The following is a 126,664-nucleotide window of genomic DNA, read 5'->3' on the forward strand; positions in this document are numbered from 1 at the left end:
CGGCTCAAATTTTACTTCTACTTGCAAGATTTGCTTATGGCCAGGCAGAGGTTTGATATTTCAGTATTTGCCATTCAGAGATGTTGATTGCAAAAATGTCAAAGTTTTTGCTGAGTTTGTTCATGTCAGAAAGTCATTTTTTGTGTCGTGTCCGCTATTAGGGTTACTTTTTACTCTTTGTTTTCTATCGTCTATATCTTCCCGTCCTTGATAAATGGCTGGGCTATTTCTAAGTTACCACCATGTTTAATGACCTTGTTTAATGATTGTCTTTCCGATCCTCGAGTATTTGGCATATTTTATGTATATTTTTAGCTGTGCTTGCCCGTCCATACAAATGAGTTATTACATAATCATCTGCGATCCATCCTAAGATATTGAAAATTATGATTTGTAGGACATAAGTGAATTGCAACCGAAATGGCATTATTCAAATTCTGGATTTCTCAGCAAACTTTTGAAAAGACAGATGTATTACATCTGTTTTAAGGGCAAATTACTCTAGACGTAAACTCACCTAATACTTTCTGCAGGTCTTTGACGTTTATGGACTTGAAATAGGGGGAGGGATTTCACATGAACATTTACCTGGCTGTGCAAAACCTCTTAAAGACATATAATAGGCTCTTATATTAAGTTCCTTTGCTGTTTTGCACATTTCAAAGACTACAATATGTTTATTCAAAAAAAAAAAGACTACATTATGTAATTGATAGTCAGGGGCGGTCCATGGTGTGTGCCAAACATGCGGCGGCACATGGCCTCAACTTCCGAGAGGAGTTTTTATATTATATAGGAATTAATATATATATATATATATATATATATATATATATACCGGATTAGGAGCGGACGTCCGCACTCCTTAAAGTGCGGATGTCAACGCCAGTCGGCCGGAAAACTCGTAGCCGGCGAGTCCGCAGTGTCGGGGAAGTTCAGTATGAAGGTATGCAGTCCATTGTGCGTGACACACTCAGATCATCATGTCTATATTTCACTTCTCCTTCAGATCTAAAGAATATATATATATATATATATATATATATATCACTTCTCATAACTTAACATTAAGTATAATCACTACTCGAGAGTGAGAGATGAACAAGATGATGAAGAACACATAATGTGGATTCAATCTAACGATGCATAAGCTATTGCATTGCTTGGCCAATATCAGAAAGTGCAGAGACTCCTAAAAAGTTGTGATTTACGGTATGACCGTGCTCCTAAACTCCTAAACTGGAAAGACACTGGCAAACAAGAGGTGCTAACATGATGGAGCATTACTTTGTCAAGCGTTCACCACTTGTCCACTTCAGTATACATGCATGCAGTTTTACTTGTAGAAAGTAAAATCCATAATTCAACTGCATCATTGCAGACTTCTGCGATTTGACAATATTTAGGCAGTTAAAGCTGTGATGCGTAATGAATGCTTGCATATGGTGCATGCGTTGATCAATGTCATTAAGTTACCCAGATGGGAGGATTCATGCCTGAAGAAATTTTGTACACAAATAGAGTATTTGTATACAGTTGGTATCTTCGATCTCCTACTGTGCAAATCTGCATCTGTTCTCTAGGGAAGATAACAATGTGATTCTCCCAGCATAATTGGGATCATTCACTACATTCACGGGAAGCATAAAGACGGTAAAAATGGCTGGTTCAAAACCTTCTCAGGCCATAAATAGTACCATATTGTTATTCTTAAAGTAGCAGCATGCATGTTTTAGTACCTCATGAGCTCACAATGACTTTGAACGTTCTTGGTGCAACCAACATGTTCGCAAGGCCGTGCGTAAGGTCCATATATGATATTAGTCATATTACATATATATACTATATCGTTCTACATTTTGTTGATATATAACATACAGTCAAATGAATCAATACACCCAATGTGGCAGTCATTATTAAAGCAATATTCAAACTCAAAAATGCCGTGGAGGCACAATCCTTCTATTATTATTTTTCAACCTCCTACGTACTGACGTCATTCAATCTCAAAAACATTATTGATACCTTATTCTGAGCTACGATCAAACTCTAGCGTGAATCAACACTACTCCAAACTACTAAAACTTGGTGACAAAATGTGAATTTATAGATGCATATTACATTGAACAATAATTCCTTTTGACATGGTTGGAACTTGGAACAAGTATATATAATTCAAAATCATATATATAAACTCTCCATTACTTGATTCACTTCATTACAACATAAACGAGATAGCCCAAATCGGTACACACTCAGTCAATGACGTATACGTATATTTACTTTGGTAGGCTTGGTGGAACTTTGGATATTTCTTGTTGTTTTAACAAAATTGCACAATGTGGTTTGTAAAGATTAAGGCTTGATGGTATTTGACAAGTAGAGGATTGTGGGTATTCCTCCAAATTGAAAGATTTGATGGTTATGTAGTAATGTAGATTTGGGTATTAGGAATAAATGTTAAGTTCAGTCTTTGTTGGTTTTTATATACACGACGTATAAACTGATGGTCTCAGTTGTTTTAGAGATGGCAGATTGCAATTTGGACTGTTCTTAGATTTTGCAGAAATCCGATAATGAAATTGAAGGAGAGCTATGACGGGTTAGGCAATGCACTAGACTAAATTGTTTATATTGATGCAATGCTTTTATTCTTTAATTGCAGAATTGCCTTAGTAATAGTTCCCAAGTAGCCCAAGCAGCTGTTGGCTATTACTGCCTAGCTTTCTTTCTAATAAATAGCATAGTGGGAAGAATTAGTCTAGCTTCTCATGACTTTGATAACTTGATGGGTTGTATAATGAGCAGTGTCATTGGGTGATCAAAAATGCTGATGTTGCCATTTTGTGGTCTCCCAACCTAGTCTTGTCTTTTGATAAATAATATAGTTGGTTATTTGTTCTGTAAGATCAGGTCTGAAGATCAGACATGGTGTCATGTTGTGAAATTTTGTAGTTGAGTCAAGTTGAGTTGCTAACTTGTTAAGAAGTCTATCTCTGCGCTCTTTTCAAAACTTGATATATATATATATATATATATATATATATATTTTGGTTGAATGTTGGTCCCAATTACCTACGTCCTATTAAATTTTTGTAGCAGCTGTCTGCTTTGGTCTTCAGACTGTCATTCAAATTCTGATCCTAAATCTGTTGATTAGATGTATGGATTCACTGCTTTTTGTCTATCGCCAACTTTATTCAATTGATGAATCTGCTCTAATCATATTCAAGCTCGTTGAAATTATAGTTGTGAACTTTAGTATTGTGGACCTGTGGTGATTCTATTTGGAAAGCTGATCCACAGTCCCCTTCATATCAGATGCGAAAAAACACTACAACCGTTTACAAAGGTGAGCAGATATGCAAAAGATTGCTATATGTTAATCTTGAGAAATCCTGAAATCATATAATGTGTGGGTCTTTTTGGATTATACACTGGTGCTGTGTTTGGATAGAGTAATCTTACTTTGTTGGAATTTTCATTTTCATGGGAATTTAATTTTTCAGTAATATAAATTCTAAGAATTGAGAATTCTTTTGTTTGGATACTATTCCCTAGAATTTAAAAACTGGTTAGAATTGCATGTAAAAGATTGGGAATTGAAGAATGACACCTTTTTTTTTCATGGAAAATAAACAGGGAAAAATGCTTCAAATTCCCTTTATCTTTTCAAATAGAATTTGTACTTTTCTTGAAATTTCTCCCCAAACAAAATAAGAAATATCAAATTTCTGGAATTTAATTAAATTCCTCCTTATTTCCTCTATCCAAACACAGCATGGGGAAACTAAAAAAAGGTTAATATTGTGTTTGGATGAAAGAAAACGAGGAATTTAATTAAATTCTAAAACTTTGATATTCTTTATCCTGTTTGGGTTGAAATTCTATTGGAAAAGAAAAAAGGAATTTGAAGCCTGTTTTCCTTGTTTATTTTCCATGAAAGATGTGTCATTCTTGAATTCCCAAACTTTTCCATGCAATTCTAACTATTTTTTTTAAATTCAGGGAAAAGTATCCAAACAAAAAAATTTTCAATTCTTAGAATTTTATATTACTAAAAAATGGGAATTCTAGAAAAAACAAATTCCATCAAAGTAAGATTAGTCTACCCAATGGTCTTTCTGGATTATACATTGGGAAAGCTGAAAGAACGTTTAGAGTTTGATGGAGGAAATGAATGTGGGGTTGTCTAAGATCGGCAATTTCTAGTATTATATATAGAAAAGAGGGACGTTTTGTGATTAAGGGTCTTAGGCAATTTTTATCCAAGATTACTCGGGCTTGACAGTGTTTGTTAAATTTTATTTGCAAATTGAATGATTTGACAGAGGGTCATAGATTAGAGAATGAATGTAGTGAATAAGAATTCCATAAAATATAGGACCAGTTAACTTGGTTTTCAGGCATTGAAGTGTTAAAAGCAGTCATACTGATCAACTATGAACTCAACTGCACTGACCCAGTTATTATCTACTACTAGAGTAAGACTGAAATCATCAGTGTCATATGGTAATGGATTCGCTTTTTGTACAAAAACAAAACATTATAATTACAGTGAAAGAGATAAAAGTTTAATGATAGATAATATAAACAAAGATATTGGAATCTTTCATGAGAGTCATTTTAGTTCTTTGGTAAATAAGCTGATGATGAAATCTTTACCACAGTGTCCTTGTGACACATCTATATAACGGCTCAAATTTTACTTCTAAATTCTATGATGCACGAGTACGGGTACGGGACACGGATATGGATACGGCATGACACGGGATACATTATTTTCTAAAATGTAGTGTTTTGGATACGTTTTGTAAAATAATATTATATATATATATATATCTATATATAATTTTAAAATTTGATCAAACAAACAATTAGAACACATAAATCTCACCAATTTTACAATAAACATAAGTTCATGAATTAAATACTTAATAAGTTCAAGCAAAACAAAACAATACGACTGAGGGAGGGAGGGTATTAGATTTAAGTTTTATTTACGTGACAATGACAATTATAACCCCAAAACGTATTCAAAACGTACTCTGACCCTATCCACAGAGTTGACACGTACTACATAGTTTGGGTGCGTATATTCAGCTTTAGAAACGTATATGCAGCATATCCGGCCCTACCCATATCTGGCCCGTACCCGTATCTGCTACGGATACGATACGGGCATTCACTTTTCTGGACGTATTCGTGCATCATAGCTTCTAATTGCAAGATTTACTTATGGCCGGGCAGAGGTTTGATAATTTAGTATCTGCTATTCAGGAATGTTGATTGCAAAAATGTCAAAGTTTTTGCTGAGTTTGTTTATGTCAGAAAGTCATTTCTTGTGTCATGTCAACTATTAGGTTTACTTTTTGCTCTTTGTTTTCTATCCTCTTTATCTTCCTGTCCTTGATACAATGGCTGGGCTACACATTGTAGAAGAACATTCTAACTTTAAACTCAAAACTGTAGCATTTTCAGAGATCAAATGTTTTATAACTGTGCAACTAGTCATGTAAACCTTTCGAACAGCTAAACTAAGTGGAGTGAAATACAACACTTGCGCTTGTGCTTGCATGTCAGTATTGTTGCATTAAACTTAACATATCATATTTTGAACTAATTTTTTCTCTCAGAAATAATGGTTGGGAGAAATCACCTGTATTTTTGGTTGCTTTCTAGATTCCCAGTTAGATTAGCAGCAAAGTTTTTAATAAAGTACTATCCTTATCATTTTGTTTTGTTTTGGAAGCACTTTTCCTGGAGGTTAATTGTATAAATCTGCAGCGTCGAACAAGAAGGCATAAAAGTGACTCCTATTGAATTGGGCCAATTCATTGACTTCATCAAATGTGACAAGCTCCGCACAGAAAGCTTCATTATAGGGCCCAACCAATGTACATTTTGTCTTATGAGTTTATAGTATCTGCAGATGTCCTCTATAATGTCATAAACTTATAGTGCTTTGTGATCTTCAATGGCAGATGGTGTCACATCAATTCATGAGAACTGGTTCTGTGCAAGGTGCATGAACACATCAAAACCAGCTGGTGAAGGGGCTATTGTTATGCAAACAGCAACATTTTTCTTGATTGCACTGTAAGCCATGCCATCAGTTTATAACAACTGACATGTGATTAATGATGCAATTGTTTTTCAAAATGGAACAATAATTCAAACAGTGTATCTATTTCCAGTCATTTAATTGTTCGTGTGAATTGTTACTCATTTGTGCAGATATGATGGTTCTATTGGCTCAGCTTCTCGTGCTATGTTTGCTGCTGATCAGTTCGTGTGGCAATTAAATCGACGAAATTTATAACCGTGCCAAATTCAGCTGTATTGCCTGTACGCTTTTACCTTCTTATCCTCTGGCACCTTATTTTTGTTTTTGTTTTTGTTTAATAAATCTATTTTTAATGCTTCAAGTGGGACTATAATGTTGCAATGGCAGTAGTAATAATGAATAATTATTTAGCATAAATAAGATGTTTGTTGATTAATACGTGACTTGGCATGTTTTTTGTTTCCCCGTGTTTCATATGACCAAAACAGTTCATACTTTAAACAAATTAGGCTGCCTAAGTTTGAAGCGGCTGAATTCATGCTTCGCATGAAAGCTCAGAGTTTCTACAACCTGAAAGACTTGTTGCCCTTTGTCTTGAGTGAAAACATAAAGAGCTTTGGTGGGGGAAGAAATCTGAAGTTCTATGGAGATGCTTTTATCTATTTGGGTCATCTGGCTGGATAGAATACAGAATCTGAGCTCAGAGCACCTTTTGCGCAGCTATTCCTAGGAACTGGAAGGTGGCAGGCTGGCAGCTTACTCTGTTTAGGACTGATTTTTTTTCTTGTTCAAGGCAGTTCACTTGCCTCTAGCATCCCCAAGTTTTTTTTTTTTTAATTTGGATTTGTTGTTCACTACTTTGAAAGCTCTCAATTCTAAGCACTAAAGGCCTGTTTTGCAACAACAAAAACTGCGTTCATTTTGGGGTACTGTTGTTATAATTGTAAGTTTGCTAGCTTGGCATGCTTGTTCATATGGCCTAGTTATGAAGTTTTCCTCTGCTTTGATGTAAGGATTGCCTTTTACTCCTTTTAGAGGTTTTCTTAACATACACTTTGAGTTTCGACGGCATAATCCCCCAAAATATTCTAATGGACAGTGTTGCAACTTGATGGTTTGAAGGTACAGTTGATACTGCGGATAAAACCAAGATCAAAGAAATTTATTGAGAACAATTAATAAGTAGCTTGATCATTACATGGAAAGTACACAACCTTGAATTGTATACATCTTTCAAGTATAGAAACTTCATCTTCTGTGTAAAGCATATAAGAAACTAGCTTGAACCAAATTCTTTGTTCTTACAAGTTGGATTGCAAGGGTAAGGACAATCAATCTTTTTTGAAGGACTTCTGTTGAAATACCAGTCTCCAACTGCCTTTGCAATTGTCTGCATCATATATTGTGTATAAAAATAATATCAGTAGATAAACAATTTTTGGAACTTGAATGGTAATTGATTGATAGTCACACCAAAAGTTGGGAGTTTAAGAAAGATTTGAGTGTCTTACAGTCTTGCCGACAACCGGGGAGTCAGCTGCCAGCCATGTCTCTTGTGTTCCGATTTGGCAGTGAGCGTAGCAAGAGTCTATAAATGCACCATGAGATGGAGAAGTGAGACCACCATTAAGTGCATTTAGAAATGTTGTCCTATAACCTGAAACAATTAAAAAGACAACCAACAAATAAGTTATCCAGCAGAAAGCTTTGTTACAGTTCATAAAAAGACAACCAACAATGAAAGCTTTGCTTAGTTGGTCGGAATAAGGACTTAAGACAACCATGGAACAAAATAGTTTTAAGCTTCTCATAAGTATTCCAGGAGAGTTTCAACATTTACCTTGCATTGTTTGAATCTGCGCAGGTGAGCAGTTCTTTATACCCGCCTTGCAGCTTTTCCATGAGCCTTTAGGATCAGCAGCACTTGGTGCCAATATGTTCTTTATCTGAATTCAGTATAAATAAAAGGAAGAGTAAGAGAGAATTCACAGGCATATATTATTTGAAACTGGATAATGTGGAATTAAAATGGAGATGAGAGATCAGAACTGAATTACTTTATAGAAATGGAAAGAAGGCTGGAGACAATACATAATATTGAAAAGGATGGATATGCAATGAAGGATCAAAATGAGGTTACCTGCCACGAATCATAAGCAGCATTTACCAAAAATATAGGAGTCCTGAGTGTCGGTACCACATTTTGTGGGAAGAAGCACTGCAATATTTTGAGGCTAGTATTAGAATAAATAGAGAAGGGAATAATCGTAAGATTTTTAGCACTTACCAATCCTGGATTCAATCTTGAAGTGCATGATGCAGGTAAATGCTTTGCTGAACCCTGCACATAGCATACACAATCAGAACCACACCAAGCTAATGCTACCACATGCACATAGTTAAGGCCCGACAGAGATATTTACATGTAGTGCAACCACTTGACTATAAAAGGCTTCAATTTGTTGTGACCCAGAAATAGTCTTCCTGTTTGGGCAATACAAATCATCAGTAACGTTGAAAATAGTTCAGAAGCATCTCAAGATTAAAGGACAATCAATGATACTTACGCATTGATGAAATAACCAGCATCTGCAAGGCATTTCACATTAGTTCCGGCAGGTAAGAGGGAGCGGAAGTTATCACATTGAAGAATAGAAGCCAATCCTCCAGCGGAACAACCAGAGAGCAGAGCCTGTAATCACAAGGAATACTCATAAGTGATCATAAGGAGGAAAACACAGACGAAAGTAGAGATGAGTTAATATGACTAGGCAATACATTTTTAGCATTGGCCATTCCTTTTGCTAATAGATCATCAATTATAGCACGAAAAACCCTGCCTCCTCTGAAGTGAAGATTTGTAGCCTGGTCAAAATACATAGTTTATTAAACACCAACTTCAAATCATTTATGGCAGTATATAACATGCATTGCTAACGAAACTTGAGTTAACTTACTGGGTTAACTGCTTCCACATCACCGGTGAATGATGAGCCATCACAGTACCTAACCTTGATTCTGTTCCAGTTGTAGAAGTCTAACATAGAAAAAGTACAAATTTTTACTACTAAAACTTAAAAGAAACTTGTCTTAACAAATAGGAGCCATGATTATCTTCAGAATATTTTGATGATTAGCCAAAATCTTTCATAAAAGTATGTTATGTTATAAGATGAAAAGGTATAAAACATACCTGGATTCATAGTTGCCTTTTTACCAAGAACCCCAGAAAAAGATATTGTGCTTTCCATATGTTTGGATGAACCTCTGAAGTTTTTTGTCCGCTCAACACAACTCGCAACATCCTTACACCATCCTCCTCCCTAAGAACCATATTACCAATCAAGATATGTTTCAATCAACCCAAGAGTTCATATGACTTCTATAAGTTTACTAAAAAGCTAAGGACTTATTGCTCACTTGATACAATAACTTTCTCTTCTCCTATGATGTTTAAGAACCATTAACAGTACAACCCCACCCTGTCCTTTGCTTGAAAATTTGAAAGCAGTTTAAAAGGACAAGGAAACAAACCTCAATATGAACCAACCAATTGTTAATTCCTGCTCCAAATCCCTTGTCAAAGTGATATGCCGGTGGGCTCCCGTCTAAACAAACTGTACGGTTCATCAAAAATTGTAAATTAGGACACCGTTTGAATATCAAATCAGTAGAAACTGATATGAACGATGAAACTTTATACTCGATTATGATTTTTCTCACCAGCTCCTTTGGCAACTGCACTCTGGACCAAAGTGAGTTCCACTGGGTGGCTTTCAGCTTTCAGCAATATGAGTAAACATACCAGAGGACTTAACCACTGGCCTAGTCTTGCATAAGCCATTCTGCAAATATAGCAACCAATCATCTTAGTATACAATCATACAAAGACTAACAACATTAAAAGAAAACAGAGTCAGAGAAAGCATACATTTCAAAGCAAGATTTAGTAACTCTGGAATCAAGCCAAGTATAATTTATTTTTATATACGAATCAAGTCAAGTATGATTAATACGAGCTTCTTCTTCTATAAGCAGATTAGCAACGCTGGAATCAGAAACCCAAGACAAAGGGAACAAAAAGAAAAGAATCTAATACCAATCCTACATTAAGCTGATTCTTGCCTTATAATCAGCAAAGAAGAAACACACAAACTCATCTAAGAACAAGTTCATTCTTCCTACAAACTAACCCAACAAAGAACAAAGTTGAAAGACTATACCTTTTCACTATCAGGACCTCCAAAACTAAAAGCTCGCCTGAACGATGTAGTGGGATCGAAAAGCCAAATGCCTTAAATGAGAGAAACCCAGTTCAGAAAAGGAGCTGCTTTACCCAAACAGCCAAGCAGAGTTGATGGAATGAGACCGGAACCTGAAAGCAAAGCTGTGAGCTGTGCTTGCTTGCTACTTTTGGGGTTAGAGAAAGATGTGCTTTTATAACACCGCCACAAAGTGACTTTCCTTACTTCCTTCCTTCTTTGGTGTAAGGGTGAAATATAGTGAAGAATGCAAGTGAGGGGAGGTAACAGTTTCTCAGATAGATCCAGGGAAGCCAGACGTAAAAGATGATGTAAGTGGTCACAGCTTGCACAGCAGACTAGGACAATGGTCTTGTCGGTGGTACGCGTGTTTGATTCATTACATGAAAATGAGTGTGGGTGTGTCAGATAGAAGAGAATCGGAATAGATCAATGGGTAGCAAATGCGTGTAGCTTCGACTACGTACATCTGCATCAATTGGCTTCCATTTGGATGGTCTCTGTTTTACTATATTGTCCCATGCATTATTATTTGAATAATAGTGAAAGCATTATTTAAGAAAAGACTCTCCCAACAGCCGTCCTGAAGGAAATAAACAAATTTCTCCTACCTTTGAATTCTTCTTCTTTTTCTTCTTCAAATGAATAAAAAAATTCTTCTTAGGATTGTTTCTTCAAGGAGGTTCTCTCTATTGTTCTGTGACGGTGTCGGTTGTTTTGTTATGAACGTATTTTAGGGGCTGAAATTGAATTATTTGAAGGCGATTGCCAGTGACATTGGGTATAACTATTTAGTCTATTTAGTTCTTGTTTAGGTCTATTGGTCATTAGGAACTCTTTACTCTTAGATACGATATATCAATCAATCTGACAACATATTTATTACTCTATGGTATCCGGATAATGTAAAATAGCTAGTTGATTACTCTGTAGTATCTGGAAAGTTTTCGATAATATAAATTAGCTAGTTACGGACAATATGAACACCATTCATTTAGTAATTATTTATTTTTAATGAAAATAGATTATATGTTGGATAAATTAGTACATGGGGAAGGGACCCAAGTCACCAAACGGATCACCCACCAATATATTGTTCCATGACTTCCATTCAATGATCCATAACACCAAAGTAGCACATGCACTGGGACCTCGCAGCACCAAAATTGAACATAGTATACTATTACCTCTACTATCATATACTCATTGACCTTCATTTTGGCTCCCCCAATTCCCACCTTTAAAGTTGCCAAATTGCAAAGGGGGACTCAAAATGGTTCTGAGTTTCAGTTTTTACTCCGGGAATCGATCACAACTCTTGGCCTTAAGTGGATCATCACGACAAATGAGTCAGATGATCTGATCTCAAGGACATAGGATAATGAATCTCAGTTGATCAATCCTTACTGCATTAGCATATTTTTCAAACGGTAGTGCTGTATTTGGTTGAAGAATGAAGACGTTGCCTTCGACTTGCTTACAATATGGATTGGTATCAATTGCTCAAAGCCTCAAAGTCAGAGGTTGTTGATTAGAAGCTTGTTAAGGTGAGATAAGATAAGTCTATGCATGTCTGTATCATTCACATGGATTCATCACCAACCAAAGGAATACTCTATACATGTCAGATAGCCCCAAACTTGTAAAATGCTTTGATAACTAAATTCTAAAAAAATGGTCCCAGATCATTGAATTTTCAGTACAAGATATATATGGCCACCTTTGAATCAAAAGATGGAAGAATAATGTGGTTTTAACAATGGGGGAAAGCACCCAGCACACAAGTTTTTGTGCTGTGGTGAGCTTTCTTTATTTTGATCAATCAATTTGACTGATAATACTTATTCTATATAAATGATTTGCTATATGAGGGAACAATGGTGTATATTTGATCAATTACCTGACCTATAAGAATGGTATATAGTTGTCTCAAAAGTGCACATTTGGATCAAACATGGGAGCATGGCAAGTAGGATTGCAAGGGTAAGGACAGTCTATCTTTTGGAATGGAGTTCGGTCATAGAACCAGTCTGCAACTGCCCTTGCAATTGTCTGCACACATGAGATTTTAGAAAACCAACTAGAGTGTGTTTGTTCAAGCAGGAAATATAATCCAGAAATCTTTCTTTGGTAAGACGATGTGTAAGGTTTGTGTTACCGTTTTGTTGATTAGTGGGGAATTAGGCATGGACCAAGTCTCCTGCAACTCAGATTGACAGTGTAGATAGCAAGAGTCTATGAACATTCCCTTCGATGCAGAGGTGCTCACACCACCAATTGCGCTTAGAAATTGCAACCTGAAGTCTGAAAAATAAAAGCAAACAGAATTCAAATGTCTTGTAAGCAACTACCTAATGTTGGTATTAATTACAGATGAAAGACTCTTGTGAGACCGACTTTGCATGATTTTGAGCTGAGTGGGTGAGCAATTCTTTATATCAAGTTTGCAGCTTTGCCAAGTTCCATGAGGATCAGTAACTCCTGGTACCACAATGTTCTTTATCTGTATGAACAAAGTGACCTTAGGAATTAGACAAAGTGAAAGGGATGCATGCTGTATATTAAGGCGTATATGCAAGTATACAAAAGGGGCCTAGACTTTAAATTTATCTCATACAAACAAATATAATTCTATCTAATCACTAGTTCTCACTCACAGTTTGGTATGAGTTAACTTTTAACACGAATGTAGCAAGGAAGAAATAATACCTGCCATGAATCATAGGCTGCATTTACATAGAATATTGGCGTCCGAATCTGTGGTACCACATATTGGGGGAAGAAACACTGTAGCATTGTAGGAGAAGCATCATAAGAATCTTTAAAGTGAGGGAACATTCAATCAATACTAAATATATAGCAACACTTTAGAATTACCAAATCTGGTCTCAATTTTGAAGTACAAGATGCATGCAAATTCTTCGCAGAACCCTACATGAAAGATATCGACATTCAGAAATGGGGATTGATGGCGGTAAAGTCCACTTCATTGTATGCGGGAGGGAGCCAGAAGATTACATGGGTTGTAACAATACTGGTAAAATACTCTTGTACGTGTTGTGCTCCAGAAACGTCCTTTCTGATATTCATCCCAAGATAAATGAGCAACTTATGCATACAAGGCAAAGGCAGAAGATACTAAAAATGTGAGAAGCTTACACATTGATAAAGTAACCAGCATCTGAAACACATTTCACATTGGTTGCAGAAGGTAAGAGAGAACGGAAGTTATCACAATGAAGAATAGAAGTCAATCCACCAGCAGAACAACCAGAGAGGACAGCCTATAAGTGTCTGGGTTAAGGTACAATTTTCACAGAACTAAAGATATATAGTAGCAGTCAAATTGTTGACGCGTTAGATACTTACATTTACAGCTTTTCCCATTCCTTTTGCCAATAAATCAGCCATAACAGCACGGAAAACCCTTGCCCCTCTGAAGTAAAGACCAGTAGCCTGCTCAAGTTGTTAACTAAGAATTTCTAATGGAAATGTAAAACTTGGAGCGCTTAATGATTGCTAAACAACTTACTGGATCTACTGCTTCAACATCACCAGTAAATGATGAACCATCACAGTACCTGATTTTTATTCTATTCCAGTTGTAAAAGCCTGCCATTGGAAACACAATTTCAGTTGCACTAGTACATAGCAAGGTAAGTTCAACAGAAGATAGTTGTATTGATTAATTACCAAGTATTTATTCTGAGTGACTTTTGCTTTTGGAAATTAAGTTCTTATTTATAGATAAAGAGCTGATTAACAAACCAAACCTGGATTATAAGATTGCCTGTTGCTCAGAATTCCAGCAAAAGGAATTGCCTTCAGCATTTGCTTTGATGAACCTAAACGAGTGGTCTTACGGCCAAGGCAATTTGTGACATTGTGGCACCATCCTCCTCCCTAAGAATCCAACAGAGAGAACAATTATGGCAAAAGAAAAAAAAATAACCATCATGATTTTTAAATCTACGCAAATTTAACGAGAATTTTGTAGATTTACCAAGACAGGATGCTTGATTTTTTACTACATTTACTTGGAGCTTATTTAGAGAGAAGGACAAACCTCAATGTGAACCAACCAATTGTTAAGTCCTGAACCAAACCCCTTGTCCCAATGATAAGCTGGGGGACTCCCATCCAAACAAACTGTAGACAATATCAATACAAATAATTAAACCAACAGAATTGCTTCATCATCAAATCTAACAAGTTGATAGGATAACTTTCATATCAGCAAACTTGGAACCAAGGTTTCTCACCAGCTCCTTTGGCAACCGCAGTCTGAAGGATAGTGATTCCCACAGGAACTCCTGTTGCCTTCAGCAGTAACACAGAACATACCAGAAGATTCAACCATTGGCCTAATCTTGCATCACCCATCTGCCTAAATCAAATACAGCAAGTCATAATTTCATATACTAATAGGTCGGACAAAGATATGATTAAAAAAACAGAGAAAACAGAGGAATTCAAAAGGGTCAATCATAGATATATCAAAGAGAATACAAAAGAAGAAGACAGTCTAACTATACTTCTTTCCATCATGACCAATATTCCCCTCCAATCCAGCTTTGGCCCCAACAAAACCTCGGCCTTAAGATTGCTTAATGTTCAAGGATGGTATTCCATCCTTCACAAAGTATTAAGATTCCACAAGCATAAGATTGGTCGTGTTTTCTAGAGCTTGGCTCCTTTTACACCAAGAATCTTGGTCTTTTATTGGCAAATGAACACGTACAAAAAGAAATTCAGGAAAGAAACAGATGCAGAGTAGAGAAAGAGATTATACAAACGTTATTGTAATGACCAAACAGATAGGCACCTGACTGACTCATGTGCAACCATGTCCTAATCTAAAAGTTAAAAATGATATGATTCTTCATCATGTTAAAACCCGTATACTAATTAAGCAATTATTGATGCTAATATGAACCAACTGGCTCGACATTCTTGATGGGGTTCTCAAACAAAAGTGAAACCTCAATCATATTACACATTTCAATCCAATGTCAGCCATCAAAATCCAATCTTTATGCAAAAGAGAATCCAACAAAACAAGAACCATCCCAACACACAAATGAAAACAAAAATAAACATGAATAAACTAAACACTCACAAGAAACAACACTGAATTCAGATACATTCATAAACAAGACGAGCACATGGACTAAAATAACATAGCTGGCAATGAGATCATAAGTTCATAACATTTACAGAATTAATGCAAATGGTAAGATACACCGGATCCAAATCAACCAACAAGTTCCAATATGCGAAAAAGAACAAGAGCTCATTAGTATGTACCAGAAGGAAGGAGAGGAAATGGCAGAGACTGGGTGATGAAGATTGTGGGAGGAGCCCAGTTCAGAACATGGGGCTCTTTGTACTTCTTCAACTGATATAACTGCTGAATAAGGAGTTAATAGGGGGAGTAATGGGGGCTAAAGAAGAGAAATGGTTAGCAATCAGAGCATTAACTTTGAATGAAAATGGTGGTCATATATGGAATGATGAGTTGTTTTCTATATACAGAATGGGGAATGTATTGAGAGAGAGAGAGAGAGAGAGAGAGAGAGAGAGAGAGTTTGGTAGGAAAGAAAGAAGAAGAAGAAGAAGAAGAAGAAGAAGAGGGTGTTCGTGTCTTTTTGAGTCGAGAGAGAGAGCAGCGAACCCGAGAGCCGACACTAATTTCGCTCCCTCCTTCCAACATTTTAATGATTGGCGCGCAGTCGGGTTCGGTTCCGGGTCGGGTCCTGACTTGGATAGCCCGACAGAGCTTGCTGCTGCTGGTGCTGCACAGTGAAAAGGCTCAGTGCAGCTGTAAGCGAATCTTATGGGGTTCACAGGGTTGTGTCATAAAACGAGTGGCAGAGATTAGCTAGGGAGGGGATCTACCGCAGTCCTTGACATGAGCTCTGTACTGCTTCGAAGTTCGAAATGCAAGGAGCGGGCAAGTTCAAAAGTTATGGAATAATTATGGTAAAATTGCATATATTTAGGAATTAGGATATCATCAAAACCCTATAAGAGTCAAGAAGTAAACCACAACTTTCAGCCAGTATGGCCTTCTATTCATCATTTCGAGTTCCGGAAATTAATCTCTTTAATCATGACTAGATTGAAATTGTTTGCCATATTTGATCATGATATCTGTACGTACGTAAGGTCTGGGGAGCGATCGATGCCGGTGAATATGGATACTAACCCATCATAACCGAAGCTGGACATCTTAGGGCTTCGTCAGTCTCACTATACCTCCTAATTAACTTTCGAAATCAATAACAGAGGCTCTGTAAATACATGCATATATGCACTAAATCATAGTATACGTCCATAGTTCAATAAAAGGATCAAGGACTATATATTGTCCAATGTAGTTTGGGGACTCATGCATTAATTAGAGTCATTAGACTCGAGCAGTTCGTACATTAGCATACCAAAACATGATCGATCAGCTCAAACCATAACAGTACGTACATCTAGGGTTGGCATTCCATGTCGCGCTAGGGTTTATCATTACGGTATTTCTATAACCAATAGAAAAGAGGGAGCCCGGGATCGGAGTTGCATTCTCCAGACATTGATGAAGTTACTCTTTGATCCGAATGGCTTTTAGATAATGTAACGTGAATATCTTCTTTAAAAACTAAGCTATATAATACTCTTCTATATTCCAATGTTACACTTAATTAGCTGAATATAATTAAGCTTTTGTGCCCTTAAGTTTTAATGCTAAAGTTATTCACGCCCCCCATTCAATTACATTATTAGAAGCACAGACATTTCGTCAACAAGTTTGTCATTGCACCTCGTCGACGGCCGGGTTAACAACCTTAGAAAGTGCAGTGCAGCTAGCTGGGTATCAGCATCGGATCATAGTGCACTTTGGACACAACACGTGATTGACGGTGACTGGCGGTGATCAGCGGTGAGGGAGTGAGGTGAGGCATCCAAATCAGAGTTGGACAAGTGTGTTGTTATATGCACATGTATGATGATTAACATCTAACATCCTTCATTGTCATGTCATTTTATTAGCTAGCGTTCTCCACTTCCACCCATTTGCATGTAGCTAAGACAGATGCGCGCACTAGTCTTGTTCCAAAGCTGTCATAGTTGATTAGCCAATTTTTAAGGCTTTATATAGGAAAATTGTTTCTTTTTAGGTCCGAAGAAATTATCTCTAAAGATTAGTTAAGCTTATCTGAATCTTCAAGTTTTGAAGCAAGGAGAAACCAACATCTAAGCTGGAATCAATCACATAGATGAGGAATTGAATGCCTGACAAGTGATGAGTTTAAAGTGTGGCGATAAGCTTGGCCGGAGTTGTAACATCACAGTCGCCGTCACTGAGTACATGCCTCACATTTCAATGAAAAGTTGGTTATATCATGAGCAAATTATGTCCCAAGATAAATTTATATCAAGGATGTGGAATGGTATAATTACTGCATATATTGATATATATCATATGTATGTGTCGGAGCTAGGCCAATTAACAAGCTAGGGCTGGGTAATCCAAATTCGATGGCAGACACCAATAATGGAGTTGAGAAATTAATTTGACTATGGGAAAAACTTGCGTACAAACTAGTATGTACGCGTGTGTCCAAACTCTCGTTTATTTGCACATTTTGCGAATATAAATACATGATTTTAACCGTTCAAAAGTTTAGTTTATTACTAAAGATCATTTCTGTAAAATATCAACATAAACAAAAATCGTCTTCATAGTCGATTGCATCAAACAAATTGACGGTTGATCATGAGACTACTAACTTTCACCATAACCGTTCATTTGTTTGATGCAATCGACTATGAAGACGATTTTTGTTTATGTTGATATTTTACATAAATGATCTTTAGTAATAAACTAAACCTTTGAACGGTTAAAATCATGTATTTATATTCGCAAAGTGTGCAAATAAACGAGAGTTTGGACGCACGCGTACATACTAGTTTGTACGCAAGTTTTTTCCTTTGACTATTCTAGTTGCGCGCTGCGATCAGGAATAATGGATTTGGATAGTGAAAGCTAGATGCTGACAGTTTATTCTCAATACATGATCCATGCAATATTAATTCATAAAACGAAGGATCACATCATAGAGAACTAGAGAAGGGGACTCTTTCGTTGTATTCCAAATCATAATTGCGTTGATATGATGTGAAAATTAAAGAAGCCTCAATAAGTTAATAACAGATTCTAAATCCAACTTAAAAAGAAAAAAAACTATAATCGTAACAGTATTATCAGATTATCATGTCTGGCAGACTGGCACTGAGTTTTCGGGGGTCCAAGTTTGGCTCCTCGACCTTCATGTGCATTCACATTCTTTTGTATTCAGTAAAGTTCTAAAGTCTGGGGGCTCCAAATATAAGGGTGATCGATAGAAACCATGATAGGCTTTGTCATGTAGGGTGGAAGGTCTCAGTCCAAGAAATCGGGTTCAGGGAATTTTACCAGATTCGATCAGATGAACAATCGAGTGGTATTACCAGTTTGTTCATACGCAATGCATGTAAACGACGGGTAGTGCATCCAAAAATGCTCGTGTTTGCCAACTTCAGTCGTGGCTTAAGTTATTCTGATTCTAGTCAATTTAGCTCTAATCTCTCTGATGTCTTTCTAATCTCAGTCATTTATGTATCTAGGCATCTAGCTAGCTCGCTAGTTCAGTACAGTTTCCAATGAGCTTTGAGAAAAATTGGGTGCATGACTATATATTCTAGTCATGCATGTTTATAGTAAAGGCCATTTGGGATCCCACAAAGTCCCCTACATCTAACTTGAACTATATCTTACTGCATACCAAATTATGCTTGCTTGCCAAATAGTTCTGAAACTCGATCCTCTTTGCAACACAAGTGATTAAAAATTTAAGATGACATTATGAAATCTCGACACCATCGTCTTCGGTTCGATTTGGTGACCTGAGGGCGTATGCATATATGATACATCACATAATTTTTTTTGGCATAAATGCCGATTTGCACTCTAAACTTGGCTGAAATTGTTAATTTGCACCTTGAACTTGCATTTAAGTCAATTTACCTCCTAAACTTGGTAAAAATTGCCGATTTACACCCCGAACTTGTATTTGAGTCAATTTACCTCCTAAACTTGGTAAAAATTGCCGATTTGCACCACATCCGTTAAATTTAACTGTTTTTATCCAATTTTGCGTCACATGTCATGCACATGAGGGGTAATGTTGTCATTTTCTATTTATATTTTTCTTAAAAACAAATAAAAATATTCTTTAAATGAGGATTATTTTTTTAATCAAATTATTTATTTACTTTTTTTTTCTACCTACTTAACCCTACTTTGAATTATATATTCAATATACCCACCCATTCAAATATAGTGTTGTGTATAAATATATTTTTATATGTACACATTGTTGGAGGATGAACACAACGAGAATAATAACGACGTAATAGAACAGAACGTAACAGTTTATTGATTGATAATGAGGCCAATATATAGGCATTACATAACCACAATCCCGTAGGATTCGGAGTCATAATCTATTACAGAGATGCAAATCTATCTCTAACAGGAAACCTAATAAGGCTAAGACACACACAATGGTAGAATAGTAATGTTCTCAGAACACACATTTATTTTTAATTTTCAATGTATTTATTTATTTATATTTTTTCTAATATCTTTTAACATATCATATCACATAAAATAATAAATATATATATCAATAACATGTTTCGAAAAAACAAATATTGTAGCAAGTGTTCCTCTTAAGTAATTTTATTAATTTATTTCATTATTCAATATGAATAAATATATAATGACAATATTACCCCTTAAATGCATGACATGTGACGCAAAATTGGATAGAAACAGTTAAATTTAACGGATGAGGTGCAAATCGGCAATTTTTACCAAGTTTAGGAGGTAAATTGACTCAAATACAAGTTCGGGGTGTAAATCGGCAATTTTTACCAAGTTTAGGAGGTAAATTGACTCAAATGCAAGTTCAAAGTGCAAATTGACAATTTCAGCCAAATTTGGGGTGCAAATCGGCATTTATGCCTTTTTTTTTAATACTACAATGCATAAGGCGAATCCTTAATTAGTAACCTGCGTGTTATCCTATAGTACCTCGAGGCAAATTCATCAAATCGTTAAGCTGAGAGAATTACTTTGCTTGTACTCGAAGTAAAATGTCATATGTGAAGGAACGTTGTGGAAGTAAAAAGACTTCCACTTCCAGGGTGGTCGATGCTAGTTTCTAACTAGACAACAGCATGTAGTTTCACATACTAAAGTTTTGTCATAAAATTTGAAATCATAAGTATTTAATTTTTTTTTTGAAATCATATGTTGTAGTTGACCACATATGAGCTGCGCAACAAGCTGCGAAAGAGCTGGGAGAGGACCTGATGAGGCTTATGGAATTGAGGCATTTGTTGTTTGTTGTAAAACACAACGCATTTTTTTTTGTAGATTTGTTCATGCGATTTGTCTACAAGTTAAGTCCTTTATGTTGGGGCATAAGACTGATAAGAGTAGCTTTATCTCATTACCTGCTTTAGGTGATAACATACATCTGCGCTCTAAAGCGTTGTTACATCTACGATACTAGTAACTAGAGAGTGAAACTTCTCTAGTAAGAAAAGACTGCCGAAGCGGCAAGCAGGAAGAAAATGATGAGCGAGTTGGTGCTGATATATGGATTTGATTTGAATCCCTGGCTAAGGTGAAGTTCGGCTGGTGTTTGCTCAACAAAAACAGCAACTTTCAACCCTTTGTAGCAGTAGCCTCGGCCGCTCAGAAAGTAATATGTCTTTGCTTCTGTCAAGTTGAACACATCACGCCCGCCTCGAGTAACATTGTAGATGTAATCTTTGTCGATGCAATTCTCGTAACTGGTCTTGTTCACCTCGAGGACATTGTATATATGTTTGTCGAACCCAAAATCTAAAAGTAATGTATTCACAAGATTAGGGAAGTAGAAAACCAAAACATGCAGGTGTGATTTGGATAGGGAAAGAGGTGCTTACAGAGCCAATCGCCTACATAGAAATGCTCTTTAGTTGACCAATCAGTGAAGTTAACATCGGGGACCCAAGTCATCCTTCCCCCTCCAACCTTATGAAGCACTGGCTCCCTGGATTCGACAGTAGTCGACATCAGTATCATCAATATTACTATCATGCTCATCAGCCTCTCAACCTTGTCTTTCAGACCTTCCATTTTTCAACCCTAGCTAACTCAATGCCTCAATCTCTCTATCTGAGGAAACTTGTTGGCTTTGCTCCATTGAGGCCAGGGCACTTAAGGAGTAGCAGCACATGCAAGTCTCATGCAAATTAGGAGGGAGTTTCTCATCCCCAAAATGTGTAAAGACTCATTGAAACCTTGGCCTTGCCTTCACGCTCTGTACATGGCAACTAATTCTGTGTGATTGTTTACCACCTACTATTTCAGCATGTACATCAGGGCGTTTGCCTCTTAGAGGCCTCATCTTTGGCTACCTCACAGTTCTTGCAAGTGTAACGTGTTCTCAGTCAACATTCTCTTTGCAAGCAGGTTCATTGCTCGTTATATTTGTTGGAATATAAGTAAAAGTTTGAAATTTCAGACTAATCAAATGCATATATGCTTTCGGTCTGTGAGTCTGAAAGAGATTGCTCCTATTTACCAACTCTCACCATTTCAGGTCAATATAGACACTGCCATATATCCATATAGCTTCATGAACTCTAAAATAAAACTTTTAACATCTTGCCTTTGAACAACTATGTACCAAACTGCCTTGTTTAGATAAAGAAAATACAAAATGGATAAAGATACAAAATAGTTAATGTGATCTACCAATCAAATGGAAGCGCAGGACATGTTGCAGTGCCTTTAGCCCCAATTGAATGAACGGTGTTCATTCTTTACTTTACCTTTGCATAATACTACCCGCAAAGGTAATATTAAGATCCATTTTGGTCACATTCTCCCACGAAAGTCAGTTCTTTATACTAACACGACAACATATTCCCAGCCATGTCACCTGCGAAATGTAAAAGTAAATATCTTTCAAATTTAATACCAAATTAAAAGGTGAAAGACTCCAGATTTGGGCCAACAGTAGCTAAAGTTCAACAAACCAACATGAGTTGATAAATGCTGTAGCATCTAGTAATATACCGACTACTTGGACAAATCTAGGAAAGTGCATCCTTAATCTTGTTATAATAGTTCTCATAAGATATCATGCAATTTGACGTCTAAGCATATTGGCAAGGATATTTCAAGAAACCATGCATGGTGACACACCTCCTACTCCTACATAACATTTGATGATGAAGTATGCAATACATTTAGGTTTCAAGTGACACAAAAGCGCATACTGAAGATCAGAAGAAAAGAGAGTAACTAAAAACACAGCCAATCATTTTTTTACCGAAAATACACTTGAAGTTATGGGATGTCAAATACCAATCAATTTCCTATCAAAATACGCCAACTAAATTGAGTTCTAGCCAAATCGGATTTCTCCGTGAGAATACTCACCATGCATGCACTTGATGAAAAAGTCCAACTCCGAAAAGCAAACTGTTCCTTGAACTAGAGGAGGTGGCTGCTGATATACAAAGAATGTGAAATGGTGGCGATCAGGATCATTCCTTGGCTTCACCATTTCAACAATTCTCATGCACCCTTCTCTATCATAGCATGACAGTGCATTTTCCCCAGCCACAGTCAATCCTCGATCCCAAGCTAAGTTTAAGACCTGTAGGAACAAATGAGATCTAGTGTCACTTAAAATGATTACTTTTAAACATATCTGCTACTAAGCAAACACAACTAATTGTATTAAAACCTGGCAACTTTAAAATGCAATACTGAGTTATGCGCCTTTCGAACACAAGTTACTCTGGGTTCACTCAGAGTAGAGCTAGGCTACTAGGCAATATACAGAAACTATAAATGGCTACAGAGAAAAGGAGCAAGGTTCGTCACCTGCCAACTCAAACCTTCAGCATCACCCAATGCTTCATCACCATCATTTGGTGCTGAGCAAACAAATTTTACTGTCACTGAATGTTTCTTCAGAACTTCAAACACTGGAGAATACCCATCTTGGTTTCTAGGATTATAGTAACCAGAAGTTAGCTCTGCTGCATGGCTAGGAGTTTTGTACCACCAATAGACAGCAGGAACCTGCAGTGGCATCTTTCTTTCAGCGTAATCATTCTAATATAAATAAATAAATAAATTACGACTCTTGGTTCAGTATTGATGTTCACGTATTCAGTTGATTACAATGAAACAATGTCTGATCTTTTAAGCTTAAAACATCCCAATGATTCCATCTGGTGTTTGGGATTTCTTTATAAAACCTCTAGGTACTTCAGAGGAAACTGAACGTAACATATCTCCATACTGCTAAATTTCACTATGAGACTAGAAGAAGTATCATCACATATTCTCAAGATATGCACGCAACGCTGGATCCAAATTACATTAAAAGTTCCAGACAAGCAAAGAACAAACTGTTAGGAGTCACGAGCATGATGGAGATATCGAGGGAATACAACAGGTGTACTTGCAAGTTGCAAAAACTGAAGTTGGATAATGATGATGATAATCATCATAAACAGACTATTGCACGCATTCCAAGCAGTGGTTCAAAATTCAAACAAAAAAATGTGTCGTACAGTTTACAGACCACTCCACTTACTTTTGTTTTGGTGTCATGATGATCCTAAACTGATTATAAAAAGAGATGGACAGACTCATGGCCATGAATAGTTTCGAGACTTAAATTACGGGTTGCATTTAAACTTGGATGGTGCTTGTCAGTGTGTTTGGAAGTTCAACACATTTCATTTTACTTTAAGAATATTTTAAAAGAAAATACTCCAAAGTTAAACCAATAGAGCATAGACTGATTCATACCTTGACAATTACTGTTGTTTCATCAAAGGCAAGGGTCGCAAGAGATAGGACATTATCTGCATGATCAATTAGAGTCTTGGCATACCAATGAAGAAAAAAGCGTCCATAGTAACTATCATAATCACCACGCTCACAGAAGAAGCCAGTTTCATGTGGCCGAGAATTGTATTCACCAGCATTATCTGGTCCTCTACCCCAGTATGAGTGCCCACGCAATTTTGCTGCTTTCTGCAGACTTTGTTGTAGGTATCTATCATAACACTGCATGGACACATTTTAGATTTTCTTTAAGACAATTGGAGAGCAGAAACTAACATGATTGCTACAAACTATTATAATTCTCACTATAAAACATGTAACAGAGAAAGATAAATTTTAAACTGACAAGCAATAACACCAAATCAAGATCTTAAATTTTCCCTGTTTATTTTCTTCACTTCATAATTTAAATTACAGAATATATGGATTTACAACAACTTCACGAAGAGAAAGAAGTAGATGCCGGAGCTAGCTTTAACTCATACCTGAAACTCGCCAATACCAGGATATCTCCATCCCATCCTTTCTGAAAAGGAAGGATACTTTAGCTCCCCAGAAGCTCCAAGTCCAATCTCCACAGCAGAAATATAACCCTCACCAAACAAGTCATCAAACTCGGTACGGAAACTTCTCATGAAATCAAAATACACCTGAATATTGAATTGCAAAGTTAAAACAATGAAGAGGTAAAAAAGAGTTTGAACTTGAAACATAGCCAGAATAGGAAAACAAATAATGGCACATGACAATAAGGTGTTTGTGGTGACTGAGGGGGTCGAAGACTGTAAAAGATGAAATGATTTAGGGAAATACAACGAGGATGATAAAGGTGAATCAAAATGAAAGTTGGGGAAATTGGATAGTTTTATAACAGCTCAAAAGTGTCATACCTCAACACCAGTTCTTCCATGCAGAACTCTCTCTTTGTCGATGCCCCAAGATAGGCATTCCGTATTCCTCCTGCCTTCTCGATCTGTAAAGAATATGTCCTGGTTTTCTTTACCAATGTCTAAAATCCACTTCGGAAGAGGAATAAGGGCTTCACCAGACTCCCTTCTACCATACTCATGAAATGCCATTACAACCTTCAATAAACGATTTCACAAGCCACTCATCAATAAACCGGAAAGTGATGCAATCGAAAATTGAGCAATTAAAAACGACACAATCGTCAGGTTACAAATTAATGATTTAGCAAGAGTGCATCTCACAACACTAAACTTGTTAACACCAATAAATATTCTAAAGGAATACAAAAAATGTCCAAGTGGTGATGCATTATCAAGTACCTAACTCAAGAATGTGCAAGAAAGATTTAAACACCAACAAATGGACAAGAAAAATGTAAGATATAAAGTTTATTACTTACTTAGTCTTTCCCTTTTACCCCACAAAATAACATATCAGATATTAGAAATTGATACACAAATTGAAGAAATCAGTATTTTTTGGAAAGTCTAAAAGTTAGATTAAATGTGTTTTCTTGACTTCTAAAAAGTATCCTAGAATCCAGCTACATTAAATGTGTTTTCTTAACTTCTGTTGGTCATTATTATCTGCTTTATTCTTGTGTTTTGTGTGTGTTTAGCTGGAAGATTTAGTAGTTTATGAGCATTTATTTTGAGTAGTTGAGTCTAAGTTATTAAAAAAATTGTAGCTTATGTTGGTTTCTCAGTTTTGAAGTTCAATAGAATCAGTTTATTCAAATCTTATAGCTTAAGGGTTTTAGTTTCTTTCATTTTTAGCTATTTTCTACCAAACCTCAATTCAGATCCTATTAGGACATGCATCAGCTGGTATCAGAGCCCATGGCTGGGCGAGGGTGAGGTAGGCAGCCAACTTTTGAAGTTGAGCAACTCAGGAAACAAGTGGAGTTTCTAACTCAAAGAATAACTGAGTTGGAAGCTGCAAGATCTGCTGAACAGAGTGATGGCTCAGATGCAAGTTCGGAGAACCCTTTTGATGGGCACGCTCCACATCGGGACCCACCTATTCGGGATGATCGGAGGTGGAAGATGAACATCAAACTTGAGATACCAGAATTTTATGGTAGCTTACAAGCTAAAGAGTTCATTGATTGGTTGAATATTGTTGAGAGGATATTCAACCTCAAGGAACTTTCGGATGACAAGAAGGTGAAATTAGTAGCAGTCAAATTAATGGGACGAGCATCTGCCTGGTGGGAGCAGCTGAAGATGAAGCGAGAAACACGTGGAAAAGAGAGAATTATGAACTGGGAGAAGATGAAGAAAAAGCTCAGGGAGAATTTCCTTCCATTTAATTATGTTTGTACTCTTTATCAACGTTTACAAAACCTTAGACAATGTAATCGACCGGTGGATGAATACACTGAAGAGTTTTATATGTTGGTGGCCAGAAACGACCTAAATGAGGATGAAGAACAGCTGGTTACAAGGTATATTGGAGGTATGAGGGAAGATTTGCAGGATACTCTTAATCTTCATACTTTATGGTCCGTGTCTGAGACCCATTAGCGAGCTGTAATCATTGAGAAACGGCAAAGCAAACCTAGCACTCGACCATATTTCAGAGCTGATACCAACCCAGCAATCCACCAAGCAGCAAACAATGGAAAGGACCTGCTAAAGCTGGTAAATTTGGGGTTCAAAGTTGACCCGCAGTAGCTGGAAATCGTACAAATCCTTCAGGACCAGTCAAGCAGGGACAAAACAATGCATCCAAGCTTCGTTGTTTCAAGTGTGGAGAGCCGAATCACAAGTCCTCCGACTGTAGACGAGTTTCCAACAGCCGTTTGGACAAGAATAAGTAGCTCATGATTGAAGGAGAGGAATTTCATGACAAAATGGGAGATCCCATCTATGATGAAGGAGTTGATGATGAATGCAATGAGGAATTGGTCTATGGAGACATCGGTGATGCCTTAGTTATCCATAAAAGCTTGAAAATGCCTAAAGAGGAGATAGAAGTAGATTGGCTGCGTCGGAATATATTTCATACCACATGCACCATTGGCGGCAAGGACTGTAACTTGATTATTGATGGAGGTAGCTGCGAAAATGTAGTGTCAACAAAAGAAGTGCAAAAGCTGAAATTGAAGCAAGAGAAGCATCCAAAACCTTACAAGCTCTCTTGGTTCAAAAAGGGGTTTGAAGCTTTTAAAGACCAATACAAGGAAGATCCATATTTGGCACCTATTATGGAGCAAACATTGGCTGGTCAGCAAACTGGTTTCAATGTTTATGATGGCTATCTTTTCAAGAATGACCAGTTATGCATTCCAGAAGGTTCTTTAAGAGAGAATTCTCAAGGAACTTCATCAAGAAGGTCATTTTGGACGTGACAAGACACTATCTCTGATCACTTCGACTTATTGGTGGCCAAAGTTGAAGTGGGATGTCACAAGGTTTGTAGAGCGATGTCATGTGTGCCAAAGAAGTAAGGTGGTTTAACAAATGTTGGGTTATATACTCCTCTACCTATTCCCAAGTCAGCATGGATAGATGTGAGCATGGATTTTGTCCTTGACTTGCCTAGAACTCAAAGGAGGATGGATTCTATTTTGGTGGTGGACAGATTCTCAAAGATTGCTCATTTTGTTCCATGTCGTAAAACAATAGATGCAACCAATGTGGCCAACTTATTCTTTAAAGAAGTGGTTCGACTGCATGGCCTACCCAGCACAATCACTTCAGATTGTGATCCGAAGTTTATTAGTCTTTTTTAGAGGACCTTGTGGAGGATTATTGGAACTAAGTTGTGTTTCAGCAGTGCCTACCATCCACAAACTGATTGTCAAACTGAAATTATCAATCAGAATTTGGGAAATATGCTCAGATGTCTAGTTGGTGATAGCCTAAGTAATGAGACTTGGTGTTACCACATGCTGAATTTGCATTCAACAGGTCGCAAAACCGGACCACAAAGTGCAGTCTTTTCCAAGTAGTGTATGGCCAGAATCCAAACAGTGTTATAGACTTGACTTCACTTCCAAATCCAAGCAAAGTCAGTAAGAGGGCAGAAGAAATGACAAACTATATCAAGTCCATCCATGAAGAGGTGCGGAAGAGAATAGAATAGAGTAATCTGAAGTATAAAGCTGCAGCAGATCAACACCGTAGGAGCGTTGTGTTTGAGGAAGGTGATTTGGTGTGGGCAGTTCTAACAAAGGACAGGTTTCCTACTGGAGCTTACAATAAGCTCAAGATCGAAAAATCGACCCCTGCAAAGTTCTCAAATGCCTATCAACTACAGCTTCTGAGTCAATTAAAGACTTCAGATCTTTACAATGTCAAACATCTTAGTCCGTACAAACTCGAGGACGAGTTTTCTGTAACCCAGGGAGAATGAAGCAGTCGGTATTTCTTTGGAAAGACTAAAAGTTAGATTAAATATGTTTTCTTGACTTCTAAAAAGTATCCTAGAGTCCAGCTACATTAAATGTGTTTTCTTAACTTGTGTTGGTCATTATTATCTGTTTTACTCTTGTGTTCTGTGTGTTTAGCCGGAAGGTTTAGTAGTTTAGGAGCATTTATTGTGAGTAGTTGAGTCTAAGTTATTTAAGAAGTTGTACCTTATGTTGGTTTCTCAGTTTTAAAGTTCAATAAAATCAGTTTATTCAAATCTTTTAGCTTAAGGGTTTTAGTTTTTTTCCCTTTTTAAAACTATTTTCTACCCAACCCCAGTTCAGATCCTATTAGGGCCTGCATCACAAATATACACCAAACAGGTGGCAAGATGGCATCAACTTAATAAATTTAGTGTACTGATATATGCAAACTGTTAACGAAAGAGGCAGGAGTTCCAACAAAATGAAAATTCTGTGTTCAGCATCATATTTTATCAAAACTAGAGATCCCAACAGATCCTACTATGGAAAAGAATTCCCCACAAATTTGAGAACAATAAAGAGCATTACAAACAATTCTAATGTCCTACACTATCTTCACTGTTTTACCACACTAAAAGGACATAAGAATGATTAGATAGCGCTTCTCATTGCCATTATACACTAAACATTGAAATGGGAATAGCTTCAGAATTGAAATAATTCATTGTTTAGAGTCACGCTTATATAATCTTTTAAGAATCATTACCATGGTGCAAATTCCATTGGGATGGCAACTCATTCCAATTAATGTTTACAAAATCTGAATAACTTCATTGCTTTCAGACGTGTGAGAGTTATCACATAACCTAGATTACCATGGGCGAAATTGCATTGGCAACTAAGCAATACCAACATACCAGCATGCATATTTGGGCTGATGTTGTGTGGTTTTGCAGATACAATAATCTTGTAGTTTCAGTCTTTCTTAAATTTCTTAATTCTCAAAAAAAAAAAAAAAACCCTATTGCCATTGAACAGAAATATAATGAAGAATCTAAAATCACCAGCAAGTTTCCTCTACTACTACTTTTCTTTTTCCTTTTGGATAAAACAATTTTCTATAAACAGAAGAAAAAAGCCCAAAAAGATGCAAAAGACTCCAGTGGACTACCAAACAAAATTAAAACAATAATTTAACAAATAGCTGCATTTCAATCACAAAAAAATAGCATATAAAGAGTCTCTCAGCTGTGATGAAACCAACACTCTAACCTATCACATAGTTGATCCATATCCTGGCCCCTAGCTTGTGCAGAGAATATTTGTTCATCTCTGACCACACCACCCAAAAGAAAAAAGAAAAATAAAAAATAAACAAAAAGGCCAACACTGCACATCTTCATAAGACCATGCCATTTTTACTTCTTCCAACTAACGAATATCTCTCACATCAGGGTAGTAAAACATGAGCTTGGACAGTTTCAATTCACATGTACCTCCCTAAATATTCCTTGCCATTAGAAAAGCAAGAGGAAGTTTTTGCAGAAAGAAACTTTTTTTTAAGACAAACTTGAGAAGGGGGTCCATACACTGTCGATAGGAAGTCTACAGACATATAAGATCTCAATACAATACACGCCATGAAACTCACAAAAATTCTAGCTGATGGCTGCCTTCCAGTTCCACATGATAGAAGACAGACTTTACATCCTTGAGATTCCCATTATTCCTTAAATTAAAATCGCCAAAATTCAACAAGTTCCCAAGATAATTGAAGCAACAAATAATTCAAGCATCCAGCTATTTGTACACATTAGATACAATTCGCTCTAATTTGGCACTTATATCACATATAATGATCTCATTGTCTGATGCAACATGAGAAAAAAAAGGGTATTACTTTGTCCAAATAAAAGGTAATTCCAAAAATTCTCATTCATGATTATATAGCTCTAGGCATCAGCGAATGAGAAAATGGGCCATTGAACCAAGAGGTACCTGTAATTTTAGCTTGAACTCGCGTACAATGTTGAAGAGACCCCTATAACCAGACCAATCGTATTTCTGGGGGCTCCAGCATTCAACAATCCCCCACCAACAGTCCACCGCAACACCATCCACACTCAAAGACTGCAAATGAGTTAGCTCCCGCCGTAACCCGTCAGGATCAACCAACTGGCAGTAATTGTTCACGAAGCCGGTCTGACAAACAAGCCCAACGATTGTAGCAGTTAAAAAACCAAATTTACAAAAATCTGAAAACACAGTGAAACATACATCAGAATCAGAGAGCTAGCCAATTCAATGTGATTGATAATCCAAACTAAGCAAAATCGATACGAAAAACCACTCACTGCAAGTGTGACATAAAGAGGGACATATGGAGCAGGCGCGAAATCGGTAGCTGAGGGAATGTGCCGCATGAGCTGATCAGCCTCCTCTAAGCAATTCACAGAGTTCATTACAGAACTACCAGTCGAAAACTTGTCATTCTTCTCAGCAATCACAACCGAATCGAGCGACGCCGGCGACAAGCTCTCGTCGATTCTCACTACTGGTTGCTGATGACACTCTAATGGAGCTGCGGCATTCGTCACCGGAGCCTCCACCGACCTCAAATTTATGGAATAGCCTCCTCCCTGTTTCGAAATTTTTCTCGGAAGTATTAGAAACAAGTTTGGAGACGAAGCTAGGGTTTGTGGAAACGGATTCAACTCACAATTTGCGGCGGCGACTGGCGGTAAGTGGTGCCGTCGGGCTCGACGACCCAGCCGGCCTCACGCGCCAGAGCGGCGAGTACGTCGTTCATGTCCGCACGCGCCGGGAGGGGGAAGTTGCCGTACTGGCGGAGACCGGCGAGCATGCGGCTGGTGATTGACCGGCGGAGGCGTTCGCGGAGCTTGGTGCGTTCCTTCTCCTTCTCCCTCTCTCTTCTCCCTTTGGTGGAGGAGGAGGGAGAGATGGGGCCTCCGGCGGCGGATGTGGCGGCGAAGCCACGGGGCCGGCGGGGGTTGGAGTGGGGTTGTTGGGAGGGGAGGGGGTGGGGCTGAGGTGGGAGGTAGTCGGAGCTTTGGTCGCTTTGGGGGTCCAAATCTTGCCGGAGAGTGTCGTCGTTCATGTCGTTTTGGAGAGCTGTGGTGTCGTATTAGAGTGAGAGAATCTGAGAAGAAGAGGAGAGGGGGGTTTCAGTGTGAGAACTTCTCTGATTTTCTTGTTGTATAGTTCAGACTTCAGAGCTGCGGCACTCGTAAACACAAGCTTTGAGCTTTCTTCATCTGTCACTGGCTCACTGCCTCTGTTTTTACTGTTGCACACTGGCACAAGGCCTTTTACAGTTTTACTGGATTTACTTGTTTTACTCTCTCTTTTTTACATTTGTTTGTATTTGACTTTATCACCTTATATAAAAAGACATATGAGAACAAATTAATAAATATGAAAATAATATTATTGTATACTTTTTTTATATAAATGTTATTTTATACCATATATTTCATACGATTGTCTCTCTTTTTCTTTTCACTTTCATAATTAATGATTGAAAATATTGTTCAAAGTTATTATATACGCACGTATAATCATAAGAATCTAACAATTACTTTGTTTTTGCATGTGAGCACTACAATAGCATGGAGAAATATAGTGGTTACAATTATGATTGTGTACCAATGAGTCTTATAATTCTGCACAAGTCATCTAAAAGATGTTGATCAATATATTAGATGAATTTTGATATGTATGAATAACAAGATAAGAACCGAATTGAACTATAACATATTTGAGAATGAATAGATCTACATATAGGATATAAAAGTCAAAAGAAAGCAATTATGTAATGAGAACTAGTGAGTGATTATGAAAAAATTCAATTGAAATTGGGTATTTCGTAATCAAATTAATACACAAGTAGGCTTGTATCAAAATTTAATCGTATGAAGAGAATTGAACAGCTACAAAAAATAAATTGAATAGATGATTGAGGGTATTATAGTAAACAAGATGAGGTATACTTATAATTTATAATAGTTGAAAAGACAAATAGAGGTGCAATAAGTAATTGAGGTATACATAGTTTTTTGGAGGTGCAAATAGAACTCCCCATTTATATTTCAGGTAAACTATACTTCTGAAATTTCACAGAATTACACCTATTTCACTATTTTTGGGATATTTGATTGCAAAAGGAATGGCCTAGAGCTCATTGATGAGCAGCTAATTGATATGAAATTGACTATCTTTAAACTACATTTTTGGTCACGTAAATATATATCAATATCTCCACCGTTCTGATTTTAGTTTCTTAATAATAGTTCACCATTGAGAATTTCACCTAAACTGGTTGTGGTTTGGATACTAACCTAAATCAAATTAATGGACGAATGCGATTAATACATCATGCAACAATTGAGATTGTTATATCAGATTTATTAATTACAATGTATATCGTAGAACTTGCAATTCTAAATTTCAACATAGTTTTTTTTATCTAATGCACGCCTTTTTAGAACTAAGAAAAGTTGAGAAACTAGCCGGTGACAATTTAGTACCCTCCGCCTACCTAGGAAAGTCACTCTAGGTGTGTGCCTTGGTCTATTCCCATTTCCCTATAGGAGTAGGAACGTTAACATTAAGTTCGGAGCAATTCAATTTACACCCAATTGGAAGAAGAGAGTTTCAAATAAACCCATATTTTTTTCATTTTAATTTACACTCAAAAAAGTCATGTATGATTAATATTAAAACATGTATTCTCTCAAAATTACAAAACTTGCCACTGAAGTCAAATTTATAACTTACCTAATTTACTAATAATTAACTTATTCTATTCGATAATCAAAGCTTATTACATTAAAATAAATATTAATCATAAATTTGTAATTTGAAGCCTTAATGTAATTATTAATTGTGCCAAAGTCATGCAATCTAGATTTGAAAACCAAAGTTAAATGAGTTATTATGTATTCTTTTGTATTTAAAAAGAATATCTATCATATATTTATATTATTTAATTAAACCTACTATATAGGTAAATTATTTAATTTTGTCATATAGGTATATTATTTAATTAGTCATACATAGGTAAGTTATTTTAATTAGTCATACCATATAGGTAAGTTATATTTTTGAAAATAACTTGTTTCAACTTCATAAATGACATTGGTCATCCATGTAGGTATGTTTTATTTTACTATATTAAATTGGTAATGTAATATCCCAGAATTTTATAATTATTTTTTAATTATTGTTAGGAGATATTTAAATTGGTGGTGATCCGATTTTATAGTACGAGGTAGAAAACGAAAGTGTTCAAGCGTTTTATACTCAGAAACGTTACCGTGAGGGGTTAAGAGTTGACTTTTAATCTATTAGCAATATCAGAAAACTTCATTCATGAAAGTCGTAGAGTTCGTCAATACGAATTCGTGTACATGCGACACGCCTAAATCGGAGTTCGTATTAAGAAGTTACGAATCAAAATATATTTGGACATTTTTAGAAAATAGTATAAATAGGTGAATTAAAGAGAAAAAATGGGAGAAAAATCAAACATTCGGATCGGTACTGTTCACCCCGAAAAAAAATCCAGAAATTCTCTCCCCGAGCGGCCGACTTTGGGCAGCCGGATCTCCGCCGTCCGGCCACCATAGAGAGGCGCACCGGTCACGTTTGAAAGGTTTTTGCTTCCCCTGTTGATTGGTGGCAGCGCCACCCGCCATCTCATCGCCATTTGGGAGCGGTGAAGCCCGAAGTTCCCCCGAAAAAGCATATTTCGCCGAATTTCAACTCGTCGGATTCCCTCTTTCAGCAACCAATCGGTGAGATTCTTGTCCCATTTTGAAGGTGTCCTTCCATACTACAAACCCTCCAAAATATTTAACCTAAATCGTTGTGTGCTAGGAGAATCGAAGAAAATAAATCATAGGTTTTAAGTTTGGGCTTTTCGATTTTTGTTAAATTAAAGTGTTTAGGCTCAGAATTAGACTTTGTGGTGAACCAGAAAGTTGTTAGGAATGTCATTTAGATTGTGGTGGTGAAATTTGATGGTCATTTGTGGTGGTCGGGAAACAGTGTTCTGTAAAACAATAACTGTGAACAGTGTTTTGTAAAATAGTAACTATGATCAGTGTTCTGTAAAACAATAAACCTGAAACAGTGTTTAGTAAACAGTAAATCATGAACAGTGTTATGTGAACAGTGTTTTATGAACAACATTTAGCTGTACTGAAATCGTCACCTGATATTTTACGTATCGTTTTCTAAGTATTTTATCATGATATTAGGTGACCGACGAAACGAGTAAGAGAATCGATTTCGGTGTCGTGGAAGTTGCACGCGGGAAATAATGTGAGTTACCTCAGAATGATCATCATGATCGAAGTAGTGTTATAATTATTGAATTTAGTTTGAGTTGTCACAATAGTCGTTGCATCACTAGTTTATAAAATTATTTTTAAAATATGTTTTAGTTTAAATTACGTGAACTTGATCATCTACGGTTCATGAGTAAGTGAAACGCTATTTTAATAAATGATTTTAAAAAGGTTTTAGTAATTATAGACTATGGTGAATGTGAGTAAATCTCAGTATGACGAGTCTACCCTTGGCGGTGACTCATATTTACGTTTTCTTAAAAAGATCGAACTATGACATGTATATAATATAGTGGGTTGTGTATGTGTATAAAATGGTAAATACGATACATATATATGAGTTGCTATATTATATACTGTTACGTTCTTATTTCCAAATGAATTTGTATTGTGACTATATTCATATTGTTGTACAAGAGTCGCTTGGTTGTAGTACAATAACATGTGTGGATTGTTATTGTATGTGGTTTTAACATTGAGTCTTGTTAAAATGTTTTTTGTCATCGGACGTGTTTTTCTGTTTTCGGACATGTGTTGGCAGTAATCGGAACCGAGCCTTGGCCGAGTGTCGTTTACGATTCAGTTAGAGCTCTAGTCTGTTTGCCGGTGTACTGCATGAGGGGTAATAGATGGGTTGCCTAGGTCTCATGAGTACCCATATTTTTTTAGTGACATTGGGTACAAATGAGATGCCCAGTGTCGGTGTACTACATGAGGGATAACATATGAGTACCTGGGTCTCATGAGTACCTATGTTTTACATTATTTTAGGTAACCAGATGGGTTGCCTAGTGTCTGTCGGTGTACTGCATGAGGGGTAACATATGGGTTGCCTAACTCTCATGAGTATCCATGTTTTAAAATGATTTTGGGTAACAAATGGGTTGCCCAGTGTCACATGAGTATGTTTGTTTTTAAATGTTATTTGAAATATTTCATTTGTATGCGATGTATGTTTACTGTTGGTTTACTCATACGGGCTGAAAAGTTTACTGGGTTTGTGTTACAATCCCGGTGCACCAATTCGATGGTGTATGAGATAGTTCTGCATGTGGGGATTAGTAGATTCGGAAGGTTTACTCTGAAGATTTATTTCTTCTGTTTTGTGGTGAGGATTGAGTGAATTTTACATTTTCATTGGTTATAATACTGAGGTATAAACTGGTTATGTATTATCAAGTCGACTGAGTCATGCTGTGGACTCAGTTTCAATACACTGTTATGATAAAATGATTTCAATATATTTGAGATTGCTTTAGAGTTTTCATGGCTTGAAATTCGAATTTTTATCATTCGAATTTTCGGGGCTGTAACAGGTAAGTTATCTATTTTTACTATATAGGTAAGTTACATATTTCTACTATATATGTAAGTTATCTATTCAAAAAGGTATCTCTAATCTTTTGGGTTTTTCTCAATATGTTGTTAAAATGTAAATTAGTTTAGATACCTCGTATAGTTGTGTGATTTATTAGTAAACTATATTAGAGATTTGTTTAAAAGATGAGAATATATACTTGTATATATATTGGAAAAAGTAATCTAATAACAAGATATGTACCTTATGATAAGAAACACAAAGTGTAAACACGTTCGTAGAATCCATGACCATGTCTTGTATTATTCAAAACCTTTTCTCAAGTCCTCAACTATCACTCGAAAATGGTGGAAAGTACCATATACATAGTCAGCCTCATCATTTCTTCAAAGCATATATCTCTGTCTTCATATCAAATCTATCAATCTTACAATATTGGAATGAATATACCTACTATATAGATCAAGAAATACAAACTTTTGTTATAAATGAAATAGTTTTGTAATGAGTATATACAATGTATATGCTCAAGTCACCAAATTATGATAAATTAATTGCTGAAATTAATTGAAATAGAGTTAATAAGATTTAAATTTAGTTAAACATTTCAAATTCAAGTAAAAATACGCTAAAAAGATGATAAAGGGTAAATTAGACTTAAGTAAAAATATTAATTACAAACATATAGTTTAAATAGAAAGTTTAAAATATGAATTGAGTGTAAATTAAAAACGTGGGTTTATCTTAAAATTTTGGTCTCCTACTTTGGGAGTTTCTATAATTTTCTCTCTGGGGTTTGATGATACAAACCCTGCCAAAGAAAGCAAAGACTTTGAGGACAGTATAATCAAAGACGTTCAGACTCTAGGTATGAAGTTTGAGAAGGTTACCCACACTTCAGACTACTTCGAGGATTTAATGGAGAAAGTGCAGGAGTTGATTTTCCAAGGTAAAGCGTATGTCGATGATACAGCTATAGATGAGATGCAAAAGAAAAGGAATAATGGGATAGAGTCGAAGTCTAGAAACCAGAGCAAAGAGGAGAACTTAAAACTGTGGAAGGAGATGAAAGTAGGTTCTGAAAGGGGTATGCAGTGTTGTGTTCAAGGGAAGCTAGACATGCAGAACCCTAATGGCTCGCTCAGAGATCCAATTTATCGCTGTTGCAATCCAATACCACATCATAAGAAAGGGTCTGATTATAAGGTCTATCCAACTTATGATTACGCTTGTCCATTTATAGATTCCGTTGAGGGTATAACTCATGGAATCTAAATCTAAATTTTATGGAATGAGACAAACTGTGGACTATCAACAAGAAAATTATTGGTCTTGTTTGCCCTAGACATACTGCAGTCATTGAAGAGGGACGAGTGTTAAATAGCGACAAGCGTGACCCATGGACCAACTGTACCGATATTGTCCCAACTTAACCACCTCACAGGTGTTAGGTTTTAATCACAAAATGTCTCGGTACAATTGGTTATTATCCACCCACTTATAAACTTTATTTTCTTTGTCACTTCTTAGATGTAAGATCTCTCCTCTCCACACGCCCCCTCACGTGCAACCTAATTTTTAGATCTGCGCGGGACAGATTAACATCACACATACTGAGACGAAATAAACCAAGGTCCAGTAACCAACGATACTTGGTGACCATCCAATCGGAAACTCTCTGATGACATGATAATGACACTCATCTTGGGCTCATGACAAAGTGACACTCAACTCGGCCCCACGACAGATTGGAGGCGCGACTGGAGAGGAACCCGCTATGATATTATGTTAAATAGCGACAAACATGGCCCATTGACCAATGGTACTGATATTGTCTGAACTTAACCACCTCATAAGTGTTGGGTTTTAATCACAAAAGGCCTCGGTGCAATTGGTTATTATCCACCTACTTATAAGCTTTATTTTCTTTGTCACTTCTTAGATGTGTGATATCTCTTCTCCAACAACGAGTGATGTTGACCCTCTCTAATGGCTTAGAGAAGCCATTTGTGCGCATAATACCAAGGCATAAGAAGTATGTAGGTGCTGGAGAGTAGGCAACAACATTCACAAGGAGCATATGGATAGACCGAGCTGATGCAGAGTCGATATCAGAAGACGAGGAAGTAACCCTCATGGACTGGGGGAATGCCATTGTTAAGAAGATTGACAAAGACAGAGATAGAAATATTGTCGCGCTCACAGGGGTTTTGCATCTTGATGGATCTGTGAAAACCACCAAATTGAAGCTTACCTGGCTGCCTCAAATAGATGAACTGGTTAAGATCTCGTTGATATAGTTTGATTATCTGAAAACAAAGAAGAAGCTTAAGGACGATGAGAATTTCCTTGATGTGCTTAACCCATGTACCGAGAAGGAGACAGCAGCCCTTGGCGTTCCCAACATGCGAAATCTGAAGCGGGGAGATACAGTGCAACTTGAGAGGAAAGGATACTTCAGATGTGATGTTCCCTATCTCAGACCTTCAGAGCCTATCGTTCTCTTTGCAATCCCAGACGGCAAGCAGCGGGGTGGATTAAAGTAAAGAACTTCATCAACAGTATTTGATACTTGGGTTAGAAACTTAGAATTAGACTTGTACATATATAATTTTATGTAACTAGTCTAGTCGATTTTGTAAATTTACAGCAATCCAGGAGGTTACATATAATGAGCTCAAGACACTGTCTTAAGTTTAACTTCTTATGAGATAACCCTCTATGCAGCATGCTTCGTTTTCTGTTATTTCCAATGTTGTATTTTGAGAAGTGAAGAACGTCATTCACCCACATCGATGTGTGACGTACTGATTGGTTCATCTTCTGTGTTTGTTCACTTTGTAGTTTTCATCAAGAGATAGTTTTCTCTGCTGTTTTCTTAATAGTGGTTACCCAGTTACCCTCCAGTTTTGGATGAGGCTCAAACTGGATAATGCAGCGTAATGTACCATTAGTGACTTGATACTGCCAAGAACATAGGTGATGACTTGATACTGTACGTCCAAGAACTCTTACTACATTGCTAAATCGGAATGTTATCAACCTGGTAACAGAGGCCGTAACACCGCTAAAAACACTTTGCTTCATGCCTTGTAGATCTCATAACCACACTCTCTAGGTCGTAATGGCAAAGCAAAAGGGGTGGCAACCAACTAAAAACCCTCAGATTTTGATAATGCAGCGTACTTTAGCCATTCGTTTAAATAAACATCAACTTGATTATCACGAGGGGCAAATTGGAGTTGAGGAGTGAATAAAAGGAACAGATCACTTCACTACAAGACCCTCCATATTCATCATCGTGTTTAAAATTCTGTGGGCTCAGTTATTGTTTGAAAGCTTCAGCTTATTATGAGAAATTGATGTTCATTCTGCAATTGTGTCATAGTGTCATACACAAGTCAGAAAGTAAGAACAAACGAAAGGCAAATGGTAAATGGAAACCACAAAAAAAAAAAAATTTTAGTCCACTGCATACACCTACTAAATCTTGTTATAAAATTTAAATTCAAATGTTGTAGTTGGCTACATATGAGTTGAGCACTAAACTGCGAGAGAGCTGGGAGAGGACCTGAGGCATATGCTCGGCCACATAAGCAATCACAAATCATTTTGCTATGCAATTTGCCTACAAATTAAGTTCTTTAATTATGTTGGGAGATAAGAGTAGCTTTATCTCATTACTTGCATTAGGTGCTAATTTCCATATGCACTTGTGTTACATTTACTATACTAGTAACTACAGAGTGAAACTTTTCTAATAAGAAATGATTTGCCGAAGCGGCAGGCATGAAGATTATGATGAGCGAGTTGGTACTGATATATGGATGTGATTTGAATCCCTGGCTGAGGTGAAGTTCGGATGGTGTTTGCTCAACAAAAACAGCAACTCTCATTCCTTTGTAACAGTAGCCTCGGCTGCTCAGAAAGTTATATGTCTTTGATTCTGTCAAGTTGAATAAATCAGGCTCGCCTCGTGTGACATTGTATGTGTGATCTTTGTCGATACAAATTTCATTGTATGGCTGGGAATATAGGACATTGTCTATATGTTTGTCGAACCCAAAAATTGGAAGTAACGAATGTTCACGAGCAGGTGTGATTTTGGTAGAGAAAGAGAGAGCAGGATATGCACTTCCATAGCCAGTCGCGCGCCTACATAGAAATGCACAGCAGACGGGTTCCCTCTTTTGGAGGCTTTGTCTTTGACTGTCTCTCATTTCTCGCACATGATTTCTCAATCAACATTCTTTTTGCAAGCAGGTTCATTGGCCATTCCGTTTGTTCTATATTTGTTAGAATAATGGTAAAAGTTACAAAGAAATTGCTACCATTTACCAAACTCTTAACCATTTCAAGTCAAGAAGGATATGCCAAATCCATATAGCTACAGAAACCCTGAACATAGAACTCCTACCCTCTTGCCACGAAAAACTTAGTTTAGATTTACTTTGGTCATCTCCCATAAAATTATCAATTCCGTGTTACTAACACTACAGTATATTCCCAGCCATGTCTCAGCCATCTTTGCAAATCTAATCCCACCATTAAAAGGTGAAAGACTCGAGATTTGGGCCAATAGAAGCTAAAGTTCAACAACCGAACATGAGTTAAGCTACGGCATTTCATCTAGTCATATTCCGACTGCTTGGACAAATGTAGTGAGTTCATCCGTAATAGTCCTCAAAATATATCATGCAATTTGGCGTCTAAGCATATTGACAAGAATATATCAAAAAGAGAACAAAATCATACTCGGTGAGTCATGTCTTCAGCCCGATCCAAGTACCATATGTTAGAAGAGATGATCGAAAATGGGGCATATACCAAAACATGACATATATATCGAACTTGAAGATTGGTATATTAAATAAATAAATTACATGAACCCTATGGTGACATGACATACCTAGTGGGAATAAAAAAGTCACTATTTTAATTAACTACATACCTAAATTAATTCTTTTCAATATTTCTCTTTCATTTCCTCATTCTATTGCATTCTCTCTATTTCACCCACAATTCCACACCTGCATTAATATTTCCGGTGACTTTATCTCCCTTTCAAACGTCACCGTTTTGGCCTCGAATCACAATCTAGTTTCCCATGACCGAAATGATGTTATCACTCAACGGCTCTCCGCGAGAGCTCAACAATGTTTGGTGTTTTCTGAATGCAGGAGAAGATCACGAGAGTGCTTTATGGGGAATACCACGCCTTTTTCAAGTACCCCTTGTTTCTCGTTTCTACAATCGGATCATGACGTCGGCTATCTCGACCGGAGATTTGATTTGAAGGAAATGAAAAATACCTTGGTTGATAGTTTGCAAAATACCGAGTCTTGGTTGATGGTTCTTCGAGATTCAAGAGAGCACTGTTAAACAGTGATAAAGCGTGGCATATGGACCAACTGTACTGATATTGTCTCAACTTAGCTACCTCACAGGTGTTGGGTTTTAATCACAAAAAGCCTCGATACAATTGCTTATTATCCACCCACTTATAATCTCTATTTTATTTGTCACTTCTTAGATGTGGGATCTGTCCTCTCCAACACGCCCCCTCACGTGCAACCTAATTTTTAGGTCTGCACGTGACAGGTTAACATCCCACACACTGGGACGAAATAAACAAAGGTTGTAATAACCCGATTTTTCGGGTTCAATTTGTTTGAATTCTTAGAAATTTATAAACTCGGAGAATTTAATAAATTGCATTTTTTCGCTTCACGACGATGTCAAATCGAAAACAAAACCGTCTTCAGAAATCTAAATTGGAAAAACGTTACGCTTCTGTGACGCGGGAATCGACTTTTACTCCGTCACTCGTTTTTGAAAACTTCCTTCACGAAACTTGTAGAGCTAGTCAATACGATTTTGTGGACACGTCACGCGTTCTAATTGGATGTCATATGTCAAATTTATTAGCGGCGGAATTTAGTTTCCGATTTTAGAAAAGGGTATAAAAAGGAATTATTAGGAGCTAGGGTTTCCAAAAATGGAAACCCTAATTCTCTCTCTCTCTCTCTCTCTCCTCTCTCCCCGCAGCCTCCCCCTTCGACCGAGTCTCTCTCTCCCTCTTAGAAACCTCCCTTGCCGATCTCGCCTCATCGGCCGCCGTGGATCTCACCGTTGCATCCACGACCTCCACGAGCTCGACTACATCAAACCCCGAGCGAGATGCATTCCGCCTCGCTGCCGTGAAGCTCGAGCGTCGACCCAAGGATTCCCAACTTCCTCCGTCGTCCAAGCTCGTCGCCGGCGAGACCAGAGCACGGGGGCTAGCTTGTCACCTCCGATCCTCACCTGGTGCCACATGCAAGGAGATTGGAGCCAGACTCGCACCACCGACTCGCCCTACTCGATTTTGACTGCCGCCTAGGTTCAAGCTTCTCCAGCGACATTCCGGTGGTTCCAAGGTTCAATCTAGGTAAGGGTTTGTTAAATTGATTGTTGAGATTGTTTGTGGGTGAAAATTGTGGCGATTTGGAAGAGTTTCGGAGGAGGAGGAGAGGGTCGTACCACCACGTAGGGCAGCGCGTGAGGGAGTGTGAGGGGTGCAGGAGGCGGCCTTAGGCCGTAGAAGGGTAGAGGGGAGGAAAAGAAGAGTTTAGGGCGGCGGTGGGCGAGCTACGTGCCGGTTTTGAATTGGCACGTGGGTCCCACACGCTTCCACTGTGGACGGCGCTTGAGCGCCACTCACGGTTATCGCAGGTGGTGCGTTAACCCCACACGCCACCACGTACGGCGCCGCGTGAACAATATTTTCCGAACAGTAAATTTTTGTAAAAAATGATTTCTGTACGGTAAATGTAAAAGGTAATTCTGTACAGTAATTGTAAAAAAAATTACATGCAGTAATTATAAAAGTAATTTTCTGAAAGGTAAATCGGTGATTAGTATTTACTAGAACAGTATTTACGATGCAATAGTACATTGGTGTACATGAATACGTAAACAGTATGTACATGTACAATAATACGTGAATAGTATATATGTGAACAGTAATTACGTAAAAACTATAAATTGCTGAACAATAAAACAGTAGTACTGATTCGGCATTTGAGGTTTTATGTAACGTTTCTAACCACTTTTTACACAAATAGGTGATCGACAAAACAAGTAAAGGATTTGCTTACAGTATTGTGGAAATTACGCTCAGGAAAATAAGGTGAGTAAATCTCACTATGATGAGTCTACCCTTAATGGTGATTCATAGTTACGCTTTATTTTAAAAGATCAAATTATGATATGTATATGATATAGTGGGTTGTGTATGTGTAAAATGGTAAAATCGATACATATATATGGGTTGCTATATTATATACTGTCATATTTCTATTTCCAAATGAGTTTATTTATAGCACTGATATTTATTTTATTTAAGCATGAAACGCATGTCTTTTTGTGCAATAACATGTGATGAATGTATTGTACGTGGTTTTAACTTGAGTTATGTATAAACGTTTTAATGTCTTCGGATCTGTCTTCGGACGTGTTGGCATGTCGGAACCTAGCCTTGGTCGGGTGACAGTTACGATTCAGTTAGAGCTCTAGTCTGTCTGCCGGTGTACTGCATGAGGGGTAACAGATGTGTTAGTTGCTTATGAGTACCCATATTTTTGGATATTGGGTGACAAATGAGTTGCCCAATGTCTGATGACGTACTGCATGAGGGGTAACAGATGAGTACCTGTATTATAAATGTATTTGGGTAAACAAATGGGTTGCCCGATTTCTCATGAGCACTTATATTTTCAGATATTATTGGACAACCAGATGGGCCGTCATGTGACTCATAAGTACATTTATAATTAAATGTTTTCAGAATTTTCTCTCTTGTATTATTATGGGTAATATATTGTTGTTTTACTCATATGAGCTGTAAAGTTTATCGCGTTTGTGTTTACGATCCCGGTGCACCTATTCGATGGTGTAGGGTATAGTTCTGTAGGTGTGGATTAGCAAAATTGGAGGAATACTGTGAAGATATTGAAGTTCTTTTATTTTATTTTGTGGTGAGGATTGAGATGATTTTCTTTCATTTCCATTTGATATAAGTGCTCGAATTATAAATTGGTTTTGTAATAATTCAATTTCGATTGAGATGTACTATGATCTCAGTAATGATATGCTGTGACTATAAGATGATTTCAATTATTGAGATTTTTTTAGAGTTTTTCATGCATTTGATTTTGAGTTTAACACTCTAAATTTTGGGGTCGTGACAAAGGTCCAGTAACCAACGACACTTGGTGGCCATCCAATCAGATAACCCTCCGATGGCATGATAATGGCACCCATCATGGGCCCATGACAAAGTGGCACCTAACTCGAGCCCACGATAGATTGGAGGAGCGACTAGAGAGAGACCCGCTCTAATACCATGTTAAACAGTGGCAAAGCGTGGCCCGTGGACCAACTGTCCCGATACTGTCCCAACTTAGCCACCTCACAGGTGTTGGGTTTTAATCACAAAATGCCTCGATACAATTGATTATTATCCACCCACTTATAATCTCTATTTTATTTGTCACTTCTTAGATGTGAGATCTATTCTATCCAACAAGCACTGGGCTCTCGCGAAACCCCGTCAAGTGACGACATCATTTCGGTCATGGAAAACCAGATTGTGATTCGAGGCCAAAACGGTGACGTTTGGAGGGGAGAGGAAGTCACCAGAGAGATTAATGCAAGTGGGGAATTGGGGGTGAAATAGAATAAGGAGATTAAAGAGAAATAAAGAAATAAAAAGAAAAAAAATGAATTAATTTAAGTCAGTAGTTAATTAAAAGAACGACTTTTTTATTTCTACCAGGTGTGCCACGTCACTTCTTTAACAAAGTCGTCAAAGAAATTTGACGAAAGTATGTCGTTGATAGCAAAATAAGAGTCTTAGTATCACAATTATAGTTTTGTGAGTTTGGGTATCACATTGATCTTGCTACTAGAGTTCAGGTACTGATGGTGAAAAAGATGGCATTTTTATTCCGACAAGGTGTGTCACGTCACTTTTTTAACGGAGCCGTAAAAAAAATTGACGAAAGTACGTCGTTGATAGCAAAATAAGAGTCTGGGTATCACATTGATAGTTTTGTGAGTCTGGGTACCACATTGACCTTGCCACTAGAGTTATGGTACTGATGGTGAAATAAATTATATATTAAACATGTTTTAAAGTTCCATTGTCATAGCACAAACCTGCAATGCCTTCTTTGCAGCATCTAGACCCCATAGCTTGCTTGGCCAAACAAGAGAGGTGTGGGGGAAGTATTTATTGGACAGGAATAGAAATCGGTTCATTGAAAAGAGGGCGTCACTTTAATTAGAAGACAACTTGATGATAATTATTTATAGTTAGAATCTCATCGAGGTCATTATTTCTAGAAAAAAACATAGCACTTTACTCAAAATCCATGTGAATCAGGGTGGTTAAAAACTTATTTCCGATATTTTCTAATCGACTTTTTCTCTACTAGGGTTTTGCCCTAGTTTTCACTTGATCGAGATTGATTCGATGACGGTGTCGGTGTTGACTTCTTTTGGTGTGTTGGAAGAGGCTTTCATTCGGCTTGTGGATGGTGAAGAGGCAATTGATGATTCATGCTTCTATCTTTGTGGTCACCTCCTTTCCAAAAAGCCGATAGCGCTCCGTTTTCTCTCGGCGGCAATCTCCAATATTTGGGGATTGAAGAAATGGGTGTTTGTCCGGCAAGAGAAGAAGGACGTGTTGGTTTTTCAATTCAAGAAGGAGAAGGAGAAGAATCGGGCTCTTACCGAGGGTCCATGGTTCTACATTAACTCTATGTTGTTGTTGGCTGATTATGATGGCGTCTTCGCCATCAATGTTATGCCGCTGAATCATCTAGAGGTTTGGGTGGCTATCAAAGGACTGAGTATGGCTCTGTGGAATGAGAAGGCTTTGCCCCGAATCAGACGAGCTTTGGGAGAATTTGTTCAATTTGATCCGGTGGCTGAGAAACGCAAGGATTTGATCAAGCGCATTCGTGTGAGACATTTCGTCCGCCGGAGGGTGTTACCGAAGACAAATTTTGAATTTTCCTCAACCGTGTTGGCGTTGGTGGAGCTTGACTATCAGAAATATCATGTTTTATGTACCGCGTGTGGGTTTTTTGTCCATGATGGTGGTGTGTGTGATCGGGCGGTGGAGACTGCGATGGCGATGATGTCGGCTGCAACACTTCCGTCGTCGGTGGCAACAGAGACTGGGCAGGAGGTTGGCAGTGGTGGACGGGTGGAATCTGGGGAGGATGGGTTTTGGGCCGTATCACCGGAGCCCACGAAGGATGTATCACCGGGTATGGTGGCCCTGGATTTGGGGACAATGGAAAAGAGTGGTGCTCTTGGCCCGTTTTTCTCTGCGGGAAACCCTAGTTTCAAACTAGGATTGACCGAAAGGGGGACAAGGCTGGAGTTGACTGGGCATGCTCTTGGGTCTGGGCCTAGTGATTGTGACCTAGGCTTGGAGTTTGGGTCTACATCTAAATGGGTTAATTTCACTGGGCACCCTTTTGATTTTGGGGTGAGGTAGGGGGAAGGGTAGCAGGCTTTGGGAGCTACTGGGTCCGATTTGGATACACCTATTATCTCTTTAAAAACCAAACAATGCAGATCTAGCAAGAAGCGAGCACACCCGACCTCACTTAAACTCTCAGCCAAAACGTTAGTGATAAGAACATAAAGTGTGACGTTATTAATGTGATTATGTCATATTCTTACTCTCTGTTACTTCTTATTTAGTGTTATTGAGTCATATTGTTAGAATAAGTGTTTTGAAAGAGCTTAACTCGAATATGTGTGAATATGTGGTGAAAACGTGCTAAATGTTGAGAATCATTGTTGAGATATGATTCCTTGTTCGAGTAGGATTTATCATTTCCTATTTCTTTATTTCTAACTTACACATTCTTATTAGGAAAGACAAATCCATGTTGGAGAAGGAAAGCAATCTTAGTTGCGTAAGGAAATGGGAGAGAGAGTGAAAATCAGATTCCTAGTAGGACAAAGAGAGGCCGTGCGGCATAGATGGATTCCTATTGGGAGTTAGAGTTCAAATATAAGAGTGGAGATTGATTTCCAAGGTTTATATGAAGATATTTTCGTGCAATTAAATCAGAAGTATCAAGGAGAAGAAAATTTGCACTTTAAAGCCCAATCCATATCAGAATCAGAAATTTGTCAGGATTCGTAGTCGAACTTCGACGGACTCCCCTGGACATCTCAGAATGAATTAGAAGCTGTGCCATATAAGGATAGAAATCTCTACGAGTCTATTTTCTGTAGGATTTGGAATCGTATCAATATCGTATTCTTACAGGGAGATATGATTGAATCATTACTCGGAGGTTCAGTGGGCTCGACATAATTATTTCAGCAATTGATTTGCTTTTGATCCAAGGGTTGTGAGGGAAAGTTGGGGACTTGTTTCTCCTATATATAGAGGCAAAAATTTACATCAGAAAATCATCATCAATCCTTGCACTAAGTACTAGCCAAAGCTCTGCCCAAACACATTCATTCCACCAAGAACCCTATCACGAATTCCATTCAGCCTTTCACCATCTTTTTACTCCTAAGCGCGGAGCATAGGACGTTCATTCCCTTGGAGATCTTCGGTTATCTTGTCTTAAGCCGCGGAGGAAAATTTATAGTGTAACTTTATGATTTTCATGTCTAGGATTCGGTGTCTACTGTTTTTGTTCATGAATGATTTATGTTTTGGTTCTATTAAAATTTATTTTGATTTTTTCTATGAGATTGTTATGACTTTCGAATGATGTATTGAATTAAGTGTTTCGATTTCTATACAATGATTTTAGGTTTTATTACCATATGTTTCTGTTCAATATACTTAGAGAATTTTCAGTGTGTTCATATGAAAATATATGTGATTGATACATGGAGTTAGATTGCATATGTTTATCAACCAAAGATATAAATGCTTAGGATGCGCGGAGTAGACTAAGTGTTTATTCTTGATGTGGTTCACTGTTGATTTGCCTAAGTAAATGTCGTGAGGCCTATGTGTGTTAGTTAGGTTTCGATTTATGACTTGTGCTATGAACATGTTTATTCTTTTTATGTGATTTTCAGAATTGCATGATTGTTGGTTAAGTAGGTGACATGCTTAATAAATTTAATATGTGTGGCTTTGGAGTTGCATGGTAGGATAAGTATGTTAGATTTCAAGGAAGGTGCAGAGCAATACTTGTATGTATTAAGTGTCTATGTGTTAGGATAACCTCGGAGGACCCTAAATTGCATGATCGATTCTAAGTTGAGAATAGATACATACGACATGAACATGATTGAGTATAGATTTTGATGGCTTTGTTCTTACATGATTTGTTTGGTGATTGCTTATGTGTTGGTTGGTTAATCACTTGTATATAGTAGTTTAGGTTTTATATTTTCTATTTGATCTGAAACTTATCTCAAATCTTTTATATCTCTTTGTAAATTCGTTGTTAAATGTTTGTGATTCTTGCCCTGGCTGGATCGCCGGTTTGTGAACGATACTCTCTTACTTTATACTACTAACGATGCTTACACGGTTAATATTGATGTCGAGTAATCGAACCGATCAGTTAGATTTTATAGAGGTGAAAGGTGGCTTGTTTGCTCCTACAGAGTCAGTTGATGGTGCTAAGGGATCAGCGGTGGCGAAAAAGGGTCGCCCTCGTGGCTCTCTAAATAAAGCTCCTTCGAAGAAGGCAAAGAAGACTGAAAATTTGGGTCCAAGTTTGTTGTTCACTGGTGCTCCTACTCGCCCTAATGCTAGGGCAAAGGTAAGCTTTGATGCTTTTTAGTTTTGAATAATATCCTGCAATTATGCATGTTGTAGTTGTAGGAAAATAAGTAGTGTTTTCATGTAAAATGAGTAGTCATATGCTATGTATCATTGTGAGTATGCTCAAAAGTTTCTTGACTATCTGGAGATAGTAGCGGAGAGATATGTAATGGTTATTCTAGTCTTCTTCTTCATTTTTATAAATCAAGTGGTTTCCTTAAAAAAAAAAAGATTCGGGCTGCGGCCAAATTGTCCTCGATGGCATAAATCATGTAAATGTCAAATTATCTCAAATATGGCTAAAACACAACATCCTCATCATGAAATAAGCATATGGAATTTGATTGAGATGTATTGTTTGTGGTGGATCATGCTACGATCAAATTGGGCAACGTCGGAATAACCTCGCCCTCGATCAAACTGCTTTGATCATATCTCGTGATAGTGGACTTGCGCTTCAATTGAATCACCTAGTGATGACTAATCACGTTGTAGACAAGTAAGGTCACGGTTAGAAAATCTCTGGACCAAAGTAAAGAACAAGTTAGAGGTCAACAAGTGAGACATTAAGGGATGTCATGGTCCCTTTTGGTTTTTGAATAGCTCCACCACTAACATATTGTAATTGCATTTTGTGAAGGGATCTTACACAGCGTACTTATGTATAAGGACTTAGTAGGAAGGAAGTATATTCATTCCACTAGAACGTGAAATCTTGGTTATACATGCAAGATGCAATTGGGGAGCAATTTCCCTACTAATAGGCATTAATGATCTCCGGCTCATACTACTGTTTCTTGAAATGGGTGATGGCCCAAAAAAGAGAGTAATGTTGAAGTGATGTTCATGAACACATTTAAACAACTTAATTTTGACAATAACCAAATCAGACCAAGTAATGCATGATTTACAGAGTTCGAGGGGACCTAGACTTGACCGGTGGGGGAAATGACAATGTTGGTGACGAGTAAGAAAAATGGAGGAAGTCGATTTTGTTGTGGTGGATAAACTATCATCATATGATGCTATTTTGAATTGGGAAAAAAAAAGTTGGATGCATAAAATGGAGGCGGAAGCTTCATCAGTACAACAAAATGGGCATATAACCTAAAGGAGTAAATAAAGCACGAGCCTGGGAAATGGGAACGTTTTTTCACAATGACCACCCATACGAGAAATGTGACAAAGTAAATAAAACATAAATGTAAATTCCACAAGCGTAGAATATGTAAAAAAATTCTTGTCTAAAAGAGAAATTTTAAGGTAGAAGAACAAGAATATACTTACACCCATTAATGGTTAACATATAAGAACATATTCAGCAGTCTCTCTATTATAACTTTTAAGTTATTTTAGAGAGCATATTTAGTTTTTACGAAAATTAGTTTGTGCATTAAACTCTTTATTATAACTTTGTTTTAACTTTGAGCTATTTCACTCGACAAATTTGTTTAGCGAGATAGCTCAAAGCTAAAACATTTGAATTTAAAACATTCTTTGTAGAGAATTATATATGATTTATAAATAAATTTAAAATATTTTTTAGGCATATAATGAATACTTTGAATTCAAATAAAGTTAAAATAGAAAGAACTAATATACACGTATTTCTAAATTGGCTATTCAAAATGACTTTTAAGCTATTTTGGTTGAAATTTAATTAAAAATGGCTAGAATTGCTAAAGATTCAACATATTTTATATAATACCTTTTAAGCTATTTTAGAAAGCATGTTTAGCTTTTTACAAAAATTAGTGGCTGTATTAGACTCTCTAATATAACTTTTGCTTCAACTTTGAGATATCTCACTCGATAAATTTGTTTAGCGAGATAACTTAAAGTTAAAACATTCCTTGTAGGGAATTATATATAATTTATAAATAAATTTAAAATACTTTTAGGCATGTAATGAATATTTTGAATTCAAATAAAACTAAAATAGGGAGAACTGATGTAGATATACATATTTCTAAATTAACTAGCCAAAATGACTTTTAAGCTATTTTGAATAAAATTCAACTAAAATATGGCTAGCCAAAGTGGCTAGGAGTTAGCATATCGCTAGAACTCCGTAAGGAGTTACCATTGCCTAATAGGTGAATGCATGTCAGCCATCACTCATCAACAGTCGGATAAGATCTAATGTAGCATTATTCCTTTATTTTAATTTTGAAGTTATATTTTCAAATTAAAAAAATCATAATTATAAAAAACTTTATATATGTAGCTCTCCCTTTCGGTTTAGTTAATTTCCACTGGTTTTCCCTATGGTCAACTCTTGACTAGTTCTCACTTTGTAATCCAAACCTAATATCTAAAAACTTTGACTGTGATTGTGGATAGATGCAGGACCACCATCATCTCCATGAAGAAGACTTCGAGGTATATATCCTTCTCCTCCCTCCTTATTTCCCGTCATCTTCTTTGAACTTTACTAGTTTCGTAACGAATCTCACTTCTAATTAAATGCCTTACCCTTACCATTAACTAACAATAACATCAATTTCGGCCTCGTCAAGAAAGTCGTGGAATAGCCATCCACGCCAAATGTTTAATGAAATGTCGCACAAAGTTATGGCGCCGTTAGAGGAAACTTACAATCGAGAAACTACGAAAAGACACATCTACATATACTGAGCTTTAGGTCTGGATTTGACTGAAAAATAAGGCAAAAAATGTTAAATTTATTAGGTTTGGATGTTGCAAAGAGGGTCGATATTTTCTTCGCATAAGGGGTGATGGTGGCTTAGCATTTTGTTTTTAGTTGAAGATGAGTCCTTTCTATACGCTGGATCATTTGTCCGCGCTGTACTAGATATGTTTCACACTAGTTATTTTCTTGGTAACTTGGAAATGGAAATCGGTTACGTCTTCTTGATTGTATGTATTTAAATGCCGAAAAGTCAGATTCTGCAGTGCATGAATCTGATTGAGAAATCTAGTCAAGTATTATACAGAAACCAAAAAATCCATTGTTGGATTTGATGCTTGACTGTCCTTTTGTAATTTTTGTGCACCAAAATAGCCTTTTCAAGTTTTGAAAAGCTATTAGCCAAAAGGATTTTGTTTGATAATAGGGAAATTTGCATATGTGCATACACATTGTTTGGATTACCTTGATTATTACGTTTGAACTTTTGTCTTGTTCTCCCGTGCTTGACCTACAGTAATCACCTCGATCGGGGTAAAACTTGGAATATTATGTAGGTTTTAACTTTGAAGTAAGAATAGATAGTTGAGAATATAGGAACTCTCAGCTAGTTTAACTATTCCTTTTATTTTTTATGTTAAACTTCGAAAATATTTAGTCAGTCTCTTAATTTTTTGTGAATATCAGAAGTTCTACAGTTGAAGGGTGATTGGCATCTGTCAATGCATATTATTGATTACTGGGTGAGGCTTGAGTTTTACGTGATGATGTAAACATATATAGACTTTTTTGGTACACTCCAACTGCAATTATAATAAACTGATCTTTTTTAAAAATTTGATTTAATCTTGTGAATTCATATGATGTGTTAAATTTTTGAAGTGAAACTTCCTTAATATTGCATGCAATGATTTATATTTTGCATTCTTCTACTCTATCATTATTTGTTGCATAAACTCGATCATTTCCTTGTTTTGGTGGAATTGAAAGAGTTGAAGGTGTAATTTCCATTTAATTTTTTTTGAAGTTGTTAATATATGCCGGATGAATATGAAAATAATATTTTTCGTGAAAAAGTCACATAAAATTGTGTCTGTTATTTAATTATTTCATTGTCATTTTTATTAATCATGACTTCTGCGTGAAGCAATTGACACGTCAGTTGCCAAAATTTTGGCGTATGCAAATGGCAATAGAGAGGACTTCTTACCTCTATATAAACATAATCCCCAAACTACTTGAATTCCTTTTTGGATTGCCCAATAACTTAGTGAGTGAATGTCAGAAAGTGCAGTCAGCTTTCTACTGAACAAGATTTCTCCTTTTCTCACAAATGGAGTTCAACTCTTGGGAGGGGTTCGAGAAGAACTTATATACCTAAATGCAGAATTAGAGCGCATGAGGGCCTTACTGAAGAATGCTGATGCTATTGAAGAAGGTGATGAAGAACTCAAAGTATGGATAAAGCAGATTCGAGAGGTTGCTCATGATGCAGAAGATGTTATAGATGAATTCACACTCCTCCAAACATGTCACAATCATGGGCACTCACTATATTATGCTTTAGAGTTGGTTTCTTACAGTGTTAAGAACCTGAAAGCGCATTATCGGGTTGCCAAAGAGTTACAAATCATCAACACCCGAATTAAGGAGATCTTTGCAGTGCATAAAACACTTCGTCCTAAACTTATTGCTGCAAACGACTCCATTTTTGCTAGTTCAGGTAACACTTCACTGTCATGTATCTTTGTATGCTTCTTCTGATCGATTTGATTCCAAATTCTCATCCCAAAAAATTTCTCTAGGGAACTTGGTTAAAAGTTATTTTCTTTATTTAAGACATTGTAGATCAGCATTTTCTGGTTGTATCTAAAGCATCTAGGTAGTAGATGGATTTTCAATATTTCCAAATATGAGATGCCACCCTAAATTAATACTTTACTGCCATGTACCTTTGAATGATTAAAGAGATAATTTTAACCTCAAATTGATATTGCTACCTGAAACTTGACTAGAAGTCTCGCATTTATATAAGTCTTTAAGATACTGTAGATTAGCATTTCCTCTCTTATTTAAAGCATTTAGGTTGTTTGATGCAGCCATGTAAGACAAGCTGACAAGAATTGTAGGCTAGGTACAACAGTACTCTGAAAAAGAAATATAAACCCTAGAGAACGTTTGAGAGAAACGTTGCAGAGAGTACCTGTCCGGCTGCGCGTCGGCGTTGACGATGGCTTCCGAAAGCAGACCACATGTTAAATTGGATGACTTAATCTAAATGATTGTTAGATGGTTCGGTTACAAAGGTGGTGGAGGAGGGGTTAAAACATGAGTGATGGTTATTATATTTGGTTTTCAAAACACAACACGATCTTTTGATATCTGGAATTAAATATAAATTGGTGTAATTTTCTTTTGGGGATCAAAATATAAAAATCTTCTTGTTATACCACAGAAATGAGATATCTACGCCAGGTCGTGTGCTAATATATCTTCTTCTCATCTCTTTCTTCATTACTTGATTTTCAATCTACAGGTTGCACATGGCATGATCGGCGAGATGATGCTCTTCTTTTAGACGATGCCGATGTTGTGGGCATAGACGAGCCTAAGCACCTATTGGTCAGCTGGCTGGTCAAGGGTGACTGTGAACGTGAAGTAATTTCAGTGACAGGAATGGGTGGTATGGGGAAAACTACCTTGGTGAAGAAAGTGTACGATGATGTAGAGGTGAAGAAACATTTCAAACCCCGTGCCTGGATCACAGTTTCTCAGTCTTTTGAAGCACAAGATCTCCTTAAGGACATCATTCGAAAACTCCACTCAGAAATTGGGAGGGGAGTTCCAGAAGGTGTAGATGGCATGCATACCAATAAATTGAAAGCAATAATCAAAAGCTTGCTGCAAAAAAGGAGGTACCTGATTGTTCTTGATGATGTATGGCACACCAACGTATGGGATACTGTAAAATATGCTTTTCCTAATGGAAAACTTGGCAGTAGAGTCATGATCACTACACGTAAATCTGATGTAGCATCAACCTCTTGCTCAGAATCCGGAGGCCATGTCTATGAGGTGAGACCCTTGCCTGCTGAGGAGGCTTGGGAACTGTTCAATAGGAAGGCATTTCAGAGGAAATCATGCCCGCTTTATTTGGAATCATTCTGTAATGATATTCTTAAAAAGTGTGAGGGTTTGCCCCTTGCAATCGTGGCAGTAAGTGGGGTTTTGGCTACAAAAGACCAGCGCAGGATAGATGAGTGGGATAATATTTGCCGTAGTCTTGGAGCTGAAATTCATGGCAATGATAAACTTGAGGATTTGAAGAAAGTCCTTTCTCTCAGTTTTAATGATCTTCCTTATAATCTGAAGGCATGTTATTTGTGCTTGAGCATCTTTCCGGAGGGTCATCTGATTAAGCATATGAAAATCATTCGCTTGTGGATAGCAGAAAGATTTGTTGAAGCTAGAGAAGGAAGAACATTGGAGGAAGTAGCTGAGGACTACCTCAAAGAGCTCCTGAATAGAAACTTGATGCTAGTGGGAGGCACAACAAGCGATGGGAGGGTCAAAACTTATCGCATTCATGACCTTTTGCGAGAGATTATTGTCTCAAAATCGAAGGATCAAAATTTTGCATCCATAGTGAAGGAGCACAACACAATCTGGCCTGATAGAGTTCGACGGTTGTCACTTCACAATGTACTACAAACTGTGCGGCAAAGCAGGTCATTTCCTCAACTTCGTTCCTTGTTTATTTTTGGGGCAGTCTCAAGGTCATCTATGTGTAAAAACCTTTCCAATGGCTTTAGATTGCTTAGGATGTTAGATATAGAAGCTGCACCTATACAGACATTTCCAAGAGAAATCATGGACCTGTTTTATTTGAGCTATCTTAGCTTGAGGAAGACTCAGGTGAAAGTCATTCCCAGAAGCATAGGGAATCTACGGAACCTGGAGACATTGGATCTCAAACATACTTGTGTCACCGAGTTGCCTGTTGAGATACTAAAGCTCCAAAAACTTCGCCACCTCCTAGTTTATCATCTTAAGATTACATCTTATGCACACTTTAATTCCAAGTTTGGCTTTAAGGTTCTCTCAAGTATAGGAGATTTGCAAGCCCTGCAAAAGCTATGTTTTATTGAGGCAAATCAAGGTGGTGAGATGACAATAAGGGACTTAGCTAAGCTCAAGCAACTTAGGAGGTTGGGAATTATTAAACTGAGACAAGAAGATGGATTCGCTTTATGCTTATCGCTTGAAAGTTTGACCAAGCTGCGTTCATTTTCTGTAAATTCTGTGGGAGAGAATGAGATAATTGATCTCCAACACCTGTCTTCTCCTCCTCAGTTTCTTGAGCGACTATACCTGACAGGTCGTTTGGAAGAGTTACCAAGTTGGATACCTTCACTACATAGTTTGGTGAAGTTATTTTTGAAGTGGAGTCGGTTGAAGGATGACCCGATGGTCCTTCTTCAAAATTTGCCAAACTTAGTTCATCTTGAATTGCTTCAAACATGTGATTGTGTCTTGTTGTCATTCAAGGGTGGAGGATTTAAAAAGCTCAAGGTTTTGGGTCTTGACAAATTTGACAAGCTTAGATGCGTGAAGGTGGAGAAAGGAGCAATGCCATGCCTTGAAAGGCTGACAATCCAACGATGTGAATTGTTGAAGAGGGTACCATCAGGAGTTCAAAACCTTACCAAACTGAAATCACTTCAGTTTTTTAACATGCCGTATGAGTTAATCTCAAAACTACGGCCAGACGGTGAAGGTGAGGATTATGGAAAAGTTGCACATATCCCAGAAGTATATTCTGCCTACTGGAGAGATGGTGGTTGGGATGTCTATCCAATAGAGAGTTTCAAGGAGATAGAAAATAGTCCCTCAGCAGCTAGTACAGTTAGGAGAAGCCATGAACTTCGTCCTCTTCGGAAGGTTTAGATTTGATACATGTCAAATTGTACATATGCTTGTATATATCATTGTAACAAAGTTAATCACAATATATAAGTGCATTTGCTTTGATGTGAAGATGACTGTAGATACTTGTATTATGTAACAAACTGAAGAATAAGGTGTACTATTTGCCCGCCACTCTTCTTTGAATGTACAAATAATTGGAACGAATGAATGTCCATAGATACCTAAACAATTCTATCTAATTATTGAATACAAAATATATATGATTGTGTAAAGTGAAGATTCATTACTCTATATCAGTGCAAAGTTTGCTCAACTGTTGAACAATTACTCATGAAGTCCGGCGAAATACTTCTTTCTTACTGCTAGCTAGTATGCCATAGTCTACCTTGCTTGTAGAGATCTTTTGAGCTTTGCTACGAGTAGGAATCATAGTTCAATGCTCATTTTCTTTCTAACGGGCACTATACTTAATTGATCGCTCGCCTTTTTCAACTTTTAATTTATTTTTGTATTTTATTTTTCAAATGTTCGTTATAACTTTAAAGGATTGCCATTAGTCTACATCAAAGGTTGGAGAATTACGTACTAATAGTTGCGATCTTTCCAGGAAAGACAACGCTTATCTTAGACTTGCCTGTAAAATCCGCTATACAACATCAAGTGAAATCATCAGGTAGTTACTAATATTGGGTGCGGAAGCAGCCACAATAGCGACAAGTACTTATCCGTTGCATTGTAACAACTTGTTCGCAAAAGGGACATATTATTATTGAATTAGAAAATACATACAAGAAAATTGATAGGAGTCCTAAACACAAGGAGGTTAAGCTACTAAAAAATGGATGTCACAATTACATATTCTACAGATGACAAGCATCACCACGAAATCGATGCAGGGATATATTAATAGAATTAACTTTTGAATTTAATCCTTATCTTTATTTGCAGTATATTGTTTGCATGATTTGTCAAGTTTTGAGGTATTGGTGCAAATGAATGAAACGTACAAGTGGTTTAAAACATCATCATTTTTTTTATGAGGGAGTCACTTTCATATTCCAGCCTTCTACATAGACTAAACCAACCAATATATCAATCTCAATGTTTATATGTTGTCTGAAAACTCAGTCAAGCTATTAATTATTTGTTTGCAGATGCATGTGATCTGTTTAGTATCACGATCAGAACAATGATCTTGTGATTGAGCTGAGCAGAGGAAATAACCATGAAGCTACTAAATATTTCATAGAGAAATTATGAACTGTGTTAGTTTCTAGGAAAGTTCCTTGAATTATTGCAGTTTAAATTGCATGAACCATTCGCAGTTGGAAATTACTACGATAGCTTCCCAGAAAGAAAAACCAAATTAAGTTGACCTTACTTCTTCAACTTGGTTTCTTACACAAGAAGGTATTTGTAAATTTCTATATATATTCCAAGGTGCACTTCAATTATTTAACCCCAGAATCTGAACTCTAAAAATCATGTGAGGAAAAAAGGGTAGCAAAGTTAGTGAAGAGAGAGTTCGATCATGGCGGAGTGTGCAGTCAAGTTTCTGCTTGACAAGCTTGCACCGCTTTTTGAAAATGATTTGCAACTTTTGAGAGGAGGGGTTAGGGAGGAAATTGTGTATCTAAGAGGAGAGCTGGAGCGGATGACAGCTTTTCTGAGGGTTGCTGATGCATATGAAGAGAGTGATGAAGAACTCAAAGTATGGGTCAAACAACTAAGAGATATTGCTCACGACAGTGAAGATGTTCTTGATGAATTTACACTTCTGCAGGCGCATAATCATGGAGAGGGGTTATATGGTTCACTTCATAGACTTTCTTGCTGCATTAAGAACACAAAGGCTCGGTACCGAATTGCTTCTGAATTACAAGGCATCAACTTGAGAATCAGAAAAATCTCAGAGGTTCATAAAAGACTCCGTCACAAATTCAGTGTGGCTGATCAAGGTGCAGGGTCCAACACTGCATGCAATACATGGGATGACCATCAAGGCGATGCTCTACTTTTAGAGAAGACTGATATTGTGGGCATTGACAAGCCCATGAAGCAGCTGATTGAGTGGCTAGTCAGGGGTGGTTCTGGACGTGAAGTAGTTTCTGTGGCTGGAATCGGAGGGATGGGGAAAACAACCCTGGCCAAGCAAGTCTATGATGCTGCAGAAGTGAGGAAACATTTCAAAGTTCGTGCTTGGATCACTGTTACTCGGGCTTTCAAACTTGGAGAACTCTTAAAAGACATGGTTCATCAACTTTACAGCGCAATTCGCAGGCCAGTACCAGATGGAATCAATAACACGAACAACAATCACTTGAAAACAATAATCAAGGAGTTTCTGCAGAAAAGGAGGTATCTCATTGTTTTAGATGATGTATCACACTTGCATGGATGGGATGCTGTGAAATATGCATTGCCTAACAATACTTCTGGAAGCCGAGTCATTCTCACTACTCGAAATTCAGAAGTAGCCTCTTCAACCAGTGTGGAGTCTGGAGGGAAAGTCTACAATTTGGAGCCTTTACCCCAAACGGAGTCTTGGGAACTTTTATGCAAGAAGACATTCCAGGGGAAATCATGCCCTCCTCATTTAGAGGAAATTTGTACTTATGTATTAAAGAAATGTGAGGGAATGCCCCTCGCAATAGTTGCAGTCAGTGGCGTATTATCAACCAAGGACAAGCGTCGGATTGATGAGTGGGATATGGTTTGCCATAGTCTTGGAGCTGAAATTGAAGGCAATGACAAATTGAGAGACTTGAGAAAAGTACTTTCTCTCAGTTTCAATGATTTACCGTACTATCTGAAATCTTGCTTCTTGTACCTGAGCATCTTTCCAGAGGATTATCTAATTGAGCACATGAGGCTTGTTCGATTATGGATGGCGGAGGGATTTGTTGAACCAAAAGATGGCCATACATTGGAAGAAGTAGCAGAGGACTACCTCAGTGAACTACTGAATAGAGGCATGATTCAAGCAGCTGACACAACATCTGATGGAAGGGTCAAAAACATTCGTGTTCATGATCTTTTCCGAGAGATTATCACCTCTAAGATAAGGGATCAGAATTTTGCCACAATATCAAAAGAGCAAAATCTTTCCTGGCCTGATAAAGTACGACGCCTGTCATTGCACAACTCCATGCAATATGTGCAGAAAAACAGGTGTGTTTCTCAACTGCGCACTCTAATTTTGTTTAGAGTTGTTGAGAAGCCGTTACTGCATAAGTATTTTCCTGGTGGGTTCAGACTTCTTAATGTTCTAGATTTGCAAAATGCGCCTCTAAATGTTTTTCCAGTTGAAGTTATCAACCTTTTCTTTTTGAGGTATCTGAGTTTGAAAGGTACCAAGGTGAAAACCATTCCAAAGTTCATCGGGAAGCTTCAAAACCTGGAGACCTTGGATCTTAAACATTCTCTGGTTACTGAACTCCCAGTTGAAATCTTGAAACTTGAACATCTACGTCATCTCCTGGTATATCGTTATGAATTTGTACCTTATGGAGATTTTCACTCAAAATATGGTTTCAAGGTGTGTGCGAAAATTGGGGTTTTGACATCCCTTCAAAAGCTCTGTTTCATCAAAGCAAATGAAGATGGTGGTGCCATATTGAGAGAGCTCAGGCGCCTAGTTCAGCTGAGAAGGTTAGGGATTGTACAAATGAGGAAAAAAGATGGAAAAGTTCTTTGCTCATCGATCGAAAAGCTGACCAGACTTTGTGCGTTGTCCATAACTTCAGTGGAAGAGGATGAGATCATTGATTTGCAGCATCTTTCTTCTCCTCCTCTACTGCTTCAGCGACTCTACTTGCGTGGACGGTTGGAGACAGTACCTCATTGGATCCCTTCTCTGCATAGCCTTGTCAGGTTGTATCTGAAATGGAGTAAGTTAAAAGATGATCCCCTTGTATTCCTTCAATATTTGCCAAATTTAGTGCACCTCGAACTCTGTCAGGTGTTTGAAGGAGACACATTATGCTTTGAAGCTGGAGGGTTCAAGAAACTCAATCATTTGGGTATCGACGAATTTGAGGGACTGAAATGCATACAAGTGCAGTTTGGAGCAATGCCTTCTGTAAAAAAGCTAAGCATCCAGCGCTGCAAATTATTGGAGAAGGTGCCATCAGGCATTGAACACCTGAGCAAGTTGAAGGTGCTTGAGTTTTTTGATATGCCAGAAACATTGATCAATACGCTACGTCCACATGAGAAGGATAATGACTATTGGAAAGTCGCACACATCCCAGAAGTTTATTTCACCTACTGGAAAGAGTGTGGATGGGAGGTCTATCCTCTAGAGGGTTTGAGTGAAGGAGAGAATTTTCCTCATGATCAGCCTAGTTCTGTCATGAAGAGTCATGAACTTGAAACTCGTTGGAAGTGATATTCAGTTACTTGGATTTGGTATTGATCATCTTGTGTGTGTATATTCTTGGATTTGGTATTGATCATCTTGTATGTGTGTGTGTATATATATTCTTGGATTTGGTATTGATCATCTTGTATGTGTGTGTGTATATATATATTCTTGGATTTGGTATTGATCATCTTGTTTGTGTGTGTGTATATATATTCTTGGATTTGGTATTGATCATCTTGTATGTGTGTGTATATATATTCTTGGATTTGGTGTTGATCATCTTGTTTGTGTGTGTGTATTGTACATAATTGTAAATTCGACTTGTACATAAGGTCATTGTAAATCGTAAATAGTCATTGTAGATAACGTTCTTAACGAATAGAACCAAAGAGGAACAGGAGCTCAAATTCAGTCATTAGCATTTAGGAAACTTGGGAATTTGCAGGGATTGCACCAGTTAACTGGTTGGACTGCAGAGCAAGAACACTAAGGTTCTTCAAATCATATAGATTCAAACCTGTGATTGAAAATTATGTAAGAAATGGGAGGATAAGCACATAAATCAGACAACAAACTGATGTGCTCTCCCCAAACTGATTGTTCCATGCATTCAATTTGCTATCTAGCTTTTGGATACCAAATTACTACACTGAGTGAAAGAAATGCTAGTAGCGTATTGTTGTTAAGGAAAACATAAAAAGCAAAAAAGTTTGCAATCTTCTGTATCTAAAAACCAAAAGTACACTTCTTTTATTATTGTGGGTATGATGGGAACAAAACTCTTCAGCAATGCAGAAACTATTCGTAAGTTTAAATACACAAGTACACTGTGCACACATACACAAAGTCCAAATCTTTCGCCACAAATTATTTAACAGAGGTAAATAGTCCTATTCACCTACTTTCTACACACAGCAGGCCCATGCATTCTGAAACAGCCAAAAATCTCGTACTCTGTGAAACAAACAAAGTTCAAATATTTTTACGACACCAAAAATGCTTACAAAATCGTTATACACAAATGAAAATCTAAAAAATCACAAAAATCCATAAAAAAACACAGATCTTTTGGGTGAATAGATAAACTATTTGACAAGAAACTCATGAATTCACCATACCAAAAAAACTCAATCGATCTAAATAGTTGATTAAAACCTTGTAGCAAAATGTAGCCATTTGTAATAATATCTGCTCTTATGTGAAGGGTGGGGTTTTCTTTTATCTTGTTCCCTTTTGTTCTCTTCTCCTCTCTCGTTCTGTACTTGGTCGGCTACACAAATGGTTTTGCGCTCTTAAAACCCAAATCCAACTCAATCAAATATCTCTGAACTTGTTGTGCTGCAACCCAATTGCATAACATGAGCAGATTGAAACCATGACTGAAACTTTAATCTCACTGCCCATGTCGCTTTCCTTATCTTCACTGAACCCAACCACTACTTGTTCCTCTTCTTTCACCTTCAATGCCAGTCACTGCTTTCTTCACTCTTCCACATCATGCAGAGCTCACAAGTTCAGAGTTTCATGTAAGACTGTTCAGACTGAGTCTCAGCCTCAAAGTGTCAAGGTTTCTATTGAGCCCACAAAGAAGAAGAGGAAGCCAAAGCCGAGCTTCTATCAGCAAATTCAGAACAAATGGTCCATGAAGGTGGGTTCCCCAAGAGACAAGTTTCCATGGGAAAAACAGGAGGAATCAGAAGAAGAAGAAGAAGAAGAAGAATGGGGGAGACAGCAATCAGAGGTTAGAGTTTCTGAACCAGTTGATCAAGAAGAGAGCTTTTCTTTGCCAAACACTGTAAAGTTTGCTCCTTGGGCTCATAGAAGCAATCCCATTAAGACCCCCCAGTTTGATTATGAGCCTGAAATCTATAAACCCAGTGTTGTAAAGAGTGGCATTGCTAATTCTGGTAAAGGGTTTAGTAAAGTTGGAAACTTTAGGCAAGAATTTGGTGGTAATGGTAAAGTATATAGGGATATTGATGATGCTTCAGTTGGGATTTCGGAAGTGAAAAAGATTATGGTTTCCAAGAAATTTGAGCAAGAAGTTGATAGGAGTGGGAAATTGGAGAGACAGTTTGATGAAATTTCAGTTGGGGTTTCGAAAGAGGAAAAGCCGATGATATCAAAGAGCTTTGAGCATAGTAATGGCAAATTGGAAGGGCAAATTGATGAAATTTCAGTTGGTGTTTCGAGAAAGGAGGAGACAATGGCTTCAAAAGGGTTAATTGGTGTTGTTGTGGATGAAGCTTTATCTGAGGATAGTGAGAATGATGAAAATGTTGAAGCTATTGTGTCTTCTGGTACTGATTCTCGAGCTTCTCCTCGGTTGCCTTGGGAGAAAGAAGGTGGATTGGTTAATGGGGAAGGTGGTAAGACAAGAAAGAAGTGTAGTAACACGCTTACGGCTGAGGCAACCCTTCCAGAGCATGAGCTGAAGAGGCTGAGGAATGTTTCTTTGAGGATGCTGGAGAGAACTAAAGTCGGAGCTGCCGGTATCACACAGAATTTGGTGGATGCCATACATGAGAAGTGGAAGGTGGATGAGGTGGTCAAGTTGAAGTTTGAGGAGCCGCTTTCACTCAACATGAAAAGAACTCATGGGATTTTAGAGGTTGGTGTTGGTACATTGTTATATATCTTATACTCTGATTATGATACTTTCAGCTGACTTGCAGTATCTGTATTCTTTTCAATCGGAGATGCAATAGTGATGATGTAGATTACAGCTATGTTGTGCATTGTGAATAAGTAGTTTGCATTGAGTGGCCTGGTAACTTGTTTAGGGTTATCTTTTTTTTCTGTGACAGAATAAAACTGGAGGTTTGGTTATATGGAGATCTGGCAGTTCAGTAGTGTTATACAGGGGAATATCATACAATCTTCAGTGTGTCAAGTCATATACCACGCAGAGCCAGACTAATTCACATATGTTGCAAGACAGAGTAGGCACACAAAATGTAGGACTGAAGGATGTGGCTAGTACTACAGAACTTTTGAGTCCAAATTCTCCAAAGTATTTGAAGAACTTATCTAAAAAAGAACTCATGGAGTTGAGTGATCTGAACCATTTGCTAGATGAGTTGGGCCCACGGTTTAAGGATTGGATAGGACGTGAGCCGTTGCCTGTGGATGCTGACTTACTTCCTGCAGTGGTTCCGGGATATCAGACGCCCTATAGACTTCTCCCATATGGGGTAAAACGAGGTCTGAGAGACAAGGACATGACAAAATTTCGTAGACTTGCCAGAGATGCACCTCCACACTTTGCTCTAGGTATGTAAGACCTAATGATGTGGTTTTGATTTGAATAATTATATATATCATCTTTTAGGTATTTTGCATGTAATATGACTTGTTACAGGAAGGTGTAAAGAACTGCAAGGTCTGGCTAAGGCTATGGTGAAGCTGTGGGAGAAATGTGCTATTGCAAAGATAGCCATCAAACGTGGAGTACAGAATACACGTAATGAAATAATGGCAGAAGAACTCAAGGTGACACCTTCTCAACTTCTTGAATATAATGAATATTATTTACACACAAACACATCCAAGCTAATGCATTTAATTTTCTGTTTCCTACATTTGGAGACTGTTGACCTATGTTCCTACTATAGCAGATGTTACACACCTGCCAACCTTGTCATGTAGACCCATTCGTTGATCCTTGCATTGCTAATAGCCATTTCATTTAAAATGTGTAGAGATTGACAGGGGGTACACTTCTCTCTAGAAACAAAGATTTCATCGTCTTTTACAGGGGAAATGATTTCTTGCCACCTGTTGTTACTGGAGTACTGAATGAGAGGAGAGAATTAAGAGATCTCCAACAAGATGAGGAGGAGCAAGCACGACAAATGACCTCTGACTACATTGAGTCAAGATCTGGAGTTTCTAGTGGCCAGTTGGTTGCTGGAACCCTTGCTGAAACAATTGCAGCAACTACTCGCTGGAGGAACCAGCTAACGATTGAAGATGTTAACAAAATGACAAAAGATTCAAATTTGGCTCAATGTGCATCTCTAGTTAGACACCTCGAGAAGAAATTGACTCTTGTAAGTCAAAATTACAATGTCTGTTGGTCTAAAATCTGGACATCTTTATAAATGTGACATGTTTCCAACCCTGTATGGTTTTAGGCAAAAGGGAAGCTCAAAAAGGCTGAGAAGGCTTTAGCAAAAGTGCAAAAAAATTTGGCTCCAGCAGATTTGCCAGATGACTTGGAAATCCTAACGGATGAAGACAGATTCTTGTTTCGTAAGATCGGTCTGAGTATGAAGCCCTACCTACTTTTAGGTAAGAACTACTTATACAGCTGTCCTTTAAATTTTAATGAATTTTTAGGGGAGAGGAAAGTTAAAGCTGAGGATTTTTTTTTCAGGGAGGCGAGAGGTTTACTCTGGTACCATAGAGAATATGCACTTGCACTGGAAGCATAGAGAGTTGGTGAAGATAATAGTAAGAGGAAAAAGTTTTCAGCAAGTCAAGCATATCGCAATCTCTTTAGAAGCAGAGAGTGGTGGGCTGCTTGTCTCTCTTGATAAAACTACCAAAGGGTATGCAATTATTGTATATCGTGGGAAGAACTACCAATGCCCTCTTCCATTAAGGCCTAGGAGTTTATTGACGAGAAGACAGGCATTAGCTCGGTCAATTGAACTACAGAGACGCGAGGTGACCTTAAAAACGAATTACTTGTATTTGAGATTTATATCTGCGACTTATTTTGTTTTTACTCATTTCCTATATTCGGCAGGGATTGAAGCACCATCTCTCAGATTTACAGGAGAGAATTGAGTTGTTGAAATCTGAACTTGTAAGAAAGGCATTGTTTAATAGAAATTGGAATACAGTGATCTTGTAGTTTCATTGATTATAGTCTATCTCTTTCTGGTGTTCAGGAGGACATGGAAAACGGGAGAATGATTGGCGATGGAAGAACCCTTGATTCAACATTAGATGATTCTCTTTTCTCTAGTGACAAAGAAGAGGTATGTGAACCATCTATCCGGTTGCCACTAACCGATTACTTTTTGGTGGACCAGGTATTTGCTATTTCTGGTCTTACTGCACTAATTCTCATTCACAATAAACTATCATGTGAAGATTGCTATTTTAGTCTTGGATTGCCTCTTTTTATATGTTTACTTATGTAGCTTTGTATTGCAAACTAGGAACAGATTCTATAAATGGGATTAATAAGTTGCTTCTGCTTCTGCTTCTGATTTTTTTTTTCAACCAGGATGAAGGGGAAGAAGCATATCTCGAAGTATATGATAGTGGCAACGAGGATAACTATGACGAATATGAGATTGTTGAACCACCAGCTGATTGTTAATTCAGAGATGATGATCTTTGTGATTGCAGACACAGAAATCTAAATAGCTGAGGAATGCATGAGTTGTCATGAAAGTATATTTTGTGAACTCAAGATGATTTCCGAGGTCCGAGCGTAAATGTATCCAGCAAAAGTACATCAACTGCTGTTTAGAGCTTTGAATGCAGCTAAGAAGGTTTTCCAAAAATGAGTTTAGCAATTCAACTATTGAAACTTCAGAGGTGAAGATTGTGAAACTCCTATACTGTTTGGTCTACAATATGTAGTTGATGCTAATAACTCGGATCAGTCGGATGGTGGCCAACTGACTGAACGCTGTAATAATGATCAGCTCCTTGTATAAGATATTTACATTTAACTTGTTGAGGTTTATCCTATCCTGCCGTTCCCTATAATATACGAGGATTGGAAAATTACAAAAGGATATCTAGATACATACATTACGTATGTACTTCCACGTATTACTAATATAAATACTTCCAAGTATATGTATCAATGTATTTACCCCCATTGAATAGAGATACTCGTGCTTCTTGTAGTCCCATGTGTTTATACTTTAAAACGTGACGGTCTACGTAGTTTATAGTTGTGTTATTTTACTTCGTGATAAGAAATTCTGATTAGTTTATGGTATTCTTGTCCTTTTCCCATATTCCTTGGGGAGGGAAGCTCATTTTTTAGGAGGGAGTCTGACATACATGCACAGCTTCACCATTATATATGGGCAGCGAGAATATTCTGATATGTACAGAAGTGATTATACAGCGGGTCGGTATTTTTTACACGGTAGAGTTGGATCATGTCCGTCCACTTACGGCCATGAATCCCCATGATCATCTGGGTTCTGCATTTGACGCATCTTACAGAATGAACATGTCGACAGTCATGCAGCGATATGAATCTCGGTTGGACGAATCGAACCATACAAGGGCAAGGCCAAGTGCAATAGGAACCCAACCAGTGTTTGATTATGAACATATATGATCCACGCAGGTACAGTAGCAACATGTATGACTTCCCAGGGCACCCCTTGAATTTACTTATGGTTCTCACCAAAGCCTCTCAAACCGGAATGCAGCAGCAGGTTGGATTGAATGAGTGAACAGCAGGGTTTCTTCCACAATGTTAATTACACATCTTCCGATATCTTCTGCAATAATCCTGCATACAAACTAGGGTATTTAGATGTGTACGTTACCTCTTGTTGCCTGACTTGCCTTTTGTGGCTTGCAATAGAAACTAGGGTAAGAATTGTGTACGTGATCAGTGATCACCTGTATATGACAGGAAATCTAAGAATCTAGGGTACTGTATTTTTAGTTCATTGAAATATAATAAAATCGTGTGAGCTGATGAAAAAACGAGATATGAAAGGGAGAATTTGGGCAGGTGTAGGCGTGTAGCAACTGCGCCGGCAAATAAATAGAAACAAGTAATTCGACCATTCGACCGCCAAATAAATTCTGTTTCATTTTTTTCTTTGTTCAGTGGCTACACATCTTTCTGGCTAAACGTTTTGGAACCTTGTTCCTGTTACATACGTTGAAAACCTAGCTAGCTATCTAGGTGCACGTACTGCTAGGGTTCAGCGACGTCGACTGGAACTAGCTAGGACTTTCTAGTTTCCTTCAAGCTCCTGCAAATTCCAACGCATAACGATGGTTGAAGACATAGCGCAGGCGCGCAGCTAGCAATGCTGTTTGCAGCACTGGCATGGCTCTCTTTCTGATAGTGTTGAAAGTGACACTGATGATTTGGGGGAGGGGTTATGTACTGCCTTTTGGGAAGAATGCTGGATCAAAAAATGATGTAAATGGGACGTCTAGCTAGGCACAATGGGTGCGCGCGGTCTACTGTTTTGAACTTCTGATTATGGCAACAGAGTCTGGTAGCTAGCTTTCAGATTTAAGCAAAGACAGGAGTGCAATAGGCTTTTGCAAGGGAGCAAGCCAAGCTTCTTCAATTGTAGGATATTGTTGGTGTTGATGACTAATATGATGGACCGGTAGATGCATGTAGAGACGCCGCCGACATGCCGGCGCGGTTACCGTGGTCCGTGGGTGACCGTAACTGGTTTGCCAACTTCGAACCTTCAAATTATATTTTTAGGTGACAATTTAATTAGCATCCTTGTAACGAAAAACAAAAAGATGAAAATGCTCGAAAAAATAAAGACACACTGGCGCGTACGCAACAATGTAATCCTCCGTGTTCTTGTTCTTAGTGTAATTAGGTTAGCCAACGTAGATTAATGGCTATATGCGTACCGACAATGTATATATGTTATGGAGTACGTGATCCGCAGTGTTCATGCATGGCTCGATTTATGGGATTTTCCCAAGTTTGTTTTTGACTTTTGTTTGTAAATTTTTGGGGAATTGACCAAATGAATACGAACATACTAAAATGTGACCAAATGAATTTAATGTGCCCATTTCAATGTTTATATTGAAAATTACATTAACACCTAAGTAGCACGGACACGGACACGAATGTCCGTATTGGACACGATTCGATACGTAGACACGGCATATAGAAATTTTTTGGACACGGACACGTGGTGGATACGTTAATTAAATATTATTTTTAATATATATTTATTTATTTAAAAAAATATTTTATAAATTTAAAAGTATTTAGAATTTTAGATGTATATATATGTCAAAGTGTGTATTAAAATGATGAAAACATAACTTGTTAGAATGACTAAGGACTTGATAAGTACATTTGATAACCAAGGTTCGAATCCCACCACAAACATTCTTATTTTTATCACGAGTTTCTCTCATTATATATATTAAAGTGTGCATAAATATAACAAAAACTGAATCTGTTGGAATGGTTAAGGAGTTGTTGAATGCCTTGGATGACAAAGGTTTGTTTCTCACCATAAGCACTTTCATTTTTATTATGAGTTGATGCGTGTCCGCGTGTCTGATTTGGATACTCGCGTGTCCGGGCCGTATTCAAAGTCAGTTCGCGTGTCCGAATGCGGACACGCGTATTGGGGCGTGTCCGTGTGTGTGTCTGTGTCGGACACGCGATACGCCACTGCAATGGCGTGTCCGTGGAACCTAGATTAACACCCTTATTCTTAGTCGACTATTCTCTCACTTATCCGTTACTCCTCTCTCATTCCTCTCTTATCTCTTTCTCACTTCACTCCCTAGATTCTCTCTCTCTCTCTCTCTCTCTCTCTCTCTCTCTCTCTCTCTCTCTCTCGGCCTCGCTGCCGACGTCGTTGTCTCCTCGACACACCGATCTCAAAATTTCAATGTCGCCACCGCTCTCCTAGCCCAGTCATCAGCGACTGCATATACCTAGATAATGACGAGTCATCAATCAGTTTTGATGATGTCAATGGAAGCATTAGAAACGCTAATCAACCGATATGTCGTTGAGGCAATAACAACGAGTCTTTGTTGTTCGACTATGGATCCTCCATCGCCAATTGGTTTATTTCGGTTCCAGATCATCACCATCTCATCATCCTAGCCACGAAAGAAAAGAAGCTTTGCAATTGTAATCTTCAACGGTGATGTCAAGGTCAAGGTCAAGGTCTCAGTTGAAGGTTGTCTCAAATCTGGGGAGTGAAGTGAGAGAGAGAGATAAGAGAGGGAACACAACATATCATAAGAAAAGGAAGGTGAAGGTAAGAGAAATCGGTGTTGTAGTTTGGATTAGGGATCAGAAAGCCTATGCAGAGTGGCTTTGCTTTGATGGCTTGGCACATTAATTAGAAAGGTTGAGGAGGAAATCAATAATTAAATCATGGAATTTATTTGTGCCAAAGTCTTTTGAGTCTTTACATGTTTGAATTGTTTATCCTTAATTAGGCACAGAAGGAAGCCTAGAAGGAAAATAGTTAACTATTAAATGTTTACCGCACGGTCTGCACCCAGTAAAAAAAATAACATGTTTATTGAGGGTCAGTAATTTCACTAATTTGTTATTGAGGGTTATTGAGTGTTAGTAATTTGTTATTATGGGTTACTGGGGGTCAGTGATATGAATATTGGGAGTCAGTAATTTATTATTATGGATTCCTGGGTGTTAGTAACATGATTATTAAGGCGTTAATAATTTATAATTGTGGGTTACTGGGGGTCAATAATTTATTTCGGCGACAATACCCATAGTCCGGCGATCGGAGCTCAGAGTCCAGCAATATTCCGTCAAAAAAGCCTTGCAACTACATGAAACGATAGTTTGCGCTTGTATAATTTGATGTAAAATATCATCTTAAATTGTTTTGGGGCTGATGTGGTTAATGCCACATAATTTGGGATGAGTTTTTGGTATAGAATTTTCGTGTCCCAGGCATTTTCTTTGTAGTATATAATAATATATCTAACAATTAGTACTCTTTATAAACTAAATTGTTTCCAATTTTCATCGAACAATAAAAAAAAAATACCAGAGCTGGGGGTATAACTAGGCTGTGCGAAATCGGTTATGGCCTTACGGGTGTGCGGAAGTGAAACATTTGGAAACGCGAAAGCGTTTTTTTTTTTTCAATTTTTTTAGGAAGCGAGTACATTTTGAAAATGTTGAAATAAAAATTATATATACATATATTATATCAAAAAATAAATATAATAACAAATTTTTAGTTTAACTCAAAATTTCAAATCACTTAAATAACTTAGTGTTCTACATTTGAAATAACATAAATATAATGAGAGATCTAGGTATTAACAAGAATGAGGGATGGTTGGTGACTTGGCGGGAGGTCGAAAATATGTCGAAATGAGTCATTTGACTCGACGAAAATAAGTCTAGTCCTTCATTTAAAAAAATCTTTATTTTATCGGAAATGCACGGTTCTATTTTTGAAGCTTGCATTTCCACCGCGTTTCCAAAACTTCTTTTTCTGAAATCGCGATTCCGGGCGTTTATCATCGCAATTCCGTAGTGGTTATGCTTCGGAAGTGGTTCCCATGCGTTTCCGTGCAACCTAGGGGTATAGCACCCCACCCAGATAAATCATTTCACATTTCCATTACAGAGTAAAAATAGTACTATGATAAATTATTTCACGGAAAATGATTGTTGGCCATAACATTTTTGGCCTCAATGGCCTTAATACTAATTAGCGCCCTGTCATGTCACCTGTACACATCACTAATTTTCAAAATCCTGCCATGTAAAAATAAAATAAAAGGACAATTATGATTATTTTGACTATATGACTATATATATATTTACAAGTGTTCGACTATTGTCACCCCACAATCTTCTTTATTCACCTCACAATTATATTTCAACCCAAATATTCCACGTTTACCCTTGGAAACTAAAAAATTATAATAAAGCAAAAAATATTTAACGATAAATAAAATTAAATAGTTATTTAGATTTTAGTATTAAGCACATGCAACACCTCAAACAACTCGTCATATGACCGTTTGGTACAATTTTCTTGCATATTGTATATTCTAATTAAGGTCTTTGTTCTTAATCTTCAATATTGTCGCTATATATATTATAAACCCTGAACTATATGTATATTATAGAAAACATCAAGCAAAAAGAATGAAAGTTATATAGAAAATAAGTGATTGCGAAGAAATTTGAATAGATAATGAATTGTCAAGTTTGACAATTTCTATCCCAACCGAAATGTTAATGAAAAATATTGTTATACTATGTTGCTTCATCAAAAGATTCATATGAATAATATGAAAGAGGGAGCCAAAGGAGTAGAAAAGAGGGAGGAGAGAGAAATAAGGAAATATGGAGGGTGTAACAACCCAGTCCACATAGCTGAGGATATTGTCTGCTTTAGGCTCACTGGCCTATATAGTTTTGTTCTTGAGATAGCACCTCAAAACACGTCCTCAGTATAGGAAGTTGACCCTGTTCATATAAGCACAACTTCCACTCTCTTGGGTTGGGATTTGTGACCTACATGTCTGCTAGCCTCCTAGCCAGGTGTCACAATCCACCCTCCTTAAGGAGCCGACGTCCTCAACGCACACTTCCAGCCACGGATAAACTTTGATATTATATATAATAGCTCAGTCCACATAGTTGAGAATATTATTCGCTTTGGGCCCCATGCCAAACGAGCACCCCACAGGTCCGCACATATTTGTTCATAGGGATTTCACCCTATAACGCGTACTGTGGAGTAGTTGCCAGTGCCCTCCAAGCACTCGCTCGCTCACAGTTGGATATTGTCTGCTCTGGGCCCCATGCCAAACTAGAACCCCACATGTCCGCACAGATTTGTTCCTAGGGCTATCTTCTAAAACGCGACCTCAATATGGGAAGATGACCCCTTTCATATAAGCACAACTTCCACTCTTCCACAACGATACCATAGTTTGAAACCGGCCAAGCCCCATACTTGGATGTGAGACAAAAAAAATCAGGGGAATGTATGGTTAGTAGTTTAAGATGGCGATTGGGTGAATATGAAAAATCGAGAGGAATCGTGGATATCATATAAATATGGCCAATAACTTTCAGACGGTAGTTATCATGTAGATGTTGTATTCATGCCCACCCCGAAATGTGAATCATAGTATTCATTCTTATGTGAATGGGAATGAAAAACAAGAGATACTTTTTTATCAAAATATGGACAAATGGAAGTTTAACTCCTAAAGAAGCACTTCATGAAGACTCTCGGAATTTGATTGATTGATTTATTCCCTTTTCACATGCAGAAGAAGAAAACTTCTATTTCGAAAACAATCAACACAAAGTTACTTTACCCCTTTTTACTTTTCATGGTAAATTGGCTAATCTAAGAAAAAGTAAAAAAGAAATCACATTGAAATATATTTTTATTGACCAATTAGAATTCCCCCCCCCCCCCGGGGTCTATAATTGCCTCAAAAGGTCCAACATACATACATTATTGGACCTTTTAAATAACAGTCAAGAAGATCTTATGAAAAAAAATTGCGCATAGAAGATGTAAAACATATATTAAATATTCTAGAAATAAAAAAGAATTTCAAATAAATACTTTTTTTCTAAACTTTTGTCTAAAAAGATAAAATTTTGTTTTTGGCTATTTTGAAGAGCTAGAAGCTCATATGAGGTAAGAATGACACTGAACCCTTGAATTGCATTAATATAAGAATAGATAAGCTTCCGTTTTTCAGATATAGTGGACAAGGTGGCTATATACCAGTTGTGGTGGTTGAAGAATGGTGCGGGCTTCATGGTAAAAAAACCTATGTTTACAATGTAGGTTAGAGACTCCTCAAAAACTATAATGGGAAAGACACAAAGAGCAATAACATAGAGACATAAAGCCATTGTTGATTTCATGGTTGAGTCTCTATGAGAGTGCGTAGGAAGGACTTAAATAGTGATAGGTGGGAAAATGGAGAGTACGACAGATCTGTCATATTTCACATAACATTGATACCATATGTAATAGCTCAGTCTACATAACTAAGGATATTATCCGCTTTGTGCCCACTAGCCCGCATGGTTTTGTTCTTGAGGTAGTACCCCAAAATGTGTCATCTAAATTAGCTTTCAGTGCCCTCTAAGCACCCGCCCACTCATAACTGAATATTGTCCTCTCTGGGCCCCATGCCAAAAAGGCGCCTCACAAGTCTACATGGATTTGTTCCTAGGACTTTCCCCTAGAATACGTCCTCAGTATGGGAAGCTGACATTGCTCATATAAGCACAACTTTCACTCTCTTAAGCCCAGTCCACATAGTTGAGGATATTGTCCGCTTTGGGCCCACTGGCCTGCACAGTTTTGTTCTTGAGGTAGCACCTTAAAACACGTCTTCCATAGTAGCTTCCAGTGCCCTCTAAGCACCCGCCCATTCACAACCAGATATTGTCCGCTCAGGGCCCCATGCCAAACTGGTACCCCACAGGTCCGCACAAATTTGTTCCTAGGGCTTTCCCCCTAGAACACGTCCTATGTATGAGAAGTTGACTTTGCCCATATAAACACATCTTCCACTCTCTTACGGGCGATGTGAGATTTGTGACCTACCTGCCTGCTAGTCTCCTAACCAGATGTCATAGAGGAGGATAGAAATGTTATAAATAATGAAATTAGTCTGGGCTCATGTCATGTTTGACATGAAGAGGCGCTTTGGCTCATCGTTCAAAAAACTCTTCTTAAAGCATCTTCAATGAGAGATGCCAAATTTCATAGACATATTTGAATTTGACTATTCAGCTAGAAATTTGACAATTCCTTAATTTCTACCTCAAACAAACTGTTAAAAGAAATGTATATAAAATTATTTTTATTTGAATTTTTATTAGATACACCTTTTTTTTTTGGAATACTTGATGCAGGAGCATCTACTGATGTCACAGGCATGCCTAAGAGGAAGGTTCAAAGTCCACCATATCTCAAGGATTATGTTAGAAAGTAATGCAAGATCTTTTTCCCTTATTATCTAGATTTATATTAGATTGTATGTTTACTTATTTAGGTAGAGCATTATTCCGGGTATCTTTTATTTCAGTAGTTTCCCTTCTAGCAGGACTCTTCCTCTTCATATACCAGCAGCCGTGTAAGCCTTTTGCATGATGCTTTTGATATATTGAATACATAATTGCAGCCTTGGCAACATATTGTAAGAGTGTTCTGTTATTTCTGGTGGGGGTGTTGTGATATTGTTATTGATCTGTGCCTCTGGATATTCAACCCCATTAGTTGGTACCAGAGCTCGGTTGGAGGTGGTGGATTCCATGGCTAACAACAGGCGCGGTTTTGGGGGATTCCGAGGGGAGGGTCATGACAACGACAACAACAACATGGAGGAAATTAGGAGAGCACTTCAACAGCTCAGTGAGCGAATGGCTCGCATCGAAACTCAAGGCCGGAACAGAGGGGGTTTCGACGGGGAACGGGAGGAAAATCCTTTTCATCGCCGTGCTCTTAGGGATGAGACGGGTGAAGGGGGACATGGCAACAAATCTTTTGATATGAAAGTGGATCTGCCAGAGTTTGAGGGGAGGATCCAACCTGAGGAGTTTATCAATTGGCTCAATACGGTGGAGCGGGTCTTCGATTACAAAGTAGTTCCTGATGAAGACAGGGTGAAGATGGTTGCAATCAAACTAACAAAACAGGCCTCTGCGTGGTGGGAAACATTGAAGCTTCGGCGCGAACGCTTAGGAAAGTGAAAGATTAAGTCTTGGGAAAAGATGAAAAAGGCAATGAAGGAGAAATTCTTACCAGACAATTATGTACAAGATTCCTTTATGAAGTTACATGGCTTGAGGCAAGGTCTTCGATCTGTTGATGAATTTACTGAAGAGTTTGACCTCTTGAGTATGAGATGTGCTGTGACTGAAACAGAAGAGCAGACGATTGCACGGTACCTTGCAGGGTTGAGGAAAGAAATACATGATGTTTTGGTGTTACATCAATTTTGGTCCTTTAATGATGTGTACAAGTTGGCAATCCAAATAGAGAAACAACAAAAGCCTCAGAATAAGCGTGTTGGGGCTGAAGATTATGAGCAAAGAAAATTTGGGGCTGCGAAGATGATAACAAATGCGGAGCATGGAAAACCTATGGAAGTACAGAAAAATCTACCTCAAGAGAGTCGTACTTTGAAATATGGAGGTAGGAAGAATGTCAAGTGTTTTAAGTGCTCGGGACTAGGACATATTGCGTCCGAATGTCCTAATCGGAGAATCGTCAGTTTAGTAGAGGAATTGGGTGAGTCAAGCGATCGAATAGATGGGCCACCAGTGTATGACGACTATAAAGAAGAAGCTGATGAAGAAATCACATGGTGTGACCATGGCGACTCACTGGTAATCCGCAGGGTGATGAATACTGTAAAGGTGGAGGAGAATCCTAATTGGTTGAGGCACAACATCTTTCATACGAAATGCACAGCTAATGGAAAGGTATGTCATGTTATTATTGATGGAGGGAGTTGTGAGAATATAGTGTCAGAAGAGATGGTCGATAAACTTAGTTTGAAGACAGAGCGAAAGCCAGAATCATATAAGCTCTCATGGTTCAAGAAGGGGAATGATGTGATTGTTAACTAGCGATGCTTGGTGACGTTCTCTATTGGTAGAAAATACCAAGATGCGCAGTGGTGTGACGTGGCTCCGATGGATGCATGTCATTTGTTGTTGGGGCGTCCTTGGCAGTTTGATCGTAGAGCAATACATGATGGATACAAAAATACTTATAGTTTTGTCAAAGATGAGGTGAAGGTAATCTTGGGGCCGTCTAAGTCTGAGAGCAGTCCAAAGCCAACCAAAAGGGAGAATATGAGTTTTTTGTCTATGGGTAAATTCCTTGGAGAATCTGAAGACAATGGTGGCGAGTTATACTTACTCATTGTGAAAGACACATGGCCAGATCATCTCAATATTCCTACGGAGTTAACGCCTATCCTACAAGAATTTAGTGATGTCATTCCAGATGAGTTGCCTGCAGGGTTACCACCAATGAGGGATATCCAACACTGTATTGACCTTGTCCCGGGGTCTAGCCTGCCTAATAGGCCTTACTACCGTATGAGTCCGCAAGAATATGAGGAGCTCAATAGACAAGTGACAGAATTACTAGAAAAAAGGGTTATCCGGGAGAGTATGAGTCCGTGCGCGGTTCCAGCATTACTCACACCTAAGAAAGATGGGACATGGCGTATGTGTGTCGATAGTAGAGCCATCAACAAAATTACAGTGAATTATAGATTTCCCATTCCTCGCTTGGATGACATGCTGGATCACTTATTCGGGGCAAAGATATTCTCAAAAATTGATTTGAGGAGTGGCTATCATCAAATAAGGATGCGGACTGGTGATGAGTGGAAAACTGCATTCAAGACTCGTGATGGTTTATTTGAATGGATGGTTATGCCGTTTGGTTTGACAAATGCCCCAAGCACATTTATGCGCTTGATGAATCAGGTATTTCGACCATATATTGGAAAATTTGTTGTGGTGTATTTTGACGATATTCTTGTCTATAGCCCGGATGCATCTCAACATGTTGATCACTTGAAGAAGATTTTTGAAGTACTTAGGGAACAAAAGCTTTATGCCAACCTGAAGAAGTGTGAGTTCCTTACTGAAAGTTTAATATTTTCTGGGCTATGTTAGTTCTGCTGATGGTATTAAAGTAGACAACAAAAAAGTTGAAGCTATCCTCGAGTGGCCTACACCGCAGTCTATACATGATATTCGGAGTTTTCATGGGTTAGCCTCATTCTATCGCAAATTTATTAGAAATTTCAGTTCTATTATCGCACCTATGACGGATTGTCTGAAGAGTAACATATTTAACTGGACTGAGGCAGCAGAGAGGAGCTTCCAAGCTATCAAACAGGCCATCACTAATGCACCTGTGTTGGTATTGTCGGATTTTCAGAAAATTTTTGAGGTTGATTGTGATGCTTCAAAGATTGGTGTTGGGGCAGTTCTAAGCCAAGAAGGAAAGCCGGTAGCATTCTTCAGCGAAAATCTCAATGAGACAAGGCAAAGGTACTCTACTTATGATATTGAATTTTATGCAATTATGCAAGCTCTTCGGCAGTGGCGACAATATTTGATCTATAAAGAGTTTGTCCTGTACTCTAACCATGAAGCATTGAAATTTATTAATGGTCAACACAAGTTGAATCGAAGGCATGCACAATGGGTAGAAGAACTTCAAGAGTATGACTTTGTGATCCGGCATAAATCTGGGGTTCAAAATAAAGTGGCAGATGCCTTGAGTCGCAAGGAAGCCTTGCTATCAATCATGGGAGCCCAAGTGCTTGGGTTTGAGCAATTAAAAGAGCTATATAAGGATGATTCTGATTTTGGGAGTACGTGGGCAGAATGTGTGGCATCAAAACCCACATCTGATTTTCATATCAAGGATGGATACTTGTTCAAGGGAAGTCGGCTCTGCATCCCTAACTGCTCTATGCGTCTCTTGATCATCGAAGAGCAACACGGTGGTGGTTTGGGAGGCCATTTTGGGCGTGACAAAACACTAGCACTAGTTAATGACAAATTCTATTGGCCAAAGCTATCTAAAGAAGTGTTGAGGTATGTGCAACGCTGCAGAACTTGTCATGTAGCTAAAAGTCATAGCCAAAACACAGGACTCTACACACCCTTGCCTGAACCTCAAGCTCCCTGGATCGACGTGAGTATGGATTTCATTCTGGGCTTACCAAGAACAAAGCAAGGATATGATTCAATTTTGGTAGTGGTGGATCGTTTCTCAAAGATTGCGCATTTTCTACCTTGCAAGAAGACCATGGATGCTAGTCATATTGCTCATATTTATTTTCGAGAGGTTGTAAGATTGCATGGCATCCCTAGCACCATTACTTCGGACATAGATACTAAATTTGTCGGGCATTTTTGGCGCACCTTATGGCGGAAATTGGGTACAAAGCTACAGTTTAGTACCACTCACCACCCCCAAACTGACGGGCAAACAGAGGTTGTGAACAGAAGCTTGGGAAACTTGTTGAGAGCCTTGGTAGGTAATAAGAAAACAGGTTGGAGTGAGTCATTAGCACAAGCTGAATTTGCATATAATAGCTCCCAACATCGTAGTATTAGCATGAGTCCGTTTGAAGCAGTTTATGGTCAAAACCCCACCAGCCCTTTGGACTTGGTCCCTTTACCCGTCAATGATCGGTTTAGTGGGGATGCTGTGGACATGGTTGAGTTTATTCAGAAGACACATGAGCATGTTCGGAAGTAGCTAGCAGAAAACAACAAGAGGTATAAAGAAGTTGCTGACAAACATCGCCGAGATGCCGAATTTCAAGTTGGAGATTTTGTTTGGGTTAATCTGAGTAAGGAAAGGTTTCCACGAGGGAAGTATGGCAAGTTGCATGATCAGGGTGGTGGCCCTTACAAGGTGTTGAAGCGTGCTGGGAAGAATGCATACGTGTTAGACCTCCCTGGAGAAATTGGGGTCTCACCAACATTTAATGTGGCTGATTTACAACTTTATCATGGGGAGAACACAATTACTAGCTCAGACTCGAGGTCGAGTTCTCTTCAACCCCAGGAGTCTGATGTAGGAGCATCTACTGATGTCACAGGCATGCCTAAGAGGAAGGTTCAAAGTCCACCATATCTCAAGGATTATGTTAGAAAGTAATGCAAGATCTTTTTCCCTTATTATCTAGATTTATATTAGATTGTATGTTTACTTATTTAGGTAGAGTATTATTCCGGGTATCTTTTATTTCAGTAGTTTCCCTTCTAGCAGGACTCTTCCTCTTCATATACCAGCAGCCGTGTAAGCCTTTTGCATGATGCTTTTGATATATTGAATACATAATTGCAGCCTTGGCAACATATTGTAAGAGTGTTCTGTTATTTCTGGTGGGGGTGTTGTGATATTGTTATTGATCTGTGCCTCTGGATATTCAACCCCATTAATACTCCTCATATGATTCTCTTCTTGATCTCCTCTTTCTCTCATGTTATCAATCCCTTTCTGCTTAAAATCTCCCTTTACTCCTCTTAATTATCTTTATCCAAACCCATTACTCATCCTTATAGATTTGATGAAACCCATAATTTCATATCTCAGGTTAAAAAGTAGATTTGATGAAACCAATAATTCCCAAATCTAGAACGAGTGTATATACCCACAAACATGCATGATCAATCCCAATTACACTTCTCCTTCGCCTTTCAAATAATCTAATTACCAAGTAGATTTTTGATTTGTTATCGCCCTTCATCAGCAACAATTTAACAACACATGATTTCCTATATGATAATCGAAAGGATAAAGACGATGGGTTTCTTCGAATTTTTGCTGGCCTTCATCTAGGTTTAGGTTTGAATTGAGAGAGAGAGAGAGAGAGAGAGAGAGAGAGAGAGAGAGAGAGAGCGAGAGTGTGTGTGTGTGTGTGTGTGTGACTAATGAGTTTGAATATGTCAAATTTGACATTACCGATAGGGCTGGGCGCGGGTTCAGCCCGGGCTATTTTTTTTCAGGGCCCGGGCCCGGCTCGATTGTAGTATGACGTGCCGGGTTTTGTTATAAAAAAAGCAGGGCCCGGGTAAAACCCGGACCGGTATCATCCGGGCCGAGCCTGCTCGGTTTTCCGGGTCTAACTCTGTTTTTGGTTATGTTCCAGTGTCATTGTATCTATTCTACTTACGAAAACCAATTACATAATGACAACTAATGTCCCGGGTTTCCGGGTTTTTTTTTGTTTAAAGATTTGAAGGCCCGGGACCGGCCCGGACATAACAAAGCCCGACTTGTTTATCACATGACAACACAAAAGCCTGGAAAAAGCCCGGCCCACCCGGATGGGCCTGTCGGTCCGATCCGGGTTTTTTTTCTTCTTCGGGCTTTTTGCCCAGCCCTAATTACCGAGCAAACATGTCGTCTATGTATGGCTGGGCGCGGGTTCAGCCGGGCTATTTTTTTCAGGACCCGAGCCTGGCCCGGTTGTAGTATGACGGGCTGGGCTTTGTTCTTAAAAAATCAGATCGGGGTAAAACCTGGCCCGGGTCAGTTAATTGCAGAGCCCGGGTAAAACCCGGACCGGTATCATCCGGGCCGAGCCCGCCCGATTTTCCTAGCCTAACTCTGTTTTTGGTTATGTTCCAGTGTCATTGTATCTATTTTATAAGTTTAGGATCACTTACGAAAGCCAATTACATAATGACACATAATGTCTCGGGTTTCCGGGTTTTTTTTGTTTAAGGATTTGAAGGCCCGAGACCGGCCCGGACATAACAAAGCCCGACCCATTTATCACATGACAACACACGAGCCCGGAAAAAACCCGGCCCGCCCAGACAGGCCCGTCAGTCCGGTCCTCTTGTTCGGGCTTTTTGCCCAGCCCTACGTCTATGTGGCAATTGACATTTTAGTTGGAGATGAATTTTGTATGTCTTTTCTACCCGTTGGAAGTCCACGTAGGACATAACATCTTGGTTAGAGATGCTCTTAGTCATTTGACACCGTTTAGGTGATATGACAAAATGCTTAATCGTTGGAGTTGCTAAGAGCATTTTCAATCGGTTAGTTATTTAGTACATGTCAGCGTAACAACTATAATTGACTAGCAAAATTTCTTTCAAGTGGAATAGACAAACACACGTGGAGCAAAAATGTATTTGACATAAAGATATGTATAGTCAAATTTGAGACACCCAACCTCTATAGTCATTTTTTTTAATCTCTCTCTCTCTCTCTCATTTGTTTTTTCATACCCAGATAATATATAATAATATTTTGAGATTAACTCTTCAGTTGAAATGAGAATTTCCTAGTTTTAACATGTTCATGTCATATGTCAAAATTTAAATTTGCCTAATTTTTTTAACTAACATATTGAAGATGCTCTTATGCGAGTACATTTTGGTTTGTTTATGTGATGAATAATAGACAATGTGTTAGATAATATTGTGTCTTGTTGGTCCTTTGGAAATTGGAATACAAACAAATAGGAGGCCAAATATATCAACTTCACGGACGCTATGAGATAGGACTGATAGGTCGAGGGTGAAGACACTTCTTTGCACTTGAAACCAAGGGGCAGACTACAGTATGCAAGTAAGAATTCCCCTTAGGGAAAGGGTAACAAACAAGAACTACACAAGGTTTTGATTCCAAGTGCCCTTCTATTCCATTCCCCCATCAATAAACAAACAAAACCGGTGCGCCATATTCCACCACATTGGACGCTTATGCTTTTTCTAAGAGCATTATTGTTGTGTAGGAAAATGTGATCGTTGCAAGGAAGGAGCGGCGAGGGAGGCAAAGACGTTGTGAAGTTCGAAAACAGAAAATGGGGACACATTGGAAGCAGGCGCATTCAGTTTCCCTGGGGAAAAACTTGCGTACAAACTAGTATGTACGCGTGCATCCGAACTTTCATTTATTTGCACACTTTGGGAATATAAATACATGATTTCAACCGTTCAAAAGTTTAGTTTATTACTAAAGATCATGTTTGCAAAAAATTGATGTAAACAAAAATCGTCTTCATAGTCGATTGCATCAAACAAATTGACGGTTGATCATGAGACTACTAACTTTCACCATAACCGTTCATTTGTTTGATGCAATCGACAAAGCAAACGATTTTTGTTTATGTTGATATTTTATAGAAATGATCTTTAGTAATAAACTAAACTTTTGAACGGTTGAAATCATGTATTTATATTCTCAAAGTGTGCAAATAAATGAAAGTTCGGACGCACGCGTACATACTAGTTTGTACGCAAGTTTTTCCCGTTTCCCTGGCTTCTAAACAATGCAAAATCCCAACAAAGAAGAACCAAAAACAAAGCTATCTGCATATCCATAATGAATGGTCCAATGGGGTGGAGCAGTAGTGGTTAGACAAGAACCTTTTCCACCGGAGCCTTTTGTGGCCCTTTTGGTACAATGAGGCAGAGGTAGTTGGAGTCCAATACAATGCCATCCCCACCATTCGATGCATTTGTATCAATGTATGTGTACCATGCCATTTAAATATCAATAGGACTTGCCCTTTTTATTAAAGCCTATAGAAGGCTAGTGAATCACAGTGCCAAGAAAATTTAAACAACATCTCTGATCCGGGAAAAATCACTACCTAGGGATCCAGTGATTTTGAAACCAACCCAAGTGGTTTTCTTGGTCTAACATGACGTGTACGGCCAATATCTGAAGAGGACAGGAGAGCCTCTTCCTTCTGTACAACAACAACACCCATTCAATTCCATTGCTTTCCATTCTCTCTCTCTCTCTCTCTCTTATCTCTCTTAAATGTGACACCCCCTTTATTCTCTGCTTCTCAGTCTCCCCAACCCCCGTTTCCACTCTCGCTCTCTCGCTCTCTCTGAAATCCTATAGCTTCTCACTGCTGCTGTTCTTTTTAAGTCTTCTCAGGTGAAGTGATCCTGACTTTATTACTCTCATCAGCTCATCTATGGCAAATGTATTCTCCGAAAATGAATGCCTGGATTTTATGTGGGTTTCTATTTATTGCAGCCATGGCACCTCCAAACTACAACAACATCGTCAACAACAATAACTAACTTCTCTGCATCATAACACTGAGTCCCAGTACTTTGGATGACTCGAAGGTAAAACAAAATGTTATCTTTTTAACAATGTGTTCCCAGATTTGGGTTTTAGTTCTCTTTCTTCTGGGTTTTTTGAATAGTATTGAAGGAAGCCTTTGAATCAAAATCAATGCTTAAGAAATATTCTATGATCTCTGTGTGAAGGGAAGACTTATCAGTCTCAGGCTATTGAATCCTCTCAGTAATAAACATGGTTTTGTGAGTTTAACGTTTTTAGATCTCTTTGTTTAATCTGTTGAGATTCCACAGTCAGAGCAGAAAGCACTCATCATAGTCGGCCCATTGTGTATTTTTCCCCAATAGTCTTTCCTTTTTGTACTAAACCTCTTTTAGAGTTCATTAAAAGGTGCAATCTTTAGAAAGAGCTTCATTTTATAAAGGAGCTTTTTTTTGAAAGGATAAAAAAGCTTTTGAAGTTCAGTGACTTTATAAAAATGTTTCATTTTACAAACAGTCAAAACTCAAAACTGTTTGGTATGGAGCTCTTTTTTATCTACGAAGAATATTTCTTTACCAAAAATGAAGTATTACTTTTTTCTGTAAACTCAAGTATGTGATGTGCTCGAGTTCAAAGGTTTTCATGATAATAAGAAAGCTGGGTTTTAGGAGCTTTCATTTACCCAAAAAGAACTGTTCAGATCCACACAAGCTCTAAGAGTTTATCCTCATTTTCCCATTCTTAGCTTCTACTTAAGAAATGTAGTTTACTGACTAATTGAGAAGAAATTAAAGAGAAACGGGACTGGTTGTGTCACTGTGCTTGACTTTTATAACGTGTCATATGTGTATTATCATAGTAGATGTGGACTTGTAGACTTGTATGTTTCTGCACATGGTTAGCACGGTGGCTAATATAATATATTTGGTTTTTAAGTGAGATAAGTGTGTAGAATAAAGAAATAAATATGCACATCTGTGTATGCATACACAATTACACATGATAGTAAGTGAGGCTAAGTAGACAAACACAGTTAAGTACTATGTGTTTGCCATTGAATAATTATAGAATGCCTTTGTGGAATTAACAATGCTGGTCTAGCTTAGCTTCTTGTGATTAAAGAACGGTAACCTCGAATACATTCATACTCTTAATGGGGGGATAATTGATATGTATAGGGCCGCGGGGTGTCTCAGTTCTCGTTGCTCAAGAGCATTCTGGTAATCATTTTGTGGAATAATCAACACGAAAGGATCAGAAAAATTAACAAAGATGAAGCGAGGACTTGCTTGTTGCACCCGGGACAGGGAGATTAGCGTCGACTTTGATGAGCATGAGAGTAAGTTTCTAAACTCTTGCTTGGTATTAAATTGTGCTTTATTATTGTTAACTAACAACTGTGGATTATTCAATTGTTCCGTGATTTAAGATCAGTACTCCATTTAGTAGGCCATGTATGACAAAAAAAATTGTGCAACGTTGCAACGTCGGACATTTAGGCTTTTATTTCTGTCTACTAAACCTAACACATGGGTGTAGATTGTAGACTGTAGACTGTTAGAGTTTTTTTTGGTCTTCTAATAGGGACTACAAATGGGGTTTGGCATTTTAAATTTTAATTTCATGTTCTATTCTTCATTTTTTTTCTTTTAATTTTCAGAATTTTCTACTTTGGTTTGGTGTTTTTTTTTTTTTGAATGGTGGTTTGGTCTATTAAAAGGCTGGGGATTGAATCTAGGAGATGGGCAGGACTGGGATCCATAGCATGAAGAGCATGACAATACATGTGCTGCCTGCATTTATTTTTCAGAAAATGAAATTAATGATGTCTTTTGAAAGACTTAATGTTCTTGATCCTGTGGAAGACCGCGTTTGTTTTTGTTACAATCACCAATCATTTGATTATGGAGTCCTTTGCCGTTGCATTTTCAGGGTTCTTATTCATAGTCGTCTTCATGTGTAGTTAGTAAGGCTTAAATATAAAGGGTAATTGTTGTTAATTTTAAGATCAATGCAAACAGAAGAGAGGTGTGAGAAATAAAGAGATATGAATGCCTGCATATGTATAGAAAGATGTATTGTTGGTGGGCCGATTGATGGGTCTACCTATCTTAGTACCTGCAAAACGCATGGTGCCTCTCTCTCTCTCTCTCTCTCTTTCTCTCTCTCTTTCACTCAAAATTTGAATTTTTTGGCTTTGTTTTTAGTCACATATAGGATGTAGATCTCATTAATAAAGTAACTGTGATCCATCTACAGGCTTAGCCTGTGAACAGACATATAAGACCCAGGATTTCATGTCTATATATTAAGGTAGCATCTCATTGAGTCCACCACTACAGTAATGAGACAGTGTGATAGCTGGGTGGGCCGTGGGACACACAGAAGTCAATGTCATGACTTTTTGTTGGATAGTGCTATTATTATAATATTTTATTGTCTATTCTTCTGCTGCTGAATTTCCGTCTCAAGCAGCACAGTTACTTGATAGACAGGCTTCTACTTTGATAGATAGATAATTTTTTATGTCCAATGATAATATACTATTTAGCGTTTAGGTGGGATACGCTGTTCTTAATTCGTAGAAATAGTACAATTAGTTGGAAATTGGCAGTCATGTCATAGTGCTTTGTGCTTGGTTACCGAAACCCACCTAAGAACATTGCATTGCACAAAGGAACAAGATATCATGAAAAGCTTCCGGTCGCACTATCATGTATCTATTAGCTAGTAACTTGGGTTGTGAATAAACGTGATCTTTGTTGCCCACTTGTAGGCTGTAGCTGACTTTTGTCCTTGCCTTGTGAACAAGCTTTGTTTAGATATGTCAATCTTTGCGACAAACCATCATCTATGCTTCAAGAAAGACTAGCAGCCACATTTTCTTGAATTATATACGCTTTTGCCTTATTGTTTTTCTGCACCTGTCTGATGAGTGTGGATGAACTTTCAGGAATAATGACATACAATGGCCTTGAAAATTGCATTCTGAATGTTCGATCTTTTGAGAATGAGAGCAGAACAAGTAGAGGAGATGAGTTTGCAACTGACTCAATGGATGATGATGCTTCTACCTGTTCTTCTGGCAAAGATGCTTTTGGCTCATTTTCTTCAAAATGGTTGACAGTGAATAAGGATGACCATGGTCTGGATCAATGGGATCACTTAGACAGTCCCAAGAAAATCTATGTCAAAGAAAAACCTTCCTATGCACTTCAGTATGCCAATGTGGAGGCAATGAAAGAAAAATTTGCAAAGCTGCTATTGGGTGATGATATTACAGGAGGGCACAAGGGCCTCAGCACTGCTTTAGCATTGTCAAATGCCATCACAAATCTAGCAGGTTTGCTTTATATTTGCAACTTTCACACGTAGTGCACGATGCTCAACCTATGCCATGCCATCCATAAGCCTCACAAAGTTTAGGAAACTCAACATACTTGTAGGAATTATTGGAGTATTGTTCTGGAACTGATATTCAGAGCCTTCTTTAGATTCTGATATCAATATAAAATGCACTTGCAGCAACGGTTTTTGGAGAGTTGTGGAAACTGGAACCACTATCTGAAGAGAGGAAAACCAAATGGCGAAGAGAAATGGACTGGTTTCTCTCCCCTACCAACTATATGGTTGAGCTGGTTCCTGCCAGGCAAAATGGTGCTAATGGCCGGACATTAGAGGTAACTTTCACTTCAGTTGGTGCATACATTAAATTTTTTATATGCACAACAAATTTATGCCGCGATTTGTATCTGATTCTTATTTGTGCAGATTATGACTCCGAAAGCACGTGCGGACATACACATCAATCTTCCAGCACTTAAGAAGTTGGACTCCATGCTCATTGTAGGTGGCATCTAATATGTCTTATATTCATGGTACAGTTGTTTTTCTATTTCTTGGCTTACATTTACTGATTTTTCTGTCACCATATTATATCTTCAATTTGGCAGGACACTTGATTCAATGGTAGATACTGAGTTTGGGTATGTAGAAGTAGGTAGCAGGGCAGAAGGACGGAACAGAACACCAGGGCAGAGTAAGAGATGGTGGCTCCCATCACCCCAGGTACCAGCTACTGGGCTGTCTGATAAAGCAAAGAATAATTTACTTAAACAGGGTAGGGTGGTACATCAGGTATTCAAGGCTGCCAGAACCATCAATGAAAGTGTTCTTCTGGAAATGCCTGTGCCAACCATCATCAGGGATGCACTTCCCAAGGTAGTGACATTTTCTCTCTTGCTGTCCCTTTCTTAAATGTGGATGGTTTAACAAATCTCTCATTTCTCAATTCTAATGCTAATCAATGTACAAATCATTGTGGTTCATCTGTGTTCGTTTGATCATTGTGAAGTTATAAATCAGCAGAGACATGTGTCTAGGCTATGCTTTGATGCATAATAGTCTCCACGTGACCCAAAAAAAAGCCAGAAAAAGAAACATATTTCTAGGAGTCATACATCATAGTTTCCATCTAAACTGCATCGAGCAGACGTTCTACAACAAAGTCAAGCAGGATACAGTTTCCTTTCCTTTGGTGATTGGTACTGAGAGAGTTATAATTCCATTCGTGCAACCTTTCCTGAGTTGGTCATAATTATGTTAATTTCAAAATACGTAGTCAGGAAAAGCAAGCCTTGGCGAGGAACTGTACAAGATCTTGACTGCAGAATCAAGTTCAGCTGAGGAAGTGCTCAATTCTCTCAATCTAAAATCCGAACACTATGCCCTCGATGTTATCAACAGGTTGGAAGCTGCTGTATTTTCGTGGAAAGAAAGAATTACAGAACAGGAAAGTGGTAAATCCCCTGTTCGAGCATCATGGTCCTTCATTAAGGACCCAATGTCTGAGATTAATAAGATGGAGTCCCTATTGGATCGAGCAGAAAGACTGTTACAGCAGCTCAAGAACAGATACCACAACCTTCCTCAAACTTTTCTTGATGCCACAAAAATTCAATATGGCAAGGTATGTTTTGCAACTAAAAGCTTAAATATTTTATCAATATTCTATAATTTTTTATTGTTCAGATCGTCCTTCTATCAATTGCTTGTTGTTACTTATAAAATTCTCCATATTAATTTATATGATGAGTTCAGTTTTACTTTAGGCTAAATATTCCTTTCACTTGACATGTCAAGTCCGATGATTTATTGCAGTTATGGCCTTTATCATTAGTTAAGTTTCTAGTCTAATGGGGTAACATTAGATCACTTATAGCTTCTGCTCTTCCAAACTCTTATCAGTCATAATTTCCCTTTGGACCACGCCTTATGATTCTGCTCATACAAAGTTCTTTTTATTATTAGTTGAGTTTCTAGTCTAATAGGGTAACATTAGACCACTTATAGCTTCTGCTCTTCTAAACTCTTATCAATCATAATTTCCCTTTGGACCTCGTCTTATGATTCTGCTTGTACAAAGTTCTGTTTATCACATTTTTAATCAGAAAGTAAAATGGTTCATTACATTATTAGAAAAGTAAATAGAGTTTTCCAGGGTTTTGTTGGAATTGCATCGATTATGAAAGGGTGTTGTATTATTACTGGCAGAAGTTGTCTATTAATTTTGGATACCTTCATCTTTACAGGATATTGGGCATTCAATCTTGGAAGCATATTCTCGAGTCCTTGGAAATTTGGCTTTCAGCATACTGTCTAGAATAGGGGATATACTGCATGAAGATGCTCTGAACACTCCCAATTCACTTACAGCACCATCTTACTTCCCAGGGATTAGTTTTACTAATAACTTAGAAAGTTCAGTGCTTGGACAAAACATAAGAAATTCATCCTTTGATCGAAGCAGTGGAGATCACCGTAACTCTGGCTCCACTTCATGTAGTGTTGATTTAGAGTTTTCATACAGTGTGACTAAAGGAAGCCCTTTAACAGCAACACCAAGTCGCGCTAGGGCTTGGTGCATTGGTAGGGAGGCTTGTATCAGTGTTTCCCCTACAAATTCCCCTTGATGACAATTTTTGTCTGAAGGAACTCTTATTGTAAATGAGGATCATATATTTAATGCTATACATATTAAGTTCACTGTTGTGCAATTTACTTCTAGCATGGAAATTTTCCGAGTTCTGAAGGTTGCTAGATCGGAATTATGGGATAAGGTAAAAGATCATCATCAGGCGAGGTCAGGTGCCACTGTAAAGAACAATCTATATCCTAACAAGGATAAGATGATATCAGAGTGAAAACTTGTTACCAATGGGGACTGGAGTGGACACATTGTAAGCCAGAATAGTGTTATTTATGAAACCATAGGGATGAGAAACAAAGTAACAAACAAAACTACACAAGTAAAACTGCCAAATCAAACAGCAAAACTCCAAGTAACCTTCAGAATCGTTTTAGGTAATTTTTATTTCTTGTAGCTCGCTAACTAAGCTAGAGTTCCATTTCTACTTCTGACCTAAGGCCATTCCCTCAGCCACTTTCTTGAAGCTTGACCTTGAAGAAATGTCCTCCCACCAAGCTTTCACATGAGGACGGTCATTGACCACCGAAGTCCAGGGACTCCTCATGAAGTAGAAAATGTATGGAAAGTGGTTAAGATCCGCGAGGCTAAAGAAATCTCCTGCCAAGTACTTGCTGTTCTTCAACCTCGACTCGTAGACATCAAGTATCTTCTTGAGCTTCTCCAGGTTTGCATCAATTACGGCTTGGTCTGTTTGCTGCCCTAACAATGGCAGTATGAGATACTGGTGGACAATGGCGGAGATAACCGGGTGGAAGGTCTGCGACTCCACCTCCGACCACACCTTGACAAATGCAGCTTCCTTGAGGTTGTTGTGCCTGATCAGATCACAACCGGAGTCCTTGTACTTCTCGGCCACATATGATGCAATTGCTCTAGACTCTGTCAATGTTGATTACACAAATATGACAACTATGTAGTAAGTATGCATGGCAAGTAAAAGCTATAAACAAAGACACCTTCATTAGTATTTCAATATTTTAAAATCCAATATAAAATCACATCACCTTATATTACCAGATCAACAAACCACTAGCTCTTACAACAAGATTTGATTGTTATTACCAGCATGTAATATATGTTAGCCGGAAACTAATCACATTTTATGGCTGGATGAGAGTACTGAGATCTAATTCATCAGTATTATTATTTTTGGCCATTCCATGCTAGCTTGTTCTGAACTTTCATTAACTTGAGATGTATGATACAAATCAGTGCATTAGTAAAAGAAAAATTACCAAAAAGAGTGAGATCACCATCCTCTAGGGCTGGAATTTGGCCAAAGGGCTGCAATATCATCAACACCATATCAGATCGGATCAGGAGCTTACCATGTTGGAAAATCTATGTAACAGACACAATGTCCATAATGTTCTTACATTTTTGGCAAGGAAACCTGGCTGCTTGTGTTCTCCGGTAACGAGGTTAACAGGGACGAGCTCGAACTCCTGCCCTTTCTCGTAAATGGCGGTTGCGACGCGAGCAGTGCATGTTGAGAGAGCAGAGCCATGAAGCTTGAGTCCCATGTTTGTAGTGATGAAGATGGAGATGATGATCAAGATGAAGTGTAATGTGTAGCTTTAGCTAGATGGGAGTCCTTTTATATAGGGAAATGAAGTATATGGTGACATGGTGTATACACAAGGCCACAAGGGGGTTTCATAGGGGATGAGAAAATAGTGCTGATTCAGATTAATGGGCGGATCACCACAATTATGATCTTTCTATTATCTGATATCGCAGTAGGTAAAAATTTCAATTTTTGCATCTATGTGTTTAAGGAAATATTCTTTCCTTGGCTGGGAACTATTTGTACAATATTCCTTTCTTAAATATGAATTAGATGGAGACACACTCACTGACTCACACACCATTCTATCGATTAACTTACTTTGTTTCTCATTCTTTTGTAGTTCAAATATAGCTTTTCATCAAATATGATGAACTTTCCTCTTTGTGGTTAACTGAGGAAAACACGCATGTACTTTACCAATTTCTCTTACATTATGCACTAACTTAAAGTTTACAACATCAAATAATCGGTAAGTATTACTTTGGCCCTAACATTAGTCACGACTCACATGATTCCTGATATGAATACATTTAATGACCTTCATTTTCAGATAACTCTAACCATTCACACTGTACTATCACGCCATGAAAGTCGTCAATCACACAAACTCTTAACGTAATACTACCTACCTCTTACGCGGTTCACCCACTGTTCACGTACACTAAAATGTTACACTACTATAAAATACAAAACGATTTAGAAAGTCATCGGTGCACAGTGTGTAAATATACAACTCAATGTGGGTAGTTAAAATTAAGGCAAAATTGCTAAAATACACTCTGAAATTGGCTCAAATTGTCAATTTATATCCCGAACTTGTAAATGAGAAAATTTACCTCCTCAACTTGGTAAAAACTGTTGATTTGCACTCTAACCGTCAAATTTAACATTTTTCATCCAATTTGTGGTCACATGTCATGCACATGATGTGCATTTTTGTTATTTAATATATATTTCATTTTAATAACAAAAAACACAAGTAATTTAATATTTGTACAATTATATTTGTTCACTCATTTACTTCATGATTTTTTTTCTTAATATTTTTTCCCCACTAGTACACTTAACATTCATCATAGTATACTTAACATTCATCATTAGCTAATTAAGTGAGGACACAAGACAAAATTTAAACCTCTGAAACGATAAAATCTTGGAAGTAAACTTGACGATTGCTAGAGACTATAGACATAATTCATTAGTTTTAGTTCTTCACTTATGGTCGTAATTATGTATCGTTATTTTGAAAAAAAAAATTATCAAGAAAGATAAAAATCGTGAAGTGAATGAGTGAGTAAATATAATTGTACAAAACTTAAATTTCTTGTACATTTTATCATTAAAAAATGAAATAAACATTAAATGACAAAAATGTCCATCATGTGAATGACATGTGACCACTTGATGAAAAATGTTAAATTTAACGGTGATAGTGCAAATCGGTAGTTTTTACCAAGTTGAGGATGCACAATTTCGCATTTACAAGTTCGAGGTATAAATTGACAATTTGAGCAAAATTCAGAGTATATTTTAGAAATTTTGTCTAAAATTAATGACTTTAATAAAATATAGTGATCAAAGTATATCAACAACTTAAGATTGAATTATATGTGGCCAGGCAGAGGAAGCAAATCAATATGAGCCGTCGGCCGCATATTAGTCTTTGAGCCTAGAAAATCTTTTAATGATACCGACGTTGATTATATCTAATATAATTTTGATATAAAAGTTTGTATCGACACATTACATACTATGCATTCAAGAATTTCTGCACTAATTAGAGTGGTAAAACAAATCCCGAAAAACCGGCCGGTTCGAACCGGGGTTTTTCTTTCGGAAGAAGTAGAGTAAAAATTGGGAATAACATTAGCCGTGTCAGAAGAGTAAAAAGCAGCAATTGGGGAGGCAATAGGAAATAGGAATAAGAGTTGGCAAGGGAGCAACAGGGCAGCTGACCAGCCCCAACTGTTCGTCGCCAACTGTGGGCCCGCCGTCGGTCTCTCCCACGACGCCTTCGCCGCCTTCGGTCAAGTCAATTCCGTCCACCCCGCCGACGACACCGGCACTCGTGTCGTTGTCTCCTTCGCCGACCAGAGGGCCGCCCTTGCGCTGAGCTCAATGGTCGTACACTTGACATTCGCTACTCGGTTCTTCAACCCAACTCGCCGGTGAGTTGGGGTTTTCATCAGTGAATCAAAGTTCGAGTCTTTTCGATGATATGAGTGCACTTTGTTTTAGTAAAACGTAGGAGATGGTTCATGTGCATTATTGTTTTAGAGACATGGTAATGTTGTTTCAGTTGGTTGTTCATGTTGTTTCAGGGACGAGTGGATGACAATGTGGAAGTGTGTTTGGTGGATTCGGAGGTGAATATTCCGGGGATCTACTTATTTCATGATTTTGTCACCGCGCAAGAGGAGGAGGTATTCTGTTTCTGTTACTCTTTGTTTGCTACTTGGTTGTTTATGTAGTTGCTTGCAGTTTCACTGAGTTGTATGTATGAAAGGCCGTGGAAAAATCTTGCAAAGAGAAGGGTTCAGCATTATGGTTTTGAGTTTTGTTACGAGGTAAGGTCATATACTGCGGAGTAAGGAATTAAGTAGTTTGTTATCAGCTGCATTTTGTTGGGACATAATTGAATTTAGTTAGTAGTACAACTTGGAAGTTGATTGATATATTAGGAACATCTGTGGAAAGCCAGACGTTTCCTATGGATGTTGCTGATGCAATGCGTCTAAAGATTTTTTTTGAAATTTTTTCCTGTCCATTACATTTAGCAAAATTCTCATTGGAAGTATAAGTTCTAAACTAACCATGTGTTTGGGGTTATGCACTCCTGATCTGATAACAGATGTTACCTAATACTTCCAAACTCTCTGATCAACTATAAACTATGAAAAAAGTTGTCTCTTTTGAAGGGGGAGAAGCAAGAATGGAATGCCACTGTGACCTTTAGTAATAATCTGATTTGTGTTCTTTCCTTTTTCCATTTGTAGTCATTTTGTACTATTGTTAGCCTTCTGTTACATTCTTAATATTTTAAGGATTATCAGATATAAGATGATCCTCTTATTCTAGGAGTTGAATGACTAACCCAGCTTTTCTGTATGATTGAAGATTTTTTGGCAGACACGGAATGTTGATTCCAAGAAGAATTTAGGTGAGTTTCCAGCATTTGTTTCTCCTATATTGGAGAGAATATCTATTCTCCCAAAGCGTGAGGATGTTGAAACTATAGCTTTGGACCAATTAACGGTGAGCAACTGTTCTTTTCTACACTTTATTTTAAATGATACTGTCAATTAAAAATGTAAAATCTAGCTTTTTAGTTTAAATATGTTATGAGACAAAAAAAAAACAAGATCCCTGTTACCTATTATCTTATTTACCAATATGTTAAGATGTTAAGTTATTGTAATTGTCAATCGAGAATGCGAATCTTGCTGTTAATTATTTTAGGATGAGATAAAACAATATCTCTGTTATTAATTGACTGTTAGTTACCCATACGTCTTCAGATGATGATTTAATGCATCATGAATCCATGATATACATTTAAGACTGAAATAAGATTGTTATATTATTCTTACAGGTTAATGAGTATCCACCCGGGGTGGGCTTGTATAGACACCCATTCTGTCTTTGACGGATTAATTTTCAGCCTTTCGTTAGCAAGGCCTTGCATCATGGAGTTCAGAAGATATTTTGAAGATGGTTGGCCTCCTAGAATGTCCTCAAGTATTAGTATTGAAACGGAAATTCTGAAAACAATACAAATTTCTTAAGGAAGGCTATATATCTTCTCCCTCGGTCTTTGTTACTTTTATCCGGAGAGGCACGCTATGCTTGGCATCACTACATTCCACATCACAAGGTATGTATCATTACGAATGAACTTGTGGTTCTCTGATATTGTTCTAGTAATTGCCCAAACTTTTTTACATGCTGTAAGAATATTTTGAAACCATCAATAATGATTAGTCATACATGGCATAAAAATTAACTAACCACTCATCCTTGCTCTCCCTTGCACTAGATGAGCGTAGTTATTCTGTATTCATTATGCCAACAGTTCAATATTGCTTGTTTGACAGATTGACAAGATGAAAGATAGTGTGATCAGAAGAGCTCATGGAGGGTGTCTTTCACAATTCGTAAGGTGAATATTTCGAAATTCGCTTAAGTTTTCCTTTTAATGTTGAGATCTTTATTTGATGTCATCATGTTGTGCTATTCATGCATCCTTACAGATGATTTACAGAAAAAAAATTGAAACAAAATTAGCTTAAATTTGGTGTTTGGAACAATATTCAGGAAGCTTGAGTTTATTATCTGAAATTAGCTTAAATTTTAAAGGAGGTAATTTGGGTTACTTACATTGAGCCTGGTCTGAAATCTTAAAAAAAGTTCAGTTGCAATCTGAACTTTGAAAAGAAACAATCTGCATATTCAACTCTCTGTCCAATTGATATAATTTAAGTAGGCGCTTAGTAAGATTGGATATGGAATTTGGTAGGAATATAATTTTTGACCCGATCCTCATATATCTATGCTCATGTCATTCTTATCTCCAAAACATAGTTGTGGGTTTAAGAATTAGTTTGGTAACTTACATCGATACTGATTGAGGCATAATCATCATTTTACCACTTTTTCTTCCAGCATGGTATCACAAATTATGCTCCCAGCTGCAACAACAGTGGGCAACATCTACGTACGAGCATTAGATTCATTTTTTTTATCTTCTTGCTTGGATCCTCAGTCAAATTCTCATCCTCTGTAGATGTGTCTCATGAGCATTTGTGATAGATTTTTTTGACATGATGAGAGATGGACATCTAGTCTCCAGCTTGAGGGAAGTGTCATGCATGGAGGTTGGTTCATTTAGCTTTATTGTTGTCATGAGGATCAGCCTGAATGTTGGGTCGCATTTCAGTTTAGCTGCAAATGATTCAATTAGCTTATTTCCAGGATCGTAATAGGAGCAAATTGATTCAAGTATTGTCAGAATCTGAGTCATATATTTGATGTCGGACAAGTTGAACATGAAATGTAGGCTAGGGTTTGCTAAGTGCTTAACAGGAAAGGGAATTAGCATAAGAAAGTTAAGAAGAAAGGAATAGAGCTGAACTACTTGCATCACAACACTAGAGTTTCTAAGCATCACACCTAAGGTTAGGTTGCATCACATAAACCTCAACAGAAGAAAAATCAATTTTTATCTACTCAAATATGAAAATAGAGGACTACAAAAGGCCTCAATGTACAGAGAGGCTAAGATAGTTCTAGAATAACATATCCCCATCTTGAAGAACACCAAAGTTGTATATCCTAATAATAATTAGAACCTCCTCCGATGTTCATAGCAGTTGCTTTATAAATTACTCTGCTTGGTCTTCAATACTCACTTGCCGTTTTTCTCTTCGTTGCTATCAATGTATACTAAGTTACTAACTTCTTGCTTTTGCAGGTCAGAACAACTCCTTGCCGATGTGAATTTCAACAATACTGTGACTCTCAGGGATAAATAAAAAATAGGGTATGTTTCTTGCATTTGAAGATGTTGATTGAAGTACTGGGTTCTTTTAATCACGTTGTCATCATTGAAGATGGTTGATGTGGAGATATTTTATTAGGTTCATTTGATTCTTTCATCTTGTAACGCATAACCTAGCCGGTGAGTTTAGAGTTGGTTGCTCAGAGCTTGTAGGGACTAGGGAGGATTTTAATCACTGAAAAGTCGTTTACCCAACTTTTTGGAATAAGTTCGGGGGTGTGTGAAATGGCAGTCCATGTTGCAAAGATACTTGCTGGTCATCCCGGTCGAATTGTGGTCATAAATTAGGTAGCTGGCCGGAAATTTTCTGACTGGAGGATTTGGTGTGGTAGGTCATGCTGCGACACCTAACATTCACAATGTTTCATTCAGATCTTATGTCATGCGACTAGCAATGGCTTCGTCCCATTTCATGCCAACCAAGTTTTGAACACTATTGGATTGAATCAGATGTCATCTTTACCAAATGTATTGGCAACACAAAGTAATGAGGTTATCATCATCTCCGGGTGTTGATTGAATCATCAAATCAGTAGGCCAAGTGTGGCGTAACCCTGGTAATATACATATTCCCCATTTCCACTCAATCATTGTCATTACACTTTTTTAGTGTATCGTCCTGATCTTTTACTTCAATAAAATGTTTACTTGTACATTGTCAACTGACCCACTTATAAGTCCTCATGTTACTTGATGCCCTAAATCGTGATGCCAAAATCCAATATATCATTTAGTGTAATCTTAAAGATTATTAGTTTTGGACCAGTCGGGTAAAACATATCTATTCTACGGGTTTGTCTATGTTACATTAATGTATCGATTTTTCAAGCAGACAAGTTCAGATACATATGTATAGGTTGGTTTCATCAATTGAAATTTTTGTATGTTTAACTGGGAGCTGGTTTTTATGTTTTTTTTATTGAAATTAATGTATCAATACATAAATATATCCTAGGACTTCTCTTATTCAAGAGCCACAAAGGCACAAACCGTTGCTATAAATTTTTTTTTTTTTTTTACTATCGAACTTGCTATATACATTTTGCCTGTGAACTAATCAATCATTCTTTTCAGTTTTTATCCTACCTTTTTTGTCATTAACTCTTTTTATATTCCGCAATATAAAATTGTTCTTGGAGATTTTGTTCTTCATTCTTTATGGGGACACTGTACAAAATTCCTATTGAGCAAACAAAAGTGGAGACACTTCTGTGGCTGCATCTAATTCTTGGTTATATTAGATTGCACACCTTAATTAGATTTATGTTTTGCACATACAGCTACACGGGAGAAAGGAAATAATTGGTACGCAGTAGTGCAAGTTTGGTATATTACTTTAGACGTAGAATAAAGTAGTGAGCAAGACACCTAAATAGAAGGTAAAAACAGTATTAGAATTAGCTATATAAAATGCTTAAGACACAATCACACAAATGCTTTAGAACTAGGAAAGGAAGATACCAAAACCTTCCCTACCAATTAGAACTTGGAACATCTTCATTGTGGGCATCCTTTCCCATACTACCTCATTCTAAGAACTCATAACTTCCTCCGATCATAAAAACTGGCGAAATTCCCAGATACCACTCTTGCCTATGTTACCAGTATTAGAATCAGTCCCCAATGTTGAATAAAACATTCCAAGGTCCTCAGAAAGGCACACACCCTTTGGTCTGGTTTGCTGCCATCATCTGCACCATCGTCTCCATTGCTGTGATCATTGCCGGTGTCGTGGTTTTCGTGGGGTACATGGTCATCCACCCAAGGGTACCCTTCATCAAGGTCACTCAAGCACACCTCGACAAGTTCCAAAACGATCCGACTAGCCTGCTTGAAACTGCAATCACCATTATTGTGAGGGCTGAGAACGACAACACCAAGGCGCATGCAAGCTTCTCCGACTTGAAATTCGCCCTCAGCTTCCAAGGGCTGAAGATAGCAACGTTGGTGGCGCCACCTTTTGATGTAAAGAAGAACAGTTCTGTGGATTTCAACTATGTGGTGGATTCGTCGTCGATACCATTGAGTTCCGAGCAGGTGGATCAAGTCGACGGTTCTTTGAAGAGAGATAGAATCAGTTTCGATTTGAAGGGGAATGTTAGAGCAAGGTGGAGAGTAGGGCTGCTTGGTTCATTTAGGTTATCGGGTCATTTGAACTGCCGACTAAACTTTCATCCGTCGAATGGGAGCTACATAAAGTCACCTTGTATCTCCAGGGTTAAGTAATTAATTTGTTCTATCGACCATTTACTTCATCTTACTTACGAGCTAATTCGTATAAACTCTTTCTAAATTTAGTATGTACACAAATGAGACTGAGTCACTGAGGTCCTCGAGGTTAAGAGTCTCCTTAACTGTGTTCATAACTCGATCACTCTTCTTGTTCCTCTTCAATCTCCATCATTTTATCTTCTACCTCGATTCCAATTTTCGTGTTCAGCATTGCGTGGCGGAACTAATCGGGTCGGATTGAATCGAAGTGATTGTTTCTCTTTTTCTTACGAAGCAAGGAATTAGCATGTATTTGTTTTCTTGTTTTTGTCTTATTTTTGTACTGCTAAACTTCAGCATTCAAAAAATAAATTAATAACAAGAACCAAAGGAGGGATGTAATGTTGAAAAGGGGATGTATAATTTACCTACCATGATTAGATTGTTTCTTCATGATTAAGTATGACTTTCCTCTGTTCATAACTCAGATTTTTGTAGGAAGTACGTAATTTTCATGTTTTTGTACTTCAAAAAAGAAAAAGAACCGAGAACAAAAGGAGGACTTGTGTTGAAAAGGGGATGTAAAACTTTGCATACCATAATTAGATATATTTTCTTCATAAAAGAAGGCTCCGCAATTGTCAGATTGTTCTAGGGTTTCTTCATAAACTGTTGTTTTTGTCTGACGGTGCGTCTATTGACGCTACTATCAGACGGGAGGTGTAGAAGGTCGAATGGTGGTTGGCTTTTGGTGGTGGATCAATAGAGGGAGGTTGCTCTGGGTTTAGTAGGGTTTGTTGTTCTGTTTTTTTTATTTTGCAGAGGCAACGGTTTGGTGTCGATGTTGTGGTGTCATTCCCGAGTTACTGGTGTGGGTTCGACAGCGAGTATGGTTGGCCGGTGCGGATGGGAAGAGGAGGCATCGAGTCTTGCCTGGGCTGATTCTTCAACTCTTGGATCTTGATGTTCTTCTTTGCTAGGTTTGAATCTTGATGGGTGGCGAGTCTTTTCTTCTACCGTGGATAGTGGGTGGTAGCTCGAGGTAGCAGTCGGCGTTTGACATCGGGGTGGCGATTTGCGGTCAAAAGGAAGCGGCGGCCGGTGGCTGAACTTGGGTAGTTGGTCTTTGGATGTCCCTGGGGTGGGCCTGGGCACTTTTTGGGCCTAGGTTGGGTCAACTAGTCGAGTTGTATTCTGGCCCATAGTTTTTATTTTATTTTTCTCTAATAATGCTCCTCATTTTGTGTGAGTGTATAGTGGGTCTCGACCATGTATTGCGTTTTTAGTTTTCATTTATGTTATCTAATAGGTAGCGCCTGCTAAGGGTAACTTGTCACCCTTTGCATGATCTTTATGATCGTAGAGCCTTGTGCTTTTAGTGGCTTGATGTCAAATGAATTCGTTTCATTCCAAAAAAAAAAATTAGTTTTCTTCATGGTTAAGTATAATTTCTATAATCTCTTAGCTCCTGTCAATGTTATTGTGATTATCAATTATTTGATAGCATGCCTTAAGTACGTGGAAGTGCACAACCACACATTTGAGTTTCTTTAGCTGAAAAAGAAAAAAGAGAAAACTTTTGACCGAAGCTATCATTTGTGGAAAAATTCTAATATACATCAATGTATGTTATACATCCCACATCCGACGGTCGATATTGTTTTGTGAGTGGGGTCAGAAAAATAATATCCGTTGTCAACTGTCAGATGTGGGATGTATAACATACATTGATGTATAATAGATTAACTCATTTGTGCAATGAACACAGTCCCATGACCACGAATCGTGGAAATTAGGCATGAAATGAAGATAAAGGAGGCATGAGAGATACCTAAAAATAAACATAAATGGACCATAAAGGAAGTTCCTTTTTCTTTATCGTGCTTTCCTAATCGTCTTTTAGTTCTTCTTGGTCTATTCTTCGAGACATTATGATGTAGAGCATATGGCGGAAGGGATTGAGGGGTTGATTGATCGCAAAATCAAGTTTGTTTTCAAATATGACGACCAGTGGCAGAATCTTAAATAAAGTTGCAGTTTGGTGAGTTGCAAATTTGGTATTTGGAATCCGATTGACTATCATGATATATTTTCGAGAAAGGAATGATGTCAGGAGTCAAACTCGTCGCTTCGACAGAATGTGTGTTTTTTCGGGTTTCTAAGTTCGTTTAAGACCACAAAACAACAGTTTTATATATATTCAGAATTTATGTTTTTTAGTTTGTTTTGAATTTGTTTGGTTTTATTCCTTGGGCTTTTAGGGTTAGTTGTTAGTTATCCTAGGGTTTGTTTTACCAGTCTTCAAGCATCCTTAAACGGATGTATGTAGACGATCTATCTTATTATTATTCAATAAAATAAGAGTTTTTTTCTTATTTTCTGGTGGACTCCAGAATTTATTTTTAGAGTTCTTCACTTGAGATCACTTTGTTACCTTTCGGGTTTATTGCTCCATACTTCTACTGCGTCACATTACTAACATTTTATTTTCAGTGTGAACCTTATAAGATCGATCTGCCAAGAGAATCCCTACCGGATCTGATTAGCATAGCAATTTGCTAATTTTGTCGTAATATCCGTAGCTAAGTTCAAGTTTTCTTGTGCTATTATTATTGTCTCGGAAACAAAAGAACTCATACGTACTGTCGTGAGGTACCGTATGTATGTACATATATATCTAAAATACATAGAGTATACAATTACCTGCGCTTCTGAAATACAAGCCACAAGTAAGACTACGAGCTTGAGAGACTTGTAGCCAAAATTACTTGATTCATATAAGATTATTCATAGTTCGTTCTATCAATTGATTCGAGGAACAGACGAGTGACACGACCTCAAGCCATTAAGTCGAGAATAAGTTATGGCTAAAATATACTTGAGGACCAAATCTAGGTGACTAGATTGCACCCCAAGAAATATGTATACAAGTTTGAAGCGTATAACAACTTCAAATAGTAAAATTGTGCCCGATTCATATTACGAGAAAGACAATATATACTAGTTATTAGGTATTCTCTAATTTGTTTTATGAGCTATTGGAGTACCATGCTTAAATAAAGTGTTGAAAATAAATTTTCTTAGGCCACTACATCTGCATGAGAATTGTATTAGCGATAATGTTACGACTAAAGTTGCTATTTTACTTAAAATGAGCTACTAGCTAAGATAAGATAAAACTTTCTGTTCCACCTACAAATTAAAGACTTTCCACAAATTTGTTAGGCCTTTAGGAACAGCCTCTCTTTCTCAATCCTTTGAGTGCAGCCTCTTTCTTTAGATTTGGTTGATGATGACTTCTCTATGATTCTCGACTACTTTGAAATATTGATGAACCTTAAGAGTCAATAACAAAACTTATCATTGAGTTCGAGCAATTTTCCCCCAACTTCTCAATATACACTCAAATGTATCACATATCTATCAGACTATATAACATTATCGAAAGAAAAAAACTATATAATGATGTAAAAGATTTGATATCAGGTGATTCAGACCCGTTCCCATGACCAGAACTCGCCAATTATTGTTGTAATCGTGTGTATTTTTCTCTCTGTGTCGCCAGATCAGGACACGTACGTATTTGGCATCGGATACCCACCCAACACGATAAACATTTGCAGAGTGTCCGACTCATACTCCACCACCTCCCCTTAATTTTTTGTAACGAATCTCCACTAGGGTGGGGGCAACTCTTATCTTTTCCCAAAGACGAAGAAGCAACCAACTTTCTCCCTCCCAATTAGGGTTTAGGCAACCCCCTCTGTCCCCCTATATAAGCCCCAACTCTTGGCTCTCAAGCGCAGCAATTGACAATAGTGCTGGTTTTGAAGTTGGATGGGAGGGCAAGGTAGACTTGCGAGGAAGTTGTAGTTGGGATGGGAGGCTGGGGAAGAAATTGTTATGGAAAAACTACTCTCTTTCCTAATTTCTTTCCTATTCCTCCCATCCCTCCTCAATTTCCCAAGGTTTCTCCCTTCCCTATTTCTGTCCTTTTGCTTTCTTTTCTTCTCATGGGTCATGGTAAGATTTTTGCTCTGGGAGTCAAGTTCTTAACTTTGCTTGTTTGGTTGTTTCCTTGAAGTAGATCTACTATGTTTGTTCTTCATGATTCATGTTTATGTGCTTGTTTTTCCATTTGCTGATTGTTTGTTTCTGTTTTATGAGTACCTTTTTCTCAGAAATCAGAAAAGATGTCTGATTGGTCGGATCCATAGTTTTTTGTCAACATATATTTACAGTTCCAGAAGATATCAAATTTATGAACAAATATAGATGGCTGATTTGGTTTATTAGACAAAACAAAATGATGCAAGCTTGCAATGTGTGAGGTTCTCTTCATATTTTCTATCCAGAAAATGAGTTCAATTCCTTGTCTAGAACTTTCAGTCGTTAATATTCTGGAACATGTCTAGAACTTTGTTTCCGATCAAAGCCTTATAATGGATCCTTGTACTGTTACAATCTTACCTACCTAAAGCCTCAGATCTACCGAACTGTGATGTGTGAATCGTAAATAATTTAACCGAAATAAAAATATTCATTTAGTAAAATGTGACTTTCAACACACAGTAACTAAATATTTGTATAATTTTTTCATTATTTAACCGTCATATAATAATAACAATCATATAGAGAGTTGATGAGAGAGCACATTAGGCCGGAATTTCTAGTTACTGATCGCCGGAATAAATTATTAATTTTATTAATTTGTAATAAATTTAGTTCACTGGTGGTAGGAATTAGAAATTTGATCACGGGATAGCTGGAATTATAAATCCGGGTACCCACTAACAATAAATTACCAACTTCCTGTACCCCATAATAATAAATTATTGACCATTAATAATTATGTTATTGACCCATAATAATCTTGACCCGAGTAATTATGTTACTGAACCCAGTAATTATATTACTACACCTGATAAAATTTGATTAACTGGTATAACCTCACACTTAAATCAAATAAAAACAGGTAAATGCCAAAAGGATAGGACCACAACAGAGTGAGCCAGCATTATTGGCCTCTAGTAATTTTTTTACTACGGTGTAATGAGAGGAAGCAGCGCCTTCGTTCACAACCAATGTCGTCAGTGAAGAAAGCAGAACTAAACCGAGAGACAAAGCAACCAAAGCCTGGATTGGATTGGGTTCAATTATTGGTTTCCGCCTAAACCTTTCTAACTATGGTGCCATAAACAAAACTACGGCACTGATGTCTCTTGCCTCCGCCTTATTTTTCTTCTGAAACTCCCTAGATTTGAGACAACGCCTTCAACAAAGACAACGACCTCGAAAATTAAAAAACAAATTCAAAATCTAGTAGTACACAAATTTCTTTTTATTTGTAATAAATTAAAAATAACAAATCAAAGTTATTATTGAATTTAAAGTTTTTAATTAATTATTCTAAAATGAAATTTTTTAGCTCTTTCGACCTACTATTTATATTTTGAATATTATTTTTATATAAAAATTATACTTTATATATACTATAAAAATTAATAAATTAAGTTTAATTAGTAAACGAGCTAAATATTTCCAGAGTCGAACAAGCCGAATACTTGTTGTTTAAGCTCGGCTCATTTTTAAGGTCGAGCTTAATATTGAGTTGTGATTATGATGAAGACTTCATCTAAGTTGGCGTCGGGGTTTAAAGAGAGATTTCAGAGATCTGAAGTTACGAAATAGAAAGGAGACAGTTGAAAAGAGAAATGAGATATTAATAATATAAGTTTGAGTTGACGTCGGAGTTTAGAGAGAGAGAGATTCAGAGATATGAAGTTACGAACTAGAATGAAGACTGTTGAAAAGAGAAATGCGATGATAATAATATAATTGTCCGGACAAACATTGAATGTGCATACAAAATTGAATTGGGCAAGTTTTAGGGCTTTTCTGTTCAAATGGTCATTTCCCCTTAACTGAATGGCTAACGTCGGAATTTAGGAATCGAGACCGGCACTGGTCAGGGAGTAACGTGAATATGAGTTTAGCCGAAAATTCTTATATACACGACAGTGGAGTTACACGGCATGTTTTTAAAGACAGGTGTCCACATCAAGGCCTTCAATATGAGGCTTTCAAAAGATCTAGTGTGAGCCGCTCATATTCTTTTCTGGCTGGGAAAATGAAAGTATGAAACGAAAATGCAGTAAAGGTAGATGGTGAAATCTTCAACTCAATCTGCATTCCCCAACTACCAAACTTTTCCTCCCGACGAGTCTTTATTAGTGAGAACCGAGAGATGATGGTAATGAAGAGAAGGAGGGAATGACGACAATCAAAGCAAAAGAAGCTATCGGGTTAAAAAATGTTCATATGTTTGTGGCTTGGTGGTTTTCATTTCAACGTGGCTTTGATTCTCCATTGTTTACTTCCTCCCTATTATATCCAAGGCCATATAGTTAGTACCACATGTTTTCCAATTGCTCCATTTTTGCTGTGAAATGTGAGTTGATTTGCATTATTTGGGTTTTAATTGGTTTTTTGTTCTGCTGCAAAATCTTGTATTTAATAGCAATCGGATTGCTTATGTTGTTTACGATAGTCTCAATTGATTTGGCTCTTATTATGGGAAGAAGAATGGGCATGTAGGGGGTAGTACCCTGTTCTGTCTGGAAATCTAGAATTCAAGTTAGTCATTAGGCGTAGTTAACGTCTTTGATTAACGACATAGTGTATGTTCACGGCACATGGCCGTGTATGTTCACGGTCGTGTACAAAAGATATTCCGGAGTTTAGCTCGGTTTCAATTTCTGGAAGCTAGATATAGAGTTGAAGATATAACTGAACAAAGAATAAAAGATCCATTATTGTTCCATTTCAAGAACCCAATTCTGGTGAATCCAAACGAATGCAAGCATATTCTAACGTGGTACATTGGCTTGTTCACCTTGTTAGTTGAGCAAATCCCAAGTTCCAAACAACCCATCATTGTATGCATTTTTTTAAAGGACGAATCATAAGACCATATTGAGTAAAAGTAAAATCAATACAAGAACCTTTCAATTGGTTCCAGACTTCCAGTTATTGTGCTGTGATACAAATGTCGACGTGAACTCCAAGGGCTAAGGTTTGTCTTCCTTCTCATTTCCAAAAAAAAAAAGGTTTGTCTTCCTTCTAATAACCCTCGAGGGGTCTCTATCATTCATTACACATATAAGGAGGAAGAAAGAAATGGAAACTTGACGAGGCATTGACACACATATAATGGGGTACGTTTTCCTTTATATTTTTGTCCCCAATTATTGAAGTTGGTGGAAATATCTTTCTCTTATGAGTTCAGCCCCAGGGCAGCTGATACATATTCCCCTGTGCAAGTCTGAAGTCGACTAGTGAAATAAGAATACATAATGCATGATATTTGTGGTCCTTCCAACTTTCATGAGATTCTTTGATCAAACTTTTCCTTCTGTAGATAGATGCCCACTATGAAAGATTAGAAAGAAGATACATAAATACTCGAATTGGAAAATTGAATTTCCACCTGTTCGAAAAAAAACTTATTTTTGTTTATTGTGAAAAAAAATTATTATAAAATTAAAAAAAATACTAATTATTTATCTTTCACGCATATAAATTATTTTCAATCAGAATAAAATACACCCATACGTTAATTATAATTACGATATAAATTGGGTTTCATTGCAAGGATGTTATTGCAAATATTAGAGATAGTGGACAAATATATGGAGGGACTAAGGGAGAAGTTATCTGCAAATGAAATAATCCTTATTGTTTTTTCTATTTTAATTTTTATTTTTACATTCTTGTCCCTTAATTATATAATCACATTTAAAAATAACATAAAAGACCATATTGAGTAAAAGTAAAATCAATACATGAATAAATTCCAATCATTTTACTAAATTTGGTTCAAATTTATTTTTTAGGGAAGGGGCATAGTTTCATTGTTTGAAATCATACGGTCACCAAGATCAAACAAGAGACTTGACAAGTCGAGTGAAGAAAATTAAAATGCACGCTACAGCTAAACACTCTAACAACATGAGCAAAAAAAGTTATATATTCCACACAATCTAAGAATTGAAGTAAGGACTAAAATTTCGGCGATAACAGAAATATCGAGGATCCGAAAATTAGAAATTTCGATGGAAATTTTGGAGAGATTTTGATTTAAAAAAATAATTAAGTAAGTTGATGGAAATTTATATAAAAACATGGAAATTTTGAAATGAAATTTTTGAGAATTGTTTATTTGATCAATTATCTACTATATGTCATAAGAAATTATTATACAACTATTAGTTTATAGTGAGTTATAGTAATTTGAGGTGAAATAATTGTCGAGCATTATTAAAAATCTACTTAGAAAAAAAAAAAATATATATATATATATCCAAATGGAGGCTAGATCATCACGTCTTATTTACATATGATACATTAAATATGAAATTACATGAGAGGTTTAGAACCACATAAATGATTTATGATGTACAAAATTTTCACTATTTTCATCATGTTCTTAAGTAAAACTCTGAGTATATTGTGAAGAATAGTCATTAAATGATATTTTCCCTTTATAATTTTACATATATTGACTTGTATGTCAACCATATGGGTCGTAGGTGATTGACTGTGGGTTGTGGTACTTGTAATTCCCATTCGGATCAAACATTCCTCAACTTTGACCATAACCATAGCTTTTTGAAGATTATGTATCAGATTGTGTCCATATATTTTCACTTGATTGCATCTCATTAGAGAATAAATATGGTGGATAAGGCATGTTGAATTTCCCTCATAAGAGTAAGGTCTATTATTGGTTCCTTATATACCAAAAGGGTTCGATTCCCCTAAAAAACTAGTTCGGTTTTATTTCAATTTTAGGTGAATGTTGAGACATGAAATACAATATATAATAAAAATAATCATATATAAAAATAAGTTTGTATAGTAGAGTTGACTATAACTTTGTGCTCAAGGTTCGAAAAAGCGCTAGACAGTATGCAGGCGAACAACCACCTTCTAATGCCTAGACGGCTAGGCGCATAGACAGTTTCGAATTATTAAATATTTTTCTATTTTTATACATGTATTTAAATTATTTTTATGATTAAAAATATATAATAATACTCAATAGTAATTTTGAAAATAGTCTAAATTCACAATAACTTAAATGGAAAATCCATACAAATATTAGAACAAAATACAAATTATAAAAAATGCATACCTAAATCTCAAGTTATTCATCTCCAAATCTTTCCCTAACTTCTTCGGTATCAAACTAAAACTCAATGTCTATATCTCCTTCCTCATCTTTTGTGTCCTCATCCGAAATAAAATCTTCATCATGAAATTCTCTTATTTCCACACTCCTAGTCTTAGGCCGGGTAGGCGCATTATCCACTCCCAAAGTCTCTCCCTCCACAGTAGTAATAACCGACTATTTTTCTTCTTCATCATCACCACCATCAACAATCCACCCTTGAAGCTTACTAGCTTCCTCACCCAGTAATACATCTACTCCCAACTCTTGTATTCTTCTCTTTTTGTTGATTATCTTAGCATTAAATTAAACATAGACTAAATTGTTCAATCTTGAAGCATCTAATCTATTTCTCTTTTTTTTTTGTGGATCTACTTTAAGATAAAAAAAAAACATAACATCAACACAAGAATAGGCAACTTAATAATTTTTTTTTTACTATAAGTATATGCTTAATTTGTCTCCACACTCAACATTTTAATGAACAAACTTACCCCCTCAAAAGTACTCAAATTTATCTCGTATCCAGAGGAACTTGTAGTTAAAGAAAGTATTATTCTTGTCATTCTTTGTAAATAGGGAGTACTATTTCCATAGTTACACCACCATCCAACTACATATGATTATGAACAATTAAAATTAATAACAATTAAATGTTAATAAACAAAAACAAAACCATAGAAATAAATTAATAATTATGCATATAATATTTTCAACAAGATAAGAATTTCTTACCCGGATCATACTTGTGATCATTTTTATCACATCCCATTTTAGCTAGTGTTCTTCCAAACCCACATTTTTTGGCCTTATACACCAACACTTGTTCATTGGCCACAACACTTTGAGCAACTTCATTACCGAGATAGAAGGTCTCCACACAATGAAAGAAACCTTCCATGACAACCGGATCAAATTGAATCTCTTGATTCTTAAAATAATAATAAGGGTTTAGAAAATAACCCGCCAAATGCAACGGTTGATCAAGCCGACCACGAGCTTTGTCATCAATGATATCGATAATTGGACGATAATTAGCCTCCACATGTTTATATGCCTCTTTAATTTCTTCCTTTGCTTTGAGCAATTCTCCATATAAAAATCTCATCGATGACCTCCTATCTTCATCCACAAGGCGTAGCACCTTAAACAAAGAACCAAACACTTTTAAACAAAGTGTTACACCATTCCAAAAGAAGGCACTTAATATGGTACTATATGTCAACTTTCCCTTAGGACTTTTAAAATGCTTCATATTTGTCCACTCATCACAAGCAACCATGCACCTCAACTCACTCTTCTTCTCCATCAAGCTTTGCAAAGTTAGAAAAGAAGTTGCAAATCTAGTAACTCCCGCCCTTACTATGTCACACTTCTTAGTATGTTTCCTCATTAAATTCAAGGTCTTGTGATATGCATAAACAAAGATAGTGAATGATTTTGCCTTTTCAATCACAATTTTGAATCTTGGAAGGTTACCTATTCCTTGAAGCATAAGATTAACAGTATGTGTGGCACAAGAAGTCCAAAATATATGTTTCCTCTTTTTCTTCAACAAAGTCGCCGCCGCCATATTGTTGGTAGCATTATCCGTCAGAACTTGAACTACATTTTGTGGACCAACATCTTCAATGCACTTATCAACATACTCAAATATATATGCCCCGGTGTGTGAAGAAGCCGAATCCTCCCTTGAAGAAAGAAAAGTAGTTTCATTCTTGCAATTCACACGTAAGTTCATAATACTTCTTCTTTTCCAATCGCTCCAAGCATCGGTCATGATTGAGCAACCATTTCTTGCCCACTCTTCTTCTTGCTTCTTGAGTGAGGTTTTTGTCCTCTCAACTTCTTCTTTCAACAATGGTTCTCTTAGTTGATATTGAGTAGGAGGTCTATAACCCGGATCAAATTGTCCAACCGCTTCCACAAATCTCTTGAAACTATCATTATCAATGACATTAAAATGAATGCCGGCTTCATACACCCACCTAGCCAAATATTGGTGCACACTATGCTTTCTTTCCTTACAAATGACATCATTGATGTTTTGTTGACGTGTTCTCTTACTTCCATCAATTGAAGAATCAGGAGTAATCGAAGATGCATATCTATCTATAGGGCCAAGAAAGTGTGGTCTTTTCCTTGTCCCTTGGACCTCAAACTCTTCTTCCAAATCAATTGGAGCTTGTGATTGTGAAAGATCTACTTCTTCCCTCACTTCCTTCTCACACACTTTCTTATCTTTGTTTCATTTTTGCTTCTTCTATGAATTTTGTAACTCTAGATTTGTCGGCATCTGTAGCATTCTTGCATCCTGCCACTTGCCCCTTTATGTTGGAAATGTGTAGCTTGATTCTATATACTCCACTACTCATTAGCTTCCCACAAAGCTTACACTTCACTTTATCTTTGTCATTTGGATTCACCAACACAACATATTCCCATCCAATGTCGTCCGAGTTACGCTTTAATAAATCAGTTGTCTGACTTGCATCTATAGGTTGTGTAGCATTAGACCCTCCGGAAGACGCCATCAAATATCTCCTATCATTCAATATCATATGATTCATATAATTTATTCATTCATTCAGTCCTAATCATATCATATCATATTATTCATATCTTCATTCATTCATTCATTCATTCATTCATTCATTCCTTCAGTCTTACTATCCTAATCATTTCAAGATATTGAGGGTGTTTAATTTGCAGTATTCATGTTTAAATGTCTAACAGCTGGAAGTGGCGATCGGCCGGCCAAAATCCGACCACCACCAATGGCTACCAAATTTCACCACCACAATCCAAATAACATTCCTAACAACTTTCTAGTTCACAACATCAACCAATTTCAACTCTAAATCGTCCAATTTCAACAGTTCCGAAAACCCCCAAATTCAAAACCCTAGAAATTCAATTCGTCGATTCTATCACTTACCATTCGAATTGGTTCAATTCCTTCGGTGAGATTGAAGCATGGAATGAGGCCTTTAAAACGCACCAAGCATCCCAGCCTATGGTGGCCGGAGGAGGGAGTTCCGACAAGAAGACGCGGTCGGCAGGCGGACCTTCTAGGCGGCACCGCTCGCTCACGGCGCCGAGACATGGCCGGTCACCAACCCAGAACGGAAGGGTTTCCTCCAAGCTTTCGAACGGTACCCGTGCGGCGGCCTGGAGTGGTCGGACGGCTTGAAGGCGATGGGTCGGGCTCGGCTCGGGGAAACGCTGCTCTCCCCCTTTTTTTTTTTCTTCTTCCTTTCTAAAAATGGAAACTTACCCCCCCCTAAATACAAAATCTCCACCGTGAATAGTAACTTTCCTAAAGGGGCGTTTCTCCGACGACACACTTTTACGAGAATATCCGAACCCCAAAATACTAAAATCAGATTTCGTTTACGAACGTACCTAAATTTGGATGATAATACTATTTAATGAAAATAAAAAGATTGAGGTCGTATCAGTTAGAGGATTTTTTACTGTTAACTAGTGGGCAGTAGCTATTAGCCTATGAATGATTGTTTTGGCATTTCATGCTCTTGTGTTTGGTATTTCTGCTGTTCTGTTTATTTCCGGTGTTGTTTATCTCTGTGCCGCAGAAGTCACTCAGTTCCTGCTGGTTACATACTTGAAACGGTTGTTTTAAGAAAGTTTTGGTTCTTGCCATGGGAATAGATCTTGAACTGCCTTTGGGAGAACCTCACAAGAAAGATAACGGACCTAGTGGGAATAGTCATATGGTAGATGACAGAGAGGAAGATATTTCTGGAGATCAAGTCATTGTAGGTGTAATAAACGTTCCTGTAAATGATAAGGAGATTGCTAGAAAAACTAGAAGTGTGTCAAATTCGAAAAACAGGGTAGATGCCAGAGATGAAATTAACTTGAATGCTCCAAAAGATATAGAGCTTCATGACAGAATGGAATTTGAATCGAAGGAAGAAGCTTTCTCATTCTATAAAGTATAAAGATTTACAGATGTACTATATATACTTGACACCAACGACACGACATACGTTTATCCTTCATATATTGACCCCTCTCCTGTATAATTTCAAACTCGGGTCACTGACTCTAATTATACCAGTTAATTATACAACATGAAGATTGAAGAATACTAATTTGTGGATTCAAAAATAAAACAAAGAAAACTAATTTGTAATGAGAACTGGAGAACTTCTTAATTTATATTTCATTCCATAACTGACTGAAAATGGTATCAGGGTTCCATAACTGACAGAGAGCAACCAAATGAGCAACACATCAGAAAAGAACAATTCTTTCTTGGTATTTAACGTTTGTTCTTACATGCAAAGCATGCAGATTGTTTCTTAATTTCTATGAGTTTGTCAACCCTATAATGCTTTATATATTACTAATTTACTATATAGTCTATATTAGATAGATCATGCTGGATTTTGTGGTTTTTTTTCAAATTTATCTGGTGTCTCGTTTCTTGGTTCAGTAGCTGGCTTCTTTCAAACTTAGCGACTGAGATTAGTGACATATATATGATATACGACAATACGAGTCACATTCTACACCTAAACCAGCAGTTTAATACTATATCAAATTCGGTGGGTCTGATGGATAGAAAAATTAACTTGTACTAAGTGTCTAGATTCTCTAATTACAACATCAGATCAAAGAGGTGAGAAAAGAAGACACTCACAGTTAAAGCCGAAGATGTAATAACCCGAATTTTTAGAAACTAAATGTCGAGTATTTTTTTAAGTGTTAAACTTGTTAAATTAATTCAAGACGACAATTGGAGGTTTGCGACATTTCAAAACAAAAACGGAAACGTTTTCGGATCGTTTAATTAGAAAACGTAACGTTACCGCAACGTATAGATCGACTTTTATTCCGTCACTCGGTTGCAAAAACTTCCTTCATGAAAGTCGTAGAGCTCATCGATACGAATTCGTGGACACGTCATGCGTTCGAATCGGACGTCGGATGCAAAAGTTATTAACGTCGGAAGTTCGTTTCCGATTTTGGAAATAGTATAAAAGGAAGGAGAGGAGATTAAAAATCAGAAAATCAGATTTTTTCTAAAAATCAGATCGGTGTACTGTTCACCCGAGCTCGGGTACTGTTCACCCGACCCAAAAACCTTCTCCGGCCGATTTCTCCACCATCCGACGTCGCCTCGTGTCGTGCCACCTATCAAACTGACGGGCTCGACGAGCTCCATCTTTTGGGCTACGCCTTGCACTCCGGCGACAACCACACACGGTGTAGCAACCGCCGGAGTTACTGCTGTGGCGGCGCCGCCTCCTCCGGCCACCATGGCTCAAGATTCTTGGGGGGTTTTGTTTGTCTCAGTCCCAGCAACATTCCCACAAAAGGAATCGAGCCAAATCGAAGTGTAAGTACCCGAATCAAAATTTCAATTTCTAGGGTTTGTGAATAGTGCCGATTTCATGTTCTTCGTTGTTTGGACTGTTTAGACTCGGATTTAGACCTTTGTGTCAACCAGGAAGTTGTTGGAAATGTTGTTTAGGTTGTGGTGGTGAAATTTGGTGATGATTAGTGGCGGTCGGTGAACAGTAACGCCGAATGAATAGTAACTGTGAATAGTAACTCCGCATGAATAGTGATCTGTAACAGTAACTGTGAATAGTGATCTGTAACAGTAACTGTGAATAGTGATCTGTAACAGTAAATGTGAACAGTACATGGTAAACCAGTAATTTTGAACAGTGTTTTGGTAAAAACAGTAACTGTGAACAGTGTTTAGTAAAAACAATGATTAGTAAACATGAACAGTGTTCCGTGAACAATGTTTTATGAACAACATTTAGCTGTGCTGAACTCGTCACCTGATATTTTAAGTATCATTTTCTAAGCATTTATCGTGCTATTAGGTGACTGACGAAACGAGTGATGAAATTACTTTCAGGGTCGTGGAAGTTGCACGCAGGAAAGAAGGTGAGTAAAATCTCACTTATTTACGAATCTACCCTTGCGGTGATTCAAGATTTTGCAAGAGTTTTTAATATTGAATTACGACACGTATACAATATAGTGGATTACATATATATCGTATAAATGGTAATAAGTACATATATATATATATATAATTTGCTATATTATATACTGTTATGAATTCATTAGAATTGGTCATTTCGAATGACGAGAATTAAATATTGAGCATGTGATTTGATTTTTGTACAATATGAGGTGTGATTATTGTACGTGGTTTTAACATAAGTTTGTTAAAATGTTTTGTCTTCAGACGAGTTTTGTCTTCGGACGAGTTTTTGTCTTCGGACGTGTTTATGAAATATGACATGTATATGATATAATGGATTATATATATATTGTATAAAGGGTAAATATGTACATATATATATAGTTTGCTATATAATATACTGTTATGATTTTATCGTGATTTATGTCATTTCGATGACGAGATTTAAATATCGAGCATGTGATTTTGATTTGTACAATATGATGTGAGATTATTGTACGTGATTTTAACATTGAGTTTGTTAAAATGTTGATTTGTCTTCGGACATGATTTTTGGTACAATATGATGTGAGATTATTGTACGTGATTTTAACATTGAGATTGTTAAAATGTTGATTTGTCTTCGGACATGATTTTTGGTACAATATGATGTGAGATTATTGTACGTGATTTTAACATTGAGATTGTTAAAATGTTGATTTGTCTTCGGACGTGATTTGGTACAATATGATGTGAGATTATTGTACGTGTTTGGCAAGTCGGAACCTAGCCTTTGGCCGGGCGAAAGTTACGATACAGTTAGAGCTCTAGTCTGTCTGCCATAGTACTGCATGTGAGGTAACGGGTGGTTATCTGCTCATGGGTACTCAGATTGTTTTGGATGTTGGGTAGCGGGTGGCTATCCAATATCGGCGGTGTATTACGAGAGGGGTAACAGATGTGTACCAGCGTTCTTGGTACCCGTATTATAAATGCATTTGGGTAACCAGAAGGGTTACTTAATTTCTCATGAGCGCTTCTTTTCATATTTCTTTGGGACAACCAGATGGGCCGTCCATTGACTCATGAGTGCATTTATATTTGTTTGATTTGTGGATTTTCGTATATATATTAATATGCGAGTTATATTTTCATTTTACTCATACGAGCTGTAAAGCTTACCGGGTTTGTGTTTACAATCCCGGTGCACCAATTCGATGGTGTAGTGGATAACTCCGCAGGTGTGGATTAGCGGGAATTGACGGACCGCTCAGAGGACTTGAAGTTATTTATCTCCAGCTTGTGTGTGGATTTTGTGTGAGTATCTTGTGAGTTTGTTGTGAGGATTACGCAATTCCATTTGTTATAATATTGAATTATAATTTGGGTTGTAATAATCGGTTTAACTGAGTTGTATTTTGAACTCAGAGATGATCCGCTGTGGCATTTTAAATGATTTCGATTCGTTGAAATTGTTTGGTGTTTAACGACTTTGAAATTTTGAGTTTTTAAGCTTGAAATTTTGGGGTCGTTACAGTTGGTATCAGAGCCTAAGGGTGTATTTGGCGATTATCAATATCATCCGGGAGCGATGATCCGACTGCAGGCGGGCACCCATCACATGCGCCTCGGTATTGATATGTCGTCGGGTACGCGAGAGTGTTAGGAGCCATACCTTATGGTTTGGTCCTGTAAAGAGTATTGTGACGATACTCCGATGATTCACCTTCTTCTGAAATTTTATGATTGATATTGGTTAGATCTATTTTGTCGAATTCGAGACTTCACATGTATGACTGAGTGTTAATTGTTGAATGGTGATGAATTTGGAAAAAGGGCCGTGAACATGGCCGAGGACGGACGAGAGGTCGCAGCCGAGGTAGGGTTGCAGGCCGAGTCCGCAATGTGGAGAACCTTTAAGAGGAGGCTGCTCCACGGGCAGAACATGTTGACCTTGCTGTTGTCGTTAGAGACGACGATAGTGGTGTGTTAAGTTGATCAAGGACTTTAATCGTCTGTCAACGTCTTATTTCATAGAGGCCTGGATCATATGGTAGTGGACCACTGGATTGAGGGCATCATAATCTATTTTGAGATGATTGAGTACCCTGAGAGAGAAGAAGATGATATCGACACTTATTAGTGATAGTTCGGTAGAGGAGATAGTAGGATTGACTCTTACATCTATGAGAAACTCTTTATGTGTCACTTCGCATTTGGAGTGTTCCTCGAATTTGAGACAATGAAAGGCTTGTCCTATTGTGATTGGAAGTGGAGAGTTCTCTGTTTATTTGATCGTGATTCCGGATCACACCTATGATGTGATCATAGGAATTGATTGGTTGAGTACGCAGTACACGGTGATTGATTGTTTTGACAGGAAACCAGAGTTTCGTATCTTTGACTCGAGGCGGATAATGTCATGAGAGTTTGAGTCATGGCATATGTTGAGTATGCGGATCTGAAGTAGCTATCACAGACATCGTTGTGATATCAGAGTAAAGTGAGACGTTTCAGGAGATACTGTGTTATAGCCCCTATAACGAAGACGCCGTATGGATGGGACAAATGAATTCAAAGACTTAATGACTAGTGCGATCAGCTTAGAGAGGCTACAATACTCTCTGAGTTTGACATGCGATCCAAATACTGGAATGCTAACAGGTTTGAGTATATAGTTTCCTATCAGGGCAGAGAACTATCAAGGAGTCTTGATAGAGAGCGTTGACCCTATATTGAGGGATGTTCAGTGTTTAAATGTTAAGGACTAGATTTTAGTTATGCAACTAATCTAAGTTGAAGCCTAATAAGGTTGAGATATTATGTTCAGGTAAGAGATGTGTAGACCATAGGTTGGAGGTGGTTAACGAAAATTTTCGTGACTAGTATCTCTAACGCTATTGGTAACAGAGTGGTAGGGCGTATGATACGTCCATAAAGTGGTAATACAATTATTGAATTGAGATTCACATTTTGTCGACGTGACATTCCAAACTTGTTTTGGTTCGGCTATAGACAATTGATGTTACGCATTGTTCTTGGCTGAGCAAGAAATATAAGGTGATGGAGAGATCTCAATGTGGCGATATGAATTAATTATTTGCTAGATGAGCATTTAAATGAGAACGCTGGTCTTTCAGGATTTATTTATTTTGGTGTTGGGGATTGGAACTTCACAATGCCACTGGTCCAAATGAGACGCAATGGCGGTGAAGTAACTCTATTGAAGGTAAGGTATGAGATGACCTTAGCTTAGTGGTGTTTTAACGAATTGGTCGTGACAAGTACCTTCTAACTGGTAAAGAAATGGTTGAGGACTAAATCTTCTTTTCAAGTGCAAGTGGTGTTAGTGTTGGAGACTTAGAGTTTTTTTTCCCTCTATGCATCAGATTGTTTATTGTTGGATAAGGCGAAGTTGACTGAAGTGTTAAACAAGGGATAAATTTTACGATAAAGAGTAATCAATTATATTACTGCTTGCAGAGAAGTTATTTTGGCCGAATGCGTTGGCCATGAGGGTTCTTAATGAAAGTAAAGAAACAACTGTTTAGAGTGGTGGTATAACGATCATTTTGGGTTAGTTTTGAGGAGATGGTGGACCTAATATCGGGTTCTGTTGAAGTAATTACTAAACTTATTAGTACTACAACGGTGGGAGGAACCAATATCTTAGATGATGCACTGGGGCATTTGTGTGGGACCGTATGTCATGCATTTGAGGCATGTATGAACCAGGGGTAAAGTATATCTCGGTTGTGGTCGTGTTGGATTTTGCGCTGTAAAGTTCACCTAATTTTTCATGTTCCACCGTTGGGAGATAAATACATTCTTTGTTTGAACCCCAAATTGTGGCATACCACTCATGGAAGCAGGAAGCTGTAATTAATTTTCGACGGTAAGTTTTGGTGAGTGTGATGGGATGCGTGATGCGTGATGCGTCACTCTTGTGGTGGCGGTAGAGGTTCTCTACTGCCTTGTGCGTATATTAGTCGATTCTCTGGTGAATTTTTTTAGAGTAATTCTTAATCCAAGGTGGTGTTCTGTGGTGGTTGTGAACTCAATGAGTTAAGATTTCTTTATCGTGTTGCCGATACAAATATGGTACTTGAGTGGGTATCATGCACGACAACTTTTTATGGTTATAATAAGATGATCATGAAAGGAGATTATTTTGTTGATTGGAAGGAATGGTAGATTCGTTATTCTAGCGATGCATTGTGGTGAAGTCATGAAGGTATTGTCGTGATAAAGCACGTTTATTTGAAAACCACTATGTGTGATGAAAGTAGTAGGCATGTGTTAATCATTGATTTGACTCATGTTAGATGTTGAGAGTTTTGACCATGCTTAGTGGTAGGAGCTAACTCATGACGTGAGGATAGTCTGTCAAATCGCAAGAGAGTGGTGAACTAGACAAAAGAGGGCGTCGACGCCTCCATGCTGAAAACATCATTATGTTTCGGGAGGATGATTATATTTTGAGTAGCTCACATTCGACTATTATTGTTAGGACATGTGACAGATTGTCTGATGGAGGAAGTTTGAGGTAACTTAAGATAGGTTGAGAGCTTGTATGCTGAATTTTAAGGTAGCTGTGAAATCATTTGAGATTGATTGAGTTCGCCTACAACAACAGTTACCCTTCCAGCATCGGCATGGTACCCTATGAGGCACTTAAGGTAGACCATGTCGATCACCTATCTGTTGGGCCAAAGTTGGGTGTAGTGAGATTTGACAAGAAAGAAAAGTTGGCCGAGGTATGTTGGGCCTTTGAGATTCTCGAGAAGGTGGGAAAACTAGCCTTGCCTACTAGCATGTTAGACGTTCACAACGTCTTCTACATTTCCATGTTGAGGAAGTATGATCCTGATGTGTCGCATATGTGATCGATCATAACACCATTGAGATGAAGGAAAATACCACTTTTGTTTTGAGCCGGTTTGTATTTTGAATAGATCCACAAAGAAGCTTTGGAGGAAGGAAGTGGAGCTAGTCAAGGTATTGTAGAGCCATCATGATGAAGGTGATGCATCATGGAAGCTAGGGTCGGATATGAAGACGGGATACCCACAGTTGTTTATTGAGTGAACTTGAATTTCGGGACGAAATTCCTTTTAAGGGGGGTAGAATGTAATAACCCGAATTTTTAGAAACTAAATGTCGAGTATTTTTTTAAGTGTTAAACTTGTTAAATTAATTCAAGACGACAATTGGAGGTTTGCGACATTTCAAAACAAAAACGGAAACGTTTTCGGATCGTTTAATTAGAAAACGTAACGTTACCGCAACGTATAGATCGACTTTTATTCCGTCGCTCGGTTGCAAAAACTTCCTTCATGAAAGTCGTAGAGCTCATCGATACGAATTCGTGGACACGTCATGCGTTCGAATCGGACGTCGGATGCAAAAGTTATTAACGTCGGAAGTTCGTTTCCGATTTTGGAAATAGTATAAAAGGAAGGAGAGGAGATTAAAAATCAGAAAATCAGATTTTTTCTAAAAATCAGATCGGTGTACTGTTCACCCGAGCTCGGGTACTGTTCACCCGACCCAAAAACCTTCTCCGGCCGATTTCTCCACCATCCGACGTCGCCTCGTGTCGTGCCACCTATCAAACTGACGGGCTCGACGAGCTCCATCTTTTGGGCTACGCCTTGCACTCCGGCGACAACCACACACGGTGTAGCAACCGCCGGAGTTACTGCTGTGGCGGCGCCGCCTCCTCCGGCCACCATGGCTCAAGATTCTTGGGGGGTTTTGTTTGTCTCAGTCCCAGCAACATTCCCACAAAAGGAATCGAGCCAAATCGAAGTGTAAGTACCCGAATCAAAATTTCAATTTCTAGGGTTTGTGAATAGTGCCGATTTCATGTTCTTCGTTGTTTGGACTGTTTAGACTCGGATTTAGACCTTTGTGTCAACCAGGAAGTTGTTGGAAATGTTGTTTAGGTTGTGGTGGTGAAATTTGGTGATGATTGGTGGCGGTCGGTGAACAGTAACGCTGAATGAATAGTAACTGTGAATAGTAACTCCGCATGAATAGTGATCTGTAACAGTAACTGTGAATAGTGATCTGTAACAGTAACTGTGAATAGTGATCTGTAACAGTAAATGTGAACAGTACATGGTAAACCAGTAATTTTGAACAGTGTTTTGGTAAAAACAGTAACTGTGAACAGTGTTTAGTAAAAACAATGATTAGTAAACATGAACAGTGTTCCGTGAACAATGTTTTATGAACAACATTTAGCTGTGCTGAACTCGTCACCTGATATTTTAAGTATCATTTTCTAAGCATTTATCGTGCTATTAGGTGACTGACGAAACGAGTGAGGAAATTACTTTCAGGGTCGTGGAAGTTGCACGCAGGAAAGAAGGTGAGTAAAATCTCACTTATTTACGAATCTACCCTTGCGGTGATTCAAGATTTTGCAAGAGTTTTTAATATTGAATTACGACACGTATACAATATAGTGGATTACATATATATCGTATAAATGGTAATAAGTACATATATATATATATATATAATTTGCTATATTATATACTGTTATGAATTCATTAGAATTGGTCATTTCGAATGACGAGAATTAAATATTGAGCATGTGATTTGATTTTTGTACAATATGAGGTGTGATTATTGTACGTGGTTTTAACATAAGTTTGTTAAAATGTTTTGTCTTCAGACGAGTTTTGTCTTCGGACGAGTTTTTGTCTTCGGACGTGTTTATGAAATATGACATGTATATGATATAATGGATTATATATATATTGTATAAAGGGTAAATATGTACATATATATATAGTTTGCTATATAATATACTGTTATGATTTTATCGTGATTTATGTCATTTCGATGACGAGATTTAAATATCGAGCATGTGATTTTGATTTGTACAATATGATGTGAGATTATTGTACGTGATTTTAACATTGAGTTTGTTAAAATGTTGATTTGTCTTCGGACATGATTTTTGGTACAATATGATGTGAGATTATTGTACGTGATTTTAACATTGAGATTGTTAAAATGTTGATTTGTCTTCGGACATGATTTTTGGTACAATATGATGTGAGATTATTGTACGTGATTTTAACATTGAGATTGTTAAAATGTTGATTTGTCTTCGGACGTGATTTGGTACAATATGATGTGAGATTATTGTACGTGTTTGGCAAGTCGGAACCTAGCCTTTGGCCGGGCGAAAGTTACGATACAGTTAGAGCTCTAGTCTGTCTGCCATAGTACTGCATGTGAGGTAACGGGTGGTTATCTGCTCATGGGTACTCAGATTGTTTTGGATGTTGGGTAGCGGGTGGCTATCCAATATCGGCGGTGTATTACGAGAGGGGTAACAGATGTGTACCAGCGTTCTTGGTACCCGTATTATAAATGCATTTGGGTAACCAGAAGGGTTACTTAATTTCTCATGAGCGCTTCTTTTCATATTTCTTTGGGACAACCAGATGGGCCGTCCATTGACTCATGAGTGCATTTATATTTGTTTGATTTGTGGATTTTCGTATATATATTAATATGCGAGTTATATTTTCATTTTACTCATACGAGCTGTAAAGCTTACCGGGTTTGTGTTTACAATCCCGGTGCACCAATTCGATGGTGTAGTGGATAACTCCGCAGGTGTGGATTAGCGGGAATTGACGGACCGCTCAGAGGACTTGAAGTTATTTATCTCCAGCTTGTGTGTGGATTTTGTGTGAGTATCTTGTGAGTTTGTTATGAGGATTACGCAATTCCATTTGTTATAATATTGAATTATAATTTGGGTTGTAATAATCGGTTTAACTGAGTTGTATTTTGAACTCAGAGATGATCCGCTGTGGCATTTTAAATGATTTCGATTCGTTGAAATTGTTTGGTGTTTAACGACTTTGAAATTTTGAGTTTTTAAGCTTGAAATTTTGGGGTCGTTACAGAAGAGGTGAGAGGTGGGCGACAGAGAGAGAGAGAGAGACGCAGAGGAGGGGAGGAGAGGGGATGGGCGGCACAACTAGAGGAGAGAGAGAGAGAGAGAGAGGAAGTCGGATGGAGAGAGTCTGTCGGGATAGTCGGAAGGAGATAGATTTGTGTATGAGATTCAATTTTAGGTTTTCAGCAAACTGTGTAATATCAGTTTGCCCCTTTCTAAAACAGAGAGAGCGAGAACCGTCGGCCCCTTTTTTTTATTGACCATCTCGGACCGCCTAATACAGCCTAGCACCGTCTAATTCACAGAACGCCGAGAATGACTGCCGAGGTAAAAATCGTGGCGGCAACTGACCTCCTAGCGCCTAGGCCGCTTTTTATAACACTGTTTGTGCTTATAAAATGATGGATCAGAGGTTCGATTATTCTAATCAGTGATTTTTTATTTTATTTGAAGTTGGTCTGACATATGACGGTATTATGAAAATATCGGGAAATTTCGAAAGTTTCTGGATATATCGGCAAATTTTGGGAAATTTTGAAAATTTCCATCGAAAAATACTTGATATGCAACATATATATTCATATGACAAAAATAAAAACTTTCACGAAAATATCGAAAAAATTATGGATATTTTAGTCCTTGAATTGAAGTACCAACTCATCATTTTGCCTTAAAATGTGGACAGTAAAACTAAGATTTACGAGAAAGAAAAAAAAAACAACAAGCCACCAAACTCTAGCTCTAGATATTCATAAAGAGTTGAGGCCTGAGACCCATTGGTGCACCTTTCGTCAAGAGAAATAGAACCCAGGCGAGGGTTTAGGAATTAGGAGGGGTCATTTCTTCAAGGACTAGGAAAATAGGGAACTACTTGAGTAGTCTCATTGACCCATATTTGTTGACAACCCCAAACTACAACCAACATAATAGTACTCAATTATTTACTTATATGAAGAGTAAATTGACTAAATTCGAACTTATTCTTGATGGCCAGGCAGAGAAAGCGTTACGACAAGATTCCCAAGCGCCAAGTAGTCTCCGACTCTATAAAAGAAAGCCTTTTAAGCATTACCGTGCTTAATCCTATCAAAAGAATTTACCAAACGATTATAATCGCATTGAGAATGGAACATTTGAGACGTCCGAGTCACGGTGCTTAGGGCATTTCAAAACTCACCAACGATAGCTCTCCTGACACGTAGCATTGCAATTTCTATCCACCCAGTCACCCACTTCGTCCCTCTGACCTTTTATATAAAGACGACCCCCAACTCCAGTAGCAGCACGACATCAAAAACAAGGATGAGAAAAACATAGAAATGTTGTTGGAGTGGGATGGTCGGCAAGAAATGAACTGAGAAAACCACCCTCTTGGATTTCTTCTTTGCCTTTCTTGCCGATACCTCCCATTCCTGCAACCTTTTCATAAAGCTTCATCCTTTCTGCCAACTCCCGTTTCTTCTTTGTGCCCTCCTCAAGATATCTTGTATATGGAAAGATGTGTTCTTGCCTATTGTTCACTCATATTCTGTGATTTTAGAGTTTGTAGCTTTTGCCCATGTTTTGTTATATGATTTATCTCGTTCTGTATTGTTTTCTTCAGATCCAAATGATGGAGAAGCTTAATCTGATGGCTTTAATTAACATACCAGATGCCATGTTTTGTTATATGATTTATCTCGTTCTGTATTGTTTTCTTCAGATCCAAATGATGGAGAAGCTTAATCTGATGGCTTTAATTAACATACCAGATGTGGAATTAATATATGTGTTGATCATGAGATGTGCTTATTCGTATCAGATTGTTTCTTTTAGATGAAAAGATAACTTGAAGTTCAGCCAGGATCTGTTCTCTGTCTCAATTTTGTTGGTATTGAAGAGATTCAAGAGAAGCACATAATTATAGAAAATAGAACCATGTTAAACTCTAAAGCATAAAAACTTTCATCTTTTTGTATGTAAGAACATGAAGCATCGTTGGTTACGGATTTGGGAACTCTAAGATGCTTAAAACAATGGAGGGTTGTAGGGATCGTCCGTCTTTAACTGGGTTCATTTCAATTCAAGAAAACTCCTATGGTAAATTATTACATTAGTACATACAAGAACACCGCTTCTTTGATGGTGCCATTGCTCTGGACTGTTATCTTTTTGCTTGATAATTTACCGCATTAGACTCATTCTTAGAACAACGAAATAACATGGGAGTGTTAAAATTGGAAACTCTGAAATAATTGTTCGTCCAGATAGAGACGCATGAGGGCAAACACATGAGAACGTGTCCAGATCTTTGATGATTAATTTGCACTATACACCATCTACCTAGAACGGTGCCGCTTCCACTCTTGTTAGCTTTTATTGCATTCAATACACCACACAGACTCGTGCAACAATAACACCAGAAACAAGTAGCATTTTCTAGTTTGAGTCTACCTGACATTATCTAGTAATCTAGTTGTAACAATGGCATATCCTCTCATTTCAAGGGAGGGAACTTGATTTTTTCTGGGCAATGTCCCGTATTCGATCTTGGGGAGCCGAGGTAGTCTGTGATTTTGGTTCCGTCGGTGTCTACACAGAGTATAATCTGATAGAGTTGTTTGTTGCCTGATTTGTCTGTGTTACAAGCTAACCCCGGAAGATAAATGGTGAAATGCGGTCATTTTGTAGAAAGATCCGTTTGGATGGATTCCTGCATTACAATACCGATACTATTAATTGAGAATTTCTGAGTTAGACTAGGATTCCTACTTTGCAATACTGATACTATTAAGTGGGAATTTAATTTGTGAGTTCGACTAGCATTTCTAAAACGGAAACCGAAAGTTAGGTTCATAACAGTGTTAGAACAGTGACCACGACCTGCATTGCCGAGTATCTGGAGCATGTCTACTTTCCTCCTTAGACTGAGAGCTGCATGAAAGTATTGGTATTGACCTCCAAAGAGTGATTCTGCACAAGTCCCGTATTTCTCCCATTCTTGCATCCATAGTTTCTCATCCCTACTGCTTGTATGGCTTGGGCAGGATAGTGATGGCCAATGCCTTTCCAAACTCTTGATCAGCTTTGTGATCTGCTAATCAGTTCAATATATGATGAAATATGTGTATCCATGATACGTAATCAAGTAAGGCCATGAATGATGAGGAGGCAAAAAGAAACTTTACCTTGGATAAGCTAAAAGGGGTCTTAGATTTGCAGTAGTTTGGCATATCCCCAGAAAAAAGTGTAAGGCCATATACCACCAATTGAAAAACTGGGATGTTCTCTAATACTCTTTGGGTAGCAACAGTATGACCCTGGCCACTAATAGCATTACAGAATAGGTAAATCGGGGTGTCAATTATAGTAATGCATTATTGAGCTAATTAGCTATACCTGATAAGCAATATAGAACGATACAGGATTTTCTTGTGCCGTTAGAATAGTTGCTGACAGGCTTATGAGACCAGAGTATCAAACAGAAGATAGGGGAAGGGGATCCCATGGCCATGGTTTTTAAGATAAGGGACTCCTTGGATATAGAAATATATATAAGCTAAATGTGAATTAGAGCCAAGCATATAATATTGGAGATGAGATTATGGTTGAGTGTGGATTGAGTTCCATTTATTACTGATATCTGTAAAGAGATATTTGAGTTGAAGGGCTTGCTTGCATTTTATTGTTTTATCTTTGCCTTCGAAAAGTATAGTCTACAGTAACCACTTCCATCAAAAGCTTGAGGTGAAAGGTTATTTGTTGCCTGCATTTGTTAAAGAAGTTGGATCCAAGTTGAGCTGTATGGAACAAATTAGGGGGAAGATCATGGAAAAAAATTCTTTAGGGTGAAGATGTTAGGAATTGATCTAGTAAATAGCAATTTTATCAAGTCGACATAGACTTGCCAAAGTATATATGAAATTGGTCAGTCTATCTGACTATATGAGTGAGTACATCAATTAAAATCCTTCAAACCTAAATTGCATGTCAAACTGCAAACATTGGCTAATCTAATGACTCTCGGCTCCTGAGTTTCAAAGTCTCCAAAACAATATAAAAGTGCCGGAGTTATGAGTTTTATATATCAATGAACAGAGACATTGGAATAATCAGATAAAGTTTCATTACCACTTACTACTACTATAAGAGCCATTGAAGTCTTAGTCATTAGGAGCTTGCATACATTCTATTGATTTATTTTGTTCTAGCTAGAAAGTCTACAGCTAAGTTACATATGCATCAAATAGGATAAGAAAACAAGAGTATATGGAAGCAATTCCAGGTTCATAATAGTCACATTTCCATAATTCTTTGCAAGGTATTGACAAACGTAGATTCAATGGCAGAAAGTATGGCTGTTGCAATTGTTAACTGGGGTCTGCAACTGCATAGAAAAACACAATGTACAGGATCACCACACAAGCTGGACCGTTGATCACCAGACAAGATAAATATCGGTCACAAAACCAGTTAATGGATTCAATAACAAAGGATATACTTACATTTGAACAGTCTTAGTCTCCTTTCAGGGTTTGGGTTCAGATAGACTTGGATCTTCTTGATAGGTTGTTACCGAACTCCTTCATCCTTACTTGTACTTGCCTAGGCGGAAGGGACTGAAAATATATCGTTTTCTCTTACCTGCAAGTCTGCAACTTTCAATTAAAGAAAAGCTCACACACCTTGCTGCAGGTCTTTAAATATAGAAACATGAAAACCCAGAACCACAACATAGTTCAAGCACCCAGCAAGATTCTAAGCATCTGGTCAGTATGACAGTATCTAACCAGTTCATTACGGTTGAAATGACAAGTTGAAAAGGGAAGAGACAATAGCATATGTAATAACCCCACTACCAGCTGTGAATAGAATCAGCATGGACAACAACTTAGC

General features: G+C 37.6%; 15 protein-coding genes and 1 pseudogene across 16 annotated transcripts; 9 read left to right on the plus strand and 7 right to left on the minus strand.

The window, feature by feature from the left end:
• Positions 1 to 5,785: 5,785 nt before the first annotated feature.
• LOC126795578 (uncharacterized) lies at positions 5,786 to 6,522 on the plus strand (the record flags this gene model as incomplete). The annotated part of the gene is made up of 3 exons (XM_050522390.1): positions 5,786 to 5,897; positions 5,985 to 6,099; positions 6,238 to 6,522. Coding segments are annotated over 3 exons (312 nt in total), but the record flags the coding sequence as incomplete, so codon positions are not given.
• Positions 6,523 to 7,202: 680 nt separating this feature from the next.
• Positions 7,203 to 10,577, minus strand: LOC126793223 (pectin acetylesterase 8-like). The gene is made up of 13 exons (XM_050519685.1): positions 10,291 to 10,577; positions 9,791 to 9,912; positions 9,602 to 9,684; positions 9,261 to 9,390; positions 9,025 to 9,104; positions 8,846 to 8,932; positions 8,635 to 8,759; positions 8,491 to 8,551; positions 8,355 to 8,408; positions 8,208 to 8,285; positions 7,908 to 8,013; positions 7,579 to 7,724; positions 7,203 to 7,457 (listed from the first exon to the last, which is right to left on the minus strand). Exons 2-13 carry the CDS (start codon positions 9,909 to 9,911, stop codon positions 7,344 to 7,346), a joined length of 1,185 nt encoding a protein of 394 aa, XP_050375642.1. The 5' UTR covers position 9,912; positions 10,291 to 10,577; the 3' UTR covers positions 7,203 to 7,343.
• A 1,435-nt stretch (positions 10,578 to 12,012) lies between these two features.
• Positions 12,013 to 15,784, minus strand: LOC126793222 (pectin acetylesterase 8-like). Its single transcript, XM_050519684.1, has 13 exons — positions 15,637 to 15,784; positions 14,592 to 14,716; positions 14,396 to 14,478; positions 14,103 to 14,232; positions 13,862 to 13,941; positions 13,699 to 13,785; positions 13,489 to 13,613; positions 13,348 to 13,408; positions 13,207 to 13,260; positions 13,039 to 13,116; positions 12,727 to 12,832; positions 12,488 to 12,633; positions 12,013 to 12,381 (listed from the first exon to the last, which is right to left on the minus strand). The coding sequence occupies exons 2-13, from the start codon at positions 14,710 to 14,712 to the stop codon at positions 12,259 to 12,261; spliced, it is 1,194 nt and encodes a 397-aa protein (XP_050375641.1). The 5' UTR covers positions 14,713 to 14,716; positions 15,637 to 15,784; the 3' UTR covers positions 12,013 to 12,258.
• LOC126793249 (lamin-like protein) lies at positions 15,724 to 21,591 on the minus strand. Its single transcript, XM_050519711.1, has 4 exons — positions 21,361 to 21,591; positions 21,069 to 21,277; positions 19,337 to 19,340; positions 15,724 to 15,809 (listed from the first exon to the last, which is right to left on the minus strand). The coding sequence occupies exons 1-4, from the start codon at positions 21,551 to 21,553 to the stop codon at positions 15,724 to 15,726; spliced, it is 492 nt and encodes a 163-aa protein (XP_050375668.1). The 5' UTR covers positions 21,554 to 21,591.
• Positions 21,592 to 22,214: 623 nt separating this feature from the next.
• LOC126793209 (beta-amylase 8) lies at positions 22,215 to 31,830 on the minus strand. The gene is made up of 9 exons (XM_050519667.1): positions 31,321 to 31,830; positions 30,956 to 31,240; positions 30,600 to 30,803; positions 25,183 to 25,377; positions 24,778 to 24,942; positions 24,254 to 24,514; positions 23,315 to 23,515; positions 22,865 to 23,084; positions 22,215 to 22,361 (listed from the first exon to the last, which is right to left on the minus strand). The coding sequence occupies exons 1-9, from the start codon at positions 31,717 to 31,719 to the stop codon at positions 22,330 to 22,332; spliced, it is 1,962 nt and encodes a 653-aa protein (XP_050375624.1). The 5' UTR covers positions 31,720 to 31,830; the 3' UTR covers positions 22,215 to 22,329.
• A 5,096-nt stretch (positions 31,831 to 36,926) lies between these two features.
• LOC126795579 (glutamate--tRNA ligase, cytoplasmic-like) lies at positions 36,927 to 38,836 on the plus strand (annotated as a pseudogene).
• A 14,181-nt stretch (positions 38,837 to 53,017) lies between these two features.
• LOC126793203 (disease resistance protein RPM1-like) lies at positions 53,018 to 56,909 on the plus strand. Its single transcript, XM_050519659.1, has 2 exons — positions 53,018 to 53,474; positions 54,288 to 56,909. The coding sequence occupies exons 1-2, from the start codon at positions 53,030 to 53,032 to the stop codon at positions 56,696 to 56,698; spliced, it is 2,856 nt and encodes a 951-aa protein (XP_050375616.1). The 5' UTR covers positions 53,018 to 53,029; the 3' UTR covers positions 56,699 to 56,909.
• Positions 56,910 to 58,153: 1,244 nt separating this feature from the next.
• LOC126793202 (disease resistance protein RPM1-like) lies at positions 58,154 to 61,195 on the plus strand. Its single transcript, XM_050519658.1, has one exon. It carries the CDS (start codon positions 58,212 to 58,214, stop codon positions 61,068 to 61,070), a length of 2,859 nt encoding a protein of 952 aa, XP_050375615.1. The 5' UTR covers positions 58,154 to 58,211; the 3' UTR covers positions 61,071 to 61,195.
• A 1,069-nt stretch (positions 61,196 to 62,264) lies between these two features.
• Positions 62,265 to 66,744, plus strand: LOC126793201 (CRM-domain containing factor CFM3, chloroplastic/mitochondrial). 2 transcript variants are annotated; one of them, XM_050519655.1, is made up of 9 exons: positions 62,265 to 63,657; positions 63,854 to 64,319; positions 64,408 to 64,538; positions 64,748 to 65,098; positions 65,183 to 65,339; positions 65,425 to 65,717; positions 65,800 to 65,859; positions 65,945 to 66,088; positions 66,286 to 66,744. In XM_050519655.1, the coding sequence occupies exons 1-9, from the start codon at positions 62,422 to 62,424 to the stop codon at positions 66,379 to 66,381; spliced, it is 2,934 nt and encodes a 977-aa protein (XP_050375612.1). In that variant the 5' UTR covers positions 62,265 to 62,421; the 3' UTR covers positions 66,382 to 66,744. The 2 variants fall into 2 exon arrangements, with proteins under 2 accessions (XP_050375612.1, XP_050375614.1); XM_050519657.1 differs by having other exon boundaries at positions 65,945 to 66,034.
• Positions 66,745 to 72,807: 6,063 nt separating this feature from the next.
• LOC126795580 (DNA-directed RNA polymerase subunit alpha-like) lies at positions 72,808 to 73,356 on the plus strand (the record flags this gene model as incomplete). The annotated part of the gene is given in 5 exon segments (XM_050522391.1): positions 72,808 to 72,850; positions 72,853 to 72,893; positions 72,895 to 72,954; positions 72,956 to 73,283; positions 73,286 to 73,356. Coding segments are annotated over 5 exon segments (543 nt in total), but the record flags the coding sequence as incomplete, so codon positions are not given.
• Positions 73,357 to 84,616: 11,260 nt separating this feature from the next.
• Positions 84,617 to 89,392, plus strand: LOC126793248 (rop guanine nucleotide exchange factor 14). The gene is made up of 8 exons (XM_050519709.1): positions 84,617 to 84,686; positions 86,301 to 86,690; positions 86,873 to 87,027; positions 87,119 to 87,193; positions 87,232 to 87,233; positions 87,301 to 87,568; positions 87,969 to 88,316; positions 88,939 to 89,392. The coding sequence occupies exons 1-8, from the start codon at positions 84,620 to 84,622 to the stop codon at positions 89,317 to 89,319; spliced, it is 1,686 nt and encodes a 561-aa protein (XP_050375666.1). The 5' UTR covers positions 84,617 to 84,619; the 3' UTR covers positions 89,320 to 89,392.
• Positions 89,393 to 89,757: 365 nt separating this feature from the next.
• Positions 89,758 to 90,891, minus strand: LOC126793240 (glutathione S-transferase F13-like). The gene is made up of 3 exons (XM_050519703.1): positions 90,713 to 90,891; positions 90,572 to 90,620; positions 89,758 to 90,215 (listed from the first exon to the last, which is right to left on the minus strand). The coding sequence occupies exons 1-3, from the start codon at positions 90,857 to 90,859 to the stop codon at positions 89,758 to 89,760; spliced, it is 654 nt and encodes a 217-aa protein (XP_050375660.1). The 5' UTR covers positions 90,860 to 90,891.
• A 1,478-nt stretch (positions 90,892 to 92,369) lies between these two features.
• Positions 92,370 to 97,131, plus strand: LOC126795581 (alkylated DNA repair protein ALKBH8 homolog). Its single transcript, XM_050522392.1, is given in 12 exon segments — positions 92,370 to 92,398; positions 92,853 to 92,998; positions 93,001 to 93,074; positions 93,228 to 93,329; positions 93,378 to 93,473; positions 94,024 to 94,161; positions 94,499 to 94,527; positions 94,529 to 94,659; positions 94,662 to 94,780; positions 95,001 to 95,031; positions 95,034 to 95,065; positions 96,377 to 97,131. Coding segments are annotated over 12 exon segments (984 nt in total). The 3' UTR covers positions 96,434 to 97,131.
• Positions 97,132 to 97,930: 799 nt separating this feature from the next.
• Positions 97,931 to 99,058, plus strand: LOC126793241 (uncharacterized). The gene has a single exon (XM_050519704.1). It carries the CDS (start codon positions 98,087 to 98,089, stop codon positions 98,687 to 98,689), a length of 603 nt encoding a protein of 200 aa, XP_050375661.1. The 5' UTR covers positions 97,931 to 98,086; the 3' UTR covers positions 98,690 to 99,058.
• A 9,025-nt stretch (positions 99,059 to 108,083) lies between these two features.
• On the minus strand, positions 108,084 to 110,440 carry LOC126795582 (uncharacterized). Its single transcript, XM_050522394.1, has 4 exons — positions 110,302 to 110,440; positions 108,642 to 110,147; positions 108,401 to 108,519; positions 108,084 to 108,200 (listed from the first exon to the last, which is right to left on the minus strand). Exons 1-4 carry the CDS (start codon positions 110,438 to 110,440, stop codon positions 108,084 to 108,086), a joined length of 1,881 nt encoding a protein of 626 aa, XP_050378351.1.
• A 13,825-nt stretch (positions 110,441 to 124,265) lies between these two features.
• On the minus strand, positions 124,266 to 124,917 carry LOC126795583 (extracellular ribonuclease LE-like). The gene is made up of 3 exons (XM_050522395.1): positions 124,652 to 124,917; positions 124,447 to 124,481; positions 124,266 to 124,400 (listed from the first exon to the last, which is right to left on the minus strand). The coding sequence occupies exons 1-3, from the start codon at positions 124,773 to 124,775 to the stop codon at positions 124,266 to 124,268; spliced, it is 294 nt and encodes a 97-aa protein (XP_050378352.1). The 5' UTR covers positions 124,776 to 124,917.
• Between the last annotated feature and the right edge of the window lie 1,747 nt (positions 124,918 to 126,664).

The sequence above is a fragment of the Argentina anserina genome, chromosome 5 (assembly GCF_933775445.1).
Source record: "Argentina anserina chromosome 5, drPotAnse1.1, whole genome shotgun sequence".
NCBI lineage: Eukaryota > Viridiplantae > Streptophyta > Magnoliopsida > Rosales > Rosaceae > Argentina > Argentina anserina.

What these genes read in the sequence shown, in the direction of transcription:
- LOC126793223 (XM_050519685.1), bottom strand. Translation starts at nt 9,911, where the DNA reads ATGGCTTATGCAAGACTAGGCCAGTGGTTAAGTCCTCTGGTATGTTTA. An exon ending in GTCAAGTGGTTGCACTACAT is followed by an intron (nt 8,409 to 8,490) that starts GTAAATATCTCT and finishes TGCTATGTGCAG; the next exon opens with GGTTCAGCAAAGCATTTACC. An exon ending in GCAGATTCAAACAATGCAAG is followed by an intron (nt 7,725 to 7,907) that starts GTAAATGTTGAA and finishes TAATTGTTTCAG; the next exon opens with GTTATAGGACAACATTTCTA.
- LOC126793249 (XM_050519711.1), bottom strand. Translation starts at nt 21,553, where the DNA reads ATGGAAGGTCTGAAAGACAAGGTTGAGAGGCTGATGAGCATGATAGTA. An exon ending in CTATGTAGGCGATTGGCTCT is followed by an intron (nt 21,278 to 21,360) that starts GTAAGCACCTCT and finishes CATTACTTTTAG; the next exon opens with ATTTTGGGTTCGACAAACAT.
- LOC126793222 (XM_050519684.1), bottom strand. Translation starts at nt 14,712, where the DNA reads ATGGGTGATGCAAGATTAGGCCAATGGTTGAATCTTCTGGTATGTTCT. An exon ending in TGCGGTTGCCAAAGGAGCTG is followed by an intron (nt 14,479 to 14,591) that starts GTGAGAAACCTT and finishes TATTGTCTACAG; the next exon opens with TTTGTTTGGATGGGAGTCCC. An exon ending in CCCCACTAATCAACAAAACG is followed by an intron (nt 12,382 to 12,487) that starts GTAACACAAACC and finishes TCATGTGTGCAG; the next exon opens with ACAATTGCAAGGGCAGTTGC.
- LOC126793201 (XM_050519655.1), top strand. Translation starts at nt 62,422, where the DNA reads ATGACTGAAACTTTAATCTCACTGCCCATGTCGCTTTCCTTATCTTCA. An exon ending in ACCTCCACACTTTGCTCTAG is followed by an intron (nt 64,320 to 64,407) that starts GTATGTAAGACC and finishes GACTTGTTACAG; the next exon opens with GAAGGTGTAAAGAACTGCAA. An exon ending in ATTACTTTTTGGTGGACCAG is followed by an intron (nt 66,089 to 66,285) that starts GTATTTGCTATT and finishes TTTTTCAACCAG; the next exon opens with GATGAAGGGGAAGAAGCATA.
- LOC126795583 (XM_050522395.1), bottom strand. Translation starts at nt 124,775, where the DNA reads ATGCAAGAATGGGAGAAATACGGGACTTGTGCAGAATCACTCTTTGGA. An exon ending in CCAGATACTCGGCAATGCAG is followed by an intron (nt 124,482 to 124,651) that starts GTCGTGGTCACT and finishes ATTGTAATGCAG; the next exon opens with GAATCCATCCAAACGGATCT. An exon ending in GATCTTTCTACAAAATGACC is followed by an intron (nt 124,401 to 124,446) that starts GCATTTCACCAT and finishes AACACAGACAAA; the next exon opens with TCAGGCAACAAACAACTCTA.
- LOC126793202 (XM_050519658.1), top strand. Translation starts at nt 58,212, where the DNA reads ATGGCGGAGTGTGCAGTCAAGTTTCTGCTTGACAAGCTTGCACCGCTT.
- LOC126793241 (XM_050519704.1), top strand. Translation starts at nt 98,087, where the DNA reads ATGTTGAATAAAACATTCCAAGGTCCTCAGAAAGGCACACACCCTTTG.
- LOC126793248 (XM_050519709.1), top strand. Translation starts at nt 84,620, where the DNA reads ATGAAGCGAGGACTTGCTTGTTGCACCCGGGACAGGGAGATTAGCGTC. An exon ending in TCAGGGATGCACTTCCCAAG is followed by an intron (nt 87,569 to 87,968) that starts GTAGTGACATTT and finishes CAAAATACGTAG; the next exon opens with TCAGGAAAAGCAAGCCTTGG. An exon ending in CAAAAATTCAATATGGCAAG is followed by an intron (nt 88,317 to 88,938) that starts GTATGTTTTGCA and finishes TCATCTTTACAG; the next exon opens with GATATTGGGCATTCAATCTT.
- LOC126793240 (XM_050519703.1), bottom strand. Translation starts at nt 90,859, where the DNA reads ATGGGACTCAAGCTTCATGGCTCTGCTCTCTCAACATGCACTGCTCGC. An exon ending in CAGGTTTCCTTGCCAAAAAT is followed by an intron (nt 90,621 to 90,712) that starts GTAAGAACATTA and finishes ATGATATTGCAG; the next exon opens with CCCTTTGGCCAAATTCCAGC. An exon ending in TGGTGATCTCACTCTTTTTG is followed by an intron (nt 90,216 to 90,571) that starts GTAATTTTTCTT and finishes CAACATTGACAG; the next exon opens with AGTCTAGAGCAATTGCATCA.
- LOC126795582 (XM_050522394.1), bottom strand. Translation starts at nt 110,440, where the DNA reads ATGGCGTCTTCCGGAGGGTCTAATGCTACACAACCTATAGATGCAAGT. An exon ending in TGACAAAGATAAAGTGAAGT is followed by an intron (nt 110,148 to 110,301) that starts GTAAGCTTTGTG and finishes AATGAAACAAAG; the next exon opens with ATAAGAAAGTGTGTGAGAAG. An exon ending in ATTTGAGTACTTTTGAGGGG is followed by an intron (nt 108,201 to 108,400) that starts GTAAGTTTGTTC and finishes TTTAATGCTAAG; the next exon opens with ATAATCAACAAAAAGAGAAG.
- LOC126793209 (XM_050519667.1), bottom strand. Translation starts at nt 31,719, where the DNA reads ATGAACGACGACACTCTCCGGCAAGATTTGGACCCCCAAAGCGACCAA. An exon ending in ATGGAAGAACTGGTGTTGAG is followed by an intron (nt 24,943 to 25,182) that starts GTATGACACTTT and finishes TTCAATATTCAG; the next exon opens with GTGTATTTTGATTTCATGAG. An exon ending in TTTCATCAAGTGCATGCATG is followed by an intron (nt 22,362 to 22,864) that starts GTGAGTATTCTC and finishes TACATTTCGCAG; the next exon opens with GTGACATGGCTGGGAATATG.
- LOC126793203 (XM_050519659.1), top strand. Translation starts at nt 53,030, where the DNA reads ATGTCAGAAAGTGCAGTCAGCTTTCTACTGAACAAGATTTCTCCTTTT. An exon ending in CTCCATTTTTGCTAGTTCAG is followed by an intron (nt 53,475 to 54,287) that starts GTAACACTTCAC and finishes TTCAATCTACAG; the next exon opens with GTTGCACATGGCATGATCGG.